We start from the raw sequence: 129677 nt of genomic DNA, 5'->3' as shown, positions 1-129677 counted from the left end.
AAGCACGGCCTGGTGTGCGCCGCCCTGCCAGGTGAGCCACATTAGAGCAATCAAGGGTGGGCGTGCCTAGTAGACCTTAAAATGCATGCAGCAGTCATTTGACCCGTGTGCAACATACTGAGAGGACGGCAAACAAAGCACTTTTCCACTGTGAGGAAGACTTTGAACAAGACAGGCTATCGGTAAGCTCTTGAGTTCACATTTTGCTTTTGCAGATGTATCTGGGACTATGGAAGCTCAGTTGTGCAAATGTTTTACGCTTAGGGAAATAGTTGCTGCATTTAAGTTTAATTATATTGACAAAAATGAATGTTTAAGTTTGAATAAATTGTTTGTGCAGTTAGTGTTCCCACATATTTATGTTAATTAATATTAAAAATAGTTACCCCAAATCCTTGGGTGGATCGTAAAACTAGTGAATAAATGTTTGGTTTTGATTTAAAGAAAATAATTCTTTGTAAAGAAAATCCTTAAAGTCTATTAAAATGTTTGAACTCTAAAATGTATACTTTAAAATGCAATTGTTTATTAAAAAAGTGTTAATGCAAAGAAGACACATTTTGTATATTTAAGAACCACAGTTAAATTAACACAGTTAACCACATGGTAAATGGCTTTACTGAAGTGTATTTTGTTATTTCATCTGTCTTCTGTGTAATGCATGTAATTTATCTGAATGGTTAATGGAATGTTCTTTTGTGTTGAAAGGTTTTTTACCTGCTGCTACCTACCAGCTATCAAACTAGTTGGTCTAAATAAAGTTGAGTGAAATTCAAAGTCTGGTCTTCAAGTGTGGACACCTCACAGTCAGAGGAACACTTGACAGTATCCATATTGTTGCAAATGACGATCTGATTATATATTAATTTTAATATTTCTTTTGAGAACCAGTGTGAGTCTGTTTCTATTTTCAGTGACTAACAGAAAGCATGAGTTTACTACTACTTAGCTTATTAAAAATGTGTGTGTCTGTAGTCTCAGTGACTACAGCCTGACTCTAAAGCTGAGTGTAAATGTGACCAGATGAAGTGTGAGGTTGTGAGAAAGTCTCTGACTGCATTCATAGATGTGTCCTTTCAGCTGCTCGCTCTGATCCAACCTTTGGTCTCTAAGAAGAGGCTTCAGGGAGACGTTTGCTACGTTGGACTGTAGGACCATCAGAAATGTGTACAGTAACAAAACAGGCAGCACTGAAAGCAGCTCTAAGTGTTTGTGTTGTTCAATGATTTGTGCACAAAAACAACAATGGGACCTCTCTCATCCATCAGTCACCATGTGGACATTTTTCTGACACACTTTGAAGCTGATGGACGTTTTGTGTCTGCACTAAGTACGTTTTCACCAGCTATGGCACTGGCAGGATTCACTGAATGTGTGTGTGAATGGGTGGATGACTGAATGTAGTGTAAAGCGCTTTGGGGTCCTATGGACTAGAAAAGCGCTATACAAATGCAGGCCATTTACCATTTACTTTCACAGACTCACAACCACCAGCTTCACCCCTCCCCTCCCCCTCCAGCTGTAGGCTTTATCATTGAGTTTCCCCACACATGTTTACAGACGAGTTAGAGAGCAAGAGAAGAAGAGACTGATTCATAAATGTCTTTGTTTCTGCTCTAACCAAACAATGCTGCTCTACAACTCTAGACTACCAGCCACAAAGACAACAGCTGGAGAAACATCTGTCTACCTCTGACATCCACCAGCTCATCCATACAACAAACAAACATCAACAACCAGGAAGCAGCTTCACCTCTGATCACACACACTCAACTCTACTCACTCACCTGGAGGAACAACAACAACAGTCAGGTAGATGATGCTGATGAGCTCCCATGAGTCTCTTCCCATGTAGACATGACATTCGTATGTTCCAGCATCATTAATTGTCACATACTTCACAATCAAGGACACGTCTCCATCCTTCATCTCTTTGTCCTGCAGATCCACCCGGTTCTTAAAAGATGGATGCTGGTCATCTGTTTAAAATCGCTCATCCTTGTACAAAAGCACATATTCATCTCTCAGGTCAGCTCTGCTCCATTTTACAACACTGATGGGATTATTATTTAGAGCTCGACATGTCAGAGTGACATTCTGTCCAGACTCAGCTGTGATGTTTTTCTGGTCTGAAAGAGGAAACAACACAGAGCAGAGAGGTTAAAGGTCAAAGTACAATTATGATCAGAATGATTGACTTTAAATATTTTGTTTATTTCCGTTGACATTTGAGTTTTTAGTCATGTTGGATTTAATGAACCTCTGAACATCCAGCAGGTCACCAGTGACCCACTGAGGGGGAATTTTAGCCTCATGCTAAACATGCAAAGTGTCAGAAACTACAAGATGTTAGCTTCCACAGAACAACAACATGTGCTGATAATAAGCGAACATAATGTGTGAGAGAAAGCAAGTGTCCACCCAGCCTCGTGTCTCCTTCACACACAGACAAACTGAATCCAGATGAAAATAATCCTCCTGTACTTCTTGTTATCTCAGAGAGAACCTCAGTTTAGTTCAATCTCACCTGCAGAGACGAAGACAAGGACAAACAGCAAAGTGCAGCAGAGCAGCGCAGTGCCAGCAGCCATCTCTGTGTCAGTATTTGTGCTGATCCGACTCTTAGTTTGTTCTAAATGTCTGAGTCTGTGGGAGTTTTCAGTCAATAACAGAGCCTGACTTTAAATACTGACTACATCAGATTACATTTAAGCTTGAAATAAAGCAGAAAGTCTGCTTTGAAGAACAGATCTGACTTTCAGCGGCTCACTCGACTCTGCGGTTTGTGGTGCATTCAAGAACCTCGGAGACCTCGCCCTCGGTTTGATTAAGCAATAGGCCCACGTAACCTGGTGACAGTCACAGTGTAACAGCTGCCTGCTCAGTGTAACCAAACATCGTGGCGTTATTTGTGTCTGATCTGTGATGAAGCTTCTGCTGTGGATATGTGATAAACATCAGGAGGCAGGTTCACTATAACCAAACCTCCAGACTCACAGTAAACATCATGGCAGTGTTATAAGATACAGCATCCACCGTGTAGAACAAACCTGATGACACCAACTAAAAAAACTGAAAAACCAACCAGACATCAGGCTGACGTTGTCATGACGTCACAAAGACGTAATAAAATATCTGTGTTTTCGTGATGCTCTCACTTGTTATCTCCTGTATAACAGTGAGACAGCACTGCCACCATTAGCTCAAACTGGAGCATCGCAGTTAATAATTCTCAGCCTGAACACTGTTGGAACATCAGACCTCTTCGCACTTTGGACTCATTGTTATTCTGAATGTTTGTAGTTTCACTTTGATTCTGTTATGTTCTTCTCTCTGTGGTGATCCTTTGGTTTTCTTGGTGTTTCTGTGCCTCCATGTCTGTGTTTGCTTCAGTGTTTCCTCTGTGTGGCTTATGGAAGAAGCTTGATCTGTGTTTGGTGTTTCACTGACTGAACAGACAGCCTCAGGATTCGTAACACTGACAGCAAACACACGGGCAGGAAACTCAGGCTAAACTATCAGCAGCAACAAATGAGAACAATGTGAAGCTGTTGTGTCTCAGAAGATCCTCGTCTGTGCTTTCATGTGCTGTCCTTGGATTATTGACTATTATCAGTTTTCTTGTTTGACAAAAAAAAAATCTATTAATTCTGTCCAATATGCTGCTGCGATGTTTTTATGAATCTTTCAAAGCTTCTGCTTTGGCTCCCTGTCAGCTTCAGACTTCAGTTTAACGTCTTGGTTCTTATATTTATGGTCTTGTTTGTGTCATGTGTTCATTTTGATTTTTTCTGCTGGCTTTTTTTAAATTACTCATGTAATTTAAAAAGTAAAAAATCACAGATTTCAGACCCTGAAGAAGTCACATGATCACAGAGTCATCAGCATATTTATGTAAAATCCTGATCTTGTTGTACAAAAGAAATAATGATGAAATCACAGCGCTTTGAGGAATCAGAGGGAGATTCATCTTCACATTACATAACAGTAACATTTGAATCACAATTCAAAACAGTGTCATGTAAACTGTGTCAGACCTCTTTGCAGAGCCCCTTAAAGCCCTGCTGCTCAGTGCTCATGGCTTTTTGTTAATCTTGGTCAGTTTAGTCAAATCTAACCGGTGTCTGCACGTTCTGGAGTTACATGGAAGTCCAGAATCCAGCAGCTTGTGTCGTGTTCTCACTGGAGAAGTGAGAAAATTCAGGGCCCAGGTGAACAGATTCAACTTTTGGACACATCTATATGTGTTTTGTGGACTTGGAGAAGACGTTTGATTGATCATGTCCCTTTGGGTGTTCTACGGGAGGTGCTTCGGGAGTATGAGGTGTCTGGCTCATTGCTATGGGCCGTTCGATCCTTATACAACAAGCTATACAAGAGCTAGGGCTGTATAAGACAGACTCATTCCCTAAGGGCTGTTCTTTTCACCAGTTCTCTTCATTATTTTTATGGACAGAATTCCTAGCCATTTCTGCCAAGTGGCAGAAGGCTTCCACTTGGGTGGTTTTAGAATTTTTTCTCTGCTTTTTGCAAATGATGTGGTTCTGTTGGCTTCATAAGATGTTGGTCTCCAGCTCACTCCACCAAATATGTGAATTGGCCATGGTCCTCAGCCAGAAAAGGGTGAAGAGCCCACTTCAGGTCAGGGATGAGTTACTCACCCAAGTCTTGTTCATAAGAAAGGGTAGAAGTGAGCGCGAGACAGATTGGTGCTGTGGTTTCAGTGATGTCGATGCTTGGTTTAAGCATCTAACAAGGATGTCTCCTGGGTGAGGTGTCTCCTGGGAACACCTTACTGGTCCCAGGCTGTTCCATCCACGACCCAGACCCTGATAAGCGAAAGAAAATGGATGGATGGATTGATGGAAAAATAAATAAATAACCTTCCCTTCTATCTGGTGACAAGTGTATATTTTTTATTTCTTTTGTGATTTTTGGATTTTACTTTTCTTTTCTTGGACTAAATTCAATTTTTAGATTTGGATGTTTTTGACTTCTTTTTTTTTTTTTTTTTTACCTCTACTGTGCTGCATCTGAGCCCTATGTTTCACAAATCAATGCAACAAATCTTTCCTCATGCAAAACATCAATGGTTTTTGGCTTTGTCCCAAAATAAAGAGCAGTTGTACCTGGGCCTCCTTGTTCTGTTTGTCCATAACAGACATCGTCATCTCTCACTGCTGGGTAGACCACAGCTGTATCAGTCTTTGCAAGGTAAACCACATAAAATTACCACAGCAACAGCACTGTTACAGTGGCTTGCAAAAGTATTCGGCCCCCTTGAACTCTTCCACATTTTGTCACATTACAGCCACAAACATGAATCAATTTTATTGGACTTCCACCTGAAAGACCAACACAAAGTGGTGCACACGTGAGAAGTGGAACGAAAATCATACATGATTCCAAACATTTTATAAAAATAAATAACTGAAAAGTGGGATGTGCATAATTATTCAGCCCCCTGAGTCAATACTTTGTAGAACCAGCTTTTGCTGCAATTACAGCTGCCAGTCTTTTAGGGTCTGTCTCTACCAGCTTTGCACATCTACAGACTGAAATCTTGCCCATTCTTCTTTGTAAAACAGCTCCAGCTCAGTCAGATTAGATGGACATGCAGCGTTTGTGAACAGCAGTTCTCAGATCTTGCCAGAACGTTCTCAATTGTGGCTCCAATGCTTAGGAATAACCTTCCCCTCCATATTAGACAAGCATCATCAGTGCAGGTCTTTAAGTCCAGATTGAAAATCTATTTTTATTCACTGGCTTTTAACTCTGACACATTTCTTATTAATGTTATTGTATTTTTAATTTAGCTAGTTGTTTTGATCTGTGTTGTTCAGCACTTTGGTCTGCCTGGTTTGTTCTTAAATTGCTATACAAATAAACAATGCTGATAATAATGATCATAAATATATTTTATATTTATTACTTATTCTTATTACTTATAGCACCAGGAGTAAATAATAAGGAGAGGACTCTGGATAAGAATCATGATGCAAACTTGTGGCCATAGTATATACAGTATTCTGGAGAAGGTATAAAATGTCACTGTATGTACATGTGCGTGCTAAAGCTAATGTGCCAGAACAAGGGCGTAGATTTGGTTTTGGCATTGGTGGGGACGGATGATTCAACCATCGAACCCTGCCCTGTTTCTCCCCCCCCCCCCCCTTTTTGTCTTTGCTTCTTGATAAAAGGAGAAATATACTTGCCTACATATGCTAGTCTACATGCTTTTAAACCATTTAAAATCACAATTCATATTTTTACATTTGAATTATATAATGTTAAATTACTATTAAACAAATGACTGACTAAGTATTTTAGGCTTTAGTTTACTTCAGCCATATTCCATATAAATCAAGTATCATACAAACATAAAAATAGCTTCAAATACAGTCATGACAATAAAAGAAAATGACTTTAAGGACTTAACAACATCACTTCAGTTACACCAACATCTCTGACACATTAGCACTAAGGGAACACTGAATGACCTGCTGGGTTTTGTCCATAAAACTACTCGTCTAAGATTACCACAAAGTAAAAGATCTCTCTGCAAAATTATGCAACATTTTAGGCACTATTGCCCCGATCAAGTCAGTGAGCTGGGATTTTTCATTCTAAACATGAACTACTGTTACAGCAACAGACATGGACCACTGGTGTCCCACACAACAACTCAATGTGCACTATGTGAAGCAGCCAAACACATGCCTGCTCCTCTCATTAACTGAGATAAACTGCTGGCATATTGGTTTTACATCTATACTGTCCAGTCTCTCCTGGTGGACATACAGCAGCATTGTTTAATCTCATTTGAGTCATTGTTGACCTTAGTCATGTTTTTAGTCTTCTGAGGGCACTGAAGCTTCTTTCAGCCTCAGTACATGCGTTTTATCCTCAGATTAAAATTATTATTATTCTGTGCTTGATGTGCCTCACCTTTGGCCCTGGCTCCTCCCCTCTGACTGCACTAGGTCATATTGCCACCTGATAAAATAACACATTGATTCGTGCCATATAAAAAGTGAGACTTGTCAATTCAGATTCTTTGTCCAATATACACTAATGAAACAATTTACATCAGCAGCCTGACAATTGTCATGATAATAAATACTAGTTAATCTATAGCACCAAATCATCAGTCAGTCACCTGTGACCTCGCCTCTTCACCTCTGTCCGAGCTACAACATGGCAGAGCTGCCTCTGTCACCTGATGAATAACAGTGAGACATTCCACATACATGCAGTCACACATGTGCTTCAAATACAGTCATGAACCATCAAGTCATCATCCAGTTTCACCTGTGATCTTGTGTCACCATTACTCTCTGAGCTTTGTGTTGGTTCTTCTGTCATCTGACAAATAGGACATACATGACAATAAGAATAAAATGTGGAGCTGCTTCAGTGTTTCTGTCACTTTGTGCACATCTTGACTCATCAGTAATGTTTGTAGGCTGAGTGCATTTTTAAAACACTTTGTGCAAACTGCACTACAAGGTGGAATATTTGCAACATCATGACTACATCGTGATATTTGTCTCAAAAATTAACACTATGAATATTCCAGTGCCATTAGGATGAAATTATTGAGTCACCAACATTTTAACGTTAGACATATAATTCTAACAGCCTCTGTAAACTAATATCCGGGCTGCTCAAAGCTGCAGTTTTCTCTGACAGTTTCAATCAAAATTAGAAATGCTGCTCTGAGACTGAGAGAACTAATAGCGCTGCCTGTTGTGCAGTTAGTTTCCAAAACACGTTATGCTAAAACTAAACAGAGCTCCCTGAAGGGCACAGCCAATCACATTGGTCATATTTGTCACATGACGTAGGACGCCAGTAGAGAACGTAATTCAACTCTTTCTGTACCGCTGGGTGAAGGAGACGTTGACAGATCGGTTTTTCTTTCTATTGGGTTTGATTTCTTTACTCGCAGAGATCAAATTATTGGTGGGGACATGTCCCTTCTGTCCATGCCAAATCTACACCCTTGGTTATAACAGAAAATCTGTCACTCTCTCTCTCTCTATCTTTCTCTCACACAGACACACCACCGCCATCAACTTTGCTGAATTGCTAATGAAAAACATTGATCAGGCAGCTGTGATTGAGCAGCAATGTCTATCCAACTATTTTCACGGTTGTTGTGGTCGTGATTATTTTGTGAGGCCACATCGAAAAGGCTCGGATGAGCTTTCCAAAGTTCTATAAGTTGTGCCTCCATCGCTTGTGTCCGGATCACACGCTGCACTGCCGTGCTGCTCCGTCTTCTTCCACCGACATTTACGTGTTTGCGCGTGCGCAGTGTGAGAAGTTGCGGACGCGCAAATGGGCCAAAAATCGCACAGTATAAGCCCAGCATTAAGGAGATAACACATATCCACAGCAGAAGCTTCATCACAGATCAGACACAAATAACGCCACGATGTTTGGTTACACTGAGCAGGCAGCTGTTACACTGTGACCGTCACCGGGTCACGTGGGCCTGTTAGTTCACCAAACAGCTGAGATTTCCGAGGTTCTTGAATGGACCACAAACAGCGCAAAGTCCGAGTGAGCCGCTGAAAGTCAGATCTGTTCTTCAGAGCAGACTTTCAGCTTTATTTCAAGCTTAAATGTAATCTGATGTAGTCAGTATTTAAAGTCAGGCTCTGTTATTGACTGAAAACTCCGACAGACTCAGACATTTAGAACAAACTAAGAGTCGGATCAGCACAAATACTGACACAGAGATGGCTGCTGGCACTGCGCTGCTCTGCTGCACTTTGCTGTTTGTCCTTGTCTTCGTCTCTGCAGGTGAGATTGTGGTGTGAGAGCTTTCTCTCACACATTATGTTCACTTATTATCAGCACATGTTGTTGTTCTGTGGAAGCTAACATCTTGTAGTTTCTGACACTTTGCATGTTTAGCATGAGGCTAAAATTCCCCCTCAGTGGGTCACTGGTGACCTGCTGGATGTTCAGAGGTTCATTAAATCCAACATGACTAAAAACTCAAATGTCAAAGGAAATAAACAAAATAGGTTCTCTCTGAGATAACAAGAAGTACAGGAGGATTATTTTCATCTGGATTCAGTTTGTCTGTGTGTGTGAAGGAGACCCCAGGCACGAACTTTAAACTCAGCTTTAGACTCAGGTTGTTTGTTAGTCATTGACAATACCAACAAACGCAGACATTTATAACAATCTCAGTGTCGGAGCAGCAGAAGATAACACGCTTACAATCTGTAACATGTCTACTGCTCTGCTTAACTTTCCCATTTCAGCCTTTTCGTGAGATTTAGATGTTAGAAAGCAGTGTAGAACTGGATCAGCAGCTCCTGTGGAAGACTGTACTTCCTCAGTTGTCTCAGGAAGTACATCCTCTGCTGGGTCTTTTTGAGGATGGAGGAGATGTTGGTCTCCCACCTCAGGTCATAGGAGATGGTGGTAAGAACTTGAAGATCTCCACAGTCGACACAGGGCTGTCTGATATGGTGAGGGGGAGCAGAGTTGAGGGATGTCTCCTGAAGTCCACTGTCATCTCTACAGTCTTAAGAGTGTTCAGCTCCAGATTGTGCTGACTGCACCAGAGTACCAGCCGCTCAACTTCCTGCCGGTATGCAGACTCATCACCATCCTGAATGAGGCCAATGACAGTGGTGTCATCTGCAAACTTTAGGAGTTTGACAGCCAAGTTCTTGGAGGTGCAGTCGTTAGTGTAGAGGGAGAACAGCAGTGGTGAGAGGACACATCCTTGAGGGGCACCAATACTGAGGGACCGGGTTTCAGAGGTGATCTCCCCCAGCCTCACTTGTTGCTTTCTGTCTGTCAGGAAGCTGGTGATCCACTGACAGGTAGCTGGTGACACGCTGAGCTGGGAGAGTTTGGAGGAGAGAAGTTCAGGCACAATGGTGTTAAAAGCCGAACTAAAGTCCACAAACAGGACCCTGGCATAAGTTCCCGAGTGGTTTAGGCATTGCAACATGTAATGCAGCCCCATGTTACTACATCATCCACCGACCTGTTTGCCCAGTAGGCAAACTGCAGAGGGTCCAACTGGTGGCCTGTAATGTCCTTCAGATGGGCTAACATCAGATGTTCAAAGGATTTCATGACCACGTACATCAACGCGACAGGTCTATAATTATTCAGTCCTGTAATGGCAGGTTTCTTGGGGACCGGGATGATGGTGGAGGGTTTGAAGCAGGAGGGAACTTCACACAGCTCCAGGGATCTGTTGAAGATGCGAGTAAAGATGGGAGCCAACTGCTCAGCACAGGTTTTGAGGCAGGAGGGTGAAACACAGTCTGGTCCGTGGCTTTCCTAGGCTTCTGTTTCTGAAACAATCGGCTCACATCCTGAGTGTATATTCTGAGTTTTAGGGGGCAGGAAAGGGGGGTGAGAGGTGTGATGAAGGTCATTGAGTCAGGATTGGGGAGGGTGATGGTGGTTAGATGGTATTAACTAACAGATAATTTTTGTATTGGTCCAGCTTGTATGTGTAGGACATACAAGGCTGGGTATACTTAATATCTGTTATCCACCTGTGACAGACACAAAGAAGTGTAATGTGTGTGTCAGTGTGATGTGTTGTAGTTTCAGGAGTCTGTATACAGCTACAACACATTATGTTCACTTATTATCAGCACATGTTGTTGTTCTGTGGAAGCTAACATCTTGTAGTTTCTGACACTTTGCATGTTTAGCCTGAGGCTAAAATTCCCCCTCAGTGGGTCACTGGTGACCTGGTGGATGTTCAGAGGTTCATTAAATCCAACATGACTAAAAACTCAAATGTCAAAGGAAATAAACAAAATATTTAAAGTCAATCATTCTGACCATAATTGTACTTTGACCTTTAACCTCTCTGCTCTGTGTTGTTTCCTCTTTCAGACCATAAATTCATCACAGCTAAGTCTGGACAGAACGTCCCTCTGACATGTCGAGCTCCAAACAGCAACATCACAGTTGTAAAGTGGAGCAGAGCTGACCTGGAGTCACAAAATGTTCTTTTCTATTGGACTCGTGACTTTGTTCCAGTCAACCAGCATCCATCTTTTAAGAACCGGGTGGATCTGCAGGACAAACAGATGAAGGATGGAGACGTGTCTTTGATTCTGAAGGATGTGACGATTCATGATGAAGGAAGATATGAATGTGGTGTCTTAATGGAAGAAGCAATATCATGGGAGCTCACCATCATCTACCTGAGTGTTGATCCTCCAGGTAAGTGAGTATTGAGTAGGACGATCCAACTGTCACAGGCTGGGTCTCTGACCCAGCATTTTGAGTTTTATTTTTGTAATTTTTGAAGTTTTCATGTTAGTTTGGCGATTATAAGTTTGCGTGTTATTCTTATTTAGGGTTTAGTGGATGTTTAGGTTTGTGATTATTTATCATCTGTCTCCTTGGTTTCTGTGTTTGGGTTCTTGTCTACTCTGTCATGTGTTTTAGGTCTGTTAAGCTTGTGTTGTCTAAGTCTTCATGTTTCCTATTTTATTTTGTGTTCTGTGTTCATGTAGTTAGTTTTACTTTCCCCTGTGTCATTATGTTTCATTTTGGTCAGCTGTGTCCTCATGCGTCTTTACTTCCCCTGATCACCTCATGTGTGTATCAGGGGCGGAGCGTGGGGGTGGCTTACTGGGCTTAAACCCAGGTTGTTTTGTCAGAAGCCTGGGGTCTTTTGGAGTGTAATTTTTTCATAGTTAGATGCCTGGCTGACAACTGTATAAAACAAAAAGTGCACACAATATTCGAAGCACATAGTGCACACTGTGGGAATTTAGGACTGTGCGTGAATCCCCCCCTGATATTGGTATGATCCGAGCTCAGGCACTAAGCGACTGAGCAAGAGGGCGGGGCAGCTGCTGCCTGTGAGTGCGCTGTTGGAGAAACGGAGCCAGCCATACTAAGGAGAGCTTAAGTTTGACCAGGTACCAACGCAAATCATTCATACCGTACAAATAATGTAAATATGACGGTGCATCACGAAAGATTGATATCAAACTGATCACTTGACCCATATTACGTTACTTGCTCTTCAAGTGAATCAACAAATGGCGAAATGAAAAGCCGAACAAATGCTATTTTTTTAGAGAGTCTTAGCTTACGTGTGTTTATTTCATATTTTCAGTTCTTACCCTCCCCGACTAAATCGGTTTCAGTTATGTACTGAAATATAAGAATGGACATTAGAGGGTTCTTTCAAAGAAAAACTCAGGTAAATGTTATTTTATATATTATGCTTTGTATGTTGTTCCCCCGGATAAACTGGAGGAGGTGGCTGGGGAGAGGGAGGTCTCGGACCCGGCCTCGGATAAAGCGGATGAAGATGGATGGATGGATGTTGTTCAGTATATTTCTATGCAAAACAAGAGGGATTTCAGTACACAGCAGTATATTCACATTTGTAACCAGATATTTACACTTTAGGGAGAAAACATAAAACATTTTTACTGCACAACATCAATTTAGAGTAAACTTTTGTTTTAGATAAATATTGAAATATATTTTGAATTAGTTAAATGTCAGAATAAAGAGAGACAGAGCTGTCTATTTTTATCACTTTTCATCAAATTTAGGAGCACATATACACTAAGTTTGTTAATTAATAAGAAACTCCAGACGATTCCATTCTGAGCTGAAGAAGCTTCTGATAGGTTAGTAGAGTCCATGTGAGTAAACTGGTGGCACAGCTGTGGATGCATATAAGGCAAAACACAGAGCCTGTTTCTGTGACATGGGAAAATCAAGAGATGTCAACCAAAACACCAGGAACAGAATTGTGGAGCTCCATAAGTGTGGCTCAATTTTGAATACAATTTGGTGCCATTTGCAATTAAGAAATACAGATAGTTTCTGTCTTTACTCTTAAAGTTAACAAATATGTTTTTATATTTATCAATCTAAAAAAAAACATTTAGTCTGATTTGATGTTACAATTAAAAAAGTGTTTTTATCTGAAGAGTTTGTAAATATCTGGTTTCAACTGTATATTTGATGATTGTCAGCACAAAGAGAGAGAGAGAGGAACAGAGAGAGGAACAGAACAGAGATGAACAAGAGCAGGTGAGACAGATGTTCAGAGGTTCATTAAATCCAACATGACTAAAAACTCAAATGTCAAAGGAAATAAACAAAATATTTAAAGTCAATCATTCTGATCATAGTTGTACTTTGACCTTTAACCTCTCTGCTCTGTGTTGTTTCCTCTTTCAGACCATAAATTCATTACAGCTGAGTCTGGACAGGACGTCACTCTGACATGTCGAGCTCCAATTAACAAGATCAAAGTTGTAAAGTGGAGCAGAGCTGACCTGGAAGATGAATATGTGCTTTTGTACATGAATCAGCACTTTTTTCCAGAGTACCAGCATCCATCTTTTAAGAACCGGGTGGATCTGCAGGACAGACAGATGAAGGATGGAGACATGTCTTTGATTCTGAAGGATGTGACGATTAATGATGAAGGAGCATACGTGTGTCGAGTCAGCGTGGAAGAAAAACACTCATGGAAACTCAGCATCATCTACCTTCGTGTTGTTCCTCCAGGTGAGTGAGTAGAGTTGAGTGTGTGTGTGATCAGAGGTGAAGCTGCTTCCTGGTTGTTGATGTTTGTTTGTTGTATGGATGAGCTGGTGGATGTCAGAGGTAAACAGATGTTTCTCCAGCTGTTGTCTTTGTGGCTGGTAGTCTAGAGTTGTAGAGCAGCATTGTTTGGTTAGAGCAGAAACAAAGACATTTATGAATCAGTCTCTTCTTCTCTTGCTCTCTAACTCGTCTGTAAACATGTGTGGGGAAACTCAATGTTAAAGCCTACAGCTGGAGGGGGAGGGGAGGGGTGAAGCTGGTAGTTGTGAGTCTGTGAAAGTGAATCCTGCCGCTGCCATAGCTGGTGAAAACGTACTTAGTGCAGACACAAAACGTCCATCAGCTTCAAAGTGTGTCAGAAAAATGTCCACATGGTGACTGATGGATGAGAGAGGTCCCATTGTTGTTTTTGTGCACAAATCATTGAACAACACAAACACTTAGAGCTGCTTTCAGTGCTGCCTGTTTTGTTACTGTACACATTTCTGATGGTCCTACAGTCCAACGTAGCAAACGTCTCCCTGAAGCCTCTTCTTAGAGACCAAAGGTTGGATCAGAGCGAGCAGCTGAAAGGACACATCTATGAATGCAGTCAGAGACTTTCTCACAACCTCACACTTCATCTGGTCACATTTACACTCAGCTTTAGAGTCAGGCTGTAGTCACTGAGACTACAGACACACACATTTTTAATAAGCTAAGTAGTTTCAGAAGTCAGTGTACAGCTACAAAGCTTTTTGTTCAGTGTATACAAACAGCTGTAGCTACAGAAAAGGCAGCATGCAGAGACTCACAGTGTCTTATTCAGCAAAAGAATTGATGTTACAATCCCTGATAATGCATTGCTTCAAATGGAGAAAGTCTTGAGGGATGGCTGCTATGAGGAAACGTGGACCACAAACCAACCCACTTAGTCAGAAGGAACAACTCATATGGCTCCTACACCTTCCTTGATTAGATTCAGGGATTAGAAATCTGACCTAGATTATAATATTAAAATTTTAGGACACATCAGCAGTAGTAAACCTTAGATTCATCCGGTGTTTGGGCTATTATCACTAGACACCCTCATCCCAGGTGGCCCTGCCTGGGTTGACTTCTGAGGACCTGGTTGTGTCTCCATGTGTATCTGCCTTGAGTAAGGCTAGTCCTACAACCAACAGAGATGTGCTTGAGTGTTGCTGGGACTGTAAACGGGGAGCAAGATGGGTTATTTCCAACACACAACTACAGATTTATGGGGGAAGGCAGCACATCATATGTGGCTCGGATGATGAAACTTAGCCTATTATCCTCCATTCCCCAGATTTCTTCCAGATTCATCCTGGACCCTGCTTGGCCAATGCTACAGCTCTGGCATATCTGGCTGTTTCCTCCTGTTGACACAGGAGAAGTAATCTGATTGGCATGGTGGTATGTTTGAAGCAGGTCCCTTGTGTAGCGCTGGAACCCAGTCACGATGTGTTTCATCCATTTCATAGGCTGGTTTGCTAAAATAATGCCAAATAATTAGCAACTCTATAAATAGAAGGTAGTTCTGCAAAATCACTCAGTAGGATGTTTGTTCTAATCTGCTATGAGCTCAGAGCGCATAGAAAATAAAACTAATAGGCTATAAAGAGTGATATGAACATATTTAGAACTTACCGGAATGAAAATGTCTGGAGCACCAACAGATATCTGGAGATGGAAGAGAACTGGATATCAGCTCGTCTCACAGCTGCTATCCAGGCTGGACGCCTTCGTTTGGTAACATCGATACACGAGCCGCCTCGTGTTGCTTCCAGGTTGGGAAAGAATGAAAAGACATACCCTTTTCAAGCTTATTCTCTTGCCGGTCGTGTGATCGAACATTGCAGCCGACCACACAGCAAATATGAACGGTGGCTGTTGTGTGTGCCTTCGCTCCTTTTTCGCTTGCGCTTTGTTTAGACCCCCAAAATGGCGGATCGGGCCAAAATCCTTTCCACGCCCACCCCCGTGACATCACGCTCCAAAGCCCTATTATAGTGAGAGGGGTGCTTTCTCTCACTGATTATGTTTACTTTTATCACATGTTAGCACATGTTTTTGTTCTGTGGAAGCTAACATCTTGTAGTTTCTGACACTTTGCATGTTTAGCAAGAGGCTAAAATTCACCCTCAGTGGGTCACTGGTGACCTGCTGGTAAGGCTGTGCGATATGACCAAAATCTGATAACCCGATATAAGACATTTATTGTCCTGACAACGATATATATCCCAAAAATGTTACATTTTCTCTAAATTCAGTGAATCTCGGATCAACTCGACTTGCATGAAGTGTTTTCAGCTGGGTGTACCTGGAGTCAAGGGTTTTGACCAAAGCATGAAGCTATACATTTGTAGACATTGAAATGGTTGCTTTTTTCTTTGTCAGTGTTTATTACACGGCGTGTAAGGTTCTAAGGTTTATTTTTTAGCACCTGACGGGTTTTTTTTGCTTCTCATCCGTAAACACTCTGCATACTATTTCATGTGATTCATTTTATTTTGAAAAATCTCAATAGGATCTTCAGCTTTATTGTGAAAGGTTTATGTGGAAAACAAACAGGCGGACGGCGGAGTCACGCGAGTGTTGTTGCTAACGACAATACATAAAAGCAGTCGCTTGTCTGTCTGCAGTGTGGTTATTTTAAATATAAGAGAAAGAGAGAACTTTAAGAAATGAATTCTACAGTGACCATCAAAACGATGAAAAAAAATATTGCCGCAAACAGTTTATTTTGCGACGCCATGAAGCAAGGGATAGAGTAATATGAAACGATAGACCTTTTTACATTGTCATCTGTTGGGATTTAAATATATAATCATAATACTTATTTGCTGATTAGATTGTTTTATGAGAGGCCCAGACTTGACTAGGTCACAGGCTGACAGGAAACTGCATGTTTTTGTAGAATATGAGGAGCTGCAGGCAGAAAGTGAAACTAAGTAGAGTGTTTGATCGAAACGTAAAGTGTGTGTGACGTCTAAAGGAAGAATATAAATAATCAGGCTTCCTGTTTTCTGTCTGAGACTTCGGCTGGCGTGTCTGTGTGCTCAGTCTCCATATTCCGGAATATGTAAAATTAAAGATCATTTTTTAAGTTGGACCACTTTGAGCTGTGTCTTTCTTGGCCGTTGAAGAATACAAAGAACTGGATTTAATACATCCGATATATATTTTTTATATCGAACAGCCCTACCTGGTGGATGTTCAGAGGTTCATGAAAACCAGCATTACTAAAAACTCAAATGTCAAAGGAAGCTACATAATTGTACTTTGACCTTTAACCTCTCTGCTCTGTGTTGTTTCCTCTTTCAGACCCCAAAATTCTCACAGCTGAGTCTGGACAGGACGTCAGTCTCCCATGTCGAGCTCCAAACAGCAACATCAGAGTTGTACAGTGGAACAAAGCTTATCTGAAGTCAGGAAATGTCCTTTCATACCGGAATGGTCAATTTGTTCCAATTTTCCAGCATCCATCTTTTAAGAACCGGGTGGATCTGCAGGACAGACAGATGAAGGATGGAGACGTGTCTTTGATTCTGAAGGATGTGACGATTAATGACACTGGAGCATACATGTGTGGTGTCAGCATGGCAGAAAAACACTCATGGGAGCCCATTAACATTGTTTATCTGATTGTTGTTGATCCTCCAGGTGAGTGAGTAGAGTTGAGTGTGTGTGATCAGAGGTGAAGCTGCTTCCTGGTTGTTGATGTTTGTTTGTTGTATGGATGAGCTGGTGGATGTCAGAGGTAGACAGATGTTTCTCCAGCTGTTGTCTTTGTGGCTGGTAGTCTAGAGTTGTAGAGCAGCATTGTTTGGTTAGAGCAGAAACAAAGACATTTATGAATCCGTCTCTTCTTCTCTTGCTCTCTAACTCATCTGTAAACATGTGTGGGGAAACTCAATGTTAAAGCCTACAGCTGGAGGGGGAGGGGAGGGGTGAAGCTGGTGGTTGTGAGTCTGTGAAAGTGAATCTCTGCAGGTGAGATTGAACTAAACTGAGTTTAGAAGTGATCTGAGAAGTACAGGAGGATTATTTTCATCTGGATTCAGTTTATCTGTTTGTGTGAAGGAGACACGAGGCTGAGTGGACACTTAACATCTGTAATCCAGCTGTGACAGAGACAAAGAAGTGTAATGTGTGTGTCAGTGTGATGTGTTGTAGTGTCAGGAGTCAGTATGCAGCTACAAAGCTTTTAGTTCAGTGTATACAAACAGCTGTAGCTCCATAAAGGCAGCATGCAGAGACTCACAGTGTCTTAAAATGAGAGGCTGCTTTCTCTCACACATTATGTTCACTTATTATCAGCACATTTGGCTCGGTCATGGGGAATGAGACAAGATGCAGAAAATACTTTTTCTGTGAGGTTGTTTTATTATTCAACTGTACTCAGAAAAGCACAGTTTAACATTTAACATTTAAGTTGAACTATTCCACTGGCTCAGCCTAAAACTGTCTTTCAGGATCTGTGACAACAGTAAACAGTAGGGGTGCAACGATGTACAAATTTCACGGTTCAGTTCGGTTCGATACTTTGGTGTCACGGTTCGATATTTTTTCGATACAAAAGAATGTTCATGCTGGTTTAATTAGTCATTTATTAAAATTATAAATATATATTTTTAACTCAAAAGTATAGTTTTTAAATTTAATATTGCTGAATCAACAAAACAATAAAATAAAATGAATCTATCTGATCGAGAAATCACTCATCTTTGGAAAAGAGAGTTTATTACAGAGAAATGGCTCTTTCCAAAATAAAAGCTATACTATACGCTTCTTCTGGGCTATATTCTCAGCAGCATATTAAACATATCAGGTCCCCATAAGGAGAATCGTGTGCTAACGGCTGTCTAAATGACTCGGGTAAAGTTTGTAGCATGCATGCTTGTTGTTTTTGTCTGCTTCCACTTGTCTTTGCACTAGGATGATGTTGGCGTCAATGTGCAGTCATATTCGTTTTGTTCCCACTAGTGCTGTCAGCGTAAATCTCGTTAAAATGACATTAACATCATAACGCTGCAAATCTCAGTTAACGAGTTGCTGCAGATCGCCCCGTGCGTGGGGCTGGACGGCGTAAACATTTTAATGAACTAACTGTGCTAATGCACTAGTCCCCACCAATTGAGCATTGCATGGCACATCCGACATACTGTTTTACTTTTGTCCATGACGCGCTTACCTTCAGGTTCATACTTCACATGAAAACCAAGATAGTTCCAAACGCCAGATCTGAATGAGGATGGGGGAGGTTCAGTTTCGGGTAGCGTTGAGGCAGTTGCCATGTTGCAACGAGCTTAGCTTCTGTCTCGCTAGCTTACGCTGTGCTCAGTGGATCTGCACTCGACAGTGCAGCCTAGGCAGAGTAGTCAAACACAGATCCACTGAGCGCTCAACACAGACAGCATCGTCAGAAGAAAAGTTGATAAAATGCGCGCTCTGGCTTCAAGTGGCTCTTAAAGGGACAGTATACCCCCAAAACGCAAGGTCTACTCATCACCATGACAACTCTACAAACAGACCTCTCGTAGACAGGCAAATAGTTAAAAACACAACATAACCTTTTTTAAATGCTTTTTATGTTAATTTGTCTACACATGTTGTTGTTCTGTGGAAGCTAACATCTTGTAGTTTCTGACACTTTGCATGTTTAGCATGAGGCTAAAATTCCCCCTCAGTGGGTCACTGGTGACCTGCTGGATGTTCAGAGGTTCATTAAATCCAACATGACTAAAAACTCATATGTCAAAAGAAATGAACAAAATATTTAAAGTAAGTCATTCTGATCATAATTGTACTTTGACCTTTAACCTCTCTGCTCTGTGTTGTTTCCTCTTTCAGACCCCAAAATTCTCAAAACTGAGTCTGGACAGAACGTCACTCTCCCATGTCGAGCTCCAAACAGCAAAATTACAGCTGTAAATTGGACCAAAGCTGATCTAAAGTCAGGAAATGTCCTTTCATACCAGAATGGTCAATTTGTTCCAATTTTCCAGCATCCATCTTTTAAGAACCGGGTGTATCTACGGGACAGACAGATGAAGGATGGAGACGTGTCTTTGATTCTGAAGGATGTGACGATTAATGACACTGGAGCATACGTGTGTGGTGTCAGTGTGGCAGAAAAAGACTCATGGGAGCCCATCAACATTGTTTACCTGAGTGTTACAGGTGAGTGAGTAGAGCTGAGTGTGTGTGTGAGTCTGTGAAAGTGAATCCTGCGGTGCCATAGCTGGTGAAAACGTACTTAGTGCAGACACAAAACGTCCATCAGCTTCAAAGTGTGTCAGAAAAATGTCCACATGGTGACTGATGGATGAGAGAGGTCCCATTGTTGTTGTTGTGCACAAATCATTGAACAACACAAACACTTAGAGCTGCTTTCAGTGCTGCCTGTTTTGTTACTGCACAAAACAGGCTCAATGACAGTAACGTATTCTGAATACTTTGGATTACTTAATATATTATCATGCTTTTTACAACTACATGAATGTACTATTGCTGTGTGATTTATTACTGTTTGTTACAGGCCTTCTATAGGGTCTGTTTATAAACAGAAAAGCAGAGTTTGGAGACATGAGTTGCGCTCGGTCTGCAGGCTCTTCCTTCGTCTGATTTATTAACTGAATTGCACTGTGTTCTTTTCTGTTCATTTAGACACACACATTTCTCTTTTAACACCAAAAACACATTCAATCAGGTCCATATGTTCAACTGTTCAACTGGTTTTTCTCACAAGTATACACTTACAAAATAATTGTCTTTTATCCTTATTTACAATAAATCTGTAATTACATTCTGCTGCTGTTCAGCATCAATAACATTTCTGTGCAGTACTGTTAACACTGCGATTAACCCGCTTATATTACTATTGTAACCTATTTGTATTTTAACAGATTCAAATATCTAATGCATTTACAAACAATAAATAAACATTTTGTTTAGAAACAGTACACACCAGACTATTTACATTTGACACATAACAAGTAGGAAATGGGTTAGGTTGGAATAATCATAATCAGCTGTAATTTCCAATAACGTCAGGATAAAAGAGATGTGCCTAGGAGCTACATTTGTCACAAAATAAAACAGGTAATAAGACCAGCTACCTCTTTAGACTACAAGTGGAATCGTGGCAACTCACACTTTTCCACTCCCCTTTTTTTCCCTTCCTCACTCACAGACACATAACGAGTATGGCAGTCCATTCTCCCTGCAGCACGGACTACTGCCCATGAGGCTACATTCTTTAGGGCGATGCCTGTAACACTCTGCCTATTGCTTTCATATTAAAAAATTTGTTTGAATAATAATTTTCAAAATTATTTCTTCATGTCATTATGCGGTCCGTAAATAGAGATGACATGGGCCACGAGATTGAGACACAGGCATTAGGGCCTCTTAATGCATGTTTTGTTTGGATTTCCACTGGTGTGGAATTATCAAAAATAGAGAGGGCATAGCCTAACATATGAAACAGGAAAAGACCGCCAAGTAATCCATTTATTTCAACTGAGTATCTGCATTGTAAAAGCCACCCTTTAAAATAGTAACTGTAACGGAATACAGTTACTCATATTTAGTATTTAAAATGCGTAACGCCGGTACATGTATTCCGTTACTCCCCAACACTGCTTGTGCATGAATTGCTAATCACACAAATCACAGTAGTCATAAAGAAATCATCCTGGAAAACACTGTTTTATATTAAAGCTGACCTCCCCTTTTTGACACATGGTTTCCCCCATGTGTCAATTCACCAGAACTAGAAGAATAAAAAGGAAAAAGGTTAGTTACATTATTTCCCAACCAACATCAGAAATTTTCCTCTGAAGTAGCTTTGCGCCACGCCTGTAAACCCGTGTTAGAAAATAAAATCAGTATGAATTTCATGTTAAGTATGTCTAACTCCTGGCTCCGCCTGGAGCTTGCATCCACACCACGACTGCCTCAAAACAAACTCTGTCAGTTCATATGAGCTTCACATATGCAAACACCTGGAGGTCAGAAGAGTAATGAGGCATCCGACACTACAGTCACCAGTTTGTGTTGTGCAATTTATTTCCCCAGAAAATTAAACCACTACTGTTGCCATAATTTGCCCAAATCCTAGATCATCCCATATGTTTATGCCAACACATTATACATTGTGACTGTTCTTTAAATACGTCATTCACTTGTTTAATGCTATGAGCTCAGCGACACGAGATAAATAGTGATATAATAATACATAGTACAATAAAACTTCCTGTAATTACTGCACATTCTGCTTTATTAAACCTATGTCTGTCTGCTGGATGCCAAATCCCCCAGATGGACTCTTAGAGTAAAAACAACATTAGAGTCCTGGATGTCAGGCCTGGATAAACAGATTCCAGAGGTGCTGCTGTAAATCATGAAGTTAACAATTTGCTGCTGCTGTGAAAGGAGTGACACTGGTTTCAACACAGTATATTTTCACATTACATTTTCCTCCCTGTAACATGACATTTTCCAACAATACAGTGTCATACCATAACTAACCACGCAGCCAGTAAGAACACCGTTTCCTTCACAAAAAATCAGTAGCAAAGATAAGTGGCAACTAAAGTCTGCAGGGCCCACAAGCTGATGTGAACCTAGGATGTTGCCTTAATTTTCCTCCTCCTGTTAAAAAACCCAAAACAAAATAAAACCTACATACATGCACCCCTTTCCCACTGTCTGGGTGGAGCAGGTGCAATCTTGCGTATCAGTATCAAGTCAGTCAAACTTTTGTCCCCATTGTAGAGTTGGATGTCTCGAGACCGGTCACTTTTACGTGGTCTTGGTCTTCTCTTGGTCTCAACAGACTTTGGTCTTGGTCTTGGATCACTCTGTCTTGTCTTGGTTTCACTGTCTGGGTCTCGCTGTCTCAGATCGACATAGTGGTCGCGAGATTTGGAGTTGACAATATCCATGACAAACAACGTAACGTTCGATAATGTGTCATGCGCAAAAGCATCAGCTCTAAGAGCCGTGCTTAGAGAGTGCTTTATAGTGAATCAGAAGAGTCGACTCGCATTGAGCGAGAGACGGCTCCTCACTTAATTTCCTTTCGCTGCTCAGCTCTCACACAGCTCAGCTATGCTCCAATCCCTCCATATTGTGGCCAGTCACATGCGAGGATATAGGATAATATCATTGTGTGAAAAACAGAGAGGGTGAGAGATGCGACAGTCAAGTTGAGTGTGCGTCCTCTCAGTACACGAGTGAGGGCTGTGCGAGTGCATTGCAAAAACACACAAATATGCCTGAAACCCGTAAACGAAGCAGCATCTGGCTGCAGTTTAAAGACGTTTTTGTCTCTGTCTGTCTTGGTCTTGGTATTGTCTTGGTTTAGGCGGTCTTGACTACAAACAACCCCATTGTTAACCCAATCAGTCCCCTCATGTTTATTGCTGGCTGCAGAACTTCTCGTGCCACTGAAGTTTCCACTGCCAGCAATATGATGTAATTACAAAAGTTTTTTTTAAAACAATTCTTTATAATTTTAGAATAGATTGTAACGATTCAATCATTTTAGACACAGGGACATACCATCTGATGTGGTCAGTGTCCCAGATGCCTTTCGAATTATGTGACAACCCCTTGGTTTCGATTTACGAAAATTTTCGACTTACGAAAGACCCTCGGGAACAGATTAATTTCGTAAATTGGGGTTCCACTGTAATAAAACAAAACCCAATAATCTGAGAAAAATCGCGGCCCAATCATTCATCCTACACACATCAGCCGATTTCCATCGAGCTGTGAACACACACACTCTCACTCCCTGTTACACAACAACAACAACAACAACAACAATCTTTATTTATAGAGCACATTAAAAGCCAGGGGCATGCCAAAGTGCTTTACATAAAACAATAAAACAATAAAATGATTTACACTAAAACATCGGAGTCCTATAAGTGTGGGATTATGTTCACAGGTAAAAACCACTAATAAGAATAAACTATAGCACACAGCTATAGCAGAGTAAAGCTGTACCATCAAACCGTGATAGAAAACATTGACAGCGCAGGACAACGCAAAACAACCAGACACATTAATAGAATAACTCACTAGAAGCGAGGCGAGAATTTAACTAGTAGAAAAAGCAAGTTCAAACAAATATGTTTTAAGCCGTGATTTAAAAGATTGAATAGAATCAGACGCCCGGATGCCAATCGGGAGATTGTTCCACAGCTCAGGTGCAGCTAGAGCAAACGCTCGATCACCTCTAGACTTCAAGCGAGATCTGGGCTGAACCAACAATGACTGTGAGGAAGATCTTAAGGCCCTCGTAGGAAGATATGAATTTAAGAGTTCCTTAAGATAACTTGGCCCTGTGTTATTAGTAATTTTAAAAGTAAACAACAGAATTTTAAATTGAATACGAAATTTCACAGGCAACCAGTGCAGATCAGCAAGGACGGGAGTAATGTGAGCAAACTTCTTAGTTTTAGTTAGAATGCGTGCAGCGGCATTCTGGACTGTCTGTAATCTATGTAAAAGGGTAGAGTGGAGACCATAATAAAGTGAATTACAGTAATCTAGTCTTGACGTTACAAAGGCATGGATAAGCTTTTCCAAGTCATTGTGCGGGATGTAGTGTTTGGCCTTGGAAATAAGGCGAAGTTGGTAGAAACTAGATCTGACGACAGCGGATACTTGTTTATCAAGTTTAAATGAGCTGTCAAGTAGCACACCCAAATTCCTAACAGTGTCAGGGAAAGAACTAGTGAGGAAGCCAAAAGCATCATGAAGTTTGGCACAAAGAGCGTCACTGCCAAAGATCATAATTTCAGTTTTCTTATCGTTAAGGATAAGAAAATTTGCCAGAAGCCATTGCTTGACCTCACACATGCACTCTCGAAAGTTACTCACGGACATAGCTAGATCATCATTCAGCTCAAAATAGATCTGGATGTCATCGGCATAATAGTGAAAGGCAATGTGGTATTTCTCAAAAATGACACTTAAAGGAAGCATATACAGTGAGAACAGGGTAGGGCCTAACACAGATCCCTGGGGGACACCACAGCAACACACACACACTTCTTCTCACTGCATTCCTCAGTTTTTCTTAAAGTTCACACTACTCTATTCAACAAACACCTTTCCTTAAACCACAACTTCATATAGTGCACTGGATGTTTTCTTCTTTCTTTTTTTTTACACACCCTCTGGAGCGCTCTCACTCTATGGCGAGGACGATCTCCCCAGGCTGAACCCCAGGCTTATAACTGTGACTTCCTGTTTATCTGGCTGAGGCAGCTCTTACTACGCATTTTATGACAGGCATACCCCCACTGTCAATAAATTCCTCACTCTATGCATTTACACACCAAAGTTTACAGCTAAACTAACTCATTTGGCATGTCAGACGTCAGGGTTTAGCAACTTAATCTCATTCTTGAGAGTTTTAAGATGCCGTGTGATCAAACTGCATATTTCAGAGTTGCCTTTTATTGTGGGCAGCACACCTGTGCAATACACAATATTCATGCTTTCTAATCAGCACCTTGAAATGCCACACGTGTGAGGTGGGGTGGATTATGTCAGCAAACGAGAAGTTCTCACTACAATATCTTATAGTAATGGGTCCTTTGTGTATGTAGAAAATGTTTCAGATCTTTAAGTTCAGCTCATGAAAAATGGGAGCAAAAACAAAAGTGTTGCGTTTATATCCGGTTGTTCAGTCTGACGTCACTAGCCGTGTCTGGGTCTAAACTCCGCTGCAGGTCCATATATCAAACGATCACTATGGCATTACTGAGAGTTGAAAAACTGTCTAAAGTCTTTCATCTTTAATAAAATGATCAGCGTTCTGCTCTACCAGGTGTAACAATTGAGTTTAACATCCAGGCATCCATGAAAACGGAATTTATGACATTTAACGGAGTTAGAAGTTAGCAGGGAGTTAGCTCGCTAGCTTCTATCTAAATACAATATAGCATGTCCTGACTGCAGGGTTTTGGAAACAAATTAAAACGTACAGCTCTGTTATCACTTCCAACATAAATGAAGTAAGTAAGTAAGTAAAATTTATTTATATAGCACATTTCACAGATAAAAATCACAAAGTGCTTTACAATAAGATCAGACATACAAGTTAAAATTAATTAAAAGCCTGTTTGTATAAAAATGTCTTCAGCTGCTTTTTAAAGGAGTCAGTAGAGTCTAGACAGCGTAAAGACAACAGCAGAGAGTTCCACAGCCTAGGTGCCAGTGCCTGAAAAGCCCGATCCCCACGTGTTTTAAACCTAGTACGTGGGACCACCAGTAGCCTTTGACTTGAAGACCTAAGTGCTCGGGATGAAGCATGAGGTTTCAACAGGTCAGAGATATACTGGGGAGCTTCACCGTGCAGAGCTCTAAAAGTTACAACTAAAATTTTAAAATGAACCCTAAAATTTACAGGCAACCAATGAAGAGAAGCCAAAACTGGAGTAATGTGTGACCTCTTGTTTGTACCAGTTAAAAGTCTTGCCGCTGCATTCTGTACAGACTGAAGGCGATCCAGAGCTGTTTTGTTGAGACACGTAAAAAGACCGTTACAATAATCCAAACAAGAAGAGATAAAAGCATGAATAATCATCTCAAGTTCTGCCTTTGACACCAGCAGCCTGAGTTTAGAAATGTTTCTTAGATGATAAAAACAGTTCCGGACAAGTTGTTTAGAGTGTTTCTCAGGAGACATTGAACTGTCAAATATAACACCTAAAAATGAAGGCAGAAAGCTAAACAGCAGTGATGTTTGTAGGGTTACTGAAGTTGGGCTAGCTGGTATATAATGATGTGCTACGTGACCGCTAGCGACACAGCTACGTTAGCATAATATAAACAAGCTAACTTTTTTTCCACTCGATAAAAGTTAACGCGAGTGTTCTCGGTGGTCAGGAACAAATGTAATCACGTGGCAGGATGCTGTAAAAGGACCAAACTTCAGCCAGGAGAACAACTGAGATAATCCATCCACAATATGAGGTTAGTCATTCATATACTGCTGCATGGGCTGGGCTGTAGTTACATCCTAAGGTTTTAAAAAAATTAGCTTAAATAAATGATTAGCGGTAATGAAAGCCGAGGGAGGTCAACAGTGATCACTGACATGACATTAAACATGTTAACAACACAAAAGTCATATTAAACGCAGACTACTTTAGGCCCGGAAGTAGGATTCCTCACGTCATCACTGAACAATCGGATTCAGGAGTGCACATAAGTGGTCCGCAGGTGCATTTCAAAATAAAAGGCACGCACCAGATAAGAAGTTGCAACGCGTGTTTGCGTACATAAGATTTTCCGGAGGACAGACATTTGTTTAGAACTCTTAAAGATTTACTTTGAAAGCGCATGCACATCTGCGGACCACTTATGTACCACTTATGTTACCCTGTTTATATTTTTGTTCAGTGTATATACAATAGAATAAGTACTATACAAATAGAATAAAATACTTTGTTACATAGAGAAAACTGCACTTGGTGTGCCACTGCACATTAAGGAGAAAGGGCGAGATTTACATTTGTGTATGGGATGTGTGTGTGTGTGTGTGTCTGTCAGCACGTGTGTGGTCATCTGCAGAGACCATGTTGTAGAGTCTGACAGCAGTGGGGAGGAAAGACCTGCGAAAGCTCTCCGTCTCACATCGTGGGTGCCGCAACCACTGAAGGAGCTGCTCAGTGCTGTCAGAGTCTCCTTCATGAGGCAGAGACAGCTTAGTCACCATTCTCCTGTCACTCACCACCTCCACTGGGTCCAGAGGGCATCCTAGATCAGAGCTGGCCCTCCGGATCAGCCTGTTCAGTCTCTTCCTGTCCCCAGCAGAGATGCTGCCATCCCAGCAGACCACACCGTAAAAGATAGCTGAGGGCACCACAGAGTCACAGCTATGGGTAATTTAGAGTTTCCAATTAACCCCACTATTTAATTAATCCCCACTAAGTGCATGTCTTTGGACTGTTGGAGGAAGCCGGAGTATCTGGAGGGAACCCTCGCAAACATGGGGAAAACATGCAAACATGCATCTGATGGTGGAATTGAACTCGGGACTTTCTTGGTGGTTAGCATTGGTGTTGTGAGGCAACAATGCTAACCACCATGCCACTGTGCAAAGTTAAATTAATTAATTTTATTCATTCACAGTTGAGAACAAACAAGCTGATCTTTGTACTAACTTATTATTCACAGTAAATTCCATAAAAGCCTCAATTCAGTTTGTTTGTGTAACTGAATTAAATAGTGCAAATTTTACAGAAATGAATTCAGAAATGAATTCAATAATGTTAATGATGAGTTAATGATCACACTGAGCTCTCTGAGAGTTGGGAAAGTCATCTTTTAGCTATATTTTTGAAAGCAGTCTGTCAGTTCTCACTATTTTATTTATTATTATTATTATCTTATTATTTGAAGTGCTTCATACATAAAGGTTGTAAATTGTGTACAGTGTAGTTTGGTTGGTGTGACAGAGCTGTTATCATCGAATCTGAACAGGTTCAGATGTTTCAGCCTCATAATAAATAAACACATTTTCAGAGACTCGAGGATTTGACCTTCCAAAAGTCTCAAACATGTTTTAATGAGCTCTCACAGATCTGCAGTCAAACAGGTCAAATTATATAGAACAGCTGGATGAAACAAACATGACCTCTGACCTCGAAGGAGCTGTCAGACCTGTTAAGTTGTAATTTTATTTTCATTTTTTTCTTTTATGGTAAAAACAAGATGGAGGCTTCAGTTTTGGTCAGATCATGTGTTTCCTGTTTTTAAATTAAACGCACAGAAAATCCCCCAGTATAAACATTTTCTCACTTAATACATATTGTGAATGAATTTATTAACCTAGTCTTCTGAACTAGATGAGGAAAATAATTCTATTCTATTATTCACTCATCACCTACCTGACAGCTGACACCTGTTTCTCACCTGCAGATCAGTCGGGAAGATATCCGGTATGGATGATAGTTTTTCTGGGAATTCTTCTTCCTCTTATTATTTTATGGATATGGGCAAAAATACAAAAACAGAGAATCAAACGTCGCAAACAGGTATGAGGTTCTGCAAAGTTTTCAAAGCCGAATTCTGAGTCTCCGCCTGCTGTTCCAAGAAGTCACAGTTACTGAAGAAAGAAAGATGATCAAGGACAGAAAAAACTGATGATGCTGATCTTCGTCTTCAGTCTCCACAGCTGAACTGTGAATCAGGCGATCTGAGGACAGACATAAATAATCTCTTCTGAACATCCATCAGACGGCTGAATATATTAAACATCTCTGCTGATCATCATGTTCAGACACAGACCAACAGTGTGTGTCTGTGCTGTCTGTCAGTGACTCTGAACTACAGTTTATTCATCTTCAGGCTGTTCATGAGATTTACTGACACAAAGTCAAACTGTGTTACAAACACACATGAATTTCTGATCTCAGAGTCAGTGAGTGTTGGAGCTTCAGGTTAGACAAATTAACTATTTTATGTTGGTGTGATTGTTTATTAGCTTCATGTGACTTTTTCTTCTTTAAGTACAGTCCACTGGAAAACACTTTGTATAAAAATCATCTCTTTGTCTGACATTGTTTTTAGTTTGTAAACCAATCTTACCCAATTTAACAGATTGTACAAACTGTTAACGTCTCTCTCTGATCCTGCACTGAGAAGTTTGACAACCTCTTCAACTTTTCTTTAACATGTCACACTGTTCAGGTCAGATTTAAACTGCTTTGACCTTTGACACCAGCAAAACATCCTGAACAACTTTGCTGGGTTGAGACCTGATTACTTTTCATAAACAGACCCATAAGACTCAAAAATATGAAACATATTGTCACATTTATACTGTTGTATAGATGATGCAAACTTTTGTACACTGATGCTCTTTTGGGTGAAGTTTGACTCATTTGTTTAGATGGATTTTCAGATCCACCAGTTTGGCTCAAGTTAGAAACATTGTGATTTTAGGGAAAATTGCCACTCATAATGTATAAATATACACATCATGTTTGTGTGGATTTGTAATGAGACAGCAGTGTCGGAGGTCACAGTCATCCTGTTGCCCACAGAAACAGACTCCCCCTGTGAATTAGTAAAGTAACACATGGAGCGCATGAGGAACAAAGGTCATACATGTATCTCCTGAAGTGGATTCTGGGTCTCTGACTTCCTCCCACAGTCCAAAGACATCAACGGGTGTTTTTTATTTATCCGTGTATGCTGTGTGTTAATGTGTGGTTCCTACAGAACTTAATGGTCAGTAACACTAACATGTAAACATGAGTACATCACATCAGCACATGAAAGAACAACAGTGTGGCATTAATATTACAGCAGTGAGGACAGTGTGATGAACTGATGCTCTGATCTCTGGTCTGACCAAAGCTTTAACTCCAAACATCTCTCCACTGTTAGAGCTTCTGCACTGTTTCAGGTTCAAATCATGGTTCATATTTTCATGGCCTGATTGTGTGACGCCTCCACCTACATCACTGAACTGCTCCACTTCTGTACTCTTCTCTCTGTGGCCTTCTTGAAACGTCCTCTTGGTGTTTGTGGGGTTTTTCTCAGTTCATGTGTGCCTTATAAGAGTTTGTTTTTTAAAGACAATGACAATCAGTGAATTCCTTCTGTGATTGAATGAAATATGAGCACTATGTAAGTGTGTAAGTGTTAATAAAGATTTACATGTACCTGTTGAATTCTCTTTTCATTGTTTTTGTCCCTCCAATAACAGACAAACCTCTGTTTCTGAAGTGCCTTAGAGCAACGTCTTCCTCTGTAACTGAGGGTAAACATGTCTTTACTTCTGTGCCTGAAAACAACATCTCCCTGTAGAAAGTGAAGGCTGAGCTCACTCAGATCACTCAGTCAGATCAACTGAGCTTAGAAATAAACTGATTTGTTGATTTTACAATGCTGTGATTGCAGCTATTCCACAACTCTCTCTGTTAATGGTACACATGGCCACTGATTAAATGGTCATTGATCAATGATCATTATTCTTTCGGATAGCGATTGAGATTGTGGATAGAAGTGGCAGAAATGGGCTTCCTCCAAAGAGTGGTTGGCCTCTTCCTTAGAGATAGGGTGAGCAGTTTGGCTATTGGAGGGGCTCAGGGTAGAGCTGCTGCTCCTTCACATCGAAAGAAACCAGTTGAGGTGGTTTGGGCATCTGACGAGGATGCCTCCTGGGTGAATTGTTCCATGCATGTCCCACAAGAAGGAATCGAATGGAACTGAAGAAATCACTTGGAAGAGTGACAAAGCATTTCTCCAATTGAATGCGTCCAGATAAACAGAATCAACCTTTTGTGACACTTTTATAATGTTCAACACGATTACTAACAGACAACACACCCAGTGCACTAAACTCACTGTGTGCAGGACTTTGTTTGGTGTTTACATAAACGGTAAATGGTCTGAATTTCTATAGCGCTTTACTAGTCCCTATGGACCCCAAAGCGCTTTACACTATATTCAGTCATCCACCCATTCACACACTGGTGATGGCAAGGCAGACATACATTGTAGCCACAGCGGCCCTGGGGCGCACTGACAGAGGCGGGGCAAAATGAAAACAAACTACAAACTGCTGAGCTGTTGAACAGCTGATCCAGCCTTTAGTCTGAGCTGCAGTCAGTCACACAAACAGACTGAACAGGGTGTGTTCTGTGCAGCACCTGCATGTAAAACAGAAGCAAAGCTGTTCCTGTGAAATGAAAGTGAAAGCCCCTCTGAGCGTCTCCCTGTAGAAAATGGAGGCTGAGCTCAGTCAGATCACTCAGCCTGCAGACAAATGGAGGCGTGTTTGAGACGTGCAGATAAACACTCAGCTTTGTGTCGTCCTCTAAGGGCTCAGGGCCGTCCTGTTGTCATATTATCACATGCATGACAACATGCGTCTCAGTCCTCAGAGTCCTCTGCACAGTGCTCAGGGATTTTCCTCATCTTTCATATTGTGTGCCTGTTTGAATTCAAGCATCATCGTCTACAACTGGACACCCAGCTCTATCTGTCCATGAAGCCAGATAACACACACCATTTAGTTAAACTGCAGGAATGTCTTAAAGACATAAAGACCTGGATGATAACTTTCTGCTTCTTAATTCAGATCAAACTGAGGTTATTGTAATCGGCCCTGAAAATCTTAGAAATATGGTATCTAACCAGATTCTTACTCTGGATGGCATTACCTTGGCCTCCAGTAACACTGTGAGGAACCTTGGAGTCATTTTTGACCAGGACATGTCCTTCAACGCACATATTAAACAAATATGTAAGACTGCTTTCTTCCATTTGCGCAACATCTCTAAAGTTAGAAATATCCTGTCTCAGAGTGACGCTGAAAAACTAGTTCATGCATTTATTACTTCCAGGCTGGACTACTGTAATTCATTATTATCAGGATGTCCAAAAAACTCACTGAAAAGCCTTCAGCTAATCCAAAATGCTGCAGCAAGAGTCCTGACAGGGACTAGAAAGAGAGAGCATATTTCTCCTGTTTTGGCTTCCCTTCATTGGCTTCCTGTTAAGTCCAGAATTGAATTCAAAATGCTGCTCCTCACATACAAGGTCTTAAATAATCAGGCCCCATCTTATCTTAATGACCTTGTGGTACCATATCACCCTATTAGAGCACTTCGCTCTCGCTCTGCAGGCCTACTTGTTGTTCCTAGAGTATTTAAAAGTAGAATGGGAGGCAGAGCCTTCAGTGTTCAGGCCCCTCTTCTGTGGAACCAGCTTCCAGTTTGGATTCAGGAGACAGACACTATCTCTACTTTTAAGATTAGGCTTAAAACTTTCCTTTTTGCTAAAGCATATAGTTAGGGCTGGACCAGGTGACCCTGAATCCTCCCTTAGTTATGCTGCAATAGACGTAGGCTGCCGGGCAATGTTCCCTCTAATTTTTCATGTGTCTGAGCGAGTCGCAATATGGCGCCCCCCAGTGGCTGCAGCCAGACTCTTGGGGCCCCTTTTGGTCTCTGCAGGCATAATTAATCAATCACATGGATCATTTCTCAGAAAGGCTCAACAAGTACACGTAATTTTTAATGGAACTATTTTATTTGTAAATTCTATTTATTTTTTTAATGAATACATTCTCTTCTGACCATAGTTGTTTTATTGCCTAATGAGATTTGACTAATCAATATAATAGTCCACTCTTGTGCGCTCTATCCTCGATGAGGACATGACCCTCACTGTCCAATCAAATTCTTTCCTCCCATTAAAGGTTTGTGATTGGACAGTAAATTTATAAAAGGTCATGTCAGCACATAGTGTCCATAGTAGTAATGGTAAATTTGATTCTTTTTACTGAATCGAGTTTTAATGAGTCACTCACCAAAGTGAATCGGATTTGTTGACTCATTTGATTCACTGAGTCGGTCGACCAGAGAGTGCAAAAAATGTACATTTTCACTCAAACTTAATTTGTTTCTCTTTTCATGTAAATCCTACTGCTAAGATGAATGATTCTAAAAGAAAACAACTATTTTACAGAGCAAAAAAGAGCAAAACATTTCTAAAATTAAGCAATTTTCTATCAAAATTGCTTAATAAACATTTATTTTATTTTATTTTAATATATTTTTATTTTTTATTTTATTAGTATTTTCCTTAAATGTGTTAAATATATATTTTCTCATCTAAATGTCCACTGAGCTGTGAGCCAGTAATGCACCTTAACATTGGTTGCCAACCAAGAAGAAGAAGAAGCTGTGAGCCAGGAGGGAGGGGGTGAGTGAGTCCTGAGTGATTTGCTTATGCTTACAAATCAGCACAGGAGGGAGGGGGTGAGTAGCTCAAATGTGCTGTTAGCATGTTAGCAGAGCGATGCTACTGTGAACCGAGGAGCTATTTTCTTGATGTGAGCTTCTACTCAGGGTTTTTTCTTCCAGTTCAGAGCAGAAATTTTTTGTTACGATACTGGATGTTGTGTTTTTCTCCACAATTTTAATTATAAGCTAGATACATTGCTGCTAACAGCAACAGGGATGAGTCAGTGAGTCAGTTGGGCTTGTGAATCATGATTCACGAGTCAGTAAAGTGATTCTCGAGTATTGAACGATTCGTTCATGATTTGCGCATCACTAGTCCATAGTTATAAATCCCACCACTCAGTATTATTAACACATTCTCTCCATGACCCCAGTAAGCTACTGAAGGCTAACCCAGGCAAATATCCCAGAATGCATTTCGTCGAAAACGTAAGAGGCAGTTTTGGAGGGATGCACAGTTTAAAATATTCTTTCTGAATGTAGCTGTGTAAACTTCAAATATCTACTCGATTTATCAAGACATCACAGATTTGCAAAAGTGCTCTAACGTTTTCCGAGATGTGGGACAGTCCACAGTGGGTTGAGAGTGTGGATCTGTGACCTGCGTGAGAATCAGCTTCCTAACATTTGTCTGGAAGAAACACACAGACAGGAAGCAGCAACAAGTGTGAACATTTCACAGATCATGTGTAATCGGTTATTATCAGGATGTCTTAAAAACTCCCATAAAACCTTCAGCTGATGCAAAATGCTGCAGTCGAGTCCTGACAGGGACTAGAAGGACAGAGCAGCTTCCTCCTATTCTGGCCTCTCCTCATTGGCTTCCTGTTAAATCCACAATTTAAAATCCTGCTCCTCACATAGAAGAACTTTAATCAGGCCTATCTTATTTCATTGACCTTAGAGTACCATATGTCCAAATCATGGTTCAACAGCAGCTAGGTGGATGTCAGCAGCTTACATGGTGGAGATAAATCCAGGGTTTGAGATTGTTTACAACTTAAACTCAGAGCCTTTTAACACAATTACTGACAAATAACGCACTCAGAGTACTAAACACACTGTGTACAGGACTTTGATTGGTGTTTGCAGAGATGAAAATGATGCAGCCTGCTGACCAGTTGAATCAGCTGATCCAGCCTCTTATCTGAGCTGCAGTCAGTCACACAAACAGACTGAACAGGATGTGTTCTGTGCAGCACCTGCATGTAAAACAGAAGCAAAGCTGTTCCTGTGAAATGAAACTGAAAGCCTGTCTGAGCGTCTCCCTGTAGAAAATGGAGGCTGAGCTCAGTCAGATCACTCAGCCTGCAGACAAAATGGAGGCGTGTTTGAGACATGCAGATAAACAGTCACAGCTTAGTGTCGGCCTCTGAGGGCTCAGGGCCGTCCTGTTGTCATGTTATCAAGTGCATGACGGCTCTCTGCACACACTTTGAGTCCTTATGCACATTTTCTTTAAGTCCTCATCTCTGTGGACCTGAGGGATTACCCACAGTTCATAGTGCTGTGATTTTCAAAGCATTAAGAACAAGGATGGAATTCTTTGTAATTCACTTGTGTGACACGTTTAAGTTTTCTTCTCCTAACAATGAAAAGGAGAGACCTTAAGAGTGCACACAGGTAACGACTCCACTGAGAATAAAGGTGTGTCTTAAACATGTTGAAGCATGTCTAGTGCAATGATCGTAGTCTGCTCGGGAGCAGCAGGAGAGTCGTGTTTGCTGTTTTCGTCATTTGGAAAATATAATAAGACTCTCAAACTGATCAATGCAGGTGGGGGCACAGGTCCCTGGCTGGCCAATCATCTGTGAGCCCTGGAACGCTGGAATTTCCAAACAGGGGCCGTAACAGATAAATTATCACAAAGGTTGGTTATTGTTATGGGAAAAATTCTACTTTATCCTCACATTTAGATTTATGTGTTTGGTATCTCACTGTATGAATTAGTATAACATTTGTTACCTTAGATGAAGTATGTGTATGTGTCAGCTAGGGATGGGTATCCAGTATCCTTCTGACATAAACAGTAGTAACCAGACCGAAAAGCAGCGCACATTTCGGTGCTTTGTTTGCCTGAGATGTCATACACTTTGGATTCTAGCCAATTATTTTACCTTTCCAAGGACAGTAGGTGGGCCCAGGTATGTACGTTCTTTTAGAGCAGAGCTACAGATTAAAAATGCCCAAGGCAAAGCGGTCAAAAGTCTGGCTGTACTTCACAGCAAAAGATGCAGCCTGCAACAAGTGCTTTAAGGTGATACTGTGCAAAGGAGGTAACTCCTTGAATCTGATGAAACACCTGGTGACGTATAGCATTTTGTTAAAAGCCGAGAAATGCGTCGTATTTGATAGCTTGCAGCGAGACCTCACACTGGGCACATCTACTGCGGGTGGGTTGCCTGTTATCTTACCCGGAGTTAGCAACATCCCCCAAGAACCAGAAGAGGAGAGTCCTGGCCCCTAGCCCTGCCAGTGTAGCAGAAATGATGACGGATGATGATGGCAGCAGCAGCCGTTCTTCTCTGCGTGAGTAGCTTAATGTTGTTCATGTGTAATTTACGTTGAGTAGGCTAACCACGTTATTACATTAATGCATGTAAGGTGAACTAGCAAACATCATCATAGCTACATGCGGCTGTCTTCTTGTTTGATGGCAGATACTCCCTTCACCCTGGCCAAAAAGGCTAAAATGACCAAAGAAAAAGTGGGAAACAGCTGAACATGAGAGGTTTTTGGATATAATTTGTGTTTTTTCCATTGTTTGAGCACCAGTTTGAGCACCGTTTCAAAAGTACCGGTTTGGCACCGGTATCGGATAAAACCTAAACGATAATTTGATAACCAACTTATAGCATTTAGAAATAGACCAATACTGTTTAGTCTATTTACTGAAATGGTCAACTGTATCAAACGCCTTTGAGAAGTCAAGAAAAAGAGCAGCACATATTTTTTGCAGTCCATTGAATAAAAAATAACATTAAACACATTAATAGCAGCAGGTATTGTGCAGTGATTTTTTCTGAATCCCAACTGATGTTGGGAAAGAACTGAAATTTTGTATTTCAGTTGTTCACTTATAAGCTTTTCTAGAACTTTAAAGTTCTAAAAGTTTCAGTCACAAACACAAACATCCTGCACTGAAGCTTCTCTGTGTGGTTTAAAGACACTGAATGATTCTCTGGCTGTTTTTAGGTTGAGGTGGTTTAGTATTTATTCTTTGTTTTCATCAGTGAAGAGAGGTGTGTGTCATTTAGCCACAACCAAACAGGAACAAGTTAAATTTTGTATTTGTAGTTTATTAATCCTGCAGAGAAACTGCTGTGGGAACAAAAGCCAACAAACATCAAGTCAATGAACTGACTTCCAGTAAGTAGTTCTGGGTCATCAGAGTCTAATTCAGTGATAAAAAGACAAAACATCTGTAACATGTGGATGTCCTCTGGTCCGAGGTGCTGGGGGGACCAGTTAGAGACCAGCAGCTGGACGTCAGTGGTTGGACTGGTGGACTACTTCAGTGAAGAGTAGACGACGTCTGGCTCTGGTTTAAAGTCTGAACACAAACACACACAGTTCAAACAACAGGAAACATGATTACAAGCTTTGTAGTTCAATCAAGACCTCCAATCTCCACCTCTCTGCATCACACACAGTCCCAGTTCAGACTTTACTGGGAACCAGCTCAGATACAAATTACAGAGCTTCCACACTGCTCACACCTTAACTGCTTCTTCAGACCTGGAGCCCACAGATCTGTGCTGATCTTTAACTTTGTACATGTGGTTTCTTCTAGTGTGGGTTTAGTGTTTCTTTCTCTCAGCTTCAGTTCTTACTTTGAGTTTGTCATTAGTTCCCTCTGTGTTCCCTGTCTGTCCTCCCTCCGCCTCGTCTCTGTTCCCTGTTTTACTTCAGTTATGTCTCGCTCTTCCTGGTTTCACTGACTGAGTTTGAATTTTGACTTCCAGCTAATAAAGCTCATGTTTCCCTCCCTCTGACCTCTGTCATCCTCTTTCATAAATTATAAAACATCCTTCATCACATGAGACACAAATGGTTTCTACATCATCATCTGAGGTTTCTTCAAAGCTTTTCTTCTCTTGTTCTTTCATTTGTTAACAGCTTGTAAATCATTGACGATAAAAATCAGATGCTCTGAATGAAGTGATCTATGTTTCTACGTAGACTTGTTAAACTGAGTGCAGAAGTGTGTTCATACTAAAGTATGGCTACATGTAGTGCACTGTGTACCTGGATGGTCTGCTGATAACTGGGACTTCACCCAAATATTCAAATGTTCTGATATTTGTCCTGTTTGACATCTTGCTCACTCACAGCAGTTAATATTTTTTTAGTTCAAATCTTATGACTTTATCACTTTATTTATGACTTTATTTCTCTTATTTTTATTTTTATTTTTTAATTTAAAAAAGATGTTAATTTTAAACACATTTAAAAAATCAGTTGTGTTTTCCTTTCAGTTTTGTTCCATTTTAAAATCACATCAGGAGTGTTTCAGAGTTTTTCCTGCACTTAGCTTTTTATTTTGAAATTTTGGATTTTCTATAAATGATCTAAATGTCTCCCTGTTCTGCTGCTGCTATACAGCTTGATGTGTCTTATCCTCCACAGGTCTGAGCTTGAGTAATGGTGTGGTTAGGTTAGCTTAGCACCATGGCTGTAAACAGTGTGAGCAGCTAGCTTGTCTCTGTCCACAGTCAAAGATAAAGAGCAGCTGTACCTGGGCCTCCTTGTTCTGATGGTTGTTTGTCCATAACTGACGTCTTCAGTTCTCACTGCTGAGTAGATCACAGCTGAATCAGTCTCTGTGGAATAAACACATTAAAATTACTGTAACAGTGCTGTGATATTATTACACTTTATTATTTACTTTTATGTGGCTTTTTGAAGATATTAAGTGTTGCCTTTTTATAAACCGCAGTATCTTTTCATAGTTTTTCCATCCTAACACCTCTGCTGTGAAACACTGAGTGACCACAAAGAACTGGAGTTTCTGAGAAATGCACACTGACAGTCTTCACCACAGAGCTCAAAGCAAACATGTTCTGACAGCATGAACACTATTATTAGACAAACACACTACAGTGAGAAGCTCATCAGCTTCACACTAACATGAGTCTGTGCTCTGTGGATGTGTATCTAGCATGGTGGTTAAAGGACAGTGGGGAATGAGACCTCTCGGTCTCGATCTTTGCATTCTGATTGGTGAAACTGTACTTCTTCCCTCCGCCCCCAACCCCACATATCCCCATCAGTGTTGGTCAAGTTACTTGAAAAAAGTAATCAGTAACTAATTACTGATTACTTCCCCAAAAAAGTAATCCCGTTACTTTACTGATTACTTATTTTCAAAAGTAATTAATTACCCAGTTACTTAGTTACTTAGTTACTTTTTAAAAACACGATTTACAACCTGAAGAGGTGATAAAGCGATAGATCTTTCAGCCCAATTCTACTTTTTCTACATAATGCATCATACAAAATGTAATCAAATGGAAAAGTCTTTTTTTTAACTTGTTTTATCAGTTTTAATCTTTTAACTTTATGCATCAAGCAAAAATTTTATTATATGCAACATTCTCTGACTTGAATAAATTAGTTTAACATTTAAACCTATTTTCTACACATTCCAGCACATAAAATATTTTTTGTGTTTACACTCACTCTTTCAAATAGATGGAAGTAAAACACAGCAGAAAATAAATAAAGTCAAAGACTCAGCGGTTCTGTTGCTCTATTTTCACCTGTAAAGCAGGACTGCGGTAGGCAGAAATCTACCCTGGTGCAGGTGTGCCGCAGTCAGTTGAAGAATCCGCGAGTTTCTCTGTGAATTTCCCATTACATCGTTCCGCACTCGGTGCTTGCTTGGAAGTTTAGGGGTTTTTTTGCTGTAAAAAGAAGTTTTCTTCCCACGCACGATGGACGCTAATGTTTTTGTCACTTTTTAGGGAATCAAACTCAAAGTAAGGTCAGTACTTCCACACTTTAAACGCTGTACGCTCATACTCTCTCCCACAATCGATATGTGATCCATTGTTGATCTGCACACAGCTGTTGTCACAAACGTCGCGCTTGCTAACGTCATTGTCATGAGACATTCTCGCAAAAAATCACGGTTTTAGTAACGCAGCGTTCCTACGGGAAAGTAACGGTAATCTAATTACCGTTTTTGCAATAGTAATCCCTTACTTTACTCGTTACTTGAAAAAAAGTAATCAGATTACAGTAACGCGTTACTTGTCCCGCTGCCGTCATCCACGCCTGGTCCGGCCTTCGCGTCTTCATCATCTTCGCCTGGTCCAGCCTCCGCCTCAGCTTCTGCCTCAGCTTCTGCCTCGTCCGGTCCAGTCTCCGCCTCAGCTTTTGCCTCGCCTGGTGCCGTTGCTGTGTGCACGGTCGGCCCCCTGAACTGTTTCGGCTCTTGTGTCGGACTTGACTGTGGACTCGTGAATAGTCTTGTTTTGTGTTGACCTGTTTTCGGTTTGTTCTGGTCTCTTGTGCTCCTTGTTTTTTGATTTGGGCCCTCCTTCCTGGACCCCCTCCGCCCGCCCTGGTCTGGTGCTCGGTTTTGTTGTTCTGTTTTCTGTTTGGGGCTGTCGGGAGCCAGCCCTTTGAGGGGGGGTACTGTCACGGTTCTGGGTCCGTTGGACCCAGTATTTTGAGTTTTATTATGTTTGGGTTTTAGTTTGCATCGGGGATTGTTTTCTTGTTCTCTTGTTGTGTTTATGATGATGATGATTACGATGTTTATTATTAGAGTTCCATGTTTCTGTGTATTTGGGTTTAAGATGCGGGTTTAGTTTCATATGTCATTTCCTGTCTGTCTCTCGATGTCGAGCCTGCGTGTGATGTTTTATTGTGAAGGTCTGCGTCTCATGTGAGTGTGTTCAGTTTTACCTCTGTCTTGTCTTACTGATTGTTCCCAGCTGTGTCCACCACCTGTGTGTAATTCCCGTGTTTCTCTGTGTGTATTTAAGTCGTGTCCTCCGTCATTGTAGTTGCTGGTCCGTCTGTGTATCTACCATGTCTCACCCGTGTGTTCTCCCTGCTGTCCATCGTCATTCTCCTCTGCTCGTTCTCATTCAGGTTTGTTCTTTGTAGTTTAGTTGTTTTCCAGTATAGTTTAGTTCGAGCTCCATTTGCTGTTTGTCCTTATTTTGTGCTTAATAAACCACCCTCACTTCTCCACTACTGCCTGCGTTTGGATCCTCATTTTCCTTTTCTACACGGCTCTCCTCACCCGCCGTGACACACACTACCCATAATGTTAATGTTATGCTAATGTTAGTACTGCTCTATTTTAGCAATGTATCTTTTCTGTAATCAATTCAGTTTTTTTAACCCTATTCACGTAATTAACTCAATATTAACAATTTTAATTTCGTAATTGATTTTTTTTCTAAATATGGTGTAATACTGCCTCGTAATATAAGTTGTTTCTTTGGTCATAAATTATTTTTGTAATCATTTCACCAAAACAGACCTGAAATAATCCCTACATGTTCCATTTTCATTTGCAGAAATGACAAAGCCAAAAACCAAACCATGCCATTCCTGTCAGGCTCCAAACACCTGCAACAGGAAGACATGCAGTGGATGCCTGGGCAGCCTGAACCTAAAGGAGGGATTTGGGGAAAAAAAAACAAGAACAGTTTAAAAACAGTAACTGGGCTGCCTCTGTTAAAAACAACAGAAATGCGAGCAGGGTGGTTAATTCAGCCCAGTTGTCAGTAAGTTTAAATGTTCTGATCTAATAAGTGGTTGGTCTGGTAGGCAATTCTTTATTAATCACAGTTGTCAATGTTTTCTTGTATATCATGAAGTAAGAAACTAACAAGACATGTATATACACATAAAATATTAATTTATAAAAGAGCATAAATAAAAAAGTTATTCACATCAGAATAACATCATCACACTAAAGACATCCAACTAGAAAAAACTTGTTAAAAACTATTTTTATTTAAGCTACTTCTGATTTTTAATTTAATCGGCTATTAACTGAGAGACAAAACATTTCAAGATGGATTTTATCATACATTTACAGGTTTGGTCGCCATAAATACTTTTTAACTATCGACAACAATAAAACAACAAAGATGTGAAACTTAAAGGTTTGTTATACATCAATTTGCTTACATGAAAGACTGGCTGCATGTTTTTCTTTGTTGTTCTTGCAGGTTTCAAAGCTACATGCCCTGGGCTACCAGCCAATTCTGTTTCTTGGACAGTTTGACCGTAAGGGCCGTATAGTAGGGGACGTGATCACTCACATCGAACCAGCGGAAGGTGCTGCACGTGACATCCTCATGAAGATGAAGAAGCTTTATGAACACCTTCTGAGAAGTAAGATATGCTTTGTCCATTATGTGTAACCAGGTGTCCTTATCAGGTAGCCTATCCTAGCTGTCTTTGGGTGATACTCATGGTACACCCTAGATAAGAAGGCAGATCATCACGGGGTACATAGAGACAAACAAGATGGTGAGGATGAGGATAGTTAACAGTCACCAGCTATTCTATTCTACTCTACTCTATTCTGTTCTATTCTATTATTCAGCTAAGGTTCAGACCAGTAACCTTCTTGCTGTGAGGTGACAGCTGCCCTACATGTCCAGTTGCTAACATGAAAATAGCGTTGTATATGCCTTATTACCTCCCCATGTGTCGGTCACATCACCAAAGCTAGCCATCGTGAACCTCTGGTGTTACCCACCTGAACAATTTTGCGTGTGTGTGTGTATAGTATGGTCTTTCACACTCATGTATATACAAATGTAATTTTAAAAATCTTCACGAAAACCAGACCTGATAATTCTCTTCGAGACTTTCTAGCATAACAAATGTTATATAATGTTACCAATATGAACACCAAGATTCTTAAATAACTTATATACTTCTTAAGAGGTTACCTGATTACCTCCCTGAGGTAGTTAGCATCACCATTGTACAAAACTCCTAAGTCACAGTACTAGCTTGAAGTGTCAAATGTTATTCACTACAAAGTCAGGAAAGTAGTGTCATCAGAGGAAAAAGTCATTATCTATCTGGATTTATAGTCACACTCATTAATTTATTAATGTATAATGTAGAAAAGCACTACAGATGTCACACTACCCTAGAGGGCACTTGTACTGAATGATTTGGGTCAGTGAGCATGTGAGATGACTTATTTGATGCCAATATTTACAAGTTGTAACTTTAGTAAAAACTTAACTGTGCTCTCTCATCCAGCAGGTTCCAATGGATCGTGGCTGCTGCTGTGGTCCTGCTTGACATCTACTACATATATTATTACTCTCTGACTTGATTTATATTACAATGAAGGTGTATAAAGCATGACATGAATATAGAAGATATTTCATCCTAAAAAAATGTCATATGTCACAACCTAAATTGTCCTATTTTGTGTATGGTTGTCGTTGTTGTTTGTTATGTTTTTCTCCTGACAGTGGCAAAGTGTGGGATGACACATGGGAACCTGCGCAGTTTTACACACAGTAAACCAGGCACCACAGGTCGCAGAGATCGCACAGTTCACAGTTTGTAGTTCAGCATAAAAGTTCAAAATAAAATATTTACTATACATTTCAACCAGTGTCAGTCTCTGTTTCACTCTCTAATTGTGGCTTAAGTACCTAACACATTCATGAATCTGATTGATCAATAATATCTTCCCTGCACTCGATATCTCATAGTTTTACATATCAGCCAACATTATTGTCTACATCCTCATAAATATAGAAGTGACCTGCTTATTATAACATGTTACAAGTTAAAGTAATACTGCACTGCACGTAAAGTAAGTAACACCTACTGTGTATGGGAGCCTAAAGCAAAGTTAACTGCACCAGTACCAGCTTCAGAACATATTGTATATTATATGTTTCTACCTTTTTGTAATATGTCATGTTTAGATGCAGTGACAATTGCACATTTGGAGTTGTGGTCATATGTGGTTTTTATATACAGGGTATTAGAAAAAAATTGACATTTTTTGCTATTTTTCTTGTTTGTTTGCACAATATTATTGTGTACATATTACATATGTAACATTATTGTTAATATTATTATTAGATATCAAAGATACAATTTGATTAAGGGTTTTCCTGTCATAATTTCAATACAAATGCAATTACACACGTAAACAATAGGATCAAAATAAACTTTTAAAAAGTCTGTTGATCAAATGCTGATTTTCAAAACATTCTAGAGGAAAACAGAGATAAAATAATCTGAACAGTAACAGTGATCTTGGATGAGGATGGAGGCTTCAATGGATTATTCTGTTTCAATCAATAGGTTTGTATCTATGACAATAATTTGATAAGTTTAACAGGTTGGTTTAGGCCTGGCAAAAAAGCAAATATTCACAAACTTTTGTTTTTGAAGAATGTCTATCTTTTTTGGGATGAAGCTATCTGGCAAAATGATACAACCCTTTTAACCTCATCTTTATGTCTATCATGTGGCTATGATACTGGATTTTGGTTTGATGCATATGCAGGTTACAGCTGGGGAATGGCAGTATGTTGTGGATTGATTTGGCATGTTCAACCACTGTTACACCAAACTCTCTCACTTATAACATGATAAAGGCCTCTTACTCAGTGTCATGGAAAGAAGGCAATGATTCTAAAATGGGAGTTTACTTATGTCATTATATATATCCAGGAATATGTGCCTGAGGATAGTTGTCATGAAATCAATATTAAATCAAAGTATTCCTTAATTACCACAGCTGACACGAGTTCTCCATAGCTGCCCGCCTGCTCAGGATCTGTCTCCAAAAAGGACCAGGGAGCGCTAACATGTTAATATGTTCTAAACTGATGAAGAAAATGCACATTAAACATAGTATAAACTTACTGAGTGAAGTAATGTCAAGAGGATTCCTTTAGCTCCTATTGGGTTGTTTCCTTGATCAATGCAATACAGAATCATTAATCTGGTTTTATGTAATGTCCTGAAAACATGTCAAAATGAGGCTCACTAGTCTGTATGACCTCCCTACAACACCTGGGCATGCTCCTGATGAAGTGGCAGATGCTCTCCTGATGGATCTCCTCCCAGACTCCAGGACTAAAGCATCTGCCCACTCCTGGACATTTTGTGGTGCAGTTGGTGGATGGAGCGAGACATGATGTCCCAGATGTCCTCAAATGAATTCAGGTCTTGGGAATGGGCGGGCCAGTCCACAGCATCAATGCCTTCGTCTTGCAGGAACTGCTGACACACTCCAGCCACATGAGGTCTAGGATTGTCTTGCATTAGGAGGAACCCGGGGCCAACCGCACCAGCATATGGTCTCACAAGGGGTCTCTATTGTATAAGCAACGCCCGACTGTCAGAAACGCTCTGTGCGGGTAGCAAAGTGGGCTCCAACACACATCCAGGAATCCGTGTGAAAGAAAGGTGTCGCTGCAGCTAGGCTCTCAGGATAGTCAGGCTTTTATTTATATTTGCATTCTGGTGTGTTAAAACTAGCAGCCTCTGTGTCCCGCTTGGATCCTCATTCCGAAAATTCTGATATTTAAATAAAATGGTGAATTGGGTAGTGATGAGGAGCCACTTAGATCCGTAAAATGAGGTTTGATTAAATTAAACTCTTATGAACAGCTATGAATTCTACCTCTCTGCTGATGTGTTCCAAACAAGCAATGTTTTCTACATGTCCAAACTGTGTGCTAACTACCTCACACCGCTGTGTCTGGGATCCGAAAAAATAAAAAGTTAAAACGCTATACCTTGCGGCAGTTGTTAAGTGCTGAGGAAAATACTGTGTGTCTGATGGGATGTTTTTATATAGGTGGATTTGGTTTCAGTTGGCCTCTGAAATGCAGAGATAAAGGTGTGGGGGTGTAAGCAAAAGGTGAAAAACCTTTGGAGGTTCAGTTGGACATGGTTTCAGTTGACCTCTGATATGATAAGATAAGATAAAAGCTCAGTTTTGTAATGGATAACTTTGGGATGCTCTTGATAAGGATGACTACTTCTGCTGACTTTTGGGGGTCTAACTGTAACCTCCTATGTCTAACTGTTGCAGAGTTAAGAATATGTAGTTTTAGAAGTATCCCTGTTTATTTCTAAAGGAATACCTGCTGTTTGTGGTATTCTGTTTAAAACTATTTGCTCCTGTGTGTCTTTCAGAGCGCTAAAGATTTGTGGCATGCTCCTATACTAGTTAAATTAAACACTGTGTGGGGATATGTGTTTTTAGAAGTATCACAGTTTATTTCTAAAGGGATACCTGTTATTTGTGGCACTCTGTTTGAAAACTATTAGCCTTTGAAACTATTAGAATAGTGAAATCTTCCTAAACTAGTTGATTAAATGCTGTGTGGGAATACACAGTTTTTAGAAGTATCACAGTTTATTTCTAAAAGAATACCTGTCATTTGCGGCACTCTGTTTGAAACTATTAGCCCCTGTGTGTTTCAGAGCGCTAAAGAAAAGTAAAATGCTCCTAAAACAGTTAAATCATCTATGTGTGTTTGTGACTAGTAGATAATTATAGGCCTAGTTGCATTAAAGGAACATTGTGGTTTGATACAGTGTTCGTGTGGCTATGTGGGAATACACAGTTTTTAGAAGTAACACAGTTTATTTCTAAAAGAATACGTGTTATTTGTGGTATCCTGTTTAAAAACTATTAGCCTGTGAAACTATTAGAAAAGTGAAATCTTCCTAAACTAGTTAAATTAAATGCTCTTTGGGAATACACGGTTTTTAGAAGTATCACTGTTTATTTCTAAAGGGATACATGTTATTTGTGGCACTCTGTTCGAAACTATTAGCCCCTGTGTGTTTCAGAGCACTAAAGAAAAAAGCAAAATGCTCCTAAGTAGTTAAACTAAAAGTAAAATACCCCTAAACTAGTTAAATTAAATCATCTATGTCTAAATAACAGTGCATTTATATTACTACTTACATCCTATCTGAAAGATCTGTTTCTTGTGTTGTAAGCTTCCTGCTTTTATGATCCTTTTGGTGAGCAGGAGGTCAAACAAACGCATCCCCACCACACACACATACACGCTCGCGCACATACATGCATGCACACACACCTTGTCTTTGTAACCAAGGGGGGTTTTATGGTGGGAGGTGCTTGTGCTGTGATGTGTACTGTAACTGTCATGTCAATAAAATGCTACTAGGACAGCTGCTCTTTGAAGGATTTGGGCTGGAGACAGGTGATGAGCATTATGCTCCACCGCCTTGTTCATTCCAAAAGTTCTCTCGTTAGCAAGTTAAAGACCGGTTGAAGATGTTCTGTTATGTCTAGTGTTCTTCATGAGGAATAAGTCTCTAAACTAGCGGGGCATGTGGAAACACAGACCCAACAGACAGAAATGTGAATAGTATAGAAATTAGAATATAAAAACGGGAAAAAGAGAAAATTGCTGTAAATTCACAGTAACTGCCATCTCCTTACAAATGTTTATTAGATTAACCACACTTATACAGACTGTATATAACAACCAACTCTAAAATGTTTGTTTGCAGAGTAAAGATACAGACAGACTCTGCTTACAGGATGTGATGTGACAAGACTAAAGAAATACTTTTTTTTTTTGCCTGTCCCATTTGGTTCTTTAGCCATCAGAATTGTTGTCTGAAGACCAACAAGGATACCCAATGGATTTACTTTGCCAAATGGATCATCGTGGCATTGCCGTATTGGTCCATTTGATCGACCTTTTTTTTTTATTATTTATTATATTTTATTTTCAGATGTTACAGACGGGACAGACATGAGTGAGGGATAGGAGAAGGGAGAGAGAAAGAGGAAGGAAAAGAAAAACAGAAGGGATGATGTGTCATTTTTGTTCAAGACATTTTTCTTATGGGCAAAAATATTAAAATCATGATGAACGGGGTGGTGATTCCTATGAATTTGTGTATATAATTTCGATTTTTTTTTTTTTTTTTACAAATGTGGTCCAAAATAGATACATGATATCATTTCATTCATTTCAAAGGTTTATTTGCATGACGCACAAACACACAATTGAAAGGTACAAATGTGTTGTGCATGTAACAAATTCAAACGTGCTGCAGATGTGTGTCACAAGTTGATCTGGCTCTAGGCTGTGGCACTTGGCCAGAGGTGGCGCTGGTTGACTCGAGTCCATGTTTGTGCACACAAACTAAAGTGCTCGCTTTAGTTGTGAAGCAAAAACACTGAAATCGGAGTAATAAAACGTGCCAGGGGAGCGATAACGACGACAAGAGTCTCCCGATTGTTTACTCTTGCTGTCCTGTGAACAACACCGGCGTGGTGTTAATTGTTTGCTGTTTTCACAATCGCATCGCGAATGAGGATATCACCAGGTAAACTCGCCACATTTTTAAACATTTTGTTGTTCAACAGCATCAAGACTGATGGAGTGTGTTTGAGATAACCTCACAAGTGTCACAGATGACACATTTGGCTTTTTTTTTTTGCTGATTTGTCGGTAGCAGCTCCTGAAACGCAAGACTACCACACATCTGTTCGACCAACGCCAGTTAATCTAAACGCCAGTTAATCTAAACGCCAGTTAATCTGGAACACCGGTCCGAGTCTGACTGCTGCTATCCAAGCCTGACGTCTTCGTTTAGTAATATCGGATACATGAGATCCCTCCCGTCGCCTCCAGAAGGGGGAAACGATGAAAAGAGAGCCCATTTTCCAGCTTCTTGCCGTTCCTATCGTGTGATCTAACGTTGCAACCGACAACACGGTACGTGCGAACCATAGCTAACACTTCTATGTGCTTTGTTTGGCCTACTGTCATGGTGGGAGGGGGCGTGGCCCCCCGTGACATCACGCTCCAAAGCCCTATTTGTGCCACAGCCAATCACAGACTTGGATGCAGAAAAATCTGATTGGCTGCTTTGGTCTCCAATCAGCTCAAAATGACAAAATGCAATATCCTAGAATCCATTTCGTCCAAAACTCAAACGAGGCAGTGGCGGAGGAACACAGAGTGGTGGAGTTTGAAATATTACTCTTTCTGGGTCACAAACAACCAATCATCAATCGCTTGGTCATAAGAAAATCAAACCTGTTTGAAATCCTGTCGGCCATGTGAGAGTGTCACCGCAGCCTCTCACACTGCGCAAACACTGAAATGAATGTGAAAAGACGGAGTAGCAGTACAGCGTGTGATCTGGACACAAGCAATGGAGGCACAACTTGTAGAACTTTAGCAAGCTACTCCGAGTCTTTTCGATGTGGCCTTTCAAAATTATCACGACCACAACAACCGTGAAAATAGTTGGATTTACATTGCTGCTCAATCACAGCTGCCTGATCATGTTTTTTATTAGCAATATAGCAAAGTTGATGGTGGTGGTGTGCGTGTCTGTGTGAGTGAAAGACGGAGAGAGAGAGAAAGGGAGAGCGAGCGACAGATTTTCCATTATAACCTTGATTTTAAGGACACAAAGGCTGTGTCCCAACACGCCGGCTGCATCCTTTGAAGGACCCGGCCTTTGCGGTCTACGTGGACTGGGTCCTTCAAAGATCAAGAAGACCGGAAGTCCGAGGCTGTGAAATGGGATGGTCTAGCCTTCAGATTTGTGTCACCGCTGTCTTGGTGGAGTTTAATAAACTCAGCCATCTGCTCCTTGCTATCTAAAATATAACAGGACACTGGCGTAGATTCTCGAATGTCTCACACTTCTGTTTAATCAGTTTTCTGTTTGACGTTTATTCAGCTGTGTGAAAATCCCGCAGGAACCCACCCGATGGGTTAATAAAGTTTTATTTAATCTAATAATCTAATAACTTTGATCTCAGCCAAACCGATTTACTCTGGAACAAATAAAATACCGAAAAAAGGCAAACAATTACATTTTTAAGTTATCCGAGTGACTTATATATCATGTTTAACCTGAGTACCGAAAGAGGGTCTGAAAACGATGAAACCGGGAGTCCGCTGCTCGCGCCGGCTGGAGTGACCATTGAACCCCCCGTCTTGCTATCAAGCGGGTGGGTAACAGACATCTCCGAAAATGTCGGCACACTTTTGCAAATATGCGATGTCTTGATAAACCAAGCAGATATTTGTAATTTACACAGCTACTTTCTTGCCTTAAAATATGTTAAAAGTTTATTTTGTGACCCAGAAAGATTAATAAGACTAATTTTAAAACTTAGTAGCGGCCGCCATTGTTGGCAGCTGAAATTTGGCTGGGCCGCGCTATGAATTGTGGGATATGGTGGGCCACGAATGACACACCCAACCCATCCTTCAAATTCGGGGTAATGAAGAACGCATTTGTTGGCCGCATTTGAAAGAGTCGACGAATTGGGACAGCCTTCGTCACCTGGCTGTGACATAATCGGCCTTCAAATGCAGCCCCCGGAGGATGCAGCCGACATTTTGGTACACAACTAAAGTGTGAGCACTCAGGTCGCATCAGAGCATCGGGCCGTATAGTGGGAGACCCTGCATCGTGACCTACGAACTTCTAACCCTTGCAAGTCAATCGTGCAGTTTCAGCAGAAGCCGCAACTGAAAAAATCGCACAGTGTATGCCCAGCACCGGTAATAAATAGTAAATAATAAGAATTGTAGATGCAACTTTTTGCATTGTTGTATTTGTTGCATTTGCAACATTTTGTGATTTTCTATTTTTATCTTCAGTTAGCAGCAAAAACATTTTACAACAGTCGTATTGTTCCATAAATATTAATTTCTGATCCTACAACAGGACACACTCACTGTAATTGCTGACCTCAAATTCAATTTGTACATAGACTAGGTTTGAATCTAGTTTTTGTATTTAATCTTAATCAGCACTTAATCTGTGTTGCATTTACTGTTTTTAATGTTCTTTATAGATGAACAATCATCATTTTATCATCACCTGACTAATTATAGTGCTTGCCAATGTCAGTGAAAATGAATTCAGACACATTCTGGATGTCGACATGTCTTCCTAGTACACAGCTCAGGTCACCAGTGACCCACTGAGGTGGAATTTTTGCCTCATACACTTCTTCAAGGTTCAAGGTTCTTTATTTGTCACATGCATAGTTATACAAGTATAACACACAGTGAAATGTAGCCTGACACGCTCCTCGACATGTGCAAAAAAATTGTGTGTGTGTGTGTGTGTGTGGGGGGGGGGGGGGGGGGGTAGAGGAAAAACATATATATATATATATATATATATATATATATATATATATATATATATATATATATATGTAGTATATACATTGGGTGAATGTGAATATGAATAGACATCTGACTATTTTACAGGATAGACAATATAAACATATTTGAAATTAAAGGAATTGAAATGTACATTGTGCCTTGGTTTAGAGTGTCTGGAAGAGAGTCCTGTCTCAGTCAATTATAGATGATGTGAGAGGGCGGGTGTGTGTGTTTAGGGCACGGATGGCTTGGGGATAGAAGCTCCTCTTGAGTCTCTCTGTCCTTGCCCGGAAGATGCGGAACCTTCTACCAGATTGCAGAAGTTGGAACAGTTTGTTGCCAGGATGGGACGGGTCCTTCAGTATCTGCGCTGCTCTAGTCCGGCATCTCCTGGTGTAGGTGTCCTGAAGCGGGGGGAGAGCAATCCTGCAGCAGCGTTCTGCTGTACGGATCACTCTCTGGAGAGCTTTTTGGTCCTTCACACAGCTGTTCCCAAACCACGATGTCATGTTCTGTGTGAGGATGCTCTCCACAGCGCCTGTATAGAAAATCCTGAGGATCTTTGGAGAGACCCTGAACTTCCTCAGTTGTCGTAGGTGATACAGGCGCTGCCTAGCCTTTTTGGTCTGGACCTGAATGTGGGCAGCCCATGTCAGGTCTGAGGAGATGTGGACACCAAGATACTTGAAGGACTGCACCCTCCCCACTGGAGCTCCATTGATGATAATGGGCTTGTAGTCTCTGTGCTGACCCCTTCTGAAGTCCACCACCAGCTCCTTGGTCTTGCTGACGTTCAGCTGGAGGTGGTTGTCCTGGCACCACGATGCCAGATTCTTCACTTCATCCATGTAGGCCGCTTCATCGTTGTTGGAGATGGCACCCAACACCACTGTGTCGTCAGCAAACTTCACAATGGTGTTGGAGCCATGGGTGGCCACACAGTCTGAAGTGTAGAGGGAGTAGAGCAGTGGTGAGAGGACACATCCCTGAGGTGCTCCTGTGTTGATGGTGATGCTGTTGAAGAAGCACCTGCCCACCCTCACCACCTGAGTTCTGCCAGTGAGGAAGTCCAACACCCATGCACACAGACAGCTGTTAAGTCCCAGATCCCTCAGCTTTGTGAACAGTCTGCAGGGCACTATTGTGTTAAACGCTGAACTGTAATCAACAAACAGCATTCGCACATAGTTACCCTGTTTCTTGTCCACATGGCTGAGAGTGGTGTGTAGGACGTGGGCGATGGCATCCTCTGTGGATCTGTTGGATCTGTAGGCGAACGGTGTGTCTCCTGCCACTCTCTGACACTGTGCAAACGAGCTGGCCCCAGTGTTTTCTGGCATTTTCAACTCCTCACTGCAGGCATGTCATGTGCCTGCCTGCTTCAAGTCCTCTACCATAATCCCTGTCCCCAAGAAACCTAGGATCACTGGACTAAATGACTACAGACCCGTGGCTCTGACATCTGTGGTCATGAAGTCTTTTGAGCGCCTGGTTCTCTCCTATCTCAAGACCCTCACGGCCCCCCTCCTGGACCCCCTGCAGTTTGCATACAGAGCCAACAGGTCTGTAGATGACGCCATCAACATGGCCCTACACTTCATCCTGCAGCATCTGGACTCCCCAGGAACCTACGCCAGGATCCTGTTTGTGGACTTCAGCTCTGCCTTCAACACCATCCTTCCAGACCATCTCCGAGGCAAGCTTTCCCAGATGAATGTGCCTGATCCCATCTGCCGGTGGATCACTGACTTCCTGACGGACAGGAAACAGCATGTGAGGCTGGGAAAGAATGTCTCGGACTCCCGGACCATCAGCACCGGCTCCCCTCAGGGCTGTGTTCTTTCTCCCCTGCTCTTCTCCCTGTATACTAACTGCTGCACCTCCACCCACCAGTCTGTCAAGCTAATCAAGTTTGCAGATGACACCACCGTTATTGGACTCATCTCGGACGGGGATGAGTCTGCCTACAGGAGGGAGGTTGAACGTTTGTTGTCCTGGTGCAGCCACAACAACCTGGTGCTGAATGCCCAGAAGACAGTGGAGATTATTGTGGACTTCAGGAAGCACACAGCTCCACTCCCCCCCATCATCCTGACTGACACCCCCATCACCTCTGTGGACTCATTCCGCTTCCTGGGTACCACCATCACCCAGGACCTGAAGTGGGAGCCCACCATCACCTCCATCATTAAGAAAGCCCAGCAGAGGATGTACTTCCTGAGGAAGCTGAAGAAATTCAACCTGCCAACACGGACGATGATGCAATTCTACACTGCAATCATCGAGTCCATCCTCACCTCCTCCATCACCGTGTGGTACGCTGGAGCCACTATCAGGGACAAACAGAGACTGCAGCGTGTTGTGCGCTCTGCTGAGAAGGTGATTGGCTGCAGACTCCCATCTCTGCAGGACCTGTACACCTCCAGGACACTGGGGCGTGCAGCTCGGATCTCAGCTGACCCTTCTCACCCTGGACACAGTCTGTTTGACCTGCTCCCCTCAGGCAGGAGGCTCCGGTCCATTCGCACCAGAACCTCTCGCCATAAGAACAGTTTCTTCCCCTCTGCTGTTGAACACATGAACAATAACCGTATGACTGTTCCCACCACTAACACATGACCCTACGCTGTGTTCACTGCATCATTCCATGTTTGGCACTGATTACCATCTGCACTCATGTATATATCTATCTACTTAGCACTTTTAATTCTTATTCTTATTTTTATTTATTTATTTTTTCATGTCTATTTAAGCGTAATTTATGACAGTATGTTTGCACTGAAGCACCGCAGCAATTTCCTAATGTTGTAAACCCGCTCAACATTTGGCAATAAAACCCTTTCTGATTTTTTTGTAATGTGATGCTGTTGTCCCTGGCTCTCTTTCTCTGTCTCTCCCTCCTGCTCTGTTCCTGTGCTACTGCGAGTGTAACTACCGCCCCTCCCCCCTCTTCCCAGCGCAAGCACAAGGCTCGCATGTGGAGTGAAGCGGAAAAAAAGTGCGAGAGAGAGGGTGAGAGAAAGAAGAAAATCCCCCACGGCTCGCGATAAGGAGCCGGCTCACGTCGTTCACGTAAAAGATCCGGCTCTAAGAGCCGTTTCGCTCGCTCGTGACACATCACTACTGTCATAGCCTGTCAACGACGTTGATTAGCTGCGTATATACAAATGTGAATCGCATCATTGGCTGGACTATGGGATAAGGTGGCATCGTTCTAATCCCATACGGGAGCAGCCAGTCACTCACTGACTAACACTGTAAAACAGAACTGTTAAAGTATTCATTTTAATTTCAATTCAGGTTAGATTTTTTCTTGTGCGCAATGCAGATTTTTTGTGCGCAGAGACCATGCCAGCAGTGTGCAATTGCACACGTGCGCAGCTTAGAGGGAACATTGGTCGTGAGGTCTCAGAATTTGCTCTTTGAGCAAAAGAAGAATGACAAGACCACGGAACTGAAGGTTAATAACATCATGGAGAAACTCGCAGCTCTCCAACGGAAGATTGAGAGACCAGTGTCGGAGTGTTAAAAACAGCTTGAAATTCTCATGAGTTGTTTGCAAAAGAAAAATCACCATCACGGACAAGGTAAGCGACTCATGTTGTAACTGACGTCAGACGCCGGAGATTTTGGCGGAAAATAAAAGCAAATGGTAGTTTAGATTTGAACAAATTCCTTTAAGCTTCAGTATTACCAAATATACTTATCAATTGTCTTATAACTAAGAATATTTGTCTAAATAATCTCCAACACCCTGGAGAAACACGGGGAGAGTTTAGAGGCTCTCCAAGATTATATTGATCAGTGCTTTCAGGATCTCGTGATGAAGAAGGCCCAGAGTGCAGCTTCCCCGGCCAAATCTGAGACGCCGTTGTCGAAAAGACTTCGCCCGGCAGACTCCCCCGGCACAACATCGCCAGCCGGCAAAGCTATTGCCGACATACTGGAGTCAATCGACCAACGATTGTCCAGTTTCGACGCAAGGCTGTCCTTGGTGGAGATTCTTCACCAGGAATTTAAATGCTTGCGAGAATCCCTGGAGTTCAGCCAGCAGCAGGTGGAAACGCTCGCTGCTGAAAATGCCACGCTAAGGGAGTTGGTGAAATGTCTCACAGAAAATGTTTCGATTATTTTAAAGAAACCGAATATAAATACATATAGTAATAAAAAATGTCCCATAGTACAAATGTTTTACACAAAATGATATTAATGTGGCCATTCCCTCACAGGGGTACCACAATAACATCATCCAGGCAGGAAACAGCATATGCAATTTGGGGAAGAAGCTACCGCTTCATGAGGTGCTGAAAAATGGCCGAGGCTTCAAATAAGACAAACGGAAGTGTGACGAATTGGTACGAACCATACAGAGTGGAGAAGGCCATTTTTGTCTTTGGACTCTGCAGACAAGGGAATCTGCCAGTAAGCGTTGGTTAAATCCAGCATCATAAAAAAAACAAGCAGTGCTTAACCAGTCCAGGTCAACCCAGGCATTGGACATGATAGGTTTGTAGCTTGAACCCATCCGCTGGAACGTTGAAGACAATATAATTACACAGCAAAGCAAGACACGAGTAGGCAAAGTTCTTCATGTTACTCATGCATGAGGGAGTCCTGCCTGGAGCCAAGTGTCGTTCCACCACTTGACCTCTGTCAGACTCTCAGCCAGGTCCCCCATAGCACTCCTTTTATTGTGGTTACATGAATATGCATAGGGTCATTAACATATAACATCTTACATAGGTATACATGTGAACAAAGAATACTGTGTGTGTGTGTGTGTGTGTGTGTGTGTGTGTGTGTGTGTGTGTGTGTGTGTGTGTGTGTGTGTGTGTGTGTGTGTGTGTGTGATTTGTGTGAGGTCAAGATGTGACCCTGTGAAGACTCCCCAAAGGCTGGTGCCAGGAGTCTAGGACTCCATCTGAACAAAAGGCTCTTATACTTAAAGAAATATACGTGTGTTTGCTAAACCATATATCAGCAAGAGAAGATACGACCTCTCCTAGGAGGTGTGTGATCTTATGCTACAGAGAGTTGTTACAGACCTCCTAGGATGAGACATTCTTTCAATCTACAAATGATTATATACTTCTAAGCATATATGGTTAAATATTTCTAAGCATAAATGGCAATGAACAATACAAAACCTAACAGGACAAGCATCAAACCATGAGACCTTGTTCACTTTCTGATAATCATCACCAATGTTCCCTCTAAACTGCGCGTGTGCTCAATTGCACACTGCTGGCATGGTCTCTGTGCAGAAAAAAATCTGTGTTGCACACAAAATAAAATTCTAACCTGAATTGAAATTAAAGTAAATACGTTAACAATTCTATTTTGCAGTCTTAGTCAGTAAGTGACTGGCTGCTCCAGTATGGGATTAGAACAATGTTTGGTTTTCTTCCAGAATACTGCGGGAAGAAACAGTAAAAAACAGCGTTTTATAAGGAAAACTCTCTAAAGCACTCACTGCCTGTGAGCAAAGACAAAACCAAAACACCCCCACCCTTTCCCATTGGTCAAAAAATGCACCATGTCGACCAATCAAAACATGGCATTTAGTTGTTAAGAAACGGGAGGAAGTTTTAGGAGTGACGGTGTTCTGGGAATCCATCCTACCTCAAAAAACATCCTTCCCAATGTTTCTGCACAGATGCGGTGCATGTGCACAACACCAAAGCAGAATCCACTTTTTCTCTCACCCATCCGGAATACTTCTCAAAGTTATGCTTATGGTTAGGGGTAGGGTTAGGTTAGATTGCATCAGATTTGATGCAAAACACCTGATTGTTCTGTAAATAGTTTAAATGTTTGTTTAAAAAATGCCTTAGCAGCATTTTTAGGTAAACAGCTGCAAAAATCTTTGTTGTTTGCAATACTCAGTAACTTTTTTGAAGAAGTAACTATATAATTAATTGCCCAGCATTGGTCTTTATATATTGTATTTTGCAGAGAGAGAGTTACAAAGTTTCAAAGTGGTGCTCCATGAGAGTCCTGTAGACGAGCAGGGGAGGAGAACGCAGCTGCAAACCACTGTTGCAGTGCAGGAACATCTGCTTTATTGGAATGTGTGAGATGTTAACCACAATGACTCTTAAAAACACTGTCTGAAAACTTCATGCCAACAGCACGTTTTTAAGGAAAATCAAACATATTTTCCTTGAAGGTCATTTTAGAGTTTTTAATGAGCTGTAGGATCCTTTTTCAGTGTGAGTGGAGAACAGCCAAGTCGCCTCCTGTGATAAACCTCCACATGTACCACTGAAAACAGTTAAATTAGTTTGAATCGGAAATAATGGCTCAAACTACTTGTTCTGAGACCATTTCTTTATTTTTCCCACCAAACTGTTTAATAAGATAAACTCTACACAGACTTCATCAAATATAACTAATGCTTTAACAGTATCAGGATTTCATAATACAAACTTCAAATCAACAAGAAAACAGCTGCAAACATGTGGATCAAAATTCATTAAAAAAACAACATGTGGACTTCAAGGACTAAATACACTAAAGTGAAAGGAGGAGCAAAAAATTAGAGGTTTAACAGAATTTGAATTAAGTAAAAGTAGTCACCTGTGATCTTTAAAATGGTTCTGATGTGTGCTGCTGTTTTTAACTTTCAACATTTCTTTGCTGCCACTGTGAATAAGATTGTGTTCTTTGCCTAATTGAATAAAGGTTACACTGACTTACTGCTCCATCCTCTGGTACAAACTGGTATTACATGGAAGTACAGCCCAAAACCAGTTTAGCTTGAGTTTATTTTTTCAGGACATAAAGTCACAGCAGGTGATTTTCAAAGCTGGTGGACAGATTTAGTTCATTTTGGTAGTTTTAAGAGCAACAGCTGTGTAATTATTTGCAGTTTGGGGAGAAAATGATTTAAGAGAAGATTTTACAACAGCAAAAGATAAATATGAATGAAGAATTGAAATTTAACTGAGGTAACACATTAAATGAATACATAAAAAAAAGAAGTTAATTTTGGAAAAACTAAGAAAGCTAAATTAAAAGAAATTGATATATAAAACCATATCTGCAATTTTGATACATTATCTGTTTGGTGAAAAAGAAATTCCTATAACTTTAATAATACAGTAACAAGTACAACTACTAAAGACTACTGTGTCCTAAGGGAACAAAGATTAAAATGTAACAGGGATAACATTTTAGAGAATTAAAATCCCTCAAAGGAAAAAACATAAACTTGATATGCATATCTATACATGCAGCTTCCTAAATGTAACATTCAGAATTATTCACTGCAGGTCCAGAAATCAGAGCTACCTCATCAGATCCAAGTGTGACATCAGCTGACACTCTTTACAGGAGATTCCATCTGAACTCTGTGGAGCCTGATCTCAAGGTTTTTAAGTCTGACCCTGAAACCAGAAGAGGATCTTTCTCTCTCTTCAGATTCATTGTGATCCAGTGATTTCAGTCCTGCATGATCAGGCTGATGTTTGATAATGAAGTGAATGTTTTTGCACATTGGTAACAGTGAAACAGTTTATTTACAGTGTGGGATTGTTTGTGTTCGGAGTATGAACTGACATTCCTGAAGCTCTTGTCACACTGGTCACAGCTGAAGTTCACTTCCATGTGTGTACGTTCATGTTTGTTACGATGACCTGATTGTGAGAAGCTTTTGTCACTGTGTCTGCACTTGTATGGTGTCTCTCCTGTGTGGATTCCCTTATGCTTTTTCATTGAGCTCATGTTCAGTGGTGAAGGATGACCCACACTGGTCACAGATGTGCTTTTTGACCACACTGTGGAAGAGGTCATGTATTTTTATAGTATTTGGTGTGTGGAAGCCTCTCCCACATTCTTTGCAGTAGTTCATTTTGCCTCCAGTGTGTCTACGTTGATGTGCTTTTAGGTCCCGTTTGTGATTGGAGGTTTTTCCACAAAGGTCAAAGAGAAACTCTTTCCCACCACCACAGTGACGACAGGGTTGAGAAATGGATCCATGTGCTTTGCTCCACTTCTAAACAAAGACATTGTAAGTCGGGGAATTGCTTCAACGTTTTTATCCTGAATGTCGCCTGAAATAAAGAGCATCCTTGCCAACGTCCAATTACATTTTACTCTTTACATTATAACACTCAGCTTACTGAGCGAAAATGATTCTTCATTTTGCCAAACTGTTCATTCAGCATAATTCCATAAGTTTATTCATGACACTTGTTCCAAAGACTCAGGTTACAACTACAAGATAAAAAAAAATCAATACATCCTCACAGTAACTGCACTTGTAGAGTTACTTTCTGGTGTGGATCTGTTGGTGTTTTTTCAAGGGATGTGGAGATTTAAAAGTCTTCTCACACAGGTCACATTTGTAAGGTCTCTCCTCAGTGTGGCTAAACATGTGTTGTTGTAACTGTGCATCTGTTATAAATGGTTTCCCACACTGATCACAGCGGTAAAGATCATTTCCAGTGTGACTCCATAGGTGACTATTTCGGTAGTGTTTCTCACTGAACCTTTTTCCACAAAAGTCGCAGCTGTACGCCTTAATTCCAGAGTGGGTAACTAGATGCCTCTGTAAACCGTCATTTCGAGCAAAAGCTTTACCACACAAATCACAGCTGTGTGCTTTAACTCCACTGTGCATGATATGGTGTAATTTTAAGCCTTTGCGTTGGGTAAAAGACTTTCCACACAAGTTGCAGCTGTAAGGTTTAACTCCACTGTGGATGAGTTGGTGTGTTTTAAAGTTTTGCGCGTGGGTAAAAGACTTTCCACACAAGTGACAGTTGTACGCTTTAAATCCACTGTGAACGAGTCTGTGTGTTTTTAATTCTCTAGCCTGGGTAAAAGACTTTCCACACAAGTCACAGCTGTGTGCTTTAACTCCACTGTGGATGAGTTGGTGTGTTTTTAAGCTTCCAGCCAGGGTATATGACTTTCCACACAAGTCACAGCTATATGATTTAACTCCACTGTGGATGAGTTGGTGTCTTTTTAAGCTTCCAGACTGGGTAAAAGACTTTCTACACAAGTCACAGCTGTATGGTTTAAATCCACTGTGGATGAGTTGGTGTGTTTTTAAGGATCCAGCCTCGGTAAAAGACTTTCCACACAAGTCACAGCTATACGGTTTAACTCCACTGTGGATGAGCTGGTGTGTTTTTAAGCTTCCAGCCAGGGTAAAAGACTTTCCACACAAGTCACAGCTATATGATTTAACTCCACTGTGGATGAGTTGGTGTCTTTTTAAGCTTCCAGACTGGGTAAAAGACTTTCCACACAAGTCACAGCTGTAAGGTTTAAATCCACTGTGGATGAGTTGGTGTGTTTTTAAGGATCCAGCCTCGGTAAAAGACTTTCCACACAAGTCACAGCTATACGGTTTAACTCCACTGTGGATGAGTTGATGTGTTTTTAAGCTTCCAGCCAGGGTAAAAGACTTTCCACACAAGTCACAGCTGTAAGGTTTAACTCCACTGTGGATGAGTTGGTGTCTTTTTAAGCCTCCAGCCCGGGTAAAAGACTTTCCACACAAGTCACAGTTGTAAGGTTTAACTCCACTGTGGATGAGTTGGTGAGTTTTTAAGTCTCCAGCCCGGGTAAAATCCTTCCCACACTCATCACAGCTGTAGGTTTTCTCTCCCTTTCTTCTGTGAGGTTTGTCGGCCTCCTGAGAGCGCTGACTTCTCGCTCCATGTTCGTCCTGCAGTGACAGAGATACAAACAGAGGCAGTGAGTGAAATGCAGTCGTGGAACAAACTGAAACTCCCTCCATTGGTGGAATCAAACATGTCAACAAACACATTGTAGGTGTGTTACCACCACCTTCTGGTGACAGTATCACATTACAATGATGTGCTACAATGAGAGTTGTAATGAAAATGACATTATTGAAGAAATATCAATCAGCAGAGAAACTCTTTTACGCATAAGAAATTGCAAGTTCAACTGATGATCTTGTTGTTTCAATGTGTGCTTATAAAATATAATCTTTGCATTTTCTTCTAACTTCAGTGGTTTTTGGTTGTGAATGTAGAGTGTATATATGGAGGAGCACAGGATGGAAAAGATAAAGCTGCTGTTAACATGTTTTTAAAAACCAACCAGCTGAACACACAGTTTCAATAACCGTGTAACTGTGATACTTTTCTCACCTTTTGTGTTGAAGTCATTGTTTCCTCTGTAGTGGCTGAGCTGAGTCCAAAATTGTTCCTCTGCCGCTCCACCAGAATCCTGTTACTCAGCTGGGACACACACACAAAAATATACAAACACCGTAAGTAGTCCAGACAGACCAAGGAACTAACTTTCTGTCTAAACTTTTCAAGCAGGTCATGCAGACTCTGGGGATTAAGCATGTTGTGTCAAGTGCATACCATCCTGAGTCTCAAGGAGCATTAGAGCGCTGGCATCAGACACTCAAGGCAACGTTGCAGAAATACTGCTTGGATACTGGAAAAGAGTGGGATGAGGGAGTACCCCTGATGGTGTTTGCCATGCGCGAAGCTAAGCAAGAGTCCCTTGGATTTAGCCCAAATGAACTAGTGTTTGGTCATTCTGTTCGGGGACCTTTGAAGTTGTTGAAAGAACAGTTCTTGTCAACAGACCATGTTGTGAAAACTAATGTTCTGGATTATGTTTCACAGTTCAGAGAGTGCCTCCATAAGGCCAGGTTGGCAGCTGCAGAAGCCCTCTCCTCTGCTCAGGGGAAGATGAAGAGTTGGTATGATAAGATCTTTCAATCCTCGATCTTTCAATCCAGGTGACAAGGTTTTGGTTCTTCTACCAACTGCTAGCTCTGCATTGTCTGCCTGCTTCTGTGGACCATACCAGGTGGATAAGAAAGTAAATGACACTGACTATGTGATTAAAACACCAGATAGGAAGCGTAAAACACGCTTGTGCCATCTCAATATGCTTAAATCCTTTCATTCTAGAGCTGACTCTTTCTGTGGCACCGCAGATAAGCCTGTGGCATCTCCGTCAGAGCAAATCTCATCTCCAGAAACTCTCTTGTTGAACTCCTCCTCAGGATTGAGGTCGAGTTTAGATGAAGATGGGCTCAAACTTTGTGATGCCAGCTACCAGAATGCCAGAATGCTTAATTCTGAGGTACTGTCCCAGTTGTCTATATATCTGTCCCACTTGACCCGTGAGCAACAGTTAATAATAATAATAATAATGGATTGGATTTATATAGCGCTTTTCAAGGCACCCAAAGCGCTTTACACTACCACTATTCATTCACTCTCCCATTCACACACTGGTGGATGCAAGCTACACTTGTAGCCACAGCTGCCCTGGGGCAGACTGACAGAAGCGAGGCTGCCATATCGCGCCATCGGCCCCTCTGGCCAACACCAGTAGGCGGTAGGGTAAAGTGTCTTGCACACAACGACACAACGACTAGGACAGAGAGCCCGGGGATCGAACCGGCGACCTTCCGGTTACAGATGCGATTCCCAACCCCCTGAGCCACGGTTGCCCAGTTGGACATTGAAAGGCTCGTCAACATTCATTTAACACTCTTTGGGGACACGCCTTCCCGTACTACTGTAATAGAGCACGACATTGATGTTGGGAATGCAGTGCCTATTAAGCAGCATGCTTACCGTGTGAATATGGCAAAAAGGGAAATGATGAACACAGAAGTAGACTACCTTCTGAAGCATGGATTGGCTATCCCAAGCTATAGTCCATGGAGTTCTCCGTGCCTGGTTACGCCAAAATCAGATGGAACACCTCGCTTTTGCACAGATTTCCGCAAGGTAAATGCAGTAACAGTACCTGATTCCTTCCCACTGCCCCGTATTGAGGACTGTATTGACAGCGTCGGATCTGCTGCTTATGTGAGTAAGCTTGACCATCTTAAAGGTTATTGGCAAGTACCTCTGACAGAAAGAGCATCAGAAATCTCAGCTTTCGTAACACCTGATCACTTTTTACAATATACAGTCATGGCATTTGGAATGAGAAATGCTCCTGCTACCTTTCAGAGGTTAATGTCAACTGTATTATCTGGTGTGGCGAACTGTAATGTTTATCTTGATGATGTGGTCATCTATTCTTCCAACTGGTCAGAGCATGTCGACACTTTAACCACCATGTTCAAGCGTTTAGCTGATGCTTCCTTGACCCTCAACTTGGCTAAATGCGAGTTTGGTAAGGCTACAGTGACCTACCTTGGAAAGGAAGTTGGGCAGGGCAAGGTTCTCCCTATCAGTGCAAAGGTTAATGCCATCCTCAACTTTCCTGTGCCAACAACACGCCGTGAGCTGCGCAGATTCCTGGGGATGGTTGGTTACTACAGGTGTTTCTGTAGGAATTTTTCTCAAGTCGTAACACCACTGACTAACCCGTGCAGCCCAAAGGTACCATTCATTTGGAGTCCTGAGTGTCAACATGCTTTTGAATGTGCAAAAGGTCTTCTGTCGAGTTCACCTGTTCTTGTCGCTCCAGACTTTTTTAAACCTTTCAAGCTTGAAGTGGATGCCAGTGAGGTGGGGGCTGGAGCTGTTCTTCTTCAGGATGATGGACAAGGAGTGAGTCACCCTGTCTGCTTCTTTGGCAAGAAGTTCGATACTCATCAAAGGCGGTACTCGACAATTGAAAAGGAGACTCTGGCCATGCTTTTGGCTCTTCAGCATTTTGACGTGTATGTGGGATCTACTTCCCAACCTGTAGAGGTCTTCACTGATCCCAATCCTCTCGTGTTCCTCTCTCGTATGTATATCAATCAACGATTGATGAGGTGGGCTTTAATTTCACAAAACTACAACATTGAAATAAAGCATAAGAGAGGATGTGAAAATATTGTGGCCGATGCCCTCTCAAGAATGTGATGGTGTAAGGTTAACAAACTTATACGTTTGTTTTTCTGGGTGGGGGTGTTACATCCCCCAGGAGGATGTCTCTTCTCCCTATTAACCCTTTGTTTTGTCCAGGCTCCACCTCCTCTGTCCTGATTGGATGTTGCGCAGAGTCCGGCTAATTGGTAATCAGCAGAGCACTATTTAAGGCCTGTGGAGCTGTGCTTCTGTGGCCTCTGGCCATTTTGGTTGCCATACTTGTACAGGCTTGCATGCCTTTGTATTTTGTGTGAGCATTGTTGTTTTATGTTCAGACTGCTTGTAGGGGAGAGCTGCCTTTTGTTTTGACACCCTGTTTTCTCCTGTTTATGTGTTGTTAGGTAGGTTATGGTTATAGGTAGGGCTGAGCCATATTATACCGTTCACGGTAATACCGGTATAATGTTAGGCAACGATAGGAAAATTAAATATCGCGATAGAATGGGAGTAAAACGCGCATGCGCAGTGCCTTTGTTTTCATACGCACATGGCCGATTGTTGAGTGAAACAGATGAACCAGAATTGGTTTGTAAAAATGGTGCAACTTCCGTGATGTGGAACTGGTTTGGTGTTTGTCCGTCAGATACACAACAAAGCACATTTTTTTGCAGAACATGCAAGCGGCCGTTGTTATTGTCGTATTTGTCGGACTAAGATGCTCTTAAATCTGGGAGTAATCTGGGTCCTAAACTCCGTATACTTCAGGTCAAACAACACTGCAGCATCACTTAGAGTTAAAAACTGTCTAAATTCTTTCATCTTTAATAAAACGATCAGCATTGCTGCTTTACCAGGTGTAACTATAAAGTTTAACTTCCAGGCATCCATGAAAACAAAAGTTATTACATTTAACGGAGTTAGAAGTTAGCAGGAAGCTAGCGGAAGTTAGCTCGCTAGTTTCGCTAGTTACCTAAGCATGATATTGCATGTTCTGACTGAGAGATTTCTGAAAAAAATCAAACGTACAGCTCTGCTATCACTTCCAACATAAATGAAGACAGGAAACTAAACAGCAGTGACGTTTGTAGGGTTACTGAAGTTGGGCTAGCTGGTATATAATGATGTGCTACGTGATTGCTAGCGACACAGCTATGTTAGCATAACATAAACAGTGAAGCTGGAGGACGAACACTAACACTTTTCCACTTATAAAAGTTAACGTGAAGGTTCTTCATGGTTAGAAACAAATGCAATCGCATGGCAGGATGCTGTAAACGGACCAAACTTCAGTCAGGTGAACAACTGAGATAATCCATCCACAATACGAGGTTAGTCATTACTATACTGCAACAACATGGGAATAGAGCAGCTGCCAGAGAATTCAACATTAATGAATCAATGGTACAGAAGTGGAGGAAGCAAGAAGAATGAGTTTAATAAAGTTTGATTTATCTGACTGCTTTGTTTCGCTTAATGTGCCTTATAATCCCGTGCACCTTATGGTCCGAAAAATGCGTACTGCACACTGCAGTTTAATGTTGCAAAGCACCTCTTTTTAACTTCAGTGGATATTATACATGGTTATGCTCAGGATATGTCAGCCCATTTCTACTGGAAATGCCTTTTGGTTAAACTTTCAGCAAGGAATTTGCATTTGCACTGTTACATTTTTATAAAGCTTTAATGTACATAAAAACCAGCTTCTTGTTTAAGTGAAAATAAATGGAAGGTTGTCTTTTTGCGCTAGTAATGTTGTGGAGTTGTATTTTGTCTCGCATCAATTATATCGTCGGTTATATCGTTATCGCAAATTTTCAAATATATATCGTGATAAATATTTTTGGCCATATCGCCCTGCTCTAGTTATAGGTTGTATATCTTGTTTCTTTGGAGTTAGGTAAGGTTCTTTTATTTCAACATCAGGGATGTTTCGTTTGTTATGTTGGCCTTGGCTCTCCCTGACGTTATACCTCAGTCTGATCCCATCACCAGTATTAAACAAACCTTCTAAAATTACCATCTTGGCTCCTCCTTCTCTATCCACCTTTATGTTCGTCCCTTCAACCCCCTAGACCAGCCAGGGGACGTAACAGTGTGTGTGTGTGTGTGTGTGTGTGTGTGTGTGTGTGTGTGTGTGTGTGTGTGTGTGTATCATTAGCTCAGCATCCTCAGCAGTTGGTGTTTTTCTGCAAACAGTCTCTCACTCTTTCAACATGTTCACAATAAACTGTGAACACACTTCGCCGACTTCACGGATTTTTGATGGTAGCGATCAAGCTACTTTTACTTCCAAAATCAGACGTCTTTATTTGCGCTGGAAGAAAATAAAATACATGTGCATCTGGAGATCATCCTATGAAGTCCTATTCTAAAGGCTGATTGCCCTCCCCCACGCTTGTACCTGTGGCTTCATGTCCTGAGGGTGGGGGTTGGTTGTTCTCCTGCCCTGCAGCCGATCCTTTTGTTCATATTCAAAGACTATTTTTCTGTATGTATTCTTTCCCCCTAGCAACCGCCATATTAAGATGTTGCAAGTGTAACGATGTAAAAGAATGAATATGGTTTTGTTGTTGTTAAATTCCTGTTAAACTTGGGATTGCAACCATGGGTTTATTTTGATAGATTTGATGTTGAAACTTTTATTTTGAAAATCCGTAGCGGAGGTCTGCTACTGGTAAACTGGTTTTCCCTAAGCTTATCAGTTAGTAGCTGTCACTACCCGATCTGTACCGGAAACCCGATTGGTACCCCGCATGCGCAAATGTTACGTCACTTCCTCTCTTTGCCAACATTGCGACATTCAATATATGTGGAGGTCGCCTTGTCAAACTGAGACCCAGGATCTCTTGTTTTCCTCATGAGCTTCGCTCAATTTGTCGATCCTGCCCGCGACTCTTGGTGCCGTTGCGTGCTTTGGACCCGGTGGACTCCTGCTTGGTTCCTGTTGTGGGATCTCTCAAGAAGGGTTCTGCAAAACCCTCTCCTCTCCGACATCTGCGTTGGCGTGGAGTGGACCAAACAAACCTCCGACCTGTGGATCTGGTTGTTGCTGCCTCGGAAGCTCCCGAGCCAATTCCTCTCAGGTTGGGATTAATTAACGCCAGATCGGTGGCAAATAAGACATTCATTTTGAAGGAATTTTTCGCTTCCCATGCACTGGATTTTCTTTGCTTGACTGAAACTTGGATTCCACCCGGTGAGTTAAGTGCCTTTTCTGAATTACTGCCGGCTGGCTGTGCCTTTTTTAGTGTTCCGAGAGTTTCTGGTCGCGGTGGAGGGTTAGCTGTTGTTTTTAAGGCACATCTTGACTTTAAGCACCTATCCCCATCAACACGCCACACCAGTTTTGAACTCTGTTTGTGTGAACTGGGCCACTCGTCTTCACTGTTGTGTGCGATTGTTTATCGGCCCCCAAAATATAACAAGGAGTTTTTATCCGAGTTCTCAGAGTTTCTTGCTGACTGTGCATCACGGTATGACCAGATCCTTTTACTTGGTGATTTTAATATACACGTCTGCTGCCCGGGGAAGCCCCTGGCTAAGGACTTTCTGGACTTAGTGAACTCTTTTAACTTTGTTCAGTCTGTTGAAGGTGCCACTCAAGAACGCGGTCACACACTGGACTTGGTTTTATCACATGGTTTATCTGTCCAAAACATACTTGCCGAGGATGCGGTGTTCTCTGACCATATGCCTATTTTATGTGATATTGTTCTTTTTAATCCTGTTCTTAAGCGTGCTGTACCTGCTCGATGTTATCGTGCTTTTGGCTCAGATACTGCCGAGCGGTTTTCCATATTGTTTGACCAATTTATTTCTTATCCTCCTGAGTTGTCCACCTCAGATGGATTAGTTTCTTGTTTGGATTCTGCTTGTAAATCTGTCCTCGACGCTGTCGCTCCTTTTATATTCAGACAATGCAAGCCAAAGGCTAGTCCTTGGCTAACTGATTTTACCAGAGCCGCTAGAAAAGAATGTAGAAGATGTGAAAGACGGTGGAAAAAAGATAGGCTGTGTGTCTCTATGGAAGCTCTTAAGACTAGCTGGAAAGTCTATCAGAGAGCAGTAAAGGCTGCCAAGCACTCCTATTTTTCTGAACTTATTGCTGCCAGCTCGCATAACCCTCGTGTTATATATAACACTATAAATTCTGTACTTAATCCGGAAGGCTATATTCTTTTGCACTCTTCTGCAGTTATGTGCAATAAGTTTCTTAATTATTTTGTGGATAAGGTTGCTAGTTTGAGACCTCTGACTCTACCTATTGCTGACCCAGCCATGCATGGTTCTTGCTCAAGTTTGTTCTCTGCTTTTCTACCAATTGTTTTATCTGATTTAGAGAAACTTGTGTTGAATGCTAAACCGTGTGGCTCTCCAAATGACGTTGTTCCTCCCTGTTTTCTTAAAAAGGTATTTCCTATCATCGGACCACATATTCTGAACATTATTAATACTAGTCTTTTGTCTGGTCAAGTACCTAGGGAATTTAAGCATGCAGTCATACATCCTTTACTTAAGAAACCGGGCTTAGACAGTTCAGTCATATCAAATTTTAGACCCATCTCTAAGCTTCCCTTTCTTAGTAAGATTCTGGAAAGGATTGTTTATACTCAGTTGATGGACTACTTGAATGACTCTAAATTGTCAGAAATCTTTCAGTCCGGCTTTAAGCCATTCCACAGCATGGAGACAGCCCTCGTAAAAGTTATGAATGACATCCTGATAGCGACAGACCGTGGTAAATATGCAGTGCTGGTCTTGTTGGACATGACCGCTGCATTTGACACTGTGGATCACAATTTGCTGATCTCCCGCCTACAGCACTGTGTGGGAATTTCTGGTTCGGCACTTTTGTGGTTAAAGTCCTATCTTTTAAATAGGACCTTTTGTGTTAAGTTGGGGTCGGCTTCATCCTCTGTGGCCCCTCTGCTTTGGGGTGGGCCACAGGGATCTATTCTTGGGCCGTTACTGTTTTCATTGTACCTCTTGCCTCTTGGTGCGATTTTCCGAAAGCATAAAGTGCCATTCCATCTATACGCAGATGACTGCCAGCTCTACTTACCTTTTAGTCATTCTGATAGTCTCCCAACTGGACCTCTGCTTGACTGCCTTACTGATGTCAAAGCATGGATGGCAAAAAACTTTTTAAATTTTAATGATCGGAAGACTGAAGCAATTTTATTTGGCCCAAATCGTTCTTCTCATACTCTGGATGTTGATCTTGCAGCTTTGACTTCCCAACTAAAGAGTTCGATCACAAATCTCGGAGTTAAAATTGATTCTGCACTCACCTTTGATGACCATGTAAACGGGGTGGTAAAATCAGCATTTTATCACCTCAGACGTTTATCAAAGGTTAAGCCCTTTCTTTCCAAGCGTGACTTGGAAAGTGTTATTCATGCCTTTATTACCTCACGTTTAGATTATTGTAATTCTCTTTTAACAGGGGTTGGGCAGGGCACTTTTTCACGCTTGCAATTAGTGCAAAATGCTGCGGCACGATTTTTAACTGGCAGAAGAAAATTTGATCACATCTCTCCGATTTTGGCCTCTTTACACTGGCTTCCTATTGAATTCAGGATCCGTTTTAAAGTCCTTTTATTGGCTTTTAAATCTCTAAATGGTCTGGTACCTGTTTATTTGTCTGACTTGTTGAAGCCCCACATCCCCACTCGTTCCCTTCGGTCACCTGAGCAGTTGCTGCTTTCGGTCCCAAAGTCACGGCTGAAACTTAGAGGAGACCGAGCGTTCTCTGTTGCCACGCCGATGCTTTGGAATAACCTTCCTCTCCATATTAGACAGGATGCATCAGTGCCAGTTTTTAAGTCTTTATTAAAAACCTATTTTTATTCCCTGGCTTTTAACTCTGTGGGTAACTGACATTTTTATTGTTTTTTTTAACTTTATTGCTATGTCTGGTTTTATTACTATGTGCATATTAGTATTGTACAGCACTTTGGTCTACCAGGTGTGTTTTTAAAGTGCTATATGAATAAATAAATAAATAAATAAATAAATAAATAAATGATGATGATGATGATGATGATGATGATGATGATGATGATGATGATGATGATATTTGAATGATACGGTTAGCGCCCAGTTAGCTCCTAGCATTTCTCAACAGCTGTGCCTACTTTTCACTACCGGAACATTTAAACAATGGATAATCCGTATACAATAATAATAATAATAATAATAATAATAATAATAATAACTTTATTTATAAAGCGCTTTCAAACAAAGTGCTGTACAACTATTTAAAACTAAAAAGATAAGTAAAATAAAAGTGATACATAGCAATACAGGTAAAAGACACAATACAAGTTAAACACAGTAAAAAAATTTAAAACTAAAAGCAATAGAATTAAGACATGTAAGATGGGGTGAACAAATGTGTCTTCAGCTTAGTTTTAAAAACCTCCACAGAGCATGCCTGCCGGATATCTTGAGGGAGGTTGTTCCACAGAAACGGGGCATGAAAAGAAAAAGCACGCTCTCCAATTGTCTTTTTTCTTTTTTATCTGCTTGTGGGGCTCGCACACAAGAATTTCACTCGCATGTGCTGTGCCAGTGTGCCTGCACATGTGATGTGACAATAAAAGTGATTTGATTTGATTTGATTTGATTTTCTGGCTCTAGGAACCTTTAGAAGGCCAGAGTCCTGGGATTGGAGAGCACGGGATGGAACATAAAGATGTAAAAGGTCGGAGAGGTATGTAGGTGCCAATCCGTTTAAAGCCTTGTAGGTGAGTAGCAGGACCTTAAAATCTGCTCGAACCTGACAAGGTAGCCAATGCAGAGAGTTCAGTACAGGGCTAATGTGCTCAAATTTCCCTGTCCTTGTTAAAATTCAAGCAGCTGCATTTTGCACCATCTGTAGACCTCTAAAACTTTTCTTTGGTAGCCCAGAAAGAAGAGCGTTACAATAATCAATACGTGAGGACACAAATGCATGGATAAGGACCTCTGCAGTGTCGCTTGACAAAACTTGTCTGATTCTGGCTATGTTCCTCAAATGATAAAAGCTGGTCTTTGTTATCTCTTTTACATGAGACTCGAAAGAGAGCACCATGTCGAACCATACGCCCAATTTTTTTACCTTGTCCCTGCAATTTATGACACTGTCATCAATTCTCAAGATGAAATTTTGGGACAAGTGCTTAAATTTGTGTGGCCCAATGACCATCAACTCTGTTTTATCAGTATTTAGGAGCAAGAAATTATCCAATAACCAGCCCTTAATTGCAGATAGACAAGATTCTAGTTTAGAGACTTCAGCACAATTTCCAATGGTTAAAGGAACATAAAGCTACAGGTCATCAGCGTAACAATGAAAGGTTACATTAAAAGAACGTAAAAGAACACCAAGAGGCAGCAGGTACATGGAAAACAGCAATGGTCCAAGTACAGAGCCCTGAGGGACCCCGTGCCTCACTGCACAGGTCTCGGAGAGATCATTTTTAAAACTAACAGACTGAGATCTCCCAGACAGGTAAGATCTCAGCCACGATAAAACATTTCCTGTAACTCCAATAAAATGTTCAAGCCTATCCAATAAAATGCAGTGATTCACAGTGTCAAACGCAGATCCAGCAGTACTAAAACTGAAGTGCGATCGTTGTCTGCATTTACCAGCAGATCATTTACCACTTTGACTAAAGCTGTTTCTGTGGAGTGATTTGGTCTAAAAGCAGACTGAAATGGTTCAAACAGATTGCTTGTTGACAAATGCTCAGTGAGCTGCTTAAAAACCACTTTTTCAAAGACTTTAGATAAAAAAGACAGATGTGAGATGGGTCTATAGTTTGCGACCATGTCAACATCCAGTCCAGGCTTGTTCAAGATTGGCACTACCACAGCTGATTTAAAACATTCAGGGAAGACTCCAGTTGTCAATGAAGTATTTAAAAGAAACAGAATGTAGGGTCCTAATACTGACCACAGTTCCTTTATAGCCCAGGCTGGTAGAGGATCCAAAGAACAGGTTGTACATTGAGCTGCTTTTACAACCTTAGTTAATCCAGACAGAGAAATAACCTTGAAGTCAGAGAACAGTTTATCAGCACCAGCAGGCAAAGCAGCCGAGTAGTCTAATGAACAGCTTGAGGAGGGAGTAATCTGATTCCTAAGTGTTTCAGCCCTGTCTCTGAAAAACGTAAGAAACAAACAAACAAACAAACAAATTCATGCTTTTCTCCTCAACAGAGAGCGTCCCCCGATTAAACAACAGCGCCGTAAAATAAGAAGAATGGCGCCTAATTACAGAGTTAATAATACAGACTTTGTAATGTGTCACGTGAAGATTCATCAGCCAGATGATGTGTTTACTGACAATTGACAGTGATAGCGGACATCATCACCACTAGTCCAATCAATCCTCTCCACACAGACAAGCATAAACACACTCGACTATCAGTAAATCAAATTTAACACACGTTTGTAATGACGCTAATTCAGTTTACTTTACTTTTATGGTGTGGTCTGCTGGGGCGGCAGCATCTCTGCTGGGGACAGGAAGAGACTGAACAGGGTGATCCGAAGGGCCAGCTCTGTTCTAGGATGCCCTCTGGACCCAGTGGAGGTGGTGAGTGACAGGAGAATGGCGGCTAAGCTGTCATCCCTGTTGGACAACGTCTCCCATCCCATGCAGCAGACTGTGACAGCACTGAGCAGCTCCTTCAGTGGGAGACTGCGGCACCCACGGTGTGGGACGGAGAGATTTCGCAGGTCTTTCCTCCCCACTGCTGTCAGACTCCACAACAAAGACTTTAACTGAACAAACACACACATCCACACATGTGCAATAACACTAAGTGCAATAATCTTTTCTGGCATCGTTGTATTTTTACTCAGTTGTATATAGCATTCGTATTCTATTTTTATCTTATTGTATATTTTTATTCTATTTTATTCTACTGTATATAGTATATTATTTTATTCTATTCTGTACAGCTGTGTACTGTATTTATTCTTATTGTATTCTAATTTTTGTGTCATAACTTTTGCACTGTCCACTTCCTGCTGTGACAAAACAAATTTCCCACGTGTGGGACTAATAAAGGTTATCTTATCTTATCTTATCTTACAATAGGGTTCATTCGCTCGGTCAGCAGGTGGCAGTATCCTCGAACACTGGGGAGTAAACTGCCATTAAACGAACAGAAGAAGAAGAAAACCCCTGCACATGTGCGGTATGGATTGGGTAGACCCGATTTGTACGGTCCGACTTTGCACATGCGCAGTAAGGATCGGGGAGTCCTAATCCGTAACTCTCTTTTAATTTTTTTGTTTTTGTCTACATTATATTAAATGTTTCATTATCGGAAACATTTTAAGAGATACTTATTATTCTTAACATCTTAACAGATCGGGTAGTGACAGTAGCAATGAAGCTTTTGCTGTGGTAAGTTCTTCCTCAGTCCGCCCTGACTGAACATGAGTTTAAAACATATTTGAAGATCCTCATTGAGGTTAACATGACAGTGCATTAACAGCATGAACTGCCCATACAGTAGCATCTGAGTAGATTTCAGTTTTATGATCTTGTTTTGCAATTAATGGGTTAGACGGTAGGAAAAATGGACACGCTGAGCTAGCGGCTAATAGCTAGAGGAGACTGTCTTGTCTAATAATTTGAAACTTTTCTTGATAGTTTGGGCGGAATCCTGTTGCTGGAAACCCATGGTTATTCATGTCTCATGTTATTGCAGGTATGTGTATTTTGAAACATGTATTTGGTTGAGCTGCAGGCTAATTCTGTTTAAGAAATACTGCTTATTAAGTTTTGCCCAGTAGATGGCAGCATTGTTCCATTTACTATTGTACATGAAAGGAAATTTTGGCTTTGACACTTGTTCCAAAGACTCAGGTTACAATTACAAGATAAAAAAATCAATACATCCTCACAGTAACTGCACTTGTAGAGTTACTTTCTGGTGTGGATCTGTTGGTGTTTTTTCAGGGGATGTGGAGATTTAAAAGTCTTCTCACACAGGTCACATTTGTAAGTGTAACAGTGTTTATGTGGTATTATTCCACTTGCCACAACTATCAGTGTAATGGGGAAGCAGCGCCCCCCTCTTGGTGTGGCTGGTTAGGTGAGGCTGGCTGCAGTAATCGCTGCCAGTCTGCTGTAGCCATACGAGAGGTGAGTTGTATTGTTCCGCACACGATATAGCTAAGTAGTACAGACACATAAAACATGTTTGATTAGCTGATGGGCACCGAGTGTAATAAGTGCCTAGTGGACACATGTCCAACACCAGTTTTATGTACTCTTCATTTGTTTATTATTGTGTAAAACTGTATGCTAAAGCGGAATGCTAATGAGATGTTCTGCCGTAGTGTGCTGTGCAGAGTGGTGTGTGGCAAGCCATTTGCACTGATACAACACCGTTGTTTCCATTCAGGAAATAAAGTGGCAACGATCGATCAGAGACTCCTTGTCTTCTTAAAAACACAACACAACGCAGAGTTGAGGAGTCTGTTCGGGCCGTACTGTTGCAGCGGGATGAAGCAGAAACCGGTTACATAAGGTCTCTCCTCAGTGTGGCTAAACATGTGTTGTTGTAACTAGAGATGGCACGATACCACTTTTTTATGTCCGATACCGATACCGATATCATAAATTTGGATATCTGCCGATACCGATATGAATCCGATATAGTGTTTTTTTAATCAACAAAATTGTTTTTTAAATATCTTGCTGCATTTTGTATAAGTTCATACTCAAGTTTAAAACAACAACTACACTTAAGCTATTCTGTTATACCTGTATGCAAAAAAAAAAAGTTTCATAGTTCAGCAATACTGATCAATCTAATAAACTTAAACCTACACCATCCTCCCTATTCTGGTATTTTAAAGAGTACTTAGCGTAAATATTAAGCAACCTAACTAATAGGGTTACAACTCGCAGCAACAACAAAAATAAATAAATAAAAATAGGGAACCACCCCTCATGCTCCACCTCATGATGCCTAATTGACGTAATCAACCTTAATTTGATGCAGTGTGAAAAAAAATGCACAGAAATCAATTCTTTTTCAAGAAATATTAAATAGATTCAACATCTTTCTTCAACAAAATTGCAGACGGCACAGATGGTACCTTCCCAAAGGAAAAAGTACTATAGCTTACTAGGGTATATATATTAGACTTAATAGTCACTATATACATTAATTGACTTCTATTCATTTTACATCAAATTAAAAATTTGGGTGTCAGATAATTATTTATTAAAAGCTAGACATTTTAAATGAGAATAAGAAAGAAAAGTATGTCTTTGTGTCCCCTTTTCCCTGTTAATGCCCTATCGGCCCCCCTGGCTAAACTTTGCTAGATGCGCCCCTGCACAGTTACCAGCCGTCAGCTACGTAGAAAAAGATCCTCGAGTAGAAAGTAATATTAAATAAATTCTAACAACAGCTGATCAAGCTTAAACGTGCTGCTGTTGTTCAGCCGCTGGTTTCCTCTTTCTGGTGCAAAGTGGGCCAAAAACAAACAAGACAGACGGACTCGCGACAGAAAAGCCGATCAGCTGATCGTTAAGCAGTTTCATGATTGAAGTAGCAGCAAGAGAGAGAGAGAGGCAGTCGCTCCATATATCAGTTGTTAAGCTTAACGCAGGAATGCTTTACATTCAGAGCCGCAGCCACAGCCGCTCTATCACGTGATGCATACTGCTCCGACGTGCTAACGTTCTGATGTGAGTTACGGCGTGTTGCAAGTTTTGTGAGGTGCTTTCGTGATATTTAATGGATCGGATTACATTTTTTAAAATTTTCTCCGATATCCGATCCAGTAATTTAGGTCAGTATCGGACCGATACCGATACCCAATATCGGATCGGTCCATCTCTAGTTGTAACTGTGCATCTGTTATAAATGGTTTCCCACACTGATCACAGCAGTAAAGATCATTTCCAGTGTGACTCCATAGGTGACTATTTCGATAGTGTCTGGAAGTTTATTTATTTTCACATGAATGTGCATTTAAGTGAATTAATTTCTCTTTTTTTTACCTAAACCACAATGCAGTAATATTTTTATTTTATTTTCCGTAATAAGTTTTGTTGCCATTTTATTTTTTCAATCAATATTTGGTTTTTATTTATTTTAAGAAAACTAAGAGTTCCACTATACGATCATTAGCTTATCCGTTAGTAGCAATGAAGCTTTTGCTGTGTTTGGGCGGAATCCTGTTGCTGGAAACCCATGGTTATTCATGTCCCATGTTATTGCAGAGACCCACAAAAGTGGAATAAACCACACCTGAGCTCTACCCATTTACTCATACAACTCTATGAGTTCCAGATCTACTGGCGTTTAGATCTACTGGCGTTTAGATCTACTGGCGTTTAGATCTACTCAACTGGCGTTTAGATCTACTGGCGTTTAGATCTACTCTACTGGCGTTTAGATCAACTGGCGTTTAGATCAACTGGCGTTAGTCGAACAGATGTGTGGCAGACTTGCGTTTCAGGAGCTGCTACCTACAGACCAGCAAAAAAAAACGCCAAATGTGTCATCTGTGACACTTGTGAGGTTATCTCAAACACACTCCGTCAGTCTTGATGCTGTTGAACAACAAAATGTTTAAAAATGTGGCGAGTTTACCTGGTGATATCCTCATGCACGACGCGATCGCGAAAACAGCAAACAAGTAATACCATGCCAATGTTGTTCACAGGACACAAAGAGTAAACGATCGGGAGACTCTTGTCGTCGTTATCGTTCCCCTTGCACGGTTTGTTTCTCCGAATTCAGCGTTTTTGCTTCACAACTAAAGCGAGCAGTTTACTTTGTGTGCACTAACATGGACTCGAGTCAACCAGCGCCACCTCTGGCCAAGTGCCACAGCCTACAGCCAGATCAACTGGTGACACACATCTGCACCACGTTTGAATTTGTTTCATGCACAATACATTTGTACCTTTCAATTGTGTCTGTTTGTGCGTCATGCAAATAAACCTTCGAAATGAATGAAATGACACTAATATTTCACTAGTTTTGTAACATCACATGTCGTTAGCGTAGTCTGTCTGTGTCTTTTCTCTGCAAACAAACATTTTAGAGTTGGTTGTTATATACAGTCTGTATAAGTGTGGTTAATCTAATAAACATTTGTAAGGAGATGGCAGTTACTGTGAATGTACAGCAGGTGATTAGTAATAAACAGTCAGACAATGACCCTGACAATCTCAGTCAGTCTTGCAGATTGAATGCACCTTCTGTGGAAAGTGGTACCACACGGTGTGTGTAGACTTCCCCTGTGCAGAAGGTGACTACAAATGTTGTGCATGCTAAATAAACAGAAAAAAGTGATCCCTGTTGTCTTTGCTTACTGATTGTTTTCAGTGTTGACAATCCACATTGGTGGCATTGCATCTTTCAACATGTTTGTGGGTAGATTTGGATGTACCAGGGGTTAGTGCAGCCACTCAGCCTCTACTCAATGTGATCATAGCAGCAGGTGCAGATGTGTCACAAGTTAATCTAGTAGAAGGCTATGGTACTTGGCCACAAGTGGCAGCAGTGGACTGACCTCCATTTGAAACTGTTCCAGCTGCTGTGTGATAGTGGATCTGCTACAAATTGAAGATCATATGGAAGTTTTGGAAATTAACCCTTGTATTATGTTGAAAAACAAAAAAGTGACATTGATTTTGTTGCGGGTCATTTTGACCCGTACTGTGTAAATCCACTCAGAATTGTCAAGAAACTGCAATAAAACAATAGCAACTTTATTTCCCATGAGATAAACATGTAGAACAAAGACATACAACAGTTTGACTTTCCATGACTATTTTAGGAACAATTTGGTTTTTCGTTCTTACAAACACATTTCTGTTGAACTTGCCCAAATTCTCAGTTTTTCAATGCTCAACATTTTCTATTTTGTCCACATGATGGACAGAATGTAACTGTGTGTTTTCTGCAGATGTACTTCTTGCATTTCTCACAAAAAGTGCTTGTTTTCAAACAGGAACCTTCCTAACTAAGATTTAAAATAAAAGATTTCTACGTCTCCTCCAGTCTCACAAACAGATGACAAACCAAGCGACACACCTGAGTCACTGACTTTCTTAAATCCACTCACTCTCACTGGCTCTGTTTATTACTAATCACTGTGTAACTGCTGTGAATGCACAGTAACTGCCGTCTCCTTACAAATGTTCATTAGATTAACCACACTTATACAGACTGTATATAACTACCAACTCTCCAGCCATGTTGAAGGATTGCCTATATTGGCTGGAAATATTAATTTCCAGAGAAAGGACACAGACAGACGATGCTTACAGGATGTGATGTGACAACACTAATGAAATATTGACGTGTCATATTTGTCCAAGGCGTATTTCATTGTTATGGAAAAAGAGAACATCAAAATCATGATGACCAATTGGAGTGGTGATTTCTATGACTTTGTGTATATAATTTGGAATTTTGTAAAAAGGTAGGCCAATAAGGAATATATGATATCATTTCATTCTTTTCAAAGGTTTATTTGCATGACGCACAAACAGACACAATTGAAAGGTACAAATGTGCATGACACGAATTCAAACGTGGTGCAGATGTGTGTCACCAGTTGATCTGGCTGTAGGCTGTGGCACTTGGCCAGAGGTGGCGCTGGTTGATTCGAGTCCATGTTAGTGCACACAAAGTAAACTGCTCGCTGTAGTTGTGAAGCAAAAACGCTGAAACCGGAGAAATAAACCGTGCGAGGGGAACGATAACGACGACAAGAGTCTCCCGATCGTTTACTCTTTGTGTCCTGTGAACAACATCGGCGTGGTATTACTTGTTTGCTGTTTTCGCGATCGCGTCACGCATGAGGATATCACCAGGTAAACTCGCCACATTTTTACTAAATGAAGCTTTGATTACATAATAAAAGTCAGGACAGGAGTAAGGATAGTCATGTGACCTGTAGGCCGTTTCCTGATTAGCCTTAAAAATAAATTCTTCTTTTTCTTGATTACATGTGTGGTCACTTTTTTTTTTAATCATTTCTTGTTATTTTTGTGCCATCCTAAATTGTGCCACAAGGGGGCACCTCCTACCTATTGATCTCACACTACCTGTCAGTGATTCCACCTCATTTGTTTTTTTTGTTGTTGTGATCAAATATAACTGTTGGCAGCTCTCTTTTCAGGAGTGTGTTTGAGATAACCTCACAAGTGTCACAGATGACACATTTGGCGTTTTTTTTGCTGGTTTGTCGGTAGCAGCTCCTGAAACGCAAGACTGACACACATCTGTTCGACCAACGCCAGTGGATCTAAACGCCAGTAGATCTGGAGACTGAGTGGGGTTACACAAGCAATCACAAACTCTACAGTCTGTCTAACTCCAGTGTATACCAAGCAATCTATTATTCTCAACAGAGCTAAAATTAACATAAACTGAACCTGCATTAAAGTTAGCTCGGTGCTTACCTTTAGATGAGCTCACAAACCGAGAAAAAATCCGCGATGAAGCTGGAAGTCTTTCCAAACAGGAAACAGATTAGGGAGCAGAGACCCACGTGGTTCACGCTGATCTCAGCTAGGATCCAGGAGACAAGGGTGTGCTGATCGATGCAGATATCGATCCAAACGTTGGTAGTGGTATATGTTGCTGTAAGTTTACTACTTTACTCCCGTTTCATGAAAAAGCAGCTCTCTCTGCTCGACTCCTCTCCTACACACACTTTCTCCGCCCCCTTTTCCTGGCTCTGTGGTGATATGTTACTGTGCGGTCACGTGACTCAGCTGCACAACGTAACCACGTGGGGTCTTATTTCAAAATTAGTGCCTATCTCCTTTTCAAAAACTCTTTTCCTTGGCCTCGATGAAATCGTGGGAAGGAGAATTGCTAAGGACTCAGGGAAAGAGAGGATCGGTGCTGAGAATTGGAACAGGCTGTATCCCAATTCAGGTTCTGCAGCAGGCACGTGCAGAGGGGAGGGGGGGGGGGGGGGCTAGAGGGGCTTGAGCACCCGCCCCTTTCCTGCTGAGTGCCCAAAGTGCCCTTTTGTTGAGGCAACTTTTAAATTTTTAAAATTTATTTATTTATTTTTTATGTGTGTGTGCGTGCGGAGTCCTGTCTGTGCCCCTCAACAATAATATTTAACTATTAATCACAGTTTTGCTAAATAAAAGGATCTGGCTTGCATCAGTCACATGATCACATTTAACCAATGATCGCCCTTGACGGCAGAACGCGCTGGTTACGAGCCGGGAACGAGCTCACAAAGAGCACGCACATTTTTTGCAGTCAGGAGCTGTAGGACCAACACAAGTTAACTCAGAGACACAGACTGATGCGACAAAACCAGTAAGTAGGTGTACAGCGTACACTGTAGTGTATAGCACCCAGGAGTATTAGCTTATTACGTACACGTTGGTAAGTAATACATCCAGCACCATCATTTTAAACACGGGGGCCCCGCAGGGATGTGTGCTGAGCCCCCTCCTCTTCACTCTGCTGACCCATGACTGCACTCCATCATATAGCTCCAACCTCTTCATCAAGTTTGCGGACGACACAACGGTGGTGGGTCTCATTAGCAACAGGGATGAGACCGACTACAGAAGTGAGGTGAGACACCTGGCCACGTGGTGTGTTGACAACAATCTCTCTCTGAATGTGGAGAAGACAAAGGAGATTGTTGTGGACTTCAGGAGAATGCACACCCAACATGCTCCTCTGACCATTGACGGAGCGTCTGTGGAGAGAGTGAGCAGCACCAAGTTCTTGGGTGTGCACATCACAGAGGATCTCTCCTGGCAACACGTTCTCACTCCCAACTCGTCAAACGTGTGACGCATGGTCAGGCTCCCTCTGCTGCACTTATGGACGCGCAGGGTACCCCTCTCGCGTCGGGAATTGACGTGAAGGGTCCTCCGATTGAAGAGATTGCCGCGGAAGTGCCTGCTGTCGGTATATTTAGACATTTTCCAAATCACATTGTAGTGACGTATACAGAACACAATAAATTATATAATGTAAACAACTACATGAAAAACAGGTAGAACAATACTTTTGTATGGTTTATTGCATTTATGGAGGGAGTGATGTATGCTGGGTAATGGCACAGCTAGCTACTGGGTGACTTTATTCACCCGCTTCGGCTGTTATCAGTCCATACAATGGGCGTTATTAGCACAAACCAGTCCCATAGATATGGGTCATCTCCTGCTAGATTGTTCAGAAGGTTGTTCTCATCCATCCAGATGGAGGATCACTAACAGGAGCGTGGGAAGACTCCAGAATCCACTCTGGCTGCAATCCGGTGGATATACAGTGTGTACAGGTAAGACCATTTAAACGGACAGCATTTATAGAATGACTATTAAAAGTCAGCGAGTGTCAGTAATGTTAATGTGGTTATGTTAGTAATATACCGAGTGCTAATATAACAGCTTTAAGATGCATTTGTAGATGTTATTACGTGTTTTACCGTCTTTATGGTGCTAGCTTAAAGTTACGGTGTAAACGTTAGCTTATATTGGAGTAAAGCTGTTACTGTTTAAACGATGTTAGCACAGAAATATTAGCTTCTGTCATGACTGATGAAGTTACTAGTTAATAAAGTTTTCAGTAAAGTGTTTAATCGCAGCCACAGATTGACAGCAAATATCTCGATTAGCTTCAGTGCATCTGTAATAAATATATGCAAGTTTCAGTGCTTTGTTTAAACTGTATGATACTTATACTGACCCAGGGTCAGTGTAAAATACAATCCTAGCTGTGTGAACAAAGCCTGGCTCCTTTAATCCTGCATGACAAACCTCAGGATGCAGGCTATTATTACTCTTTCCTGCTGGCACACCTGTCACACCTGAGAGTCAGCTAGAAACTTACAGTGACGTGGACATGCAAAGACTGCCAGACTCTGTAATACTGCAAATGATCAGTGACTCAGGTTAACACTAAACTTTAAACGGTACCTCTGTGTCTCTGTGTGCTGAACATCTAGGATTGAGTCAGGCTGCATCAGCTGAAGCTGTTATTTGTATATATCAGTATTTTTTATTCAGGTGTGGGGAAACTACGTAAGACTGCAGTGAAGCGATGCACCAGATGAATCCCTGGCCAAAGGTATCGTACTTAAATCAGACTACTGATCCAGCCACATCAGCCTTTTGTGAGGTCTGTTTAAAGTTGACTAAAAGTGAACTGCAGGTTCCTGAGAGGTGGATTGTGAGCACAGAAACACATGTTCATACATACAGCTGCAGCAAACTTACATTAATTTTAAATAGATTTGTTACTCTGATGTCTGTCTCTGTGTTAGTCCTCTGACAGACTGGTGACCTGTCCAGGTGTGCTCTACCTATGACTACTGGGACAGGCTCTAGCCTCTGTAATAGAAATTTTCTGTTATTCTCATTTAAAGTATTTAAGTGCTTATGCATATGCTTAGTTGTGACACTGTTACTGTTCAGTGAAAGTTTCTAAAACTAGATGAACTTACTTCAGCGTCAGCAGTTTGAGAAAACAACCCCCTTTACAGGTGCTGATAAGGCCAAGGGCACAAAACAGCATAACCATTGATCCGTTAGGTTTCATAGCGAGACACGTGAAGTGTGGTGTGATCAGTTTAACTTCCTCTTCCTTGGAATGCATAAAGGAGCAGGAGCACGACCTCTGTGGCAGCGCTGACATGACTGAACTGTGATGTTTGATGTGTGTTGGCGCAGTAATAAAAAGCTTGATCACAGCTCTTTCTGTGTTGCAGACTTTATTTTAAAAATTCCACGACAACCCCCCCCCCCCCCCCCCCCCCCCCCACTGTGAACCTGAATTGAATATTCAGAAGACATTTGTTTAAATAGTTCTAGAAATCTGAGCTGTTGGTGTGTCCTTGGATTGTGTGGTAATAATATTAGAGCCTGCAATCTTTCTTACTGAATCTCTACTATGAGTCATGTTACCTGAGATTAATTCTATGTTTACCTGTCAGCCTGGACGAATGTGCTGTGTGAAGGAAATTAAATTAAATCAGATCTGAACTGCGTACATTTAAGGAACCTGTTCATATTTAATTGAAATATGAACCAGTGATTTTTTGATTGCTGATTCCAAGAGAGTCTTTGTGGAAATCCTTTTTGGCTTTTTGTTATTTTAATTCTCTTCTCTGTTTTCCAGAACAGTTCTCCACAGTCACTGTCCACATGGGTCAGTGGGACCAAGAAGCACTCTGCTAATGTGGGACTCTGACCAGCAACATCCAGCAAGACCCAGACAGCGTTTTCTATCTCCCAGCTGGAGTTTTTGTTTGTCAGTGACTGGAGAGTCAGATTTTTGTTGTGCTTCACACTTGCAGAGGTAAGTCAGTTTGCAGAGATCCCTCCCACCCTGGCTTTCTTATCTGAAACAGTAATATTTCAGTGACTGCTGCTTATACCACAGGTTAATACACGCTACTGATCCCTGATAGGAGAATCATCAATTTTGGCAACAAAGAGCCTGGTGGATGTTTGTTTACAGTCTGATGATGGGACATCATGCTCTGCATCTTCAAAGTTTGCCTCCTCATTATTATTCATACCCAGTAATGTGAAGTATGCTTATATCTACTATAACTGAACCAACCTGGTGCTCTTCATTTATGGAGGCTGTTGAGTCTGAATTTTGGATGTTGTGTATCTCGTGTTCTCTGGGCTTTGTTGTCCTCAGTCTTTTTGCAGGATCAGAAAACAAAACCAGGAGGCGCGTAAATGTTTCTTCTCCATGATGTTTCTTCAAATGTTTCTTCTGGATGATGATAAGACCGTGACACGGGATGCCACCTTTGGTCTTGTGATGAAGCAAAGCTCAGGAAGAAGTGGGATTAAATGGTACCCACATGTGTGCTGCTGAGAAGGATGTACAGGGGCACCTGCAGCCAAATCCAAGCTTCAGGTTAGTTGTAGTTGCAGAATGCTAGAGGACTGAGACAGCTGAGGCATCAAATGTTTGATTAAACAGATGAAAAAGAGAAGTTTCTTCCCTATAATTATCACTTCTTAAAATCTGTAGCAACTTCAAGTCTGTCAGCGTGCTGAGCATGCTCAGAATGTGACAATATATTTTTGTTCAATATTGAATTTCTTTCAGTTGCAATTGTTAAATGAAAAAAAATAAATATATATTCTTATAATTTATCAAACTAATTTATCAAAAAATATATACATATATCTGTATTAGTTTTAATAAATTAATTTGACACCTGTATTGAAAATACCATATTGTATTCATACAGAATCAGTTTGGTATCATTGTTTGTCTGATTGTTGAAGCTAAGAGCTGCTTTGATCTGTTTAGATCTAAAGTATCCAAAGTTGAGCTCTGATGTTTCTTCACCCCTGTGTGTGATATGTGATTCCTACATGCTTGCAGAGCAGAGCGGCAGTTTGTGCTCACAGATGGTGACGGTGTGGAGAGATGGTGGTGTTTCCTCAGAAGAACCAGCAGAGTCACTTGCTGACTGATGCTCGTCTGCACTGCACAGAGGAAATCAACTGACCGAGGTTTGTCCAGTGACGTGTTATGAAATGTATATTTGTTTTATGCTTACAGTTATGTTTTTCTTGACAGAGGCTCTGCAGAGGTTAGACAAAGCAGAGAAAGCATGTGCTTTACATTTTACTGTGATTTATTGAGATATTTGTTGCCTGATGTTCAGCAGGAATGGAGAAATAGAATCAAAGGGAGATGTTTTTGTAATCATGTAAGTAAATCTTCAATATTATTTATTTGCTTGGTTATATTAGGAGTGTTTCTGAGTGAGGGGGAGAGGAGTCATCATCCAGGTAAAGTGACGTAGATCCGTGGACACACTTGTCTCCCCTTTAAAGGAGACGATCCAAGTCATCCTTAAATGTTAGTGCTTTCAAATACACAAACATTTTTAAAGGACAAAAATGAACATCCAACTTTGACTGTAATACAAAATAAATCTTTGCATGTGTGTTTTCAAACTCTCAGATGGGCAGCATATCAGTCTTGGACTGTCTAACCTGCCGGAGCAGCACTGAATGACCACCACACATGTGTTACGCCCCTAGTCTAGGCGTATAGGGACGCACATAAGGTTGGAGGAGAGAGAGACAAATCCCCGCCCTGGTTCCCAAGCCAAACATCCAAACCAGTTGTGAGTAAAAAGGTGATTTTATTTAAGGAAAAGAAGCATAGCTCCAGGGTGAGCCCAGGCCAAAATAATAAACAAAACCAACTAAGTACCACCAGAGAAAAACTAACTAAACCCTAGGAAAGAAACAGAACAAACAAATGACAGAGCTATCCCTCGCTCCCTACCCGGAAAACAGGAGAAAACGGTTCCAAAAGAAAAGGCGGCTTCCGCTTCCGCCCAAGAGTGCCTACGCTCTCAGCACCAGGAGCGGCTTTCACAATTCATGCTCACACAAATACACAATAAGAATACAGGCTGGGAAAACCAGGGTCAGGGCCGCGTCGGCTGTCAAGCTACTCGCTCGCTCCACTCTCTCTCCCTCTCTCTGTGGATCTGTCAGAGCGGCTTTTTGAAGGTAGTCACCTGCTCCATGGTCCAATCAGCCGCTCACTACTCTTCATTAGGGGAGGGACCTGGAAAGAGTCTTAAGCACAGTACAGAAACACAGGAAGAAAACAGCCCACACAGGGTCCTCATGGCCACAGCCGTAACACATGAGCATGTTCCTGCAACATTCAGCATCTGATCCTTCATCTGTGTGCTTCTGCTTTTGGTAAGTAGAGTTACCCAATTCCAGTAACTCTAAACACATGCCATCCATTTCTAACGGCCTGGTTACTTCCTGTCAGTTACTTTAGAAACCATGTGGTCACCTGACCTAACACTGTTTCTTCTTCTTCCCCTTAATGTTCAAGTGTCACATGTCAAACAGCTGGAGAGGAAACTACACCAGTGTACTGAGATGTTTCACCAACACGTGCCAGATGCTGTTCCTTCATGGTGACATCACCAGAGACAGCCCCGCCCACCTCAGGACCTCGCCATTGATCATGATGATTATAATGATGACAGCGAGCAGAACTAAGACTGTAAAAATCCACGACCAGAATGTTTCTTTCTAATTATTAATGAATACTGAGAGCCTCTTTCTGTGTTTTGTCTGTTTTGGTTGTTTTTTTTACCTCATTTGTTACTAACAAAGTTCACAAACTCACACAGTTTACATTCTGTATGTTTCCATCTTTACCAGCCACACTCTAACTGCATTTAAGAAAATAATCCTTAGAAATCGTCGTTTTTCTCTTTTGTAATTGATGATAATTCAGTGAATATACTGCGCTGCTTCCTTTTATTGCGTCACACATTGCTTTTTAAGTTTTTCAGTGTCCAGTTATTTTTTACTGCTGTTTGAATTCTCTGTATGTTTGACCCTGTAGACTGTTTGATGGACTGCTTGTCTTCCTGTTTGTTACCGCCGCCTGTTTTTTAATAAAGATTTGGATTTCTGACTTCAACACAGCCTCTGCGTGTCCTCCCTTTGTGTCCTCTTCCTCTGTGAATGTGTTGCATGTGTCACAGATTCATTTTATTAACAGCTTTCCCACAGTGAGTTGCATCAGCATTCATTCACAGCACATTTCAGAAGGATTCAGATTAATACAGTGATCTTACAGTCAGAATGATCCTGACAGAGTGCCACTGTAAATGATCTTTCATCAGGTAAATTTTAAAGTTCAGTATTTCAAAGCAGGAGTTATGAAGAATCATACTGGCATTAGGACTAATAATATGTACTTACAAAGTCAAAGTTTTTTAATTATGCTAGAATATTGGAAGACAATCAACTTTTAGTGTTTTCTGCATATTAATTATTCTGAAATAGAGACGTGACCCTAACTGTACAGAAGCACTAAACAACTGACAATCTAACAGACATCATTGGCCTGAGCCGTCATGCACAGTGAGTCTGATCCTTTGCTGTGAGAGTCTGACAAGCATGTTTCTGGTCAGTTTGGAATAAATAATATCACAATGTTGATCTTTCTTTCCAATATTCCTTCTCTTTTACAACATAAACTGTGATCAAAGCTACTTATGTTCACAGCATGTAATAATACTGACAGTCCAGGGCATTGTGGTCTGTTGAGCTAGGGTTAGGGTTAGCAATTCAAACATATGTAATCAATATTAAACGTCTCTGACGTGGGCCACTGTCCACAGTGTTGGGAAATCCATACCAGGCTGGAATGAGTCAAGGTAGGTGAGCATCCACAAGAAGACACAGCAGATGCATCCTACTAATACTGACAGGACCAGGAGACCCCAGAAACCGAGCATCTTCTCTTCAGTGCCATCCTCTCCTGTCACCCTCTCTGCCCGCAGCTCTTTGAGTATGGGGTAGATAAGGGCGCAGAGAAACCCTTATTACTAATTTGTATTATAATTCAATTTTCACGAAATATTCATATTCAATATTGGTCCTTTTATATTATAACCACGGATCCACCCAGGCTCATGGTGGGGCAGGGCTCTGTCCTGGGATGCTTGAGTACAAGGTAATGTACACCTGACCAGGTATCCAGTCTGTCAGAATTGTTTTCAATATTTGGTTCAAAAACACGAGTGACAACAAAAATCCAACTAGGATTCTTGCATATGATGAATGAAGTCTGTCTTTGACTGTATTGTCCAGCTGATCCATCAAACCCCCAGCAGGTGAACCTTATTCATGACATAACACAGCAACAATGTAAAAAATGAAACAGCAACAGTCTAAATGTAAAGTGCATTCTAAACTCCTCTTCAATAAATCATATGCAAAGAGTCATTCAGGACTGTAAAACGTGAACTACAGAACCCAGAGTCTTCATCATTAAATCTCTGGTTGCTTCATTTTTCTATCCTATATCAGACACTTTAAGGTTAGGTTAGGTAAAGTTGCATTGTCGTGGTGAGGCAAAGTGCTTTATGTGTGTGTGTGTGTGCGCGTGTCATGAACGGCTATAAAAGGCCTATAATTAAAGAACAAAGCGGGTTTGAGTTCGAGTTGCGGCAGACTGTCACTACTTGTAAGTGGAACGCAGCCTTCCTACGGCGGACAGCTAATAACAGGAATCGGACGCGGTCCACCCAAGTCCACAGCAACCACCATAGCAACCGCCTAGCATGACCTTAACATATTCTGTCTTCATAACTATCAAAAACATGAAATGATTTGCTAAGGTTTTAAGTGTTACAGCTGCAGAGAGCTATGGCGGCATCTTTGGAAGCTGTTTACATAGCTAATAATATACGATGTAACCATGGAGACAGTCAGTCACGTGAGCTAGCGGTGCACGTTTACTACAGTGAATAAGGTGATTGCGTCCACACGCTGCAGAGGGTAAAGACATTACTTCAATATTGTTTTATATTTGCCTTCTGTTGACCATCACCTCAGGTTCACCATCACAGTTTCAGCAGACAGATGCACACTGTCTAAATATGAACACATTCAAAAACTCATGTCTCAGAAATAACCACAGCTGTTCATGTTTGTCATTAGAATTTTATTTGTAAGAAAATAAGCTTCATATTGTGCATCAAATAAAAGAACATTTCACAACTCTGAGTCAACAGAAACAGGTAACAGAAATGTCTCTAATGTGTACAGTGTAGTGTAAGCATTAAAAGATCATAAAGGAAACACTAACATTTATGTGAAACTAATTGTAATAAAAAAAAATGAGCAGGTGGTTTATAGATGTAAAAGAAAGAATCTGAAAACAACACTTTTTTGGTCTAAGTGATCAAAGTAGAAAACAGAACTGATGTTCAAAAACAAACCGTAGCTGCACTAATATTACACATCTCCATTGTTGTGGTGAACAGACATGTTGCTTTTAAAACCACATGCAGTGTGTGACCATGACTGTTCACTGAGACCATGAACGCCACTTCGCTGAAGCCTTCACCTTCTTTTTCTTCTTCTTCTTCTTCTAAATTGGAAGCAGAAGGAGCACGAGCTGCTTTGATCTACTGAAAGGAAAAAGAAGAACATCTGAGCTGAAACCAGTCAGCTGAAATCAATAAGACAGGAACAAATTCAATGCAGTGTCTCAGGTGGCTTAGCCTGTTACAACTGTTGATACAAGCTAAATACGGTTAACACACAGTGTCAGGGAGCTCCAGTGTGGGAACTAGTGGCTTTAGGTTTGTAGTCATTTAACTTTCATCCATTCATTCATTTAATTCAGGAGGAAGAAATGTCAGGTTGGTGCAGGCTGGTTACATGCATTTGGTCCCATGCTGTCTTTAACTAAATGACTTGGTTCACTTTATGGCTGGGCTGTATGTGGGGTTATATCATGTTATTTGGGCAGGAGTACCTGTCCTCTGTTAGACTTAGAAAGTTTCTCCATAAGCAGAGTTTCTAACTCTTATAGCACATCTGTGGCTGACAGCTTTTTGGTGGCTCTTTTTACCCCACACTGGTTGTGAGTGTGTAAATAGCCCCACTAGTTCTTTTGGGTTGCAGTTAACTGGGGAGGAAGAGGTAGGTCTGCCATGACTAGATGAATAACAATTATCTGGGATACATAAATTTCATAATGCGTGCATATATCTCTATAAACCTGCCTGAGGGCTGCCATTTTTTACATTCAGTTATTTCTTTGTTGAATCTAAATAATGAATGTGTTACAGTTAAACTGACACTGGTCAGTGTAAATGGCTCATTGTGACACAGAAACCTTTAAATTAAACCCTATCACCTGATATCGAGTGTCAAACAATATCAAAGCTGTAAAAGCTGTTTACAGTCAGAATTTATAAAACTATGATTGTAAATAAATTCAAACAAGTGAGCTTTTCTCTTTGTGCTGAACATCAACACTGTGACTTCTTAGACTGTAAGCTTTACTTCAGCACAACCAGTTGCAGAAGCCGTCACTCCAAATGTCTTTGATAACAAGAAAAAAAATACCTTTTCATTCCACGGCCTGAAGTTCTTCTCCGACATCTTCTGCCATCGGCTTTGTCTGCTGGTTTGAAGACAATAAACCACAAAAAGATGATTTAGTCACTTTGTCTGCGTCATGCAGCTCAAATGTGTCGTGTAACGATGTTGAATAGCCGTCGTTATCCCTCTGCTGTGTCAGCAGGATTGTACTGTACAGCATCTCATTGATATGTGAGGAATGCTAATGTAACACGATAACAGACTTACATCATTAAAACATAAAGGACAGGAGATATTTAGATATTTTTATATTTATATTACATTTTATAGCTGACAGATATTACTAAATAGATAGAATTTACTAAATAGCTGGATGAACATGAAAAGTATGTCTATAATAACAAATGACCATGAGAGCCAGTAGAATTAATTCAACTGGACACTCAAAAGACGTCCTTAAATGCTCTTTAAGTGGCAGAACAAACGAACAAACAGTTAATCGCTTACTTGAGATGAAATCTGCTCAGCTACTTTGAAAACAGCTTCTAACTGGTTCCTCCTTTAACAGGATGACTGCTCAGGGGTAAGGCCATCATGCAGTCCAGCAACCTTTATGGTTCTGCTTTGATTCACCAGGAACTATTAGGGAAACCTTCCAGCGCCTCCTGTGAAAGACACAGGCATAAACACACAAACATTTATTAACATGTTCCACAGTCTTCCAGCTTGATTTTCTCATCCTGTGGACAACAACGTACATGGATGCAGGTTTATTGTTAACTTTTGTAAGGTTTATTTAATGAACATATCCAGCTGCAGCTCCACTGTGATCCTGAGCTGGATAAGCACTTAAGAAAATGTGTCAATAAATGGACAAACATCAACTTACTATATTTATCCAAACAGACGGGACCAATAATGCTTCACTGAGTTAGAGACTTTAACGTCTCTTCTATGCAAGAATGTCTCGTGCTGATATACCTGCAAACTTGACAACAAAGGTTTTTCAGACTACATGTAGCTGTCCTCTATGTCAGCTCACACATTTACATTTATGTCACACTTATTTCTGCATTTTATAATTATTACTTACATTTTGATTAGATACCTTGAGTTTGTAAATGATCAGATTACATAATTGGAATACAATGTATCCAATTCAGGGTTGCGGGAGGATGAAGCCTATCCCAGCTGATACATTGATATATTGCCATGATGACATCACAGTTAGATCTTTACTGGAAATGATAACAATTCCCCACCTCTCAAAAAGTTCTCCTTATATAGACATCAACTGCTACTTTAGAGAAAAACAAGTGTGTATTACATTGTGCATTTTGTGAAAGTGTATCTATCAGAAAAACTGTCCTCAGACGACCCTCCTATTTTTACTAAGTGTGTGTGTGAACGTGCGTGTCTTATATAAGTGTGTTCATGTTGTTACAGGCCTGAGTACGTGCAGAACTGAATGTAGACAGGCCTGGGTCCAACAGGACTTGTGGGTCCGAGACTTGTGGGTCCGAGCGGTGTGATTGCAATGATGTGCAACAACTTAAACAAATAACAAGAATAATACAGAACATCAATAGACTGATTAAAGTGCTGATAATCTGTGTGCATTAATATTTGCTCAAAGTAACATAGATGTGCTTCAAAGATTATTCTGTCAACTAATTCAACAATGGTAAATGATTAATCAATGATAATTCTGATTATAACTGTGATCATAAGAATACAAAATAAAATATCTCCTGGCCACAGCTGCCAGTTTATTGCAGGGCTAACACAATATGTGTAACAGAAAATCCACTTAAATGTTTGATATTTCTTATAATAATCATAATTATGACTATTATTTAAAGGTTTCTTTAAATAATACATTTTGATTTTTTATAACCTCTAAAATATAAACCTGAGCTGTTTCAGATTCTGACCTCTGACCTCACTGCAGCTCCTTCTTGGAAGTACGTCTGCTTCTTGTCTACCCCCAGTGTTGACCGCCTGCCCTTGATATCACGTACTATACCTGAGGAACAAAAAAGGACAAACACTTGCCTTCATTTAAGAAGTACATTCATACAGAGGTAATCTATGGAAACACACTAGTTCACCCTTTGGGAGAAATCAGTTCCTGTGAAACATTTCTGTAAATGAACATCATGTGGAGAATGAATGAAATGAGTTCTTCAGGTGACTCAGCAGTCCCACACTGACAAATGAAATCTAGTTAAACTATTAAGCATCTTTGCCCTTCTGAAATCTGTGTTAAACATTCACCAGGTCCCCCCGTGTGGTTCTGGGATCTTTGCTCACCGTTCTCATGATCATTTTGACCCCACGGGATGAGATCTTGCGTGGAGCCCCAGATCGAGGGAGATTATCAGTGGTCTTGTATGTCTTCCATTTTCTGATGATTGCTCCCACAGTTGATTTTTTTCACACCAAGCTGCTTGCCTATTGTAGATTCACTCTTCCCAGTCTGGTGCAGGTCTACAATACTTTTCCTGGTGTCCTTCGAAAGCTCTTTGGTCTTGGCCATGGCGGAGTTTGGAGTCTGACTGTTTGAGGCTGTGGACAGGTGTCTTTTATACAGATGATGAGTTCAAACAGGTGCCATTCATACAGGTAACGAGTGGGGGACAGAAAAGCTTATGGTCTTATGGTCGTGAAAATACGGTAAATTAGTTTGAATCTGAAATCATGGGTCAAACTACTTGTTCTGAGACCATTTCTTTATTTTTCACACCAAACTGTTTAATAAGATAAACTCTACATAGACTTCATCAAATATAACTAACACTTTAACAGTATCAGGAGTTCATAATACAAACTTCAAATCAACAAGAAAACAGCAGCAAACACGTGGATCAAAATTCATTAAAAAACAACATGTGGACTTCAAGGACTAAATACACTAAAGTGAAAGGTGGAGCAAAAAATAGAGGTTTAACAGAATTTGAATTAAGTAAAAGTAGTCACCTGTGATCTTTAAAATGGTCCTGATGTGTGCTGCTGTTTTTAACTTTCAACATTTCTTTGCTGCCACTGTGAATACGATTGTGTTCTTTGCCTAATTGAATAAAGGTTACACAGCCTCACTGGTTCATCTTCTGGTACAAACTGGCATTACATGGAAGTACAGCTCAAAACCAGTTTAGCTTGAGTTTATTTTTTCAGGACATAAAGTCACAGCAGGTGTTGTTTCAAAGCTGGTGGACAGATTTAGTTCATTTTGGAGGATTTAAGAGCAACTGCTGTGAAAATATTTGCAGCTTTGGGAGAAAATGATTTAAGAGAAGATTTTACAACAGCAAAAGATTAAATATGAATGAAGAATTTAAATTTAACTGAGGTAACACATTAAATGAATACATTAAAAAAAGAAGTTAATTTTGGAAACACTAAGAAAATTCAAATGAAAGAAATTGATATATATACCAATATCTGCAATTCTGATACATTATCTGTTTGGTGAAAAAGAAATTCCTATAACTTTAATAATACAGTAACAAGTACAACTACTAAACACTACTGTGTCCCAAGGGAACAAATATTAAAATGTAACAGAGATAACATTTTAGAGAATTAAAATCCCTCAAAGGAAAAAACAAACTTGATATGCATATCTATACATGCAGCTTCCTAAACATAACACTCAGGATTATTCACTGCAGGTCCAGAAATCAGAGCTACCTCATCAGATCCAAGTGTGGCATCAGCTGACACTCTTTACAGGAGATTCCATCTGAACTCTGTGGAGCCTGCTCTCAAGGTTTTTAAGTCTGAGCCTGAAACCAGAAGAGGATCTTTCTCTCTCTTCAGATTCATTGTGATCCAGTGATTTCAGTCCTGCATGATCAGGCTGATGTTTGCACAGAGCAGATAATGAAGTGAAGGTTTTTGCACATTGGTAACAGTGAAACAGTTTATTTACAGTGTGGGATCGTTTGTGTTCGGAGTATGAACTGAGATTCCTGAAGCTCTTGTCACACTGGTCACAGCTGAAGTTCACTTCCATGTGTGTACGTTCATGTTTGTTACGATGACCTGATTGTGAGAAGCTTTTGTCACAGTGTCTGCACTTGTATGGTGTCCCTCCTGCAGTGGTGAAGGATGACCCACACTAGTCACAGATGTGCTTTTTGACCCCACTGTGGAAGAGGTCATGTATTTTAATGTACTTGGTGTGTGGAAGCCGCTCCCACATTCTTTGCAGTTTTTCATTTTGTCTCCAGTGTGTCTACATTGATGTGGTTTTAGGTCCCGTTGATGATTGGAAGTTTTTCCACAAATTCACAGAGAAACTTTCCCACCACCACAGTGAAGACAGGGCTGAGAACTGGATCCATCTGCGTCGCTCTGATTCTAAACAAAGACATTGTAAGTCGGGGAATTCCTTCAACATTTTTATCCTGAAAGTCGCCTGAAACAAAGAGCATCTCTGCCAACGTCCAATTACATTTTACTGTTTACATTACAACACTCAGCTTACTGAGAGAAAATGAGTCTTCATTTTTCCTAACAGTTCATTCAGTATAACTCCATAAGTTTACTGATCAGACTTTTTCCAAACAATCAGGTTAAAATTACAAGATAAAAAAATCAATACATCCTCACAGTAACTGCACTTGTAGAGTTACTTTCTGGAGTGGATCTGTTGGTGTTTTTTCAGCTGATTTGGAGCTTTAAAAGTCTTCTCACACAGGTCACATTTGTAAGGTCTCTCCTCAGTGTGGCTAAACATGTGTTGTTGTAACTGTGCATCTGTTGTAAACGGTTTCCCACACTGATCACAGCAGTAAAGATCATTTCCAGTGTGAATCCGTAGGTGACTATTTCGGTACTGTTTGTCTCTGAACCTTTTTCCACAAAAGTCGCAGCTGTACGCCTTAATTCCAGAGTGGGTAACTAGATGCTTCTGTAAGCTGCTATTTTGAGCAAACGTCTTGCCACACAAATCACAGCTGTGTGCTTTAACTCCACTGTGCATGATATGGTGTAATTTTAAGCATTTACGATGGGTAAAAGACTTTCCACACAAGTTGCAGCTGTAAGGTTTAACTCCACTGTGGATGAGTTGGTGTGTTTTAAAGCTTTGAGCGTGGGTAAAAGACTTTCCACACAAGTGACAGTTGTACGCTTTAAATCCACTGTGGACGAGTCTGTGTGTTTTTAATTCTCCAGCCTGGGTAAAAGACTTTCCACACAAGTCACAGCTGTGAGCTTTAACTCCACTGTGGATGAGTTGGTGTGTTTTTAAGCCTCCAGACTGAGTAAAAGACTTTCCACACAACTCACAGCTATAAGGTTTAACTCCACTGTGGATGACTTGGTGTTTTTTTAAGGATCCAGCCTCGGTAAAAGACTTTCCACACAAGTCACAGCTATACGGTTTAACTCCACTGTGGATGAGTTGGTGTATTTTTAAGTGTCCAGAGTGGGTAAAAGACTTTCCACACTCATCACAGCTGTAGGTTTTCTCTCCCTTTCTTCTGTGAGGTTTGTCGGCCTCCTGAGAGCGCTGACTTCTCGCTCCATGTTCGTCCTGCAGTGACAGAGATACAAACAGAGGCAGTGAGTGAAATGCAGTCGTGGAACAAACTGAAACTCCCTCCATTGGTGGAATCAAACATGTCAACAAACACATTGTAGGTGTGTTACCACCACCTTCTGGTGACAGTATCACATTACAATGATGTGCTACAATGAGAGTTGTAATGAAAATTACATTATTGAAAAAATATTGATCAGCGGAGAAAATCTTTTACTTGAGTTCAACTGATGATATTGTTGTTTCAATGTATGCTTATAAAATATAATCTTTGTATTTTCTTCTAACTTGTGTGGTTTTTGGTTGTGAATGTAGATTCTGTGTATATGGAGGAGCCCAGGTTGGAAAAGATAAAGCTGCTGTTAACATGTTTTTAAAAACCAACCAGCTGTGCACACAGTTTCAATAACAGTGTAACTGTGATGTTTTTGTTACCTTTTGTGTTGAAGACATTCTTTCCTCTGTAGTGGCTGAGCTGAGTCCAAAATTGTTCCTCTGCTGCTCCAGCAGACTACTCCTGTTATTCAGCTGGGACACACACACAAAAAGTATATATATACACACACACATATATATATGTATGTATAAATATATATATTGATCTGCTGGAGATCTGCTGGAGCCACTCGCCTAACTTGGGAGTCACCGCACCTAGTGCTCCGATTACCACGGGGACCACCGTTACCTTCACCCTCCACATCCTCTCGAGCTCTTCTCTGAGCCCTTGGTATTTCTCCAGCTTCTCGTGTTCCTTCTTCCTGATATTGCTGTCATTCGGAACCGCTACATCGATCACTACGGCCGTCTTCTTCTGTTTGTCTACCACCACTATGTCCGGTTGGTTAGCCACCACCATTTTGTCCGTCTGTATCTGGAAGTCCCACAGGATCTTAGCTCGGTCATTCTCCACCACCCTTGGGGGCATCTCCCATTTTGACCTCGGGACTTCCAGGTTATACTTGGCACAGATGTTCCTGTACACTATGCCGGCCACTTGGTTATGGCGTTCAATGTATGCCTTGCCTGCTAGCATCTTGCACCCTGCTGTTATGTGCTGGATTGTCTCTGGGGCATCTTTACACAGCCTGCACCTGGGGTCTTGCCTGGTGTGATAGACCCCAGCCTCTATGGATCTTATACTCAGAGCTTGTGTGTCTGTGTGTATATATATATATATATATATATATATATATATATATATAATTTTTTTTTTACATATGCATCTGGAGATCATCCTACGAAGTCCACTATGAAGGCACTATTGACTATGTGCACGAGACAATGCTAACTTCCTGGTTTGAGACCGGATGTGGGGTTGTGCATTTCCGGTAGCTTTATTTTATTTATTTTGCGGTCAATCGCTACTGCGAAGATATACTCCAAAATCATGTCCAAAACTCGAAAACGGAAAGATTGCGTTAAGTTACAAAGAGCAGAAGGTGGGAACACTCACCGCTGTTGTTTCATAAAAAAATCTAATGATCAATTTTAAAGCATTTAGATCGATCAGTTGTTTACATCACTCAACACAAGCAGAACTGCATTACTGCATTACACTTTTCGATGTGGCATCGTCCACATTCAGAAGCACATCTCTGTATAGTGACTGGTCTTATGATTTAAACAGGCAAATGTTCAGCATTCAAACTACAGGTGAAGAATAGTCAAACCAGATGTTTCCCCCATTATGTCGATATCAGCTAGTCAAGTACACACCTACACAGCATGCTAACAAACCATGAAAAAAGCCACACAAAAAATGAATGATTGCTGGTAACAGTTTCTATACATTAGTATTTACGAAGGGTATGTTGTGACTTACCTTCAAAATTAAGGCGGTCCCTCGCTATAACGCGGTTCACCTTTCACCTCGCTTTTTCACGGATTTTTTAGTGCAAGTTTGCATGCTTTTTTTTACGTCACATTGTGTCCTGCGTCCTGATTGCTACAGACGATCTCCTCCGTGACGTCTCTCGTGTACAGTACAGAATCGCTGCAACGATCGCTAGCAGTGTGACTCTGAAGTGCAGTAGTGTATGTCCACGATGTCCACCAAACTTTTTGCACCGTCAAAAATAAAATTGGCTACTTGATTTCACCTATCGCTGGTTATTTTTAGAACATAACACCCGCGATAAACGAGGGACAGTTGAGAAATATAACATTTGAATCCCTTTTCTCTTTTGCTCTGAGGCGCGGGGAAAAAACATCGACAAGTCGATGAACATCATTTACAGATAGTAAAAGGAGCTTGCAAAGAAAAGTGTCTGGACTTCTTTAAGTTAGTTGAATAAGTTTCACCTCTCATCCGAGAAACTTCTTCAGTTCTAAGGTCAAATGGTGAGTCCCAGATATAAACCTAGTGGGAGTATCCCCCCACAGAGGGACAAAAGGTGATGATCGGATCATCAGGGGGACAAAAGGACCGATGACCTGGATGACTGAGAACCTTCACAGACATCATTTACAGATGTATTGGGTAAATGTCCATCTATAGAAATGTAAATCGCCGCTTGATTCATTCATCAACTTGTTTTGGACCGTAAACCAGGCGCGAATAGGACACCGGAAACAAAGCTCCCCACGGGAGTTTCCACACCGGAAGTAGCATATGCTAACGTGCACATAGTCAATTCTAAAGGCTGATTGCCCTCCCCCACGCTTGTACCTGTGGCTTCATGTCCTGAGGGTGGGGGTTGGTTGTTCTCATGCCCTGCACCCCATCCTTTGTTCATATTCCAAGACTATTTTTCTTTATGTATTCTTTCCCCCCAGCAACCGCCATATTATGATGTTGCAAGCAATTACAAACTCTACAGACTGTCTGACTCCAGTCTATACCAAACAATCTATTATTCTCAACAGAGCTAAACTCAGCATAAACTGAACCCACATTAAAGTTAGCTCGGTGCTTACCTTTAGATGATCCCACAAACCGAGAGAAACTCCGCGATGAAGCTGGAAGTCTTTCCAAACAGGAAACAGATCAGGGAGAAGAGACCCACGTGGTTCACGCTGATCTCAGCTAGGATCCAGGAGACAAGGGTGTGCAGCTCGATGCAGATATCGATCCAAACGTTGGTAATGGTATATGTTCCTGTAAGTTTACTACTCTACTCCCGTTTCATAAAAAATCATCTCTCTCTGCTCGACTCCTCTCCTGCGCACACACACTTTCTCCGCCCCCTTTTCCTGGCTCTGTGGTGATATGTTACTGTGTGGTCACGTGACTCAGCTGCACAACGTGACCACGTGGGGTGTAATTTCGAAATCTCCTTTTCCTAAACTCTTTTCCTTGGCCTCGATGAAAACGTCATCGTGGGAAGGAGAATTGTTAAGGACTCAGGGAAAGAGAGGAGCAGTGCTGAGAATTGGAACAGCCTTAGGCTGTATCCCAATTCAGGTTCTGCAACCTTAACGGTCCTCAAGGGCCCCGTACTCAAAGACCGCTAAGGCCGGAAGTGCGATGCTTGTCTTTTACAGAGTATAAATACGTATAGATGTATCAAATATGAGTGGATCATATATAAGAGACAAATATTGTTCATTTGGAATGTCGTTTTTACCAAACTGATATTGTATCAGAATTGCAGATATGGTTTTATATATCAATTTCTTTCATTTGAGCTTTCTTAGTGTTTCCAAAATTAACTTCTTTTGTAATGTATTCATTTAATGTGTTACCTCAGTTAAATTTCAATTCTTCATTCATATTTAATCTTTTGCTGTTGTAAAATCTTCTCTTAAATCCTTTTCTCCCCAAACTGCAAATAATTTCACAACAGTTGCTCTTAAATCTGTCTTAAATCTCTTAAATCTGTTGCTCTTATCTGTCCACCAGCTTTGAAACAACATCTGTTCTGACTTTATGTCCAGAAAAAAGAAACTCAAGCTAAACTGGTTTTGGGCTGTACTTCCATGTAATACCAGTTTGTACCAGAAGATAGAGCAGTGAGGCTGTGTAACCTTTATTCAATTAGGCAAAGACCACATTCATATTCACATTGGCAGCAAAGAAATGTTACAAATTCAAAAAATTCTACTAAACCTCTATTTTTGGCTCCTCCTTTCACTTTAGTGTGTTTACTGTGTTCTTGAAGTCCACATGTTGTTTTTTAATGAATTCATTTCATTTCCACATGTTCTGCAGCTGTTTTCTTGTTGATTTGAAGTTTGTATTATGAAATCGTGATTTGATTTGATCCTATATTTGATGAAGTCTGTGTAACGTTTTTCTTAATAAACAGTTTGGTGTGAAAAATAAAGAAATGGTCTCACAACAAGTAGTTTGAGCCCTGATTTCAGATTCAAAGTAATTTAACTGTTTTCAGTGGTACATGTGGAGGTTTATCACTGGAGGAGACTTGGCTGTTCTCCACTCACACAGAACAGGGTTCCTGCAGCTCATTAAAAACTCTAAAATTATCTTTAAGGACAAAGATGTTTGATTTTTCTTAAAAGCAAGATTTGGGCATGAAGTTTTCAGAGAGTGTGTTTAACATTCATTGTAATGAACATCTCACACAAAGCAGATGTTCCTGCATTGCAACAGCGGTTTGCAGATGTGTTCTACCCCCTGCCCGGCTGGAGCACCACCTTGAAACGCAGCCTGGCGTCTGTTCATGACCTAACATGTTGCCTGAGCACAAGAGACAAATTGTGCAAAAGGAATTGGCTGAAATGGTGAAAATGCTGTTATCACAGGATGAAATGAGGATTTGTTCCTCAGTGTTTGGTCTCCTATGCTTACCTTTTCTCCAGATGATTTGTCGCAGCTGTTGAGAGGGGCCAGTTGTCTTTAAGGTGCTTCCAGGTAATTAAGAAGTGAGCGCACGGTTTTATAGGGTTCTGTGATGATTATCACAAAGTGAACAAGATCTCATGGTTTTATGCTTATCCCATGCCCCAGGTTGACCTGGACTGGTTAAGCACTGCTTAGCTTTTATCATGCTGGATTTAACCAACGCCTACTGGCAGATTCCCTTGTCTGCAGAGTCCAAAGACAAAAAAGACCTTCTCCACTCTGTATGGTTCATGCCATTCATCACTCTTCTGTTTGGCTTGTTTGAAGCCGCGGCCATTTTCCAGCACGTGCTGGAGCGATAGCTGCGTCCTCACACTGCATATCCTAATTCCTACCTGGATGATGTTGTCATTCATAGTTATACCTCGGTGGATCATGTGCAATGGCGTGTCCAGCGGGGTGGCCTGGGGGGGGGGGGGGGCACAGGCCACCCCCCAAACCAGACTGGCCACCCCAGGTGCCACCCCAAAGGCAAAACAATAAAATTCAATCAAACATCAAATGTCCGATTATGTTTTCACGGTTACGCTCAGATATCCGAGTGTAAGTGAATGCAGCATCGCTTCTGCGCTATGCGCATCACGTTAGCAAAGGTAGGAGAGCCAAGCGCGAAAGATGGCACTGCAGGAAACAATTTTTCGGTGAAAGAAAATGAGGACAGAATAAATGTCCCGGTAAGTAATATCAAGTTTGTTGAGTTTAGTAAACTTCGGTGAAATTAGAATACCAAGGAAAAAAATAACACTTAAAGAATTATTGCAGCTGTGGAATATTTCAGACAGTATGCTACTGAGGGCAGCTAACATAAGAGTTATGAGTTATAAGATATAATCTAAGTCGTAACTTTACTTTATGGAGCTGCAGATTTGGTTGCAGGTTAACATAGCTGGACTGGCCATCGGGCATACCGGGCATATCCCCAGTGACTTATTTTTTATTTTTTTTGTAATGGCATGAACAATGAGAGGTGGTGGATTGGCCAGATGCAGGTCGATGTGTAGAAATAACTCCGTTGTTTGGTGGTGGCTATGACGGGGCTTCCACAGAGGCAACAGGTGGATGAGGGAAGGGGAGGCAGGAGGAGAGACCCGAAGCAGCCGCCGGTCCGAGTGTCAGGTGAACTGAACTTCAGGTAAGAAGTTATGACCTGCAGTCTATCTGGGTCAGATATAAACTAAGTTTAGGTGGAGTTTATTTTCATGTTGCTGACTTTTTACTGTCAGTTGCAATAACTCATACTGCGTTCTAGCCAGTTTGACGGAGTTTTTATACAGCTGGGTGGGTGCTATGATGTTACTGATAGTGAACTTTATTTTATTCATAAGGTTAGTAGAGTTGCCAACGGCTCCTTAAAAAAATGGAATGGTCCCCCATTCAGAGAAAATATTACGTGTTTCGTATTGAGCTGAGAAGAGACGCAGTTTGTCCCGGACTTTAGCTAGAATGGAAAAAAGACACAAAGCTGGATTTATTCTGTCTTTATGCTGCACAGCTGCCTCTTCTTCTCTCATTCTCCCCCCTCCCTCTCCTGTTGCTACTTCAATCATGAAACTGATCAATGATCAGCTGATCAGCTTTTCTCTCTTGTTTGTTTATCGCCCACTTTGCGCCAGAAAGAGGAAACCAGCAAATATTGCGCTAAACAACAGCAGCACGTTTAAGCTTGATCAGCTGTTGTTAGAATGTATTTAATATTAATTTCTAGTATCAGCTGATGTTTGCTGGAGCCACAGCTGTAAAGCTGCTGGTCATGATGTCTGTTTAGATATGTGGTGAGAGGGAAACATCAAGATGAAACCAGGAGATGTCCTTACTGAATCATCAGAGCTGAACAGGTGATGGAGAAACAGGTTTACCTTTTAGGTGACATGAATGAGTTGAAGTTATCAACTGTTTCTGAGAGACAAATAACACCAGGATCCTTTTTTATGTAGCTGACAGCTGGTAACTGTGCAGGGGCGGGTCTAGCAAAGTTTTGCCAGGGGGCCAGGTAGGGCATTAACAGGGAAAGGTGGGCACAAAGAAATACTTTTCTTTCTTATTCTCATTTAAAATACCTAGTTTTTATTAAATAATTATCTAAATCTTACAACCAAAGTTTTTATCTGACGTAAAATGTATAGAAATCATACATATACCAACAAGACTGTACATCACTGTCACAACAGCATTTGTTTTCATTCAAAGTCTTTATGGCTTTAATACCTGGTGGGTCGGTCTGTAGTAAAAATGCCCAATTTTTTTGTCCCAGTCCAGCCCTGCAGGTTAATACTGGCAGTGTCACCATGCCAGCTGACTGTATTTCATCATCAGCCAGTGTTGTTCTTGATCAATATTACCAAAGTTTACCATAAGGCAGCATAGAAAGTATTTACTTGCTTTCAGGTTTTATTCAAATGTTAGTCTTTTCAGTTGTTTCCCCACTTTTTTCCTGTTTCAAAATCAAACACCAGTTTGTGAGAAGATTATCTTCTTCTTTTAACAGGCAGATAAAGTTTTGCATTGGCATTGGCTAATTTGTCAATTGTTTGTTACAAATGTTCGTATTTTAATTTTCAAAAATGTTTTTGCCCAAAACATATGTGCAGTATATGTCAGTAAAAATACTATGCAAATATTGCTGTCCTTGAATGCTAAGTAAACACTGACAAAGCACTGATTGTATCTCTTGTACTTTATCAACGCAGTATCTAAAAACTTTGCACCGTAGTGGTTAAAATCTCATTCTAATAAGAGTTAAAAGTGCATTTGGTTATTAGGTTTATAGGATTATTGAATTATGGTTAAGGGTTGGTAGAATTTTTTTTTTAAACATTATCTGCCAATTAAATCTGCCACCCTTCTCCAAATCTGTGCCCCTACCTGGCCCCCCCAACAAAAATTTTCTAGACACGCCACTGATCATGTGCAGTGGTTGGTCACGGTCACGGAGTCCGTGAGGCAGGCAGGGCTGATGGCAAACCCAAAGAGGTGTATGGTTGGATGGAGGGAGGTACAGCATAAAAAAACTGGCACAGAGCCTCCCCTATGCATTACCAAAGATTCACATCAAACTTATCCCATTCTTGGTTGCTTTAATGAACATTTTTTTATTGTCACAGTTTGATACTGATGATTTCTTTTGAACACTCCTTTATTCTTAACCCAGTGACAGTATCAAGTTATTATGTTTATTTTTCATGTTAGTGGTTTAATTTCCAGCCTTAAAGTATCTCCATGTGATGTTCCTCTTTCACATTTTCTGCCGCCAAAATAACTGTTCCAATTCAGTGTCTGCATTCTTCAAGACCCAATTTGAAGGGTGATTACGTCACGCCAACATGATGAAGCCTGTCCCAATTCGAAATGCAGCCGAAAATGCGCCCTTCATTTCCCCAGATTTGAAGAATGGGTTGGGTGTATCACTTGTGGCCCAACATATCCCAGAATTCATAGCGCAGTGGCTGTGGCCAATTTTTTCTAACAAAAACGGCGGATGGCAGAACTGTGGTGAAGAAACTGTGGAGCAGGGAAATTATTTTACTGCTATTGTTAAAAATCATTATTACCAGCATAATATAATCTGCAATATGATCATTGCTCTAACAATGTAACAGATAGCTTTAAGATGGCCTTAAGATGTTTATGCATACAAGTTATTATATTAACTTTGTATTTCAGGTGCAGTTATAACTATTTTATACACAATGCATATCTGTGCCTATTTGAGTTGATGTTCAGGTTCATTAATGGTCTAAAGCTTCACTAGTGAGAGTGTCTAGATGATCCATGCTGAGGGAAAACTAGAACATAGAAGGAATTGCAATACATGCTTACAAAACACTTATAAAAGATATTAAAATAAACTGATATATGTTCATATTCTTGTATTAAGCTTTTAGTAGGGGTTCTTGATTAAAACATTTATTTAGTAGATGACACATATATAGTTTCAGTTGTTACATATCTGAGTGTGGTTTCTGTCTCTCTGTCTGGTTAGAGGTCAGGAGCTAGTCAGCGAGGTGAAACAGGGTGCAATTGTGGTTAGCACACAGACACAGACACACACACTCAGTTAGAGAGAATCATTTATAGGTGAAAGTTTAATCATGTTTTGCTGGGGTTGCAAAAAGAGCAGTTTGTTGCAGAACTGCTGCTGAGGTGTCAAGATGACAAGCGAGCATCCGGCAGTGACAGGAAGCACCTGTTATGAAGATAGAAGATAATTGTTCTTTTAAATTGTGTCAAAAGTCGTTGTGGTTTTGATATTGACGTATGTGTATATATCCTGTCTGTGACGCATGAAGGGGCGTCAGTAAATCAAACCCTGATGCTATAAAAATCTGTGTATGCTTTGAGGAAGTCGAAGACCACTTGCTGTCTGCGTACAGAGTGTTCTTCCCACACGTGTGTGTTCATTAAAATCATTGTTTGACCAAGAGCTTCTGGACCATGGTGGTTTGTACTCTCCTTCCTCAATTTTTGAACCTTAACATTTGGGGGCTTCGTCCGGTAATTGAGGAGGGAGGATTGGAGGTGTAAACGGTGAAATTCGGTGGTCCGTTGTGGTCAGACAGGCAGGCGTGACCCGGCAACCAAACTGAGGGGACAGGCGCCTTTAAAAAGAGGCAGGCACAGGCCTGTTGATTTTATCCGAAGTGTGCTGAATTGGATGATAAAATTAAATGTCTATTCAGTAAAAGTTGCCGGTAAATGTCTGCTTTGATTTTGATGAGAATCTTATGACAGTACTGAGGATTTAAAGCAGTTGGACTGCTGGAAATGATTTAATACGGTTGGACCGTAAAAAGCAGTTGGACTGCTGGTAATGATTGAATGCGGTTGGACCGCTAAAAGGATTTAATACGGTTGGACCGTGGAAAGCAGTTGGACTGCTCAATGATTTTAGTATGTTAGGGAATTTGGTTATTTTTTGGTTATAAGGTTGGACCTGCTTCAGTCTTACACTTTGTTGGGTGTTTTACTGTTGTTCCAAAGTATTATAAATTACTCAAGAACGCCAGTTGGACTGGTAAGAAGCGCAGTTCTCGGAGGTAATGCTCCCTCCCGGCCAAGGACGCTTGGCCCTGACCTATCGGCGAATAGGGTTAGTACGGTTGGCAACCGGGGAGAATTTGGGAACCTCCAAAATAGCTAGTGGTTGGACCACTTTACCGTTTGGAACGGTAGTCTGCGCTTTTTTGGTTAGAAGAAGTTGGACTTCGGGCGTGTAACTTTAACTTAACACTTCGGGGTAAGCCTTGGCTGTGTAATGCCAAAAATAGAGCTTCAGGCAAAGTTTGGGTTGGTTGACGCTTTTAAATTGAGTTAGGGACTTTAGAGATGAGGCCAGAAACTGTTGGACAGATACTGGTTAACTGATTACAAAAAAGTTGGACTTTTTCGGTGGGACCGTTAACTTAAATTTGTCAAAATTGGTTAGGCGCTAAAGCTGACAGATCTGGCAGTAGTTGTAAATATAAGACGTCTTTGTAATATAAAATAGGAGGCTGTGTGTCGAGTCAGCAATGCACTGACTGCCTGCTGCTATTTTTAGACGGTGTGTGTGAGTGTGAAAATGCAAATGAGTAAGTAGTGAACTGTTTAAACCACAGTTGGTTTTACAAATACTGCTGCAAACATTGTTGAGTGTGTGTTTAAGATGCCATTTATGTTTATTAGAGGACTATAAATAAAGTTTTGAGTTGCCGTAGTGGATGTATAGTAATTGACTGAGTTTGGATGTAGATATATAAATATATTGAGTGCACTGTATATACTTAAGACTAACACATTACTTTCAGTAGTAACTTTTCTCCAGCATTAGTTGCTGGTGTGGTTTATTTTTTCAATTTCTTGTGTGTGCGGTGAGAATTAATGGAGGTTTGAATTTTTCGTTTGTTTGTTTTTGACTTGCTCTTTCTGATTATGACAAGCATGTCTAAAATACTCTTAGGAAAGTGTGTTTTGAGTTATATTCCTCAACTCTGGTCACAGTTTAAGTGTGAATGCGGTGACTAGAAGGTTTTGAATGAGGAATAAAGGTGTGAGAGGTATTTCTTTGGTGATGTCAAGTAGGATGTTTTAAAGTTTGAAAGTGTTTTTAATTTAAGAGATGCATGAGTGATGTTATAAGAGTTTGAGGTTCTTTTCTTTCAGTTTAAAAACACATAAGTACATACACTTGGTACACCCGTTTACTCTTTGACTTTATTAAAACAGACGGTGTATTTGAGTTTGAATTTCAGTAATTGTATGTTGATATGGTAATTTAGTTTATGTTAGGTGAAGGAGATGTCCATCTCCGCGTCTTGCAGGAGTGAAAGTGAGCACGTTGAAGGCTGTGATGTGAATGCTGACAAATGCAAAGAGTTTAGTTTATTTAAAAGGCAGTGTGTGTGAGAGGATTATGAAATCATTGTGTGAATGATGCTACATTTTAGATCAAAAGTTAGCAGAATTACAGAGGGTCTGTAGATTGTAAATACAAAATAAGTTTGATTAGCCTGGAGAAACAGAAAAGCAGCTTGAGCTGCTCTGAGAAGCTGCGTGCTGTGTGTGTGTGACAGGAAGTTACATGCCCATAAAAGGAAGTCTGAGAGAGAAGTGTGTGCGTAGGCAAACTGCAGAGTGTGTGCGTGAAAGAGGGGGTATTGTTTTTACATGAAGATTTAGTAGAACTAAAGTAGAACGTTACAAACAAACAGATAAAAAAGTAAAATGAAGAGAGAAAATAACTGACAATTACATTAATGAATAGAAAACACACATACACAAAGTGCCATATGTGAAATTATTCGAGGAAAGAATCAGAAGTGAGATAGTTTAATATAAGATGCAATGAAGGAAGCAGCTAACACTCCTTTAATTTCCAGAGCCAGTGTGTTCCCTATGCTCATAGCACCCCTGCCCACTTGGCCCCCGTATCAGGCGAGTATGGAAGGCTGGATAGCCCATGACGGGTAAGATCCCTCCTCGAAACCCTGGGACAACCTAAGGCAGGCACAGTCACGATTACTCGGCCTCACTCAGTCCCTGTGACCTCAGACTCACTGGTGAGATGAAGTGAAGAAGACGGGACCTCAAGGGTAAAGCCGCTGGGCCAAGGCGGAGGGGGTAAGTGGCAAGTGGAGCCCTAACTTCTGGCTGAGGAGAAGGAATGCTGTTAATAAGGTGGGAACTTAAAATTTGGGTTAGCAAATTTGGGAAAGAGAACTGACGGCTTAAGTGGAGAATTGTGCAGGAGTCTGACACACTGCAAAAGCAACATATGCAAATTCACATACACAAACAGAAAATGCATTAACCTTATTATAAAGACAAGACAAGCCCATGATGATTCATGTATAGACACTGATTAAACCTGGCTTAGAACACAAAGATACGCAATGAAGATCAGTTTGCTACTTGTATGAGTGGTGGAATGGTGTGAATGGTTAATAAAATACACTTGAGTTTGTGATTGAGGAATAGAAGAAGCCATATGACAAAGGGAGTTATGAAAAAAGTGATTAAAGTAGTTTTAAAAGAGTGACTTAGGAGTGCTCTCTCGTACTGAGTGATCAAAACCAGTGATCACTGTAGAAAGAAATAAAATAATTTAATAAGGTGGTAATGTTTAAACATATGTTTCTGTTGTTACAGCAACTCATTGAGAGATGACTCAGTATGCAAATTAGCTGGAGTGAGTGGTGACGAAGGAACTTCCTGTGTGTGTGTGTGTGTGTGTGACTGAGGCTTTCAGAAGAGGAAGCATAGCAGAGAAGAGAAGTGCAGATTGGGGTAGGAAATTTATAGTTTAGTGATATGTTGTTGTAAGGGGGGTTGTGTTTTATGTTGAATCCAAGTATGTTGAAGTGCATAAAGGGGGTGATTTTTTTGTGCAAATTGTGTGGTTTTAACGAGACTTTCGGTGTATTGAGGAGGTGACATTATGTGGTGGCAAAACTTGTGTGTTTAAGGTTGTTGGGGTGATGGGTTGATTTTGTCAGTTAGGTTTGGGTTGTTTTTGTTTTTAATAGAGGGAGTTTTAGGAAACATGTCTGAGAGGGGTCCATTATTTTTAACAGTGCACTTAAAGAAAACCTGCCAGGTGATTTTGTTTTGTGTTTTGTGAGCTAATAATCAGCTCTATTTTTTCTCATTTCTGTTCTAAGCAGGCCTGCAACAGCACTGACAAATTCTCGGGGAAAGCAAATGTAAGGGGGGCTTTCCAGATTACAACTGGCTAAGGAGAAAGCTACCTGCTTCAGACTGAATAACAGGAAGTAGCTGCTGTGTATTTTTCACAACTTCAAAGAAGAAATAATGTTCATTGCATTAAAGAACATTTGCTCTGTTCTAAAACAGTATTAACAGTAATTAGTCAGTAGGCACTAAAACAGCCATGTTTAAAAGTGCATTCCTTTATTAAAAAAAATCTAAAATTGAAGATGCAAAAAAGTTTAAATAAAACTGTGCGAATACATATGTTGAGCAATTCTGACTCTGTTTGCAAATATACTGAGAGAATATTAGGGATGTTTAGAAGATTGATTGCAACTTAAAAAAAAAAAAAAGATAACACACATTTAGCTCGCCTCTGCACTGCTATAAACTCAGGATCAGGTTGTGCAGGCTTAGTGCAGGCGATGATGTCTGAAACATTAAATCCTTCTCTGTCCCTGTCATCTGTGTTTGGTTCCTGACATGGGGCTCAAGTCAAGAAAACTTGCCACTCTCTAAAATGACTAGATCTTAAATGATTGGATTGCACATACTAACCCACTCCCTACATACACACAGCACGCTGCCAATCCCCCACTACCCAACTGCATCATCAGTAAGCCCCTTCCCCACATATCTGGCACATTGTTAACGTCATTTCTAAATGCTATCGTCAACGATTTATGGTGGCAGATGTCAACAAACAGGGAAAAAAAAAATCCTTTTCCTTACATTGCAATTATTTTACATTTACATTTTTGCAGATAAGCTAAAGAACAGCTAACCAGATGTTTCTGTTAATCCTCAACCTACCGTTGCCGTCATAGACTACATCTTTTTGTAAACAACAAGCCAACAAACAGTGTTGGGGAGTAATGAAATACATGTATCAGCGTTACGTATTTGAAATACAAAATATGAGTAACTGTTACAGTTACAGTCTTACAGTTACAGTCTTACAGTTACAGTTACCGTTTAAATAGGTGGTAATCAGAATCAGTTACTTTGTTGAAATAAGTAGAATAAAAAGCGGTCATTTCTGGTTTCATATGTTAGTTAGGCTATCCCCTCTATACCTCTCCAGTTTGGTGACCTGCACCACAGTCGGGTGCAGGTTTAGCTCAGTTGGATGGGTATCTATCATATATTGCATGGCTCAGAGTGGCCGGTTTGAGTACGATATGTGGCCCCCCTTTTTTATTTTACTCAATTTCCATCTGGGATTAATACAGTTTCTCTGATTCTGATTGCTGGAAACCCAACCAAAACACGCAATAAGAGGCTCTAATGTAGGCGTCCTGGTAATGTTGGTGGCGTGAGTTACACAATGGACCCAGAGCCAGCACAACAGAGCCAGCAGTGCATGGGGAGGAATACATTTCTTGGTAATTCCAACACCACTTCATAAGAAGAATGGGATAGGCGAAACTTCAGTATCATCGATGTACCATATTGCTGTTTTTTCAGTATTGCTAAAGCAGCTCATAGCGTGGGAGAAGTAACTGTCAGGGAAAAGCAGTTTACATTAATAGATGATTAAACATTTTGCTGGCAGTAATTGAAATGATTAAAGAAAATCAAACTATTTATGCACCATAATTAATAATTTTATTGGGGGGGGGGGGGGGGGTATATTGGCTGGATCTCATTATTGGTGGGGTCATAAAACCCCTAATGCACCTGGGCATACTGTTAAGCAGATAGCAAAGCTAAGCCTTCTGCTGGTAAATAGCAGAGAACATCAAGCTACTAGAATGTCTACAACACATACGGTTCTACTGCTCTTTGCTTTTCAAGGCATAAACATGAAAGACTGCAGCAGATAATTACACAAAACTAGTTGAAAAGAGGGTTTTAGTATTACTTTTTATCAGCAGAATGATCCAAGACACAGACCTCAGGAACCTTTTGTCTCAGCCTTGCTTGGTGACCCTGAGCTCTACTTTCTGAACTCTTCCATCATCACTGGGAAAAGTGTTTGTAAGGAGTGCTTTACACCAGTTGCTTTGGGCTGCATTGCTCTACTTTAGCAGCCCAGTGTTGCCTTTCTCAATGTTAGGATATAACTTTAGCAACTTCTGACAAGCTTGAAGTGTGTGTAAATGCTTGGATTTCTAGCGACTTCAAAAGTGGTCTGCTAGGTGCTGCCCTTGCCGCCATTGCTATTTATAGAGATCCTTCCCTGTGAACTACCCAGGTGTACATGCTTTTTGAATGAGGAGTAAAACTGGACCAAGTATTTGAGATGAGTCTCTCTTTTCACCAAGGACCGGTACAGCATCCGCATCACTGCAGCCACAGCACCTATCCATCTGTCGATCCCACTCCCTGTTCCCCTCGGCCGCGAACTAGACCCAGAGATACATAAATCCCTCCACTCGGGGCAGGAACTCTGACCTGGAGTGAGCACTTCATCATTTTCCAGCTGAGGACCATGGCCTCAGATTTGGAGGTGCTGATATCTATTCCCACCAACTTCACACTCTTCCGCGAACCATTCCAGTGCGAGCTGGAGGCCATCACCTGATGAAGCCAACAGAACCACATCATCTGCAAAGAGCAGAGATAGCTATGCCACTTGTCTATGCCTAGAAATTCTGTCCATAAAAATTTTGAACAGAAGCAGTAAAAAAAAAAAAAAAAAGTAGCCCTGGAGTCCATCAGTGGGTTGGACACTGCATACTGCCAAAGCACACCCACGGGATCCCCAAGATCGGACATGGTCAAATACCTTCTCCACAAAATAAATGTAGACTGGTTGGGCAAACTCCCATGGCACAATATGCCAACCTTCTGTAAATTACTTTCTTATCGTTGTGGAGGGGTTTTGTCATGGCTACTGGACGGACTCACGCGCAGACAGTTCTTTCTTAGAGAACAAAAGGAGATTTATTTACAACAGGGATCACCTCAGTGCTATATATATATATATATATATATATATATATATAGTGAGTTGGGAGGGGGGTCCAACTCACTGTCCAGGGAGAGAAGGGGGGAATCCACACACACACACGCTTCCTCTTCCACACAGTCACTGCCACAGCTCCTCCGCACACACGCACTCCTCTTCAGCCGCACTCGCTCCAAAACTCCACACACGCTGCTACATCTGGGCATGTCCCGTAATTTGGTCCAGAAGAGGGATATTCAGGAGGTTCAACATTCCAGCAGTGAGCTGCTATGTTCCACTGCCTTAAATAGCAGCTGGGGAAATCAGCCAGATCAACAGCAGTTGGACACAATCACACAGGTGCGTGGGCCAAGAGCGAGAGCCCGTAACGAGCTCCACCCAGGCAGAGAGGAGGAGGAAAGACAAAGAACACAAAAACAAAAACGAACAACAACAAAACCTGTAGCCAGCGTGAGCCAACCAGAGAGACATGGGGGCCGTGACAGGTTTGTATGTTCTGTGGGGTTTCTGTGTTGTCAGGAGACTTTGTTGGTAGGGTCTCCCATGGCAAATTGTTCCTGGGTGAGGAACCAGACAAAGACAAGTGGATGACCACAAAGCTGCCATCTCTTTTAAATTAGAACTGACAAACTTCCCCACAGACCACAAAGCACGCATGATCACACTTTTATTAGCCTGAGCAGAAGTGAACAACAGGAAGGAGCTGCTGTGGTTTCACATGCAGAACTTCAGAAGAGTCAGAATGATATTTTATACTAGAAGACATTTGCTTTGTTTAGTCTGTCTCATATCAACAAATAAATCTCAATAATCCTGCTGATAACTTGTGTGGGGAGATGAGCCACATTTGGACATTGAGCTGGTTTATTGTTCTGAAATTGCACCAGACAAATCCTTCATCACCACATGAATGCACACTATGTTTTTGACTACATGACAGGGTTAGTCGTCCAATAACTATTAATTATGTTTCAGTAAAAAATATTTTTCATAATTTTTTCTTTTAAGTTAGAGACAAGTTTAGAAATAAACACCATCTAATACTAATTCTTTGCAAGCTCCTTTGACCATCTAATACACCATTTTTTTAAACCATGAATTTGAAGCAGCGATAATTATTGTGAATTATTTTTTTATGTGCACTGAAATGAAGGAATTTACAGACTTTAATAATGTTGCCTTTATTAAAGTCATGAAAACAACTGAGAACAGATTCCACAACCGTGACTGTATTTTGTAGTGATGAATCATTGATGTTATTAAAGGACAGAGGTTCCCAACACATTTTAAATGACATTCAACAGTCATTTTGTGTGAGATTTGCTAACCTGAGTAATAGTGAGGAAGTCTCATGTGAGAACAAACTGAACTACATCAATATCAAACTGAGTCTGAACTGTTCTCCATTTAAAGTCTTGATACACGCTCAATCCTCCAGGTGGGGAAAGTTTCTGTGATCTCAATTTAAAGGTTGCTAGTCTTTATCCAGCAACCCTGTAAGGTAATGAGCTCCTCCAGTGGGTTGCCATGGGTACACTGTTTGTGAGATCAGGTTTTGCAGACACACACTGAAACCATACTTCCTTGGACCAACACAAACTATTCTGCTAACAAAGAAATGAAAAATATTGCCGTCTTTATATCCCTAGCTGCAAAAACATTTCTCACCCTCAGGTGCTCGGTTCTGACACGTGTAACAACCAAACTCAGGACCAGTGACATAAACACCCCCAACTGACCTCTTGATAAATATTATAATGTAGCTACATAAGAGCTGCTACTTAATCTAGCTCTATGTCTTTAGCTTGCTAGTGAGAAACTGATTCAAGTGCCCTCTAGTTTATCTGTAGCAATGTGACAACCCACCGTGGTCTACCCTAATCAATATAAAATAAATTGGACAAATCATAGTGAGAAACCCTCCTATCATGCTCAGGGTCATTTTGACCCTGCTGAATTAGAACTGATATTTCGCATGTGGTGGGAGGGAATTTCCTGCAAGGACGTTGACAGCTCGTACAAAATTAGGGGGTAGCAAACTTATAAAAGCTTCCATGACATCCCTCTATCTAAATTACTACTCTTGGTGTATTGTGTACTCTGTAATATGTGTGCTGTCTCAAAAAGTGTCATTTGGGAAAAGCTTCACTGTCAATCAGGTTTTGGCACAACTCTTTGACGGTGAAAGTCACATAGACGAGAATGTGTCAGAGACGGAGGATTGTGAATTCTAATCTAATGAGAATGAGAGTGTTGGCCCTCCTGTTGTCTCTCAATCATCAGCATACACAATGCCTTCCAAAAATGGAAAGATAATATGGTCCGTTTCCCAACTTTAAACAACAGTGGAGACTTAATGCTTCTAATATTATCAAAATGGTTCCAGTCCCCACCAGGTATGCAGTCAGCCATGTTGAGGACCTCAAGTCATCATTTGAGATCTTTATGACACCATCGATTAAAAATACTGTCCTTAGGATGACAAATTTAGAGGGGAGGTGTGTATATGGAGACAGTTGGAAAGACCTGGCCAAAAGAGTGATGGTTGATTTGGCTGAAGGACTGCGTGTGCATAATTTCACATGCAATTTTTTTTTTTGTATCATGCCTTGGATGAGGAATTGCTCAAAAGGAAGTTTACCATGTTAGGGATAGTGAGAAAGAACAAGCCTGAGCTTCCTTCTGAACTTCTTGCTGTCAAGAGCAGGAAGGTAACATCTTCAGCGTTTGCCTTCACTGAAAAAGCAACTCTAGTCTCCTATTGGCTCAAGAAAAGGAAAAATGTCCTGCTGTTCAGCACGATGCACAAACAGAGTCGAGGACGATTTTCCTGGAGCAGCTTGGTAATACTCTGGTGAAACCTCATATTGAGAGAAAAGGGGCGCCATCTGAGAGCATCAACCACTGTTGCAGCTATTCTGAGGGACGAACAGACAAATACAAACAGCCCAACTTCTCCAATGCTAAAAACCATGGGCAGGAAATATGGAAGGTGCAGGTTTGTCCCAAAAGAAATGATTCTAAGACTAGCACAATGGAAGAAATACGCCTGCAAGGAGCATTCACACACTTTCTGCGGGTGTGTACAAAAAAAAAAACTTAATTGTTGGACAAGAACTGTTACATATTCTGACTATTTTACTGATGTTTTCACAATTTTCTGTTTCACAAATGGTTGAATTTCACCACAAACACACACATAAAAAAACAAACAAACAGAAGAGCTCTGCCATTGCCGATCTCAAGCCTGGATAAGAAAAGAGGAGGGGTGAGTGAAAGTGATGTCGTGGTGATACAACAAAGGGTCCTGGGTCACAAGAAAACAGGATTCATTCTAAAGGACATGGATGGACACATAAAATAAAAAAAACATGGATAAAAGATTTGACCTAATGGCAGTGCTGGAAAAAAGGTCATGTCATCACCAAAACCCAATAGGGTTCATCCACTTGTGGTCATTAATGTTGACAGTAATTTTGAAAAGACTTAAATGCGAACTTTTAAAGATACATTTATTCTAAATTAAAAGTTTGTCTTGATGGTGGTGCTTGAGTTTCATTATCTAGGAGCTACTTATGTGTTCAATAAATCAACAAAGTGCTTGACGCAAACACTTGGTCAGTAATTGTATGTTGAAGGCAAATGTGTTCATAAGATTGAAGGAGAATGCTAATAACTTAGCATGTTAGTATTAGCATGTAGCTTAAAGCAAAGCCTGAGTGAACCATGGCAGAGACAGAAGAAGAGCAGCTTCACCTCTCAGATTTGATTTCTTTTTCTTGTCTTTGATGATGATTTTTCCACAAGTGACGTCTTCAGTTCTCGCTGCTGAGTGGACTGTAGCTGGATCACTGTCTGCACAGCAAACACACACAGAGGACATCAGAGCAGGAATAACAGCTGATCATAAAGAAAATGATAATGTTTAAGAAGTGGAATTTTAAAAAAAGTATTAGTTTTATCTTTAGAGTTGTGGTCTGTGTGCAGAGTTTACTGTTTGTTCAGAAACAGGATGCTGGACGACTGCAGAGCTGTTAGCTTCAGTTAACCACAGACCACAAACACACAGTCCAGCTCACAGTGAACAACACTCAGTAAGTACAGAGTTAAACATTCATGGTTACATTTGGTTTGATCTTTGAAATCTAAATAAACACTGCAGACAGTTTATCAATATGTGTGTAAACAGAAGTATTAATTTAAACTCTTTCAGTGGTAAATTCTGGCACCAGATTAGTAAAATGCTTAATTAAACATTTTTAATATATATTTTTTATTTTATATTTTATAACTGTGAATTTAAACCATCCATCACATGATAACAGTAAGAAATAGCGCTCATAAACAAAAATCTAATTCTAACCACCCAAGATAAATTAGGTGAAGATAGTCAGAGGAAATGTCCTCAAATATTATATTATATTATATTATATTATATTATATTATATTATATTATATTATATTATCTTATATTATATTATATTATATTATATTATATTATATTACCAAGCAGCGTCACAGTGCCTACAGCCATCTTTCACTGATGGAGCAGACACTGGGCTCGCTCATGTTATAGACTCTGTTATCAAAGAAAAAAATAACAGGAGTTTAAACTATTGTGAACCTCAACATGAGTCAGTTATATTTTTCTTTTTCAAATCAGAAACAAAGTTTTAACAGGACATGTAGATTATTACTGAAATAAAAGGCTTGACATCAAAGTTTATGCGGAAGTTTTACAAACATGTAAAACAGCTTTAAGTGAAGCTGAAATGTTCAACCTTCAAATGTTAACATGTCCATCAAAAGAGTAAAAAAAAAAAAAAAAACTCTATCCATCCATTCGTCCTTTTCAGGGTCACGGGGGGCGCTGGAGCCTATCCCAGCTGTCATAGGGCAAGAGGCAGGGTACACCCTGGATAGGTTGCACGTCTAACACAGAGACAGACAACCATCAACCTATGAATTGATCAATCGGATTAATTAACCTATCCCCACAAGCTGCATGTTTTTGGTCGGTGGGAGGAAGCCTGAGAGAACACAAACTCCACACAGAAAGACCCCGGCCTGATTGTGGAATTGAACTAAGAACCTTATTGCTGTGCGGCAACAGTGCTAACCACCATGCTACCGTGCTGCCTTTAAAAAAAAAAAGTATTAACGATTGAAAAAAGAAGAAGAAAGAGCATCATTCATCCATATTCATTCATTTTTCATCTGTTTTTGAGGAAAATATGGAGTCCAGCTGTCAGTGTTTGACATGTGACATGTTACTGATCAACTGCAAGTTTTCTGTGGCAAGAAACAGATTTTAAACAGTCTCTGCTTCTTATTTAAAGATTTAAAGAGTTCTTTAAACCATCAGTATTGCTACTATAGGTGCACTGACTGCACTGTGGAGATATAGAGAAAAATGTGCACTAATTATAAGTATTACTGTCACACTGTGCAGCTGTGTTGATATGAGTGAATGATTTGATCTTTTCACTGCCTGCTGTGTTTCCGTGACTCCTGAGCAAAGATAAAGAGTCAGTTCAGACCTGCAGTTGGTCCTCGTGGTGTTTTGAACTTGAATTCAGCCTGATTTGTTTTTCATGTCTTCTCCTCCATCATCAGTTATCAGGAGAGCAGACAGTCAAAGTACAAGAATTCAAACAAACACAGAGATTCTACTTACAGAGCAGACACAGCACAGATGTTTCCTTCATCGTCCTTCTCACTCATTTGAGCTTCTTTTCATTTCTGTCACTGACACCAAGTAAAGCCCGCCCTCTTCCTCTGAGCACCAGCTTTCTATTGGTTCAAATAGAGTTAGTGGTTAGTGTGTGTGTGTGTGTGTGTGTGTGTGTGTGTGTGTGTGTGTGTGTGTGTGTGTGTGTGTGTGTGTGTGTGTGTGTGTGTGTGTGTACGTCCCCCTCAGTGAGAGAGGCAGATATGAGCTGAAACACAGGAATCAAACCAGGGACGCTGCTGTTATGGAGCTGAACTGGAACCATTCAGACACTGAGGCCCTCTGAACACATTTTAATTACAGCTGTGCAGAGACACACTGATGACTGACTGGAACACTGTGATTCACATTTTACATTAACACCATCCTCACACATGGTTTACATATGGCCACTAGAGGGAGATGTTGGACTTTAAACACTAACATGGATACAAGCAGATCATCAGCTGATGACTCCTCCCACTCTGCTTGTTTCTTCCTTTCCTCTTTCTCATTTCCCATCTTGCATCCTTGATTCTTCTCTTCGTGTTTTTCAGGATTTTCTTGTTTCTCCAATTTGTCTCTGTGAAATGAATGGACCCCACTCAGCCTCAGGTAATAATAATAATAATAATAATAATACATTTTATTTAAATAGCGCCTTTCAAGGCACCCAAGGACACTGTACAACAGATAAAAACTGGAAATATACACAATGATAAAAATAGAAGATAAAAGTTAAAACATACAGAAATTTAAGAATAGGCAATTTTAAACAGATGAGTTTTGAGGGTGGACTTAAAAAGAGAGAATGAACTAATATTTCTGAGGTCCGGGGGTAGGGAATTCCAAAGTCGAGGGGCAGAGCAGCTAAAGGCCCTCCCTCCCATTGTGATCAGACGAGCAGAGGGAACAGAGAGAGAAAGAGAAGGAGGTGGCAGTTTTGTTGTTTTATTAGGACAATACATCCTTTTTTTATGTTGGGAGGTCAGCTTTTCAGCTGCTTCTCCACTCCTAACTCAGCTGCTCTCTCGAGCCCCTGTGTCATTGAAATAGGGACAGTCTGATTACTGAGTGGCAGCAATTGCCCCGCCAGCCACCCTGGCACTTGAGCCCACTGCACCACCTCCTCCACGGCAGTGGAGCCAGAGACCAACTAACCCCTACCACAGTCCCCTTGTCTCCTCTGTTTCCTGTCTTTGACATGATTGCCTTTAATTAAACATAGATAAAACATCTTGACATCCTTATATTTTAAATCTTGTTTTAAAGTTGACTAATCTCCATCATGAACAGTTTTGTTTAAGTCCACAAACAGCAGCATCTTATGATGTCAGGTGTAACAGAGATAATGACATTTTTCATATTTACGGACACTTAAATAAATTCCCAGCATAAATCAGTGTGACAGATATGTGTGTGACTCTTGACTGTATCTAGATGTTACTGATTAGCATGTAGTGATGGTCCGCTTGAAGCTGACGCTCCGGTGCGTGTGTCAAAAAAATCAACACACTGCTTCAGAAGCACTGTGTTGAAGCTTGATTCGTTTGGCCAGAGTCACGTGATCAGTGACGTCCGAAGCTTCATTTAGAACCTAACTGCTTCGGTATCTGATTCAATGGTTTATAAGGAAGCGAATCATTCGTGGAGTGTTTTGATGGTGACAGCGAACCACTGATCATTCTACTGAGAGATTTGGAGCCAGCGAGGGATAGAGGAGGTTCTGTTGTGTGGGAGAATTTTGAGTTGATTTTTGTCAATCGGGTGGGTTTTACAGCTTTGTGTTCTGGCCGTTTACTTTTGTTTTGTGCGTGTTTATTATATCTGAAAACGGGAAAAAGGTAAAATGTCAAACATCTGCTTCCATAATATAAATATCATTAAATAACTTTAGAAAAACTTCCCCTTGATTCTTTACATGTAATGTTGTAAAAATATATTTTTTATTGTTCAATTAATCTGAAAATGTTAGTCTGCCAAATGTGCAGCAATTTCATTTATTTATTCTCTTTAGCTGATAGTTTGTGGGGCCCAGTTAGACTGTATAACTGCATCTCTACCAGTTTCTCTGCACTCCAGCCTCCTCTGGGCCATGTGAAGGGAGGAGAAATTATCTCCACGAAAAGGAACAGGTTCGGCCATCGCACATTAGAACAAATTCTCTTTTTAAATAAAAATGGAAAAGGGTTACTTTAAATGCATCATGTTTTTAATTTGCAAGTTCATAAGCATTTTGCTTTTCCATTTCTCAATCAATTCTACCCCCAGGTAAAAATATGTCTAATATAATATTATTTATAAATACACCCGTCTAGCGATTAAATGCATACGTGCATGGAGGCAAGACCTCAAATTCAAATTCAAATTTTATTTGTCACGTACAGTCACACACAATACGATATGCAGTGAAATGCTTAGACAACTGCTCGTGACCTAAAGAAAAAAAGAAAAGGCTATGAATAAGATAGGAAATAAATATGAAAAATTAAAAAGGGTAAATTTAACTATGAAGGAATAAAATATAAATTAAGGTTAAAAATGAAATAGCTGTACAACACAAATTAGAATGAACGGTAAATTTAACTGGGAAAGAATAAGATAAAATATATAAATTAAAGTTGAAAATAAAATAACTGTACAACAAAATACACAATATAGAACTATATAAGAATGTATGAAGAAATATAAATAAATAAATACACAATAACAGCAGCTGTACAAGTATTAACTGGAAATGAAGAATATAGTGACCAGTGTTGTGCAGTCCACATTATGTCTTGTGCAGTGCAAATATGCTTAAAGTGATTTAAGTGATGAAGTGAAAACAATGTCCAGAATGTCCAGTGTGTGTGTAAGAACTGTATGTGTGGGTCAGTACTGTGTGGTGGTGTGATTGAGAGACCGTATCGCCTGCGGGAAGAAGCTCCTCCTCAGTCTCTCTGTGTTGGTCTTCAGGGAGCGGAATCGCTTTCCTGACCTCACAGCAGAAGCATACTGCATAATGTGTTGTACATTATTATATGTAACGTGGTATTTTTCAATTATTGTATTTACCAACATCAAGAAGTCACAAGCAAAGAAAGACCACACCATGGTGCATATTTAAACACGGAGAGTTTACTGGTCAAAACTATTTATTGAACAAATAAAACACATTTTCTTAACCACCAAAAAAATACACGTTCAAAGCAACACAACAGCGGCCCAATATCAGACAGGATTCCACTCTGTAGAGTGGGCAATCATAATGAAGCGGTTGGTTTTATTTTGTGGATTCAAGCTGCTCTTCATATTTTTGGCCACCAGATGTCACCAGAGAGGACTGTGTTGAAAAGCTTCGAGTAATGAACCGTTTTTCAATACAAGCTTCAGTGCTTCAGAAAGCTTCATTTGGCCATCACTACTAGCATGTATCCCGCAAGGAAACCCACCAGAAGCCTCTCCCACTTGCACTGTGCTCCTGCAGCTTATATTACCTCTGGAGGGTAATTGGTGGTAAATGAGGGCAGATGAGCAGCAGGTGTGTCCTAAAGGAGAAGGCAGGGGCAGAGAGAGACAAGGGGAGGGACAAGAAAGAAGGAGGAGGAGAGGAAGAGGACAACACCACGCCCACACACTGCCACAGCCTCACAGGATGTAACACCTCAGTATATGAGAAAAATCCACAGTGTTATTAACAAACACACAGAGACATCAAATCTACATTTAAATCTGTGGTGACATGTGACATGATAAACTTCACATGATTTATCTTCTCTGCCAATGACACAAATTAAAAAAGGAATAATTTAAAGTGAAGAAACGAGCACAGCATCCCAGGCTGAAAAGATGGTCTCCAAACTGATGGTTCACAATCCTTTTATTGAACAGCCTTGAATGTGATCCGTAAAAGCTAGAAAATGTACACAATAAAATTACCATTGGTAACTCAAACCTTTAACCTTTTTCTTTATTAACCCTTTAAGACCTACCATAGAACCAAGTCCACCAGAGCTTATATTATATTTTTACATGCTGTGGAGCCATTTTTGGGAGCATTTCAAGTTGCTATACATCAATACAACCATTACAGCCTTAATTTTAATAATATGTATGCATTAAGTGTACAGTAATTACATAAATTGCAAAAAAGTGCAATAAACTACAAAAAGATTGAACATCGTTTTTGTTTTTTTAACATATATTTCTAGTTAGAGAAATTTAAGAGGCTTATCCCTCAAAACTGTAAATACAAAAAAGTTGCACAAAATAGTTTCCCACCACAGGAAATTTATTTTGAGTGTCTTCATAGTTTTATTTGAGATACACCAATTTTTATACACTGCAGGAAAAACGAAAATAAATATTATAATGCAAATTTGCAAAAGAAACAGCATATGCATCAAAATAAACTATTTCCAGCAGTGCAATATGAGTCCTAAGCATCCCAGAAACGACACAGAAAGTCATAAAGTCAAACATCATAACTTTTAAAAAGACCAGTATAGGCTCATGAGGCCCTGATGGTAAAAAACTAAATTTCCGCGAAAATGACATCAGTTCCTGTTTTGGGCAGGTCATGGCGGACATGCGGTAGTTTGCACTGATGGACGTAGGAAGTGTTACAAACAGCTGATCGGATCGGTGGGGGGGGGGCGCGCCCAGGACGCCAAACAGGCTAGGACCGCCACTGCATGCAGAGAACAACATGAACACCATGATAAACATTTAACTGGCTGTGAACAAGAAGGTGAAGCAAAGCTGATGATCTGAGGATAAAAGTGAATGTCTGAGAGAGACAATAGAGAGGCTGAGCACACACACTACAATATGTCTTTGCAAACACATTTGATTGTGTGATTACAGAGACACACGGAAACATTTCACTTACAGTTTTGGTCATTTTGTAATTTAATAAATATCACTGTGTGGATTCTGCTTAAGCAGCCATTAAAGATAAAACTGAAATAAACATACAGTGCTGTGGGCCTGCTGTCTGTGCTCAGTTCTTCTGTTTCTGCAGGATTTTAAACACTGACAACACCCAGGACTCTGAACAGCAGCAACAGACTCAAAGCTGGAAAAAACCTCTGAGACATTTAAACCTTCTGCAGGTCAACAGGAGGCTGGTTTGTTTCCTCACTCTGCTGCTGTTGTCTACATCTGTAGATACAAAAACCAACAAGAAGCACAAAAACTGAGAGACTTGCTATTAGTCCATGCCTCCCTCTGCTGACCCCATCTTGCTTCTTCCCTCCATATTTGTTGTCTCCATCCTTCTCTTGTCCTCCTGTCTGACCTGCAGGTGAGAAACAGGTGTGAGGTGTCAGCTGTCAGGTAGGTAATGAGTGAAGAACAGAACAGAATCCATTTCCTCTTCAAACTGCTGTCAGACATTATCTACTGCACTCTGATCACATCACTCAGACCAGCTGCTTTCTACAAAGTCTCATCAACAACATCTTTACAAACAAACATCAACAACCAGGAAGCAGTTTCACCTCTGATCACACACACACTCAACTCTACTCACTCACCAGGAGGAACAACATGAAGGTGGATGATGCTGATGCGCTTCAAATACTTTGTTCCTATCTGGACAACACGACACTCGTATGTTCCAGTGTCATTAATCGTCACATTCTTCAGAATCAAAGACACGTCTCCATCCTTCATTTCTCTGTCCAGAAGATCCACCCGGTTCTTAAAAGATGGATGCTGGTTTTCTGGAACAAAGTAATCATCCCGGTACAAAAGCACATATTCAGCTCCCAGGTCAGCTCTGCTCCACTTTACAACTATGTTGTTGTTTGGAGCTCGACATGTCAGAGTGACGTCCTGTCCAGATGCAGCTGTGATGTTTTTCTGGGCTGAAAGAGGAAACAACACAGAGCAGAGAGGTTAAAGGTCAAAGTACAACTGTTCATTTCTACAGCAGCCAATCAGAGAGCACTGAGCTGGAGAAAAGTAAACATTACATAGGAGAGACTAAACTACATTTATTTATTATGTAACTAGTTCAAATTTTTTATTCGCCACATGCAGTGACAGGTTGCCCTGCAGTGGAATGAACCCGCCCCCCGACCTTACACACACAACACAGACATCACATGGGGATACAAGTCAGAGAACGGTTGCATTACAGAAAACCACTGAAATGTACACTACAATGGGAAAAGTACAAGAAGAAAAAAAGAGACCTCTACTCATGCTGGGCTACAGGAGGACAGCATGAGAACAGGAAACCAAAAAAAACCTCCTCTGCACAGAAAAGCACATAAATGTCCACAGCACAACATTATAGAGCACGTGACCAGCAACAGGGTTGGGTAGGGGATAAGGCGTAATCCCAGGCAACACAGCAGCCATCCTGCCACTGTGCCGACTCTCCAGCGCGGGCCCAGACCCGCCTTGTGTTCCCTCGTGTTCCCGTGTTCTTTTATGCGAGCAGCTCAGGAGAATTTCAAAGCTGTTCTTTAACACTCCGACACTGGTCTCTCGATCTCCCGTTGGAGAGCCGCGAGCCTCCCCATGATGGTATCAAACTTCTGTTCCGTGGTGTTGTCATTCTTTTGATTCTGAGACCCCACAACTGCAGTGAGCCGTTCTGCAATGTGATCCAACTTTCGCTCAAGGGTGTCTGTCACGGACCGCCGGGGAAGACCGTGTGTAGTGAGTGGAGGACCCAAGAGCAAACAGAGGTGAGGACACAAAACCGGACTTAACAGAAGGCGAGCCTTTATTTAGGGCCGAAAACTTAAGGAACAAGGCAGCAAAGCAACTGAGGGAAAACCTGAACATAGACTGGGAAAACTATGGCTAAACAAAGTACAAACTAGGACTAGTTAAGGCTGGGAAACTATGACAAGGGGTAGGGGAGATAACACAGACGACGCGACGCAGACTACATGAAACACAGAGACTAAATACACATGAGGGATGATCAGGGGAAGTGGCCACACATGGGATCACAGCTGACACACATGAACCTAACGACAGGACAGGAGGGTGCAACTGAATACACTGACAATGAATACAGACTTACAAAGTAAAACAGGAAACATGGAAATTAGACATGACAAGAACTAAACATAACCACGCATACAGGACTCATGACCCAGGGAAACTTAGTACAGGGGAGATGACATAACTGACAGCATGAACTTGACAGTACAAGACACACAGACATAAACACACGAAGGGCAAGGGAGACTTAATGCAAGGGTAATATATACAAATGGCTGGACTACCTTAGAGAACCTAAACAAACAATAAACATCAAAATAGGCTAAACATAACACACTGGGTCACACGACCCAGGACCATGACACCACCCCCCCACCAAGGGCTGGCTCCAGACAGCCCGAAACCAAAAAAAAAAAAAAAAAAAAAAAACCCGACCACCGAGCCCGGGCGGGCGGCGGGGGACCAGGACGGAGGGACCAGAACAAGAAACAAAAAATAGCCGACAGAAAACACTGGAGCACGTGACAATAGTCCAACCACAGTTCAGGGGGTCGGCCCGGAGGGCGGCAACATACCAGCCCACAGTTTATGAGTTCAGGCGGCCGACCCGGGGGTTGGCAACCCAACCGGCCACGCCATCCCCTATCAGGAGGCCGGCCATGCGGGAGGCAGCGGCGGTGCAGTTCAGGAGGCCGCCCCCGAGCCCGCGGGCACAAGAGCTCAAGGGTCACACGGTCGGGGGGCCGACCAGGCGGGCGCCACAGGTGACAGAGCCGGTCAGGAGGCCAGCCGTGCGGAAGGCAACGGCGGCGGCGAAGGGGACGACGGAGCAGTTCAGGGGGCCGACTGCGCAGAAGGCAGCGGCGGCTCTCCAGTGTCAGGCGTACCGGCCGAGGCCCGGTGGGCACAGGACCAGTCGAGGCAGGACCAGGCGGTGGCGTGGCAGCCACAGGCGATGGAGCCGGACCAGGCGGTGGCGAAGCAGGAGCTGAGGCAGAGGCTGGACCAGGCGACGGCGAAGCAGAGGCTGAGGCAGAGGCTGGACCAGGCGATGGCGAAGCAGAGGCTGAGGCAAGGGCAGAGGTCGAAGCTGGACCAGGCGGAGCAGAGGCCGAAGCTGGACCAGGCGGAGCAGAGGCCGAAGCTGGACCAGGCGAAGGCGAGGCAGCCGCAGGTGGTGGCTGGACGGGCTCCTCGGGCCCTCCAGCTGACGTGGCGTGGGGCTGGACGGGTTCCTCGGGCCCTCCAGCTGACGTGGCGTGGGGCTGGACGGGCTCCTCGGGCCCTCCAGCTGACGTGGCGTGGGGCTGGACGGGCTCCTCGGGCCCTCCAGCTGACGTGGCAGGAGGCTGGACGGGCACCTCGGGCCCTCCAGCTGACGTGGCATGGGGCTGGACGGGCTCCTCGGGCCCTCCAGCTGACGTGGCATGGGGCTGGTGCGGTTCTCCTGAACCCCCAGCTGACGTGGCAGGAAGCAGCGGAGTCGCTGCGGGGTGCCGGCCTGGAAGCTGAGCAGGTAGCCGGGCTGAAGCCTGTGGCGAAACAGACCGCTGGTACATAACTCCACGCTCTGAGAGGGCAGGTGAAGAACTGTCCTTAGCACCCGCAATCTTCAAACAGGGGTCAAGAAAGTGAATGCTTTTAATGTTCACAGTACCAGCGTTAGACTCTGAGAACACGATGTCTCCTGAGTCAACAGTCTTAGAATCTTTAAACTCAGAGTTCATTGTCTCAGGCTTGATGTGAGAAAACTTGGTCACATGGACGACATTCACATGGCTGCTAGTGGAAATATTGCCTAGGGGTACGTTTCCAGTGTCAAGATCAGTAACACATACAATGTTATTCGTCATGTCACAGAAAACCAAAGTAGACTGCACTTCAATCTCAGCCTTGGGAACATTAGCTTCATGGGGTGTGGCTGAGGGAGCAACACCTGAAACAGAACCTTGTCCTTTTAAGCCATTAACGTGGCTTCTGCTGCCCTTGGCTGCCCTCGCTGTGGAGCTAAACACAGTTTCTTCTGACTCATAACATGACTTCGACAGAGTGTCGCTCAGGGAAAAAGTCAGGTCAGCTAACACAGTTTGCTCATCTCTCACAGCATCCAGAACACAGTCCAGGTTATCCATAGACCCTCTAGCATGAGTCATGACTGTCTCAGGCCGAGCATGTTCAGACACACAATACACCTTCTTGGCTAACGTGCCCATGTACTCACTGTTTATCAGTTCGCCACCTGGTCTCAGGTCCTGGACTGAATTATTCCTGGCAGAGGTGGAAACAGGTGCCCCTCCCTCACGGAATGGAGGAGGGTTAATTACTGGGTCTAAGTTCCCATGCCTAGAATTCACAGTGGTGTCCTCACCAAGTAGAGTGGGTTCATGGTCACAATTCTCAGACGCATTCAACTGGGAGTCAAAAGGCTCAGTTATATAAGCCACACAGGAAACAGTCTCTGGTTTCTCTAAATCATTAACATGGTATCGAATTTCCTTATCTGTTCCCTCAGAACAGGTAGACACAGCCCTGCCATCCTCGCTACATGACACTGGCAGGGTTTCTGTTGGCGCTTGTACGGCCACATGAAGAGCTTCTTCATCAAAATTCCTGGAAACCCCACTTAATGGTTCACGCTCAGTGTTGCTCACATTTCCAGCAACAAGAATGCCCCCAGACTCATCATCAGTGATTGAGTGGTGGTTAACACAGGTCACACATGGAAACGCTAAACATTCATGTTGAGACACTCTACAACCCTTGGGGGGCCTCTCTAGCTGTTTAATTTCAGTATTGCTGCTCGTAGTATTACTATCAGCTGGTCCATTTACAGTCTCTTTAGTCTTGGCCGGTAAAACAGATATTTGCACGGACTCTGGCTCTTTGATACGATCGCCTCTCTTATGGCTGAGCCCGCAAGGCAGCAGTTCAGTAGTGGGCATAATCTCGCCCATGGAAAAGACACGTGGAGCAAAAGCACAGTCACTCACCTCCATTTCGGAAGGGGCACGAGATGAAACGAGACCCTCCCCAACCTCCAGCTGCCGAGCGGCGCCACGGTGATGTCGCCGTCGCCTCTTCCCTGAAGGCGACGCGGTGACGGAAGCTCTGGTTGCAGGGGAAGTGAAAGGGGGCAGGCCCTGGCAGCTCCGCGGGCCCCCAAGAGCCAGGCGCGTTCCCCGAAAGACTTGCTCATAGTCGGGGGTCAGCCACGGCTTCCACCGGAGCTTCTCCTCCAGCTCCGCGAGAACCACCTGCTCCCGTTCAGCAATGTCCTGGGCAGTGATTTGTGGGGACATCTCCTCAGAGCCGAAAATCACTGTTGACACGGACTCGGAGGCGACTTCGGCCAGCGGTTCCAGCCCAGGCGACTGCTCTAACGACACCCCGGACTCTGGCTGCGCTGACGTGCGGCGGCGACGAGGGCGCCGCTTCCTCCTAGCAGCGGCTGTTGACACAACATTGATAGCTGTGACGGCTGGCTCCTCATCCTCCGACCACATCCGTGCCAGAAAGGAGGCTGGAGAAGCGAAGTCCGAACGAAACGGCGAGGGTGAGCGGCTCGTGTACGAAGGAATGGATGGTAGCGACCCCAGGTTGCGCCCGAGTCTCAGTGAGCCAACCTTAATCACCCTGGAGCCGCAAAATGGTGGAGGCGGTGATGGGGAAGTTGCGTGACAGCGGAACGGTGGTGACGCAGCCCGTGCGCTGGGCGCCTGCTCCTGAGGATGGGGTTAACCAGAAATCAGGGGGGGTAGCGCCTCCCATAGCCAGGGGAACACGGTTACGCTCACCCGCAATGGGTGAAGCAACTCCTCCGTATCCTCCTCCCCGGAACGCTGCATCCACTGACAGCATAGCGCTTCCACTGCCTGAACGACCTCCCTTCTCTGTGTCGCTGGGTCCATACTGGTCGCGTCGTACTGTCACGGACCGCCGGGGCAGACCGTGTGGAGTGAGTGGAGGACCCAAGAGCAAACAGAGGTGAGGACACAAAACCGGACTTAACAGAAGGCGAGCCTTTATTTAGGGCCGAAAACTTAAGGAACAAGGCAGCAAAGCAACTGAGGGAAAACCTGAACATAGACTGGGAAAACTATGGCTAAACAAAGTACAAACTAGGACTAGTTAAGGCTGGGAAACTATGACAAGGGGTAGGGGAGATAACACAGACGACGCGACGCAGACTACATGAAACACAGAGACTAAATACACATGAGGGATGATCAGGGGAAGTGGCCACACATGGGATCACAGCTGACACACATGAACCTAACGACAGGACAGGAGGGTGCAACTGAATACACTGACAATGAATACAGACTTACAAAGTAAAACAGGAAACATGGAAATTAGACATGACAAGAACTAAACATAACCACGCATACAGGACTCATGACCCAGGGAAACTTAGTACAGGGGAGATGACATAACTGACAGCATGAACTTGACAGTACAAGACACACAGACATAAACACACGAAGGGCAAGGGAGACATTGCGGACGACACAACGGTGGTGGGTCTCATTAGCAACAGGGATGAGACCGACTACAGAAGTGAGGTGAGACGCCTGGCCACGTGGTGTGCTGACAACAATCTCTCTCTGAATGTGGAGAAGACGAAGGAGATTGTTGTGGACTTCAGGAGAATGCACACCCAACATGCTCCTCTGACCATTGACGGAGCGTCTGTGGAGAGAGTGAGCAGCACCAAGTTCTTGGGTGTGCACATCACAGAGGATCTCTCCTGGACGTACAACACCACAGCACTGGCCAAGAAATCACAGCAGCGTCTCTTCTTTCTCCGCAAACTAAGAAGAGCAGGAGCACCAGCCCCCATCATGTACACTTTCTACAGAGGCACCATCGAGAGCATCCTGTCGAGCTGCATCACTGTGTGGTTTGGAGCCTGCAATGCGTCCTGTCATAGAACCCTCCAACGCATAGTGAGAGCTGCAGAGAGGATCATTGGTGTCTCTCTCCCCTCCCTCCAGGACATTTACAGCACCCGTCTCACTAAAAAAGCCCTTTGCATAGCGGCTGATCCCACGCACCCAATGCAAAGCTTCTTCAAGCTGCTGCCGTCGGGGAGGAGACTGCGGAGTCTCCAGGCCAGGACCAGCAGGCTGAAGGACAGCTTCATCCATCAGGCTGTCAGGAAGCTTAACTCCCTCCCGATTCTGCCCCCTCTCCCCTCTCTCCTCCACGGTCTCACTGAACTCTGTCACACACACACAAACACACACACTCTCTGACTCACTCACTGGCCTGCACCAGTTACCAGTCACTTTGTGGAGCATTGGACTGCCATTACCTCATAAGACTTTGTTATTACACTTTCTCTTACCGTACATTACTAAATCTCCATTTGCACTATTTGCCTATTTGCACTACTCTGCCTGGTTTACACTCAATGTCACTTACCCATTATATTGTATATTGTATAGCTTTCTTGTTATATGTAAAATTGTATTTATTTAAATTTTTACTTTTTAATTATTTTACTTGCATTTTTAATCACTTTTATATTTAAATATATTTAAATGTTCATTTGCTATTTATCTAGGGATTGAGAGTAACGCAATTTCTATTCTCTGTATGTCCTGTACATGTGGCAGAATCGACAAATAAAGTTGACTTTGACTTTGACTTTGACTTAATGCAAGGGTAATATATACAAATGGCTGGACTACCTTAGAGAACCTAAACAAACAATAAACATCAAAATAGGCTAAACATAACACACTGGGTCACACGACCCAGGACCATGACAGGTGTCATTGTGAGCAGGCCCCTCTCTGATGTATCCCACCATATGCTCAATGGTGTTAGTTTGAGTCTTCACGGCAGCTGTAAGCGTCTCCAAGGTGTTAACCATGCTGCGTTCGGTGTGAGAGGTCGCGCCTCGTCCCATCACTTCAATTCCAGCGGTCAGCCTTGGGGGGGTTTGACCAGCTGGTTTCGCTCTCTTATTTCTCCGATAAGTCAGGGCCAAGCCAGCTTCGATCAGCAAGAACCCTGTTATCATGGTTCCGAATCATCTACTCAGTCATTTGCTTCATTCACCCATGCACTTTTATCTATGTCAGTCATTTCTATCTAACACACATTCACACCCTCATGGATGCACCAGAGAGCAACTTGACGTTAGTATTTTGCTCAAGAAAATTTTGCCACGCAGACTGAAGAAAACAGGGATTAAACCAACAACAAGTAGGTGACCCGCTCTATCACCTGAGGTACAGCCACCCCCTTCTTTAAGTATTTATGTCTTCAGCTCTAGACACACTGACAGTAATATTTGATCAGTGTGACCAGTGACAGCAGGTTATGGTTCACTGAGTTCACTTAAAGCTG

At 41.5% G+C, this 129677-nt stretch overlaps 1 protein-coding gene and 3 long non-coding RNA genes across 12 annotated transcripts; 1 reads left to right on the top strand and 3 right to left on the bottom strand.

Moving 5' to 3' along the window:
* The first annotated feature begins 7989 nt into the window (after positions 1–7989).
* On the top strand, positions 7990–43618 carry LOC308410630 (polymeric immunoglobulin receptor-like). Of its 5 annotated transcripts, none has more exons than XR_013974216.1 (7): positions 7990–8811; positions 10891–11223; positions 13216–13548; positions 16912–17250; positions 19441–19770; positions 41579–41744; positions 42633–43618. XR_013974216.1 is itself a non-coding variant. In XM_080904120.1 (6 exons), exons 1-6 carry the CDS (start codon positions 8748–8750, stop codon positions 41632–41634), a joined length of 1455 nt encoding a protein of 484 aa, XP_080760246.1. In that variant the 5' UTR covers positions 7990–8747; the 3' UTR covers positions 41635–41791. The 5 variants fall into 5 exon arrangements, 3 of the variants coding, with proteins under 3 accessions (XP_080760246.1, XP_080760245.1, XP_080760247.1); XR_013974217.1 differs by lacking the exons at positions 41579–41744; positions 42633–43618 and adding exons at positions 27169–27500; positions 28540–28604 and having other exon boundaries at positions 7997–8811; XM_080904120.1 differs by lacking the exon at positions 42633–43618 and having other exon boundaries at positions 41579–41791.
* LOC308410884 lies at positions 36677–45793 on the bottom strand. The gene is made up of 3 exons (XR_013974288.1): positions 44268–45793; positions 38119–38203; positions 36677–36933 (listed from the first exon to the last, which is right to left on the bottom strand). It is a non-coding gene; the product is annotated as an uncharacterized lncRNA (long non-coding RNA).
* An 11629-nt stretch (positions 45794–57422) lies between these two features.
* Positions 57423–79266, bottom strand: LOC308410849. The gene is made up of 3 exons (XR_013974277.1): positions 78767–79266; positions 60685–60774; positions 57423–60233 (listed from the first exon to the last, which is right to left on the bottom strand). It is a non-coding gene; the product is annotated as an uncharacterized lncRNA (long non-coding RNA).
* Positions 79267–88223: 8957 nt separating this feature from the next.
* Positions 88224–97963, bottom strand: LOC308410798. 5 transcript variants are annotated; one of them, XR_013974250.1, is made up of 7 exons: positions 97677–97963; positions 95196–95288; positions 91523–94754; positions 91144–91235; positions 89717–89874; positions 89234–89291; positions 88224–88287 (listed from the first exon to the last, which is right to left on the bottom strand). It is a non-coding gene; the product is annotated as an uncharacterized lncRNA (long non-coding RNA). The 5 variants fall into 5 exon arrangements; XR_013974251.1 differs by having other exon boundaries at positions 88224–88284; XR_013974252.1 differs by having other exon boundaries at positions 89234–89288.
* Between the last annotated feature and the right edge of the window lie 31714 nt (positions 97964–129677).

Source organism: Rhamphochromis sp. 'chilingali' (assembly GCF_963969265.1).
Source record: "Rhamphochromis sp. 'chilingali' genome assembly, chromosome: 1".
NCBI classification, from domain to species: domain Eukaryota; kingdom Metazoa; phylum Chordata; class Actinopteri; order Cichliformes; family Cichlidae; genus Rhamphochromis; species Rhamphochromis sp. 'chilingali'.
The sequence above is the reverse complement of the archived record's forward strand: the minus strand, read 5'-3'. Positions and strand labels throughout refer to the sequence as shown.

Coding starts and splice junctions, on each gene's coding strand:
- LOC308410630 (XM_080904119.1), top strand. CDS start 8,748: ATGGCTGCTGGCACTGCGCTGCTCTGCTGCACTTTGCTGTTTGTCCTT. Junction 8,812..10,890: donor CCTTGTCTTCGTCTCTGCAG/GTGAGATTGTGG, acceptor TTCCTCTTTCAG/ACCATAAATTCATCACAGCT. Junction 17,251..19,440: donor GATTGTTGTTGATCCTCCAG/GTGAGTGAGTAG, acceptor TTCCTCTTTCAG/ACCCCAAAATTCTCAAAACT.